The sequence below is a fragment of the Caretta caretta genome, chromosome 7, assembly GCF_965140235.1.
Source record: "Caretta caretta isolate rCarCar2 chromosome 7, rCarCar1.hap1, whole genome shotgun sequence".
Classification (NCBI taxonomy): Eukaryota; Metazoa; Chordata; order Testudines; family Cheloniidae; genus Caretta; species Caretta caretta.
The window spans coordinates 51,198,860-51,343,038 of record NC_134212.1 but is presented as its reverse complement, the minus strand read 5'-3'; the positions used below and the strand labels follow the sequence as shown (position 1 = coordinate 51,343,038).

Below are 144,179 nucleotides of genomic sequence, written 5' to 3'. Positions count from 1 at the left end.
TGTGAGGGCAGTTGCCACTGTGGCTGCCAGGGCACCATGCCCACATCCTGCCTGCGCCGGCACCTGTCAGACTGGTACTGGCTGCTCTGTGAGTAACATGACTTGGCATCAGAGTCCGATCATCTGGACTGGGATCGTGAGGACCATGGTGGTGCTGAGTGGTATTGCGCTGAGGAGCAGTGCCGAGTGGCCGGTGCCTTTCAACTGGCGCCAGGGATCAGTGCTGCTCAATCAGTGTTGGGTACCGGTGCCACTCAGCCAGAGACCAGTGCTGCGCCATCCGCACCAGAGATAGTCGTCTTGGTGCCAGAGATGGGGAGCATTGTCTAGATGGTACCGGGGAACCCCATCTGGAGGCCGTTGTTGGCGAATGGTGCCATGAAGGAGGAGTCATGGAGCGGTGCTATGGGGGGTGGTGCCGTGTTGGCAATAGCGACCACCTCATCATGGCAGGTTTGCCTCTGGACGGTGCCGTGCGGCACCGGAGGTCTGTCTCTGCCAGCCAGGGACTGAGGTGCTGTCATGGCAATCAGATCCCTCGTAGCCTCGAAAGCCTCCAGGGTGGAGGGAAGCTCTCACTCCTCTGCCTAGCAATCTCAGTCAGGAGAGTCTGCAAGCACCAAACTCGACAGCCCCCTTTGAGGGACTGAAGTTGACAGTGCTGTCTCCTATGACTTCTGCACCGGGTATTCCCGCAACAAACACACCCCGGTCATGGCAGCCGACACGGCTGACTTCGGCCCAGGGGAGTAGCCCCTGTCCCATCTGCCTGTGCCGCTTGTGTGGCACTGGGGAATGGGAGCAGTGCTGGGTTGCCTCCACTGTCTGTGGTGCCGGGGAGCACCGGTGCTGAGGGTCTCTTTGGCCAGAGTCCTTCCTCGGCACCGTGTAACGTACAGAGGCTGGGGCACTTCGCACAGATGCACTTGGTGTCAGATCCTGCTGGTCCACGGCCGGTTGAGGACAAAGAGCTGCCTCCATCAGGAGCTGGTTGAGCCTGAAGTCCCGCTCTTTCTTCGTCCTCGGGCAGAATGCCTTGCAAATCTTGCATCTCTCTGTGTGGTGTCTGGAAAAGACGCACTTAAGGCAAGAGTTGTGGGAGTAGCCCATTGGCATGGGCTAATGGCAGGTTCCGCAGGGTTTAAACCCGTGGAACCGAGACATATCCGGCACCCAGGGGAAGGATATGGGGTGGGGGAAAGTATCCCACTCCAATTACTCTTGTCACTAACTAACTTAACTACTTAACACTATAAAACTAAGAACTATTAAACTATAACAGGTAACAAGCAGAATAAGCTAAGGCAAGCACTTGTGAAGCAAGTGACTGCAGTTCCAGTGACCGTCACTGGCGGTAAGAAGGAACTGAGGAGGTGCTGGGTCAGCTGGGACCTATATTCACTACTGCAACAAGGGAACTGTGCTATGGGTCTGAAAGTGCTGGGCTCAAACCCTGATCATAACTACTGGGAGAAAAAATACTCTGCGACCCTGTCGTGAAAACCTGTCCCTAAGCACAGATGCCCCAGGGAAAGAGCTAAGGTCACACAGGCATGGCTAACTTTGGAGTGCTTGGCTCTGGGCCCTGCATGGGTGTGAGGTTTCTTTATATTTTGTAAATGTGCATATGTGGCACAACCCTGACCCACCCCGCCCCCGCTGCCCTTTCCCGGGAACTGGCTGCCACAGGAATCTCACAGCATTCACATCAGTTCAGTGGTGCAGTCCACCTACCCAACAGCAGTGCAGGTGTCTTGGGGTTCAGCTCCAGCTCTCCACTCTGCCTGCTTGCCACTAAGGGCAGACTCAGCAGAGAGGCCAAGAACTGTCTGGACTTGAGTTGCCCTGTGGCCCCTGGAGAAGCAGCCCCAAAGCAGGGCTGTGTGGTCCTGGGAGGCAGGGGCAGAGTAGGGAACGCTTCATGTGTTCCCCTACCCACCTCCCCCTGTGATAGACTAAGGGCTCCATTCCCTGGGGCACCTCCCCAGCACTGAGCAGGGTGCCTTTCAGAAACTGCCCTGTGAGATTAAAGACAGATTCTTTAATTGTCAGTCGGTTCATTACCTGCAGGCCCCAGGCCTGGAAACCTTGACAAGAGTCCACAGGAGTCAGGGGCCAATGCAGGATGCCGGGAGCGGGGGCAGGGCTGGCCTGAGCTGGATGCTCATGATGAGCTCTTTGACCTTTCCATCTAGGGCTCCAGCATTCGCACATTTCACCCTGTCAGCCATGCCTTTTTGTCGGCTGGGCTGGGCTAGCCCTGCTGACGGGGGTATGAGTGTGCTGAGAGTGAGATGGGGGAGGGGGGATGGATGGGGTTAGATACAGAGAGAGCTATGGACTTAAGATAGCTGGTGCCTATAGAGTGCGATGGATAGATGCTGTGCATGAGGACAGTTATGAAGAGTGCCCCCTCCTGGCAAACAGAACATGTAGCACTGGCCCAGGGCGCTGGCTCAGCCCAGTTGCTGTTCCAAACTGCCCAATAGGGCTGGATTAACCTTTTGTGGGCCCAGTATCAAACATATTTGTGGGCCCCATGGAGGCAATGGAGCATGGAGTGAGGAGCTCAGTCCCCGGAGTGAGGGGCCAGCCAGAGGCAATGGGGCATGACAGGCAGGGGTGACCCTGCTCTTCCCAATGCAAGGGCACTATTTACAAATCAGCAGTTGCCAGACGCATAGTGGCCTCTCAGGCCCTGTGCTGCCAGCATGCCCCGTCCCCTCGGGGGTGGGCCTATGCCACACCACACAGCCCCCCTCCGCAAAAAAACCCCAACTCCCTGTGGCTAGAGCCCTTCTGGACTGACTATGCCCAGCGCCCCCCCCCCCCCCCCCCGACCCACCCATAAATGCACAGCGCCCTGCACAACACCACCCCTGCCCACAGCCCCACCACAATTACCAAGCACCCCCCCACAGAACCCCTACTCCCTAATGCCCCAACACACACAGATCTTCCCTGCCCCTTCACAGCCCAGTACCTCCACAGACCCTCTTCCCCCAAGCCCTGCCTCCTGGCCGCACTCACCAGCCCTGCTGGGAGTTGACTGTGTCTGCTGGGCTGAGCAGCAGCGCAGCCAGGGCTGATCCCAGGGCCAGGAATTGCTCCGGTCCCCCGGGAGTGGCACGATCAGCCAGGCCAGGGCCTGCCCCGGCCAGGCTCCCTCAAGACGCACTTGCCTGGAGGGGCCCAGCCAAGCCCTCTGCACTGTCTCCCCCCACACCTGGCTGATTTCTGCACCAGCCCCAGGCGGCTCAGCTCTGGGGAGACAGGTGGGGCCCCACAGGCGGTGGGAAGCAGAGACTGCCCAGAGCCGGAGGTGCACTGGGGTCCGACCAGGAGGCTGAGAAGAGCAAGGGGTGGAGTCAGGGGGCAGAGAGGAGCCCTCGGCCAGCCAGCAAGCAGGCCGAGAGGAGCAAGTGATGGGCAGGGGGAACCAGTGGGGTCTCGGGGTGCAGTGCAAGCGGAGCAGTCCGGGGCCCCTTCTGAGCATGCACCTGGCTCCATGGAGCCACTGGAGCCATTGTAAACCTGTCACTGCTAACCAGTGGTTTCTGATTCAGCAGCCCTGAACCCCCCACCACTCCCTCCCCCCCGCGAATCCCCATTCTCTCCCTCAAGATCTGCCCTGAGCAATATGCTAACGCTTCTCCATGATCTGGGGAGGAGGCGGGATGGCATTGGACAGATGGCATTGGGGGACGAGGTGCCAGTGTCTGGGGTCTGCACACTGGGAAGGACAGGCCCCCTGCAAGCTGCACTGGGTTTGAGGAGTGGGGGACTGTCTGGAGGGTGGATCTGGGGCCTCCTGTGGGAACTGATACCTTCATTGGCTGGGTGTTCAAGCTGTGACTCTGAGCCCTGTGGGTCTGTGGGGTGGGAGTGAGGGGCACTGGCAGAGCTAGGGGGAGCCCATGGCTGGGCCAGAAGGGGGCTGCAGGTCGGGCAGAGTCCCCCCCCTCCAGCGGGTCAGGAGTGAGGGGCACCGGCAGCGATGGGGGGTGCCCAGGGCTGGGCTAGCAGCGGGCTGCGGGTCGGGAATGAGGAACACTGGCAGAGCTGTTGGGTCTGGTCTGAACTGGTACAGCTGGCGTGTGCTCCCCACTGCCGAGTTCTTGCCAAACCCTCCCTGGGAATGCAGGCCACGCTGGTTAAGAAGCATTGGCCTGTTCCCTGGCCCAGAGTGGCTCCCTGCTTCGGCCTGTGCAAGCCTCCACCAGCTGTGCTGTTCCCTGGAGCCATGTCAGCACCAGATCCTGGGCAGCTTCACACCTGTCAGGCCCTTGGTGCCAAACCCCACTCCTTTCCCAGGGCCAGGGCAGCTGCTGCCTGTGCCAGCCACTCCCTGCTGGCTGGAGCCTGAACACAGCTTCACTGTGCTGCCCCAGCTGCCCAGAGCGAAGCTGGGAGCATGCCATGGGCCCAGGGACCAAAGGGGTGGGCCTGGAGCCCTGATTTCCCTGCAAAGCCCAGAGCCTGCACCTCTCCAGCCCCACCCTCTGCTGGCACCCTGAGCCCCCTCTACACAGCTGGCTGCCCCCCCAGCCCTGGTGAGCCACTCTCCTCCCCCCACACCAGTTTGCCCCACTCCGTGCGGGTACATGCTGGGCCTCTATGGGAGGCAGAGGCTTGGTGTGTCCCCCAGGTGGTATTACAATCTGTGCAGTGTCTGCCCAGACTTGCCTGCCTAGCATGGCGGGGGTAGGGTCTTAACCCTGCTCCCATCTTTCCCCTTCCCTGTCTGTGTGCAGGCTCCTTAGCACAAGCGTCTCAGCTGCTCCCCTCCTCAGGGCTCCTTGCCAGCTGTGGGGTACAAAAGGCTCCGCCAGGCTGTGCTGGGGGAGGCCATGCTGGCTACTGAATATGCATTGGGGCTCATGTCTCTGTGCCCCCAGCTAGGACAGGCAGCTCCACAGCCCCCCAGGTAGAGGCAGGGAGTGGTGGAGAAGATGGGCAGAGCTGGGTATGCCCATGCTCACCCTTAGCTGGCAGCAGTGAGTAGGGAGTGCAGGGCATGGGCAGCTCTGGCATAATCACCCCTCCCCAGACAGCCCTGTCCCTGCGAGCACAAGGGTGAAATCCAAGAGCAATCCCACTGCCTCCCGGTTGGGAGCCATGGGGTGTCTCTGGTCCTGCTGTGGTGGGACAGGCATGACCTGGGACAGTGCCCAGCTATGCCCTCCAAGGGCCAGGGAGCAATGCTGGACATGCTGCCAGGAGCACAGCAAGGTTTATGGGTGACAGCACCTCCTGAGAGATGCCCAGAGGAAGCAGGTGTTGTGGCACCAGCCAGTCTGGCCAGAGCTCCCAGCATGTGCCCGAGCCCAGCCTGCCCAGCTCACAGCTGCAGTAAACCCCAGTAGGGCCAGGACTTCTGAGGTGTGGGTACACGGACCTGCATCACAGAGGAGCAGAAGGTAAAGTGGCTGGGGCTGGGAGTGTGTGGGGGCGAGGCTGCTCTCAGTACCTGCACCCTTGGCGGGGGCTGGCCCTGTGCCCTGCGCCCTGCCAGTGGGACATAGCTGGTCAGGGAGAACTGTCTATGCCAGAGCTGCCGCACTGCCCGCCAACTCCCCTGAGCTTCAGGGGCCTGGGCAGGGCTGAACCGTGGGGCACATGCCATGCCAGCAGTGAAGGGCTCTTTGTGCTCCTCGCCCACGGATCAGAAGCATGCGCATGGCCAAAACCAGAGGGCTCCCAGCTGAGAGCCGCCTTCCCCAGCACCTGCGGGCCTGATCCACAGGCCAGAACCGCCCTCAGCCCGGGCTCCACGGGGCCGGGGCCGGGGCCGGGGCCGGGGCCGGGGCCGGGGCCAGACGTGATCCTCTGGGAAACAGGATTAAATCCCCCCCGCTGTACAGAGACACCCCCCCCCCCGTCCTCCTGCCCATAGACCCTAGGTAACCCGTGCTGTACAGAGACCCCCGATAATGTTCAATATCTTCATTAATTATCTGGAGGATGGCGTGGACTGCACCCTCAGCAAGTTTGCAGATGACACTAAACTGGGAGAAGAGGTAGATACGCTGGAGGGTAGGGATAGGATACAGAGGGACCTAGACAAATTAGAGGATTGGGCCAAAAGAAATCTGATGAGGTTCAACAAGGACAAGGGTAGAGTCTGTGGCCTGCGTTGTGCAGGAGGTCAGACTAGATGATCATAATGGTCCCTTCTGACCTTAATATCTATGAATCTATGACAGAAGAATCCCATGCACTGCTACAGACTAGGGACCGAGTGGCTAGGCAGCAGCTCTGCAGAAAAGGACTAAGGGGTTACAGTGGACAAGAAGCTGGATATGAGTCAACAGTGTGCCCTTGTTGCCAAGAAGGCCAATGGCATTTTGGGATGTACAAGTAGGGGCATTGCCAGCAGATCGAGGGACGTGAGCGTTCCCCTCTATTCGACATTGGTGAGGCCTCATCTGGAGTACTGGGTCCAATTTTGGGCCCCACACTACAAGGAGGATGTGGAAAAATTGGAAAGAGTCCAGAGGAGGGCAACAAAAATGATTAGGGGACTGGAACCCAGGACTTATGAGGAGAGGCTGAGGGAACTGGGATTGTTTAGTCTGCAGAAGAGAAGAATGAGGGGGGATTTGATAGCTGCTTTCAACTACCTGAAGGGGGGTTCCAAAGAGGATGGATCTAGACTGTTCACAGTGGTACCAGATGACAGAACAAGGAGTAATGGTCTGAAGTTGAAGTGGGGGATGTGTAGGTTGGATATCAGGAAAAACTTTTTCACTTAAGTAGAAGCAGTGGAATGGGTTACCTAGGGAGGTAGTGGAATCTCCTTCCTTAGAGGTTTTTACGGTCAGGCTTGACAAAGTCCTGGCTGGGATGATTTAGTTGGGGATTGGCCCTGCTTTGAGCAAGGGGTTGGACTAGATGACCTCCTGAGGTCCCTTCCAACCCTGATATTCTATGAACCTCTAGACCTAAGGTACTCCCTGCTGTACAGAGACCCTTTGCCCACTTTCCATCTCTAGACCCCAAGTACCCCTGTGACAAAGTGGGGATTTTCCCTTGTTATGTTGTATGTGAGTCTTAGGGCATGGCTACACTTGCAAATGTAGAGTGCTTTGAGTTAAACCAGCCTTCGTAGAGCGCAGTAGGGAAAGCGCTGCAGTCTGTCCACACTGACGGCTGCAAACGCACTGGCTTGTCCACAGTTGTGGCACTTGCAGCGGCATTGGGAGCAGTGCATTTTGGGCAGCTATCCCACAGAGCACCTCTTCCCATTCTGGCGCTCAGGCTTGTGGGAACAGTGCAGGGGGGTGCGGGACATTCTGGGTCCTGTTCCAACGCCCATGATGCATTGGTTCGCCTCCCAGCAATCCCTCTGCTTCCGTCCACAATTGGCGCCATCTTTCAACATTTTTTGTACTGCGTGCTCTGTCTTCCCTTTTGGTCTCTGGGAATGGAGCCCGAATTGCTGAGGAGTATGCTGATGAGTTTCGCCAGCACATCATGTTTGGCAGTCGAGTTACTCCTTATGATCCAAAGTGACAGTGAGGGCTCCGACAATGATATTGACTTGAGTAATGCATATGACACGAGTTTGTTTGTGGCATTCATTCACGGACATGCTCACCACCGTGGGCTTGGGAAACAAGCGCTGAGTGGTGGGACCACATCGTCATGCAAATCTGGGATGACGAACAGTGGCTGCAGAATTTTCGGATGAGAAAAGCCAATTCATGGGACTGGGTGAGGAGCTCGCCCCACACCCTGAGGCGCAAGGACACAAGATTGAGAGCTGCCCTGACGGTGGAGAAGCGGGTGGCTATTGCAATCTGGAAGCTGGCAACTCCTGACAGCTATCGATAGGTCCCTAACCAGTTTGGACTGGGGAAGTCGACCGTTGGAATCATGTTGATGCAAGTTTGCAGGACCATTAATCACTGCTCAAAAGAACCGTGACTCTGGGTAACGTGCATGACATTGTTGCTGGCTTTGCAGAAATGGGTTTCCCTAACTGTGGAGGGATGATAGATGGCATGCATATTCCAAAATGCACCAGCCCACCTAGCCTCCAAGTACGTTAATCGGAAGGGCTATTTCTCTATGGTTCTCCAGGCGCTTCTGGATCACCGTGGGCGTTTCATTGACATTAACACAGACTGGCCCAGAAAGGTGCATAACGCACTCATAGAATCATAGAATATCAGGGTTGGAAGGGACCTCAGGAGGTCATCTAGTCCAACCCCCTGCTCAAAGCAGAACCAATCCCCAACTAAATCATCCCAGCCAGGGCTTTGTCAAGCCTGACCGTAAAAACCTCTAAGGAAGGAGATTCCACCACCTCCCTAGGTAACTCATTCCAGTGTTTCGCCAGCCTCCTAGTCAAAAAGTTTTTCCCAATATCCAACCTAAACCTACCCCACTGCAACTTGAGACCATTACTCCTTGTTCTGTCATCAGCTACCACTGAGAACAGTCTAGATCCATCCTCTTTGGAACCCCCTTTCAGGTAGTTGAAAGCAGCTATCAAATCCCCCCTCATTCTTCTCTTCCGCAGACTAAACACCCCCAGTTCCCTCAGCCTCTCCTCATAAGTCATGTATTCCAGTCCCCTAATCATTTTTGTTGTCCTCCACTTGACTCTTTCCAATTTTTCCACATCCTTCTTGTAGTGTGGGGCCCAAAATTGGACCCAGTACTCCAGATGAGGCCTCACCAATGTCGAATAGAGGGGAACGATCACATCCCTTGATCTGCTGGCAATGCCCCTACTTATACATCCCAAAATGCCATTGGCTTTCTTGGCAACAAGGGCACACTGTTGATTCATATCCAGCTTCTCGTCCACTGTAACCCCTTGGTCCTCTTCTGCAGAACTGCTGCCGAACCATTCAGTCCCTAGTCTGTAGCAGTGCATGGGATTCTTCCGTCCTAAGTGCAGGACTCTGCACTTGTCCTTGTTGAACCTCAGCAGATTTCTTTTGGCCCAATCCTCTAATTTGTCTAGGGCCCTCTGTATCCTATCCCTACCCTCCAGCATATCTACCTCTCCTCCCAGTTTAGTGTCATCTGCAAACTTGCTGAGGGTGCAGTCCACGCCATCCTCCAGATCATTAATGAAGATATTGAACAAAACCAGCCCGAAGACCGACCCTTGGGGCACTCCACTTGGTACCGGCTGCCAACTAGACATGGAGCCATTGAACGCTACCCGTTGAGCCCGACAATCTAGCCAACTTTCTATCCACCTTATCGTCCATTCATCCAGCCCATACTTCTTTAACTTGCTGGCAAGAATACTGTGGGAGACCGTGTCAAAAGCTTTGCTAAAGTCAAGGAACAACATGTCCACTGCTTTCCCCTCATCCACAGAGCCAGTTATCTCCTCATAGAAGGCAATTAGATTAGTCAGGCATGATTTGCCCTTGGTGAATCCATGCTAACTGTTCCTGATCACTTTCCTCTCCTCTAAGTGCTTCAGAATTGATTCCTTGAGGACCTGCTCCATGATTTTTCCAGGGACTGAGGTGAGGCTGACTGGCCTGTAGTTCCCAGGATCCTCCTCCTTCCCTTTTTTAAAAGATGGGCACTACATTAGCCTTTTTCCAGTTGTCCGGGACTTCCCTCCGATCTCCATGAGTTTTCAAAGATAATGGCCAATGGCTCTGCAGTCACATCCGCCAACTCCTTTAGCACTCTCGGATGCAGTGCATCCGGCCCCATGGACTTGTGCTCGTCCAGATTTTCTGAATAGTCCCGAACCACTTCTTTCTCCACAGAGGGCTGGTCACCTCCTCCCCATGCTGTGCTGCCCAGTGCAGTAGTCTGGGAGCTGACCTTGTTCATGAAGACAGAGGCAAAAAAAGCATTGAGTACATTAGCTTTTGCCACATCCTCTGTCACTAGGTTGCCTCCCTCATTCAGTAAGGGGCCCACACTTTCCTTGACTTTCTTCTTATTGCTAACATACCTGAAGAAACCCTTCTTGTTACTCTTAACATCTCTTGCTAGCTGCAACTCCAGGTGTGATTTGGCCTTCCTGATTTCACTCCTGCATGCCCGAGCAATATTTTTGTACTGGTCATTTGTCCAATCTTCCACTTCTTGTAAGCTTCTTTTTTGTGTTTAAGATCCGCAAGGATTTTACTGTTAAGCCAAGCTGGTCACCTGCCATATTTACTCTTCTTTCTACACATGGGGATGGTTTGTCCCTGTAACCTCAATAAGGATTCTTTAAAATACAGCCAGCTCTTCTGGACTCCTTTCCCCCTCATATTATTCTCCCAGGGGATCCTGCCCATCAGTTCCCTGAGGGAGTCAAAGTCTGCTTTTCTGAAGTCCAGGGTCCGTATTCTGCTGCTCTCCTTTCTTCCCTGTGTCACGATCCTGAACTCGACTATCTCATGGTCCCTGTCTCCCAGGTTCCCATCCACTCTAGCTTCCCCTACTAATTCTTCCTGGTTTGTGAGTAGCAGGTCAAGAAGAGCTCTGCCCCTAGTTGGTTCCTCCAGCACTTGCACCAGGAAATTGTCCCCTACACTTTCCAAAATCTTCCTGGATTGTCTGTGCACCACTGTATTGCTCTCCCAGCAAGTATCAGGGTGATTGAAGTGTCCCTTGAGAACCAGGGCCTGCGATCTAGAAAATTCCGTGAGTTGCCAGAAGAAAGCCTCATCCACCTCATCCCCCTGGTCCGGTGGTCTATAGCAGACTCCCACCACGACAGCACCCTTGTTGCTCACGCTTCTAAACTTAATCCAGAGACTCTCAGGTTTTTCTGCAGTTTCATACTTGAGCTCTGAGCAGTCATACTGCTCTCTTACGTACAATGCAACTCCCCCCCATTTTCTGTCCTGCCTATCCTTCCTAAACAGTTTACATCCATCCATGACAGTACTCCAGTCATGTGAGTTATCCCACCAAGTCTCTGTTATTCCAATCACATCATAATTCCTTGACTGTGCCATTCATCTTTCGGAACACTGGCCTGTTCAGGAGGCTGCAAGCCGGGACTTTTTTCCCAGACCAGAAGATCACCCAAAATGCCCATTGTGATCCTTGGAGACCCCGCTTACCCTTTAATGCCGTGGCTCATGAAACCCTACACAGGGAGCCTTGACGGCAGCAAGGAGCAGTTCAACAAAAGGCTGAGCCGGTGCAGAATGACTGTGGAGTGAGCTTTTGGCTGTTTAAAGGGCTGCTGGCTCTCTCTGTATAGGAAGCTGGACCTGGCCGATAACAGCATCCCCGTGGTTATACCCTCATGCTTTACCCTCCATAACATTTGTGAAGGGAAGGATGAACGATTCACTTAGGCATGGAACTCGGAGGTTCAACACCTGGAGGCTGAATTTGAACAGCCAGAGAGCAGGGCTATTAGAAGGGCCCAGCGTGGGGCTGCAAGGATTAGGGATCGTTTGAGGGAGCAATTTGAGGCTGAAAGCCATCAGTAATGTCTGGTGCCCTGCATGGGAGTGAAGTGCAGTGGTTCCAATGTTCGTAGGAATCTGTGTTTGCTATGTATGATACACGGACTTGCAGTGCCTGTTGCTTTCCTGGGCTAAGGTAGCTTTTACATTATGCAATAATAAAGAATGTTTTCAAAGCAAAAAAATCCATTTAATGAAAGGAAAATTCATTTGTTGAAAAGAAACACAACTGCCTGGGAAACACAAAGGGAAGGGGTTGGGGTGGGGAATGGTACAATCACAGGTTTGCGTATGTCCTGTTATCATACTCAGCCTTCCTGTTTGGAGTGCCGTGTAATGAGTGCTGCACTTCAGGATGGCTATACTGCATGGTGATGGGGGTTGAGTGCAGTGGTGAAGGGTCATAGTTTTCCGCGCTGGGTGGGGAAGCTACAGGTGTTGGAGGCAGCTGGTGGCAATAAGAACCTGGAGGATGGGGAAAGTGGGTTGGAGGTGACATGGGGGCACAAGGGGATGAGTTTTGGGACCAGGGCTGCAGGGGGGAGGCGGGCATAGTAGTGCTCCGCCTGCATGGCTACAAGCACCTGGATTGAGTCGGCTTGGCACTCCATGATGCTTATCAGCCTCTCTGGGTTTTGGTGCAGGTGATCCACATTCTGCTGGCAGACCCTCCTTTCGCTCTCCTGCCACTCCTGCACTTTTTGATTTTCATTAAGGGAGTGCTGCATGACTTCATGGAGCATGTCCTCTTTGCTTCCACGTGGCCTCTTCCTGATTCTTTGCAGCCTCTCGGCCGGTGATGACATGGACAGCTGAGATCTCAAGGTTGCATCTGTACAGGCAAAATGCAACACTTAACAGAGGCAGCATTGTTCACACCAGACAGAGCAATGATTCCTCCGCACTTAAGGGCAAGCACAGTCTACACAATAGCATAATTTGCCCATCCCAAAGTGAGCACACATAACCCACGGGAGCCCCAAAATGGTGAGTAAGCACAGGGTCCAGGAGGACTGATTCTTTCATGGCTGTACTGTCCTCTGGGTTTCTGTGCCTTGGGGAGAGCCAACAGCGGCAGGGGGCTCCTATACTGAACACTGTCCCCACATTTTCCACAGGAATTAGTCCTGGAAGATATCTCACTGCTGAGGGTGACCTGGGAAGCAAGGAAGAGTCTTCTACTACAATGAGGCTTCTGCCCTGGCCCATATGCAGCTTGCCTGTGTGCAGCAATGGTTTCCCCCGCCCCTCACGGCACAGTGGCGCGGACAAGTTACTCTTACTGGGACAAGGAGCACAGTGGCTCTCCTGATAAACCTGCGCAAGCGCATTGCCCAAGTTCTGGATGAGACCTTTGAAGAGATCACTGAGGCCGATTACCGCGATGTGAGAGAGCACATCAACGCCCTATTCCGCATCTAGGCACACATGCAGCCCTAACCCTCCTCGCCCCAAGAACCAACACCAAATAACTTCCTTCCCAAAATAAAAGCCACTTACCGGGAACCTCCTCTGGTGTTTGTCCTTCCCCAAGCACCAGCTGCCGCGACTGGCTACCTTCCTCCTGGCTTGAGAACAGCTCCTGGCTGCATGCATCTAGGGATTCCGGGGTGTCTTCCTCTGCCTTAGCACCCTCGGTCCCGCTTTGCTCCTCCTCCTGCCTTGTTGCACTGAAGTGTCCATGGTGGTACTCAGCATGGAGGTGGGGTCACCCCCAAGTATCACGTCCAGTTCTTTGTAGAAAGAACAGGTTGTGGGGGCAGCACTGGAGCGGTGGTTTGCCTTGCGGGCTTTGTGGTAGGCATTCTGCAGCTCCTTCACTTTAACCCTACACTGCAGAGCGTCCCAATCATGACCCTTTCCATCATGTCCCCTGATATCTGCCCGAACGTCTCGTAATTCCTACGGCTGGAGTGCAGCTGGGACTGGACAGATTCCTGCCCCCAAACACTGATGAAGTCAGCACCTGGCCCTTGCTCCATACTCAGTGGGGATCGCCTGGCGTGTGGAGGCATGGTCACCTGGAAAGATTTGCTGAGAGCACTCCATGCCTGGCTGAGAAAACAGGAAGGGGATTTTCAAAATTTCCAGAGAATTTAAAGGGCGGGTCTGACGGTTGGTCACTTGAGGGCAGGGCAGTAGAGTTCAAAACGATGACCAGAGTGGCTAGAACAGGCATTGTGGGACACTTCTGGAGGCCGATCAGAGTGCACTAACAGACCAGGGCATCCACACTGGCACCATGGCGCTCCAGCGCGGGCGCATCAAATGTTATTCCACTCGCCAAGATGGAGTACCAGGAGCACTCTCGCCGTGGAGTCAGAGCACTCTACATGCCTTGCCCGTGTGGACGCATCGTGAGTTAGAGCACACTGGGCTGCTTTAATGAGCTCTAACTCACAAGTGTAGCCATGACCCTACTGTTGAGCCTATGTGAGTTTTATAGTTTTTCATGAATACTGTGTGTGCCTCAGTTTCCCTGTGTGCTGCACCAATACCGCATTGGTGGGAATAGGGGTGTGTGACTTTGGCTGAGACCTCTCGGGAAGGTGAGGCTACTCCAGCTGCCTGCATATATGCTATGACAGGTGCCCTTCATAACCTGAGACCCAGGGTGGGAATGAAACCAGGTGACTCTTTGCCCAGGAAGCGAGATAAAGACAAGGAGGAGGAGCAACAGGGGTGTCTGAGATCAGGTTGCTGGAAGCTGTCAATCTTCGGGGGGGGGGTGGGAATGACTGGAAGAGGGGGAGTCCAGGGCTTCTGGCCCAAGACTCCCCAAGGTGGACTTGGCTGAAAGTCACTTATTTCTGTGCTAACAAATTCTGTCCTACGCTGTGTTCCTGTTGACTAAAAAAACGTTCTGTTTTTTTTACTGGCTGGATGAGAGTCACATCTGACTGCAGAGTTGGGGTCCAGGGCCCTCTGGCTTCCCCAGGAGTTCCACCCTGGTGGACTCGTTGTGGGAAGCGCACGGTGTGGAAGGGGATGCTGAATGCTCCAAGGTCAGACTCAAGAAGGTCGAAGCTGTGTAAGCTTCTTGCCCTGGAGACAGTATGCTCAGAGAGACGAGGCATGCTCCCCCAGAGTCCTGGCTGGCTTCATATGGAGTAGTTCCAGAGCACTGTGACTCCATGACAACTGGTGGTAGCTGTGGGATAAACTGTACCCTGTGGACAGAGCATCCTGCAATAAGTGACCGGGGAACAGTAGAAAGAAGGGGGATGAGTGGGAGACAGGCGTGCTGAAGGCTCAGAGAGGTGCGGTTCCAGGAGGCAGAGGATCTTATGGCTTAATCCCGAGAGAGAGTGGACCCCCGAGAAGGGCTCTTGTACTGAAGGGGTTCCTCCCAGGGACCGTGGGAAGCTGAGAGAGCATAGGCCTGTGAGTCTGTGACAATTTGGGAACAGCGTGGAGATGGCCTATAACCACCTCCTTAAGAAGGAAATTGTAGAGCTGTGCAGAGAGAGAGAGAGAGCTGTGCATTGGAAAGCTCACTAAGGGCTTGTCTACATTACCCGCTGGATCGACGGGCAGCGATCGATCCAGCAGGGGTCGATTTATCGCGTCTAGTCTAGACATGATAAATCGACTGCCGAGCACTCTCCCGCCAACTCCAGTACTCCACCAGGGCGAGAGGTGCAGGTGCAGGCAGAGTTGATGGGAGAGCGTCAGTGAAGACACTGCGGTAATTTAGATCTAAGTATGTTGACTTCAGCTACATCATTCACATAGCTGAAGTTGCGTAATTTAGATTGATCCCCCCCAGTGTAGACCAGGCACAGCTGTTTGCTGAGTTGAAAGAGGAGCATTGCTCTAAGGAGCCAGTTCCTCACCCAGCTGGGGCCGTGAGAGAGGCTGGGAGCAGGCAGGCTGAGACCTCTGCCACTGTCCCCAACAAGCAGGGGGTCTCCACCTCCCAGCTCCACCTCTCCAGCTCCCTGTCGGTGGATCTGAGACAGATGCAATTGGAGTTGAGATTGAAGGAGTCAGAGGACCATTAGAGACAGGGAAGGCATGAAGCAGAACAGCAGGAGAGACAAAGGCAGCACTAACTGGCAATGGCTGAGCTGAGAGGCAGAAGAACCAGTCCAGGGGTGAGTGGGGATGGACCCTGGGGTGCCAATTCCACAGGGAACCTTGACACTAAATTGCTTCCCCATGTTAAGGAGGGCGGAGATATAGATGCCTGTCTCGCGGCCTTTGGGAAGGCTGGCAATTGGAACCAGGCTGGCCCTGTGGAAAGGCTCCTCTGTCTAGCCCCATTCCCGGGTCCCAAGGCCATAGAGCTGTTTAGCCAGATGGGCAGGGTGGCAGACTGGCTCTCACTCCTGGCCCCAGCATATATGTCTGCATGGACTCTCTGGGCTCAGGGCCCTCAGACCCCCAGAGGGAGCGGAAGGTGATGGTCAATGAGGAGACATTCCTGGGGTGGTGAGATCCTGGGACAGAGAGAACTGTTGTCAGTCCCCAGGTGGTGCCGCCTCACCAGATGCTGAGGGGCTGTGTGACCTGGGTGAAGGTCCCAGAGACAAGCCACTTGACCTGCCTATGGGTCAGATCCCTGTGCAGACACAGTAGGGGTCGTGCCAGCTGGTAGTTGGGGTTCTCCAACGTATCAGCTGTGACCTCCTCTTGGGGAATGACTGCGTCTATTTGGGACAGGATCCAGGCTCTGTTCTTGTAATGGCTGAGGATTTGAATTTGAATCCAGGGAACCAATCGACTGAGACTGAAGCAGTCAGTGAAAATGCAAATGACCTGGCTGGCAGTGGGGAGGAGCTGCTAAGCTCAAGATACTTGCCTGTCTGTAACCAGAGCCCTGGAGCTGAGTGGGACAGAGAGATACTCCCCACCTCCCTGCACATAGGGGAGGTGGCTCACTGGCTCTGATGCTGTGAGCAAAGCAGGGGGGGTCGCTGCCTGCCCTCACTGGAACAGCAGGGGCAAAGCTGAGACCAGGGGAATCAGAGACCTCAGCTGAGTGTGGGGAACCACAGCCAGGGTGGGACAGCTGCCAACCAGGGCTGCCTTGTCCAGAGCTGCAACTGTCCTGGGACAAGGGTAAAGCAGCCTTGAGGCACCTGCCCATAGAAGAGCCTTTTCAGAAGGTGGCCATGGACAGTGTTTTCCCCAGGAATTGAAATTGGGGGGTTGCTGGAATATTCGGGGGCAGGGAGGGGATGAGGGCCAACGAGGGTTCAGACTGCTAGGGCAAAGGTGGGCTGTATGGCACCATAGTAAAAACTGAAAAACGCCAGGATGGGCAGGGATACAACACCATGCTCTGAGTGTTCCTAGCCTCTGTTCTCCAGCATCTGGGAGTGGATGACAGGAGATGGATCACTCCATGATTCCCTGTTCTGTTCATTCCCTCTGAAGCACCTGGAATAGTCACTATCGGAAGACAGGATACTGGAATAGATGGACCATTGGTCTGACTCAGTATGGCCATTCTTACATAAGAAAAATTATAATAAAAAAGTTTAGTACAGAAACTCCCCAAGATAATGACCTCTTGAGATAGCAATGTTGTGAGATAACGACCTTGGCAAATAATGCATTTTAAAAATCTTGGCCTACTATGAAATAGCCAAGCCCCTCTTAGAGGGAGGGGAGCCCAGAGCCAGGATTCTGGCCCTCCCCCTGTACCCTAAAACACCTGAGACTGCCCTACCCATTGCTCCTCCTCCAGCCCTTGCCTTGCTTTGCAGGTCAAGAGTCACCTGGTCGCATCCCCCTCCTGAGTCTCAGGTTATGAAGGGGAAGCTATAGCAGTGGTTATTCCTACCACCAAGACATTGGTGCAATACACAGAGAAACTGACACACACACAGCATTCTTGCAAAACAGAAAGAATCACATAGAACAAAACAAGGGAAAATCATAGAATATAAGGGTTGGAAGGGACCCCAGAAGGTCATCTAGTCCAACCCCCTGCTCAAAGCAGGACCAATTCCCAGTTAAATCATCCCAGCCAGGGCTTTGTCAAGCCTGACCTTAAAAACCTCTAAGGAAGGAGATTCTACCACCTCCCTAGGTAACGCATTCCAGTGTTTCACCACCCTCTTAGTGAAAAAGTTTTTCCTAATATCCAATCTAAACCTCCCCCACTGCAGCTTGAGACCATTACTCCTCGTTCTGTCATCTGATACCATTGAGAACAGTCTAGAGCCATCCTCTTTGGAACCCCCTTTCAGGTAGTTGAAAACAGCTATCAAATCCCCCCTCATTCTTCTCTTCTGCAGGCTAAACAATCCCAGCTCCCTCAGCCTCTCCTCATAACTCATGTGTTCCAGACCCCTAATCATTTTTGTTGCCCTTCGCTGGACTCTCTCCAATTTATCCACATCCTTCTTGAAGTGTGGGGCCCGAAACTGGACACAGTACTCCAGATGAGGCCTCACCAATGTCGAATAGAGGGGAACGATCACGTCCCTCGATCTGCTCGCTATGCCCCTACTTATACATCCCAAAATGCCATTGGCCTTCTTGGCAACAAGGGCACACTGCTGACTCATATCCAGCTTCTCGTCCACTGTCACCCCTAGGTCCTTTTCCGCAGAACTGCTGCCTAGCTATTCGGTCCCTAGTCTGTAGCTGTGCATTGGATTCTTCCGTCCTAAGTGCAGGACCCTGCACTTATCCTTATTGAACCTCATCAGATTTCTTTTGGCCCAATCCTCCAATTTGTCTAGGTCCTTCTGTATCCTATCCCTCCCCTCCAGCGTATCTACCACTCCTCCCAGTTTAGTATCATCCGCAAATTTGCTGAGAGTGCAATCCACACCATCCTCCAGATCATTTATGAAGATATTGAACAAAACCGGCCCCAGGACCGACCCTTGGGGCACTCCACTTGATACCGGCTGCCAACTAGACATGGAGCCATTGATCACTACCCGTTGAGCCCAACAATCTAGCCAGCTTTCTACCCACCTTGTAGTGCATTCATCCAGCCCATACTTCCTTAACTTGCTGACAAGAATACTGTGGGAGACCGTGTCAAAAGCTTTGCAAAATCCCCACTTCGTCACCTCTCTCTCTCCTTCAAGACCAAACTGAGTGGGGTCACTTTAGCGAGTGACCTGGGGAAGTTCAGGTCTCCCTCTCCGGAACAAAACATCAGCTATAACATTTGAGCTCCCCTTAATGTGAACCACCTCCTTCTCATAATCCTGGGAGGACAGTCTCCACCTCAGCAGCTTGGTATTGGCCCCTCTCATCTGGTGCAGCCACAGCAGGGTAAATGGTCTGGGTACACAGTGAAGCACCACCCAAAAAGATCCGGCTGCAGTCTTTTAAGAGCCCACTCCATGGCCAGGCATTCCTTCTCTATGGCTGCAGAGCCCTGCTCCCGGGGCAGCACCTTCCTGCTCAGGTACATGATGTGGTGTTTCTCCCCCTTTGCATGGGCCTGCCTCGGCACCGTGCCCAGAACACCATAAAGGACTTGTCAAAGTCTGGGTTTCTCAGCACCAGGCCCTTGACCAGATCCTCCTTCAGTGTGCAGAGAGCCCTCTGGCACTGCCCGGTCCAGACCAGTTTGTCTGGCTTACCCTTCTTGCATAGCTCAGTGATGGGAGCTGACACAGAGCTAAAGTGGGGCACAAGCCTCTGGTAGTGCTCCGCCATCCCAGTAAAGGCCTGGGCCTGTTTCTTAGTCTGGGGAGCAGGCCAGTCTTTGATCGCCTCCACTTTGGGTGGCTCTGGCTTTAGGCAGCTGCTCCCCACCTTGTGGCCCAGGTACGACACCTCTGCCATCCCCACCTTGCACATCCCAGTTTTTACAGTCAGCCCTGCATCCTGGAGGTGACTCAGCCCCCTCTTCACCTGGGACACCTGGTCCTCCCAGGTCTGGCTAATGGCACAAATATCATCAATGTATGCTAGGTTAAAAGTCTCCATCCCCCTCAGTAACTGATCCACCTGGTGCTGGTAGATGACCGGTGCCTCCTTCAGGCCCAAAGGGAGGACCAGGGACTTGTACAGTCCCAAAGGGGTTACAAAAGCAGGTTTCAACCTGGCATCTGGATCCAAAGGCACCTGCCAGTAGCTTTTGGTGAAATCCCCGGTCATGGGGTATCGAGTCCCCTCTCAACTTGTCTAGGATCTCATCAGGCCTAGGTATGAGCAGGCACCAGCCATGGTGATGGCATTGAGCTTCTGGTAGGCCACACAGAATCGGATCGACACATTTTTCCTGGGGACCAGCACCACAGGAGGGGCCCCCAGGACTGGTGGATAGCTGGATCACCCCTAAAGCCAGCATGTCTCTGACCTCTCCCTCCAGGGCCTGCTCTGTGTTCCCCATTTCTCTGAATGGGGAACACCTGATGGGAGGGCTGGGTCCTGTCTCCACCCAGTGGACAACTCGGTTAGCGAGCCCCAGCAAGTTAGAAAACAGCTGTTGGTTGGAATGCAGCATCTCTCTGATCTCTGCCTGCTGGGGGTTAGCTGGTCAGAGAGGGGAACTGAGTACAGCAAGGGGCCAGCTCTGGTCTCAGAGAAGAGACCCAACAGGGGATCTTCCCCTTTCTCCCACTGGCCACACACGGCCAGTATCAGCCTCTCCCTGTCACAGTACAGCTCCATCATGTTGACCTGATCTCCTCGGTGGCCGTGAGCCCAGCTGGGCAGTTCCACCACATCATTCTCTTCATTCAGCTGTTTGACCTTGAAGAGCCCATCCCAGGCACCTTGCAACTTATTCTCCCTCACCGGGATGAGAACCCTCACCTGGTCCCTGGTACCATAGGCTAAGCGGTCATACGAGACCTTCTGCCTCCCTTGGGCCCTAGCCCGGTTCTCCTTGGCCAGACCCATGAGCTCAGCAATGTTTTCCAGGAAAGTCAGTACATACTCCACCACTGATTCTCCGTCGTAGAATATCCACCAAAAACCAAAATAACGGTAATAACAAGACAAAGACACACACACACACACACACACAACACAATCTTCGTTGCGACAGTAGACCCACAGTGCTCTGGGTTATTTGTCTGCTGGCAGCAGCTTGCTTGTAGAGTGTCTGAAAAACAAAAAACATTTCCCAGGCCCCTGGGTAGGGATCGATTAGTGCCTAAAAATACTCCTTCCTTTTACAAATCTTGCTAACTGCAAGAAAAACAGAAGAATTACTTCCACATTTTCCTTGTTTTGTTCTATAGGCGGGCTTGTGAATTATCCCACTGTTCATTCATGAAATTCATGAGGTAGTATACCTCTGTTTCCCCTCTTATTTTCAGGCTTGACTTGTTTTCCCACCTCCCTATCCTGGAGGGCCATAATCTAAGTCTTCAATCTTGTTTGCTGACCAGGTATATTTATTTTTTGCAGCTCCTTTGTGCTGCCATTTATGGACAGTTCTCTCCTTCCTCTACCTTACATTATATTAGCCACATCAACTTTCACAGAAGGTGTAACTGCCTCCCCTGTGCCCACAGCGTACTCATGCACCCCCACCAAAGCAACAGTCTGATCCCCCAGAGCCACCCCAAGGGTCAGTGTTCCCATCATTGCTCCCCTTTTCCTTCTTTTTTTCCTGTGCACACGCAAAAAAAGATCCAGGCTGTCTCCTCCATCCCCTGGCCCTGGTCGCCTCCCACCACAGCCACAACTTTGGTCTTTATTTAAAAACATATTAAACTTTATAAAGCATTGAGGTTCCTTAAGGGTTAAATGCTAAATACCAAAGTCAAACAACACTAGTTACCTGTGTCTGGCAAAAAGTGTCTGTCAGTTTTGCAACTTTGAATGAAAGATTCAAATGGATTTAGTGCCATTGTTTAAAAACCAAACCAAAACTACCAAAGCTTTTGACACGGTCTCCCACAGTATTCTTGTCAGCAAGTTAAGGAAGTATGGGCTGGATGAATGCACTATAAGGTGGGTAGAAACTGGCTAGATTGTCGGGCTCAACGGGTAGTGATCAATGGCTCCATGTCTAGTTGGCAGCCGGTATCAAGTGGAGTGCCCCAAGGGTCAGTCCTGGGGCCGGTTTTGTTCAATATCTTCATAAATGATCTGGAGGATGGTGTGGATTGCACTCTCAGCAAATTTGCAGATGATACTAAACTGGGAGGAGTGGTAGATACGCTGGAGGGGAGGGATAGGATACAGAAGGACCTAGACAAATTGGAGGATTGGGCCAAAAGAAATCTGATGAGGTTCAATAAGGATAAGTGCAGGGTCCTGCACTTAGGACGGAAGAATCCAATGCACCGCTACAGACTAGGGACCGAATGGCTAGGCAGCAGTTCTGCGGAAAAGGACCTAGGGGTGACAGTGGACGAGAAGCTGGATATGAGTCAGCAGTGTGCCCTTGTTGCCAAGAAGGCCAATGGCATTTTGGGATGTATAAGTAGGGGCATTGCCAGCAGATCGAGGGACGTGATCGTCCCCCTCTATTCGACATTGGTGAGGCCTCATCTGGAGTATTGTGTTCAGTTTTGGGCCCCACACTACAAGAAGGATGTGGATAAATTGGAGAGAGTCCAGCGAAGGGCAACAAAAATGATTAGGGGTCTAGAACACATGACTTATGAGGAGAGGCTGAGGGAGCTGGGATTGTTTAGCCTGCAGAAGAGAAGAATGAGGGGGGATTTGATAGCTGCTTTCAACTACCTGAAAGGGGGTTCCAAAGAGGATGGCTCTAGACTGTTCTCAATGGTAGCAGATGACAGAACGAGGAGTAATGGTCTCAAGTTGCAGTGGGGGAGGTTTAGATTGGATATTAGGAAAAACTTTTTCACTAAGAGGGTGGTGAAACACTGGAATGCGTTACCTAGGGAGGTGGTAGAATCTCCTTCCTTAGAGGTTTTTAAGGTCAGGCTTGACAAAGCCCTGGCTGGGATGATTTAACTGGGAATTGGTCCTGCTTCGAGCAGGGGGTTGGACTAGATGACCTTCTGGGGTCCCTTCCAACCCTGATATTCTATGATTCTATGATTCTAAAACAATTCATCTTAAATCTACAGACAGGATTTTACAAACCATGAGTGTTGGTTTTGGTCCTTAAAACCTCACATTACACAAAAAGATTCGCACACAAAAATTCTTTTGCCCAACACCCCACACACTGCTTTTATTATTTTTACACAACTCTTACCCAGATTACATCTCCATCTTGTACAACTGGAGACAGTCAAGTTTTAATGGAAACCCCCTACATTCCTTTAGTGATTTTGATTAACTCGTCCAATAGTCAAATAATATAGATCAGAGTATCTGGCTGGCTTGGTGCCTGAAGCAGTCCTTTACAGACCATTTCTGTGGGAAAAGGGCCTATTTCCCCTCAGAATAGCTATAAAGGCTCCTGGGGACAAAAACATAGTGGTGGTAGTAGCCACCTGACCCCCTTGTGTAATTTGCTTCACAACCATTACCTTTTAACATTTTCACAACTTCCAACCAAATTAAGCAAACTGAGGAGAAGAAAAAGAAGAAAAGGATATAGTTAGCTCTGAGCAAAGGGTAGGGCTCCCTAAGTTTAAACAGTTGGGAACCCTTACCCCCAGGTTTTTATCCTGGCTCTTGGAGAATAGTGGAGGTTGTTACCTGCTCCTGCAAACCCTGCCATTTTTCACTTTGAAACCTTTTCTCCCTCTCCACTCCCCTAGGAGCAAGTCCCAGCTCCTGTCTCTTAAGGTGGTCTGTTAACTCTGCTTTTAACTCCAAACCCTGTTTGCCAAATCATCTTTAACTGCTCCTAACTTTATTTCACAATCCTCCAGTAGCCTTTGCTGGAGTAGCACCAAACATGAAAGATTACTGGCAGCTTCCCATAATGCTGCCTTTACTTCAAACCTCTTACAAGTGGACTTAAGTGACTCCTTTCCCTGGAACGCATCTTGCCCCATGGGTACGGACCTCCTTCCACTACCCATTTATCATGGAGGTGGGCTCCTCAGCCAGCCCCCATCCTTCTGGGTCTCCAACACTGCTCCCATTTCCTTCTTAATCTCATCCCAGGTTGACCCCCACACCTGGAATGGGCCCAGATTCTTTCGTAACCACTTATCCAAAAAGACCATTACCCCAGCTCGCAAGGACCTGCAACTACCATCATGAGAGCCTGCCATAACCCCCTCCAAGCAGCTGTGCGGACAGTTGGGGTGGGGGACTTACGTGGCTGCTACTTACCTGTCCAACGTGATGCATCCGAGTCATGGCATCAAGATGTTAGAGGGCCTTCCCTCAACCCTCCTGCTTCCCCGGTTCTTGTCATGCAGACAGCAAGCAGCAAAAGACCAGAAGTCCAAAGTGCAGACAATGCAATGTTTATAGGGATTAATTTCCAAGCAAACATATTCTGAAGCCCTTCACACCAGTCGGGCTTATCTCTATACGCCAATAGAGTCTGTTCCCCAGTGTCCCCCTTCCCAGCTCTGACACCGCAGAGCCTTGCCTGTGTCCCTGTTCCCTATTCCCATTACCTCCCTCCCCGCTTAGCAAGCATGATTCCAATTTCCCCTTCCACTCACTTCCTGTTTGACCCCGGTTTATATAATATTCTCATCTATACCTTACCCAGTCATTTTACTGAAATCTATCTAACCAATCCTAACATACCATAACATAATTCTCTAATTAATTATATCCCTCTACCCTAATTAACTTACACCTAGCAAAATTAGTAATACAGCAGATAGAAACAATTAGAGGACAGATTAACAATAGAAAAATCGGGGCCATAAAGATAAAACATACAGAAATTAGGGTTTCACAACCACAACTATTGAGAAGTGATTTCTTGCCAGATAGGATGCTATCAAACTACGTTTTCTTTAACCATCTTTATCTGGTGGTGATAGAAATACAATCCTGTCCTGAGAATGCCTAACAGCCCAATAGCACCTTATTTCAATGGGACTCAAAGTTTGGAATGTGAGGATAGGACCATATGCTTCCCAGTTTACGGCTGCCTCTGCTGCTTAGCCAAAGGCCTCAGCCTAAGAACAGGGCCTCAGTCTGTCACAGTGAGAAAATGACAGGTTTCAGAGTAACAGCAGTGTTAGTCTGTATTCGCAAAAAGAAAAGGAGTACTTGTGGCACCTTAGAGACTAACCAATTTATTTGAGCATAAGCTTTCGTGAGCTCACAAAAGCTTATGCTCAAATAAATTGGTTAGTCTCTAAGGTGCCACAAGTACTCCTTTTCTTTTTACAGTGAGAAAAGGCCTTATACAGTCAGACAGTGATTCTCTCTTTTATACCTCTAGAACTAGCAAAGTGATAAGAATACACCTAAGTTCTTATAGACCTTTACAGGCAGGCCTGAATATCTATAATCTAACAAGTGGGAGGAGTGGGGTGCACACTTAGACAGCAGCCCCAGGGTGCCCCACTCACCCCTGTAACAGACAATGCTGAAAAACTATTTTTTAAGCTTCCATCTTCTCAGTCTCCCTTCCCTTTCTCTGGCTGCAGCACGATTAAACGCCTGCTGACCAATCTAGTGCCCAGGCTCCGGGGAGAACAGGATCCATACACCAAGGAGAAGAGCAGAAAGTTTCAAGCTTGCTGTGGCTCAATGCAGTAGGCAGCAGCTGTGCTGGGTTGTCAACTACCCACCTTTCCAGAGTCCATATTGTCCTGACATGGAGTGAACACCACAGGCTAAAACACGTCCTTAGCCTGCTGCCCAGCAGCCAGAGAAACATCTGTGCAATGTCTTTGCAAGGCTGGGAAGTTAGGCCCTGCCGCAGTCTCTCTAGCTTTTTAGTTAACCTCAGCCTGGGAAACCGACAAGTTATCTAGTCAGAAGTCAGAGTAGCAGCCGTGTTAATCTGTATCTGCAAAAATAAAAGGAGTACTTGTGGCAACTAAGACTTAAGAGACGAACAAATTTATTTGAGCATAAGCTGGCATGCATCCGATGAAGTGAGCTGTAGCTCACGAAAGCTTACGCTCAAATAAATTTGTTGGTCTCTAAGGTGCCACAACTCCTCTTTCTTTTTTCTAGTAGGAAGTGATTCTCTCTGCCTGCTCTATTGGCAGCAGCTCTCCTTTCCTCACATCCGGCTTCTCCCTACCACTCAAACTTGCCTTTTACTAGTGCTCTGGTGCCAGTGAAGTTTTGGGTCTACGCTTCCCTGTAGTTCAGGAGAGCTGGTGGTATGACACACACAGTGGATGGGAGCCATGTTCAGAGTACACAAGGTTGTGGAGAAAAGTAATGGGATGTATGGAGCCTTTTGCTTCACCTCACTTGTCTTGAGTCTAGGGCAGGGGCAGAACTGATCGTGTGCTAGACCTTCACTGCCTTGCCAGGGCACAGCCCAGCTGCTCTGATTAGCTGGGGGTCGGGCATGGACCGGCAAGCACTGTGGGCCCGAGATGCCAGGTGCTCAGCAGCTTGAATTAGAGCCGAGTGGGTCCCTGCGAACAGGTGATTGATGCACAAACTCATCCCCATTTTCTCAAAATGTAACCAAGCATTTGAAATCTCAGCTACTTTAATGTGATTGGTCACAGTCTTGTTTTTGATAGGACGAGCAAGGTTTGTGCTGTGAGCACAAAGAGAAAGCAAATGTACAATTCCCTGTGGAGAGCGAACCACCGACTTTCTGTGGGCAGCTGAGTTAGTGACAACAGCCAAATAGCCGCTGCATGAACAGAGCCCCACTGGGCTGTGTTCAAATCAGTGCTTCACTGAACTGGTTAAAATCTCATTCAAACCCTGTCTGGGATTCCTGTCTCCATCTAGTGGGCCCCTCAGGCCAGGACTAAGGCCCAGCATGGCATGGGGGTGAATTGGCATCACTGCTGCCCATGCTCTGCTCTGGAGATAAAGGGTTAAGGGCTCAAGTCTCCATGGACTTGCACAGATGGATGAGTGGGAGTCACACCCGTGGCCCTAAGGGCAGTGGCGGGTCTGATGTGTACCCAGCACCTCTCGGTTGCATGCTGGTGGCAGACTGGGATTCCCTGCAGTAACTCAAGAGCTTGTATTCTCTGTCTGCTTCACTCTTTCCTAGAGAGCACACAAATGGGAGAGGCTCTCATCTAAACAGACAGACTTACACACCCCGCCTTGCAGCGCCAGGCACAACTGAGGGCAAGCCAGCAGCTCTTAGTAAAAGCCCCCATGTCCCACAGCTAGCGGCAGAATACCCTCCGAGAGCTGCCCCCAAGCTCTGCTGGGCCTGGAATTACACCACAGCAGTTGCTCTACCCCAGGAGCCTGCTGGGTGGGTGACGCCTCACGATTGCGGCCAGCAGCGGAGGAAGAGTGCGTGAGCCCACTGCGGTGTAGTAAAGTACACGGGTTTATTTAGTTGATAGGATTCTTTACAGAATACAGAAAACATCTTTAAAATAATCATACAAGGAATAAAAACACAGCAGTAGTTGGTGAACACTTTTTTAATACAAGTCTCTCTCACCATTACAGTGTCTAGTGGCATAAACAAACAGCACTGGTGCTAAGGGGAAGGCGGCCGCTGAGAATGCCATTATTATTCTGTTCACTGCCCCTTCGCCTCCAGTTTCTATGGTGACAGGTAGGCCCAGGCCTGACATATGTGCGCCTGCGCATGGCCAGTATGGAGAGGCTGCGGTTGCTAGGGACAACGGCACTGTTTGGGAGTCTGTTCCAACTTGCGCATGTGAGGATAACTTCAGGACTGCTGAAGAGGCACCCAAAATGTACCGCTGCCAGCTCAGCCCTCCCAATCTACTCCCAGCTGCAAAGGGCTTCCAGACACAGCTCTAGGCGCAGCACAAAGCCAGCAGAGCATCTGGGTGACGACACTCCCACTCCCCCTACTGCCAGAGAGGAAAAGATGGGCCAGTGCTCTCTTAGGAAGCCTGCTCAGCTTCAGCACTCCTGCAAGGGGGGAGTGGGGGAGGAGTCACAGTTGGTGTGGGGTAAAGCCAGCACCACTAAAACCCTGCCTGAGGTGCACTTTGCAGCCACCCCGACCTCACTCCTCCCATGCCCCTGTAGGTGCAGAAGCAGAGAGTGCCGAGCTAAGGCCCTAACAAGATTAGACTAGTGTTTGCTTTTGACAGGCAAACTCCCTTGAAGTCGAGAAAAGGGATGATGGGAAATGCCAGCCTAGCAATTAAGAGGTGAAGGTCATTTTCTCCAGTCACCTACTGGTGTGTAACTTGGCCACGTCAGCACACAAACATACTTTGCAAAACAGTCAATATGGCTTAAAGTGTCTGTTTGGTGTGCAAAGTCAGCCAGAACCTGCCCAGCCAGCCCTGGCCAGGGCAGGGCCACATTATTGCAAAGGGTTTTTCCTCCCTCTAAATGTACCAAAAATAGTTCTCAAACGGTCAAGAAAAATCCATGCTTAAAATGATTTAGTTCAAAGGAAAAAAGCACAGGAGCAGCCTACAGGGCAACCCCAACCTTGCAGGAGATATGATGGAAGTTCATTTTAAAAAGGCAAGAAACCTAGACATGGCTCTATTATTTAACAATGACTAAGAGACAGAACTCAAAGTGAGCAAAGCAGCCAGTCCCATGGAGTTGATACTATGAAGCTAAGCTCATACAAACTGCTGTCAGCGTTACCATTTTTAATTATTTTTTAATAAAACAATTTGAGGCTTTATCAAAAATTTAGTAAAAAATTAGATTTGAGAGTTTTACTCTGAGCCATTTCTGGCACTTCGGAGATCCCAACCGCCAGCGTAATGTGCGCACGAGTGTGAGGGTGGTGCAGAACAAGTGGGTTGGGATAGCAAGAGGGGATGGATGAGAAGCTGTGCCAATACTATGCTCAAGGAGAAGTGAGGAGATAGCAACACATTACATAAAAATATTGCATCTTTGCCAAAACACCTCAAAGTGTGTCAAACCCCAGCACTTACTACTTACATGGAGAAGTGGGGCAGCATAAAACCTTCCCCCATTCCTGGCAGAGCTCCCCACTGCTGGCCTGCTCACACCACAGCCATGCAGCCCACCGTGGAGATGCTGCCCCTTTGAGCCTGACTGAGCCCCACTCTCTGTTACCCAATGGATGTTTTCCAGGCTGTTCTGAGGCACCAAGTTCTGTTCTCCAGCAGCATGGGGACGGGCAGGGTGATCTCGGCAGGCCAGCAACAGCCTATGTGGAGGCAGGGAGTTTCCTGGCCGCTTGGCAAAGGGTGCCCACACCCAGGCTAATGACAATTTTACAATATGTGAAAAAATAGGATTCCTCTGATAAAAACACTGGCTAGGTCCATCCTCTAACTGGGTTTGAAACACCTCTGGAGCTGATTTTTAGCAAAGTACTTCCCCTCCCCCGTCCCAAAAACTACACAGACAACTTTAGGTAAACAGCAGAATAAATGTAAAAACTCAGCCTTGACTTCAGAAAGTCCCTTAAATGTCATTATTTGTAGGCTATCTTTCATGTTATGTCCTGTTGCTAGACACACGTGAATAGAAAAAAAAAACAGTACAGTTAGTGTTAAAGGCAAACAGCAGAGCCTCAGAGTGCCACCCCCTATGCTGCCTGCACATCCAGCCATCTCTCTCCCTTTTCACCAGTCCGCGGACGCGTCGAGAAGCCTGCCATCAGAAATACATTTGAGCCAAGAAGAATTTTCTATGAATAAAATAAAATAAAAGCTGTTAGGCAAAAATAAAATCAGTGTCCCAAAGTCTCCCCAGCACTCTGGTGAGCGAACATTTCCGGAGAGGGGCTGGCTGCGGTTTGGGATTCTGAGTGGTGTTTCTGGTTGGCAATGGATTTGCAGGCCATCAGTCCCTACAGACAACCCTGGCACGGGACTAGAGGCCCCTACTCCGCAAAGAATCTTTTATTCATTAAGGGGGGACGTATGGAGGTGGAGACCTGTAGGGGGTCATGTTCTTCGGGCGGGAGCCTTTACCCTCCATGGGTGCTGTGAAAGGTGGGGGAGGCTGGTATGGAGGTGCATTGGGGTCTTCATCCCGCAATGGAGTATATTCCCCGATGGTGTCCTGGTTCAAGGGGGTGGTCTCTGGCATGTTCTGGTTTGGGTACTCTGGAGGGGGGAGAGGGGCTTTCTCCTCCTGAAGGATCAGGGGCATGCTGGAGGAAGGGGGAGGTTTGGAGTCATCCAGCTCATCTGCGAATATGATTGGCACTCCCTTCTTGATGAAGGTGGCCTGATCTTCAATGGTGAGTTTGCCTTTTCTCTTCTTGCGATAACAGATCATGGCAATGATGCCAGCGATCAGCAGGATAGCAGCAACCACCACAGCAGGGATCACAGTGTGCAGGTACACGTCATCCTCACTGCTCTTCTCGGGGTCTTTACCTGCCAGCAAAGTTGGGGTGGCTTCAGAGATAATCCTGCTATCTCTAGCCACTGGAATAAATTGAATGTGCCTGCAGCTGCCGGAGCCAACCACAGATATGTTTATGGGCCTGAACTCTGGCTCTAAGGCATTGGAAAAGGCTGGGCTAGGACCACCAGAGTCATCAGAGATTCTTTTGCTTAAGGCTCTGATCTGTTCTTTTGGGCACGGGTCCAGAGGCAGAGTGTTGTTTGTCCACTCCACTACAATGGAGCCCTTGGTGATGTTTTGTAAGGTAATGGTGCTGCTGTTCCGGTCACCAAATGCAAAAGCCAGCTTCTTTACCAACTGAATCTTTTTATTGATGTCAGTGGCCACTGCATTGTGGTCTCCATGGAATTTGGCTTTGAATTTAACTGGAGACTTGTCCCCATGTGGCCGTTTGTGAACATGTATTTCAAAAGCATCCACTGCAGAGAGGCCACCTTTGTCCGTGGCGTACATGAAATACTCATGCTTACCTATGTGGCTGTGATCAGGCATTCCATACATTAGTTGACTAGTGCTATTGAACTGGACCCAGGAGTTTTCTTCCACCATTTTCTGCTCTTTCAGCTTTAGAGTCAATTGTAGTTTATCTGTAGTGGTGTCTTCTTTATCATAGAATGTATCGGAAGGTATTTTAACTTCAAAGTAAGTGCCTTCCCATGCATCCACCCTGTCAATGTGGTTTGTCAGCCTTGGCGGCTCATTTGGCTCCCACACACGGGAAGGACCACTAATGGTAGTGCGTATGCGGGTTGGAGGAGAGGGGGTTTCCAACTTAGTGATTGGTGATCTGGTCGTGCCAGGGGGCTTGGTAGGTCGAGGAGTTTTGGGTCTTCTGGTAGGCCTTCGAGTTGTAGCTGTAGAGGAATCTGTTGTTGATGGTGTGCCTAGTTTCAGAGTGGTAACTCTTGGTTTCTTAGTAGTGGTTGTGGGTGGTGTAACCACAGCAGTAGGCTCTACATATCCAGTCATCGTTGGGCGAATCTGCCCAGGGATAGTACTGGTGGCTTCTACTACTCTGGTTGGCTGAACTGGTCCTAGAGTTGGTGTCTGAACAATGGCTCCTCTTGTTCTAATAGTAACTGTAGGTTTCCTAGGTAACGGTATAGGCTCTCTTACTGGAGGAGCCGTTGTTTCTGTGGGTGGAGCAATGGCTGGGGATGTGGGAGTGGGAACAATTCTGGTTGGTGGTTCTTGGATAGCAGTTGTAGGTGGCCCGATGGCAGTGACAGGTGTAGGGGTGGCATTGATCTGCCGCCTTATCCTCTTAGGAAGATGAGGTTTCTTGTTAGCAATGTGCCAGCCAACAACAGGGTAGCCAAGATGGGCAGACATGGCACCTTCTTTAGCAGGAGCTTCAACATTGCTGATGTTGGGAACACTATTTTGGCTCAAAGAACATCCCAATTTCCATGAGAGTAAGGCCCCATTTTCCACCACCTTCTTTGCATTTCCTGGCCCAGCCATGAAGGCTGACATGTCAAAGAGTCTATTATTTACAACAGGAACCAACTTCATGTTATGAAGTTCCACCTCTGAAAAACGTTTCATTCGGTTTAAAAGTTCAACTCTTTGCTTTGGTGTCATTTTTGTTAAGTCAGCATCCAAAATTACAGTTAGGATTGTGACTGGTTCCTCTGTGCCACACATGAATGGTGCTGCCTCATTCTGGTCTTGGGAAGTCACTCGTACTGACTGAGGTTCATTGTGGTCTTCAGGGTGAACCTCAATGGAAAAGACATTGATGGTTTGGGGCACATAACTTCCATTGGGCTCCAGCTGCCCTGCATTCACTGAGATGTAATGCACACCCTTGTCAGTATCCAGGGGCAGACCTTCCAAGGTGCTACTCTTCGGTTCCCAATGCAACCAAGAAGGCAAGGAGTCTTTCCCCGCTTCAGATATCTATGGAAGAGAAGGAGAGGTATGGTAAGGTACTGTTGCCTTTTAGAAATTAGTAAAGAGACTAGTTTGATCACAATTAATGTTTACGTTACAGGCTATCAACAACTGATCTTGTAAGCACAACAGGTGTAAAAGGTAAATTTCTAGCCAGAATACCATGATTGATTTTTATTGCATGCATCTGCCCCCAAAACACTGAAGTGGCCTGAACAGAGGAACAAACCCAGTAGGTATTTTAAAATACTTTGTCAAAGGGCTCGTCTCCATGATGTAAGCTCCCAAGCACCAGTAGGCACCACTATATGGGATAAGTATGTTATTTTCTGCTAAGGCACAAGTGCAATTCCAGGGTGTGGTTACACAGCAAGACACCCAGAGCTGGCCTCTGACAGTCAACTTGGGCTCGCAGGGCTTGGGCTGTTCCATTGCTGTGTAGACTTTTGGGCTCAGGCTGGAGTCTGATCTCTGGGACCCTTCCACCTTGCAGAGCCCCGGAGACTGGAAGTCTACACAGCAACGACACAGCCCTGCAGCCCAAGACCAATGAGCCTGAGTTGGCTGGCACGGGCCAGCCAAAAGTGTTTAGTTGATATGTAGAACTATGAAGCTGAAATGTTTTATTATTCCAGCACTATCTGAGCTACAAATACCTAGTAGAACCACAAATTCAGATGCCAGAGTCCAAGTGGCTCTGAATTAAGCCATTAAAGAAAGATCTTTCTCACAATAGTACTGATTAAGCTAGTAAGTTTTCTGACTTTGTCACAGTTCATCTTCTTTCTGAAGTCTTCTAAAACCTAAGATGTCCAGAAGGAAAATATTGCATATCCACTTAGCTCATGCCCGCATCTGAGGCTCACAAGGATCTCCTGTCACTGGGGCGACTAACATGCCAGTTGCCCTTTTCATGTTTAGCTCTTGATAACAGCAGAAATGAATCATTAACACCATGCTGCTATTTCCAATGAAAAGGTTCTGCCCTTGGCTTTCCATCCTCCTGAGAGGACCAGAGGCCTGACTCTCCACTGCCTCCCCATACTCCTTGTGTGGCCATTTACACTAGGACAAAATGAGGGCCACCAGATCAGCATGGCAGCACTTACCTCTGAAGTGCAGAGGCACACAGCAGTGGAGAATGAAACCGGGTGGCATGACTGATCGCTGTTAACCTGTACTTGACAATCATTTTTGTTTGTACAAAAGGTTCAAGCCATTTGATAGGAATCAGTCCTCCTATTCAAAACGAGCCTACTATTCAGGAGTTTGACTTTCCTAGAACAGAAACAAAGGTGTGCTCCGGCCTGGCCCCCTGCACCCGAGAATTCAGAACATTTCATTTGCTGCTTTCCTGTAAGTTAATACTGGACGCTATTTTGTTATTTGTTGACTGACTTGGGGCCATGGTTAGTGGATCACTAACCTGAGTCTTTCCTTGAAATCCTGTTATGTAATTTAGGAGTGGAAAGTTAATGTAAGTGAAGATGGAACTGCTATGTGCTGAGAAGGAAGATCAAGTTAAAGGTAAGTGCACCTAATCACGCCAGCTCTTTCTAATGTATTTTTGATGTGATTCCTACTAGTCTTCCACCCCCATCTTCCCAGCACACACCTGCCCTGCACCTCTCCGATAACCCTGACCATACACGTCTTCATGTGGGGCACAGGAGGGGACAGACATAAATAAAGCTATTTCCCCCAAGTTCTCCTAGCCATTTAGTTCATTTAGTGAGAAGTTCTGAGTTTGTTCTGAAATGTCAGCCAGCAGACAGCATGCCTTACTTTGCCAATCATTCTATGTTACAAGGACTTTGCTTTCACTGCAAGCTGTTTGTCATCAGCACAGCTGACAGTCTGGAGAGATGCCAAAGTGCTTCCACCTCCCCCCACATATAAGGAAAAACCACATGTGCAAAGCCACAGTATCTACTTCTGTACCCATTCCTGCCTGCTCCGAAGCCCAGGTACTCGGCTCCCACTTACGGGACACCAACTGCACCTGCCAGGTGGCAGTTGTGTGCTTCCAGCACCCACTCAAGTTGTGGCAGCTCATGTTCTGTTTGTGTTATGGCCACTTCCCTCCATTCACAATGAAGAGCAGGCCTGACATACTGTGATGCGCTGTTTGCAAGGCTACTGCCACTCCCATTTCCCTCTGACTACGCAGCAAGCCCTAGGGTTCTGCAGCGAACTGGCAGTTTGCAGTGACTCAAACAAGGAAAAAAGAAAAGGAGTACTTGTGGCACCTTAGAGACTAACCAATTTATTTGAGCATGAGCTTTCGTGAGCTACAGCTCACTTCATCAGATGTTTACCGTGGAAACTGCAGCAGACTTTATATACACACAGAGAATATGAAACAATACCTCCTCCCACCTCACTGTCCTGCTGGTAATAGCTTATCTAAAGTGATCAACAGGTGGGCCATTTCCAGCACAAATCCAGGTTTTCTCACCCTCCACCCCCCCACACAAATTCACTCTCCTGCTGGTGCTAGCCCATCCAAAGTGACAACTCTTTACATAATCAAGTCGGGCTATTTCCTGCATAGATCCAGGTTTTCTCACATCCCCCCCACCCCCATACACACACAAACTCACTCTCCTGCTGGTAATAGCTCATCTAAACTGACCACTCTCCAAGTTTAAATCCAAGTTAAACCAGAACATCTGGGGGGGGGGGGGGGTAGGAAAAAACAAGAGGAAACAGGCTACCTTGCATAATGACTTAGCCACTCCCAGTCTCTATTCAAGCCTAAGTTAATTGTATCCAATTTGCAAATGAATTCCAATTCAACAGTTTCTCGCTGGAGTCTGGATTTGAAGTTTTTTTATTGTAATATCACAACTTTCATGTCTGTAATCGCGTGACCAGAGAGATTGAAGTGTTCTCCGACTGGTTTATGAATAATTCTTGACATCTGATTTGTGTCCATTTATTCTTTTATGTAGAGACTGTCCAGTTTGACCAATGTACATGGCAGAGGGGCATTGCTGGCACATGATGGCATATATCACATTGGTGGATGTGCAGGTGAACGAGCCTCTGATAGTGTGGCTGATGTTATTAGGCCCTGTGATGGTGTCCCCTGAATAGATATGTGGGCACAGTTGGCAACGGGCTTTGTTGCAAGGATAGGTTCCTGGGTTAGTGGTTCTGTTGTGTGGTATGTGGTTGCTGGTGAGTATTTGCTTCAGGTTGGGGGGCTGTCTGTAGGCAAGGACTGGCCTGTCTCCCAAGGTTTGTGAGAGTGTTGGGTCATCCTTCAGGATAGGTTGTAGATCCTTAATAATGCGTTGGAGGGGTTTTAGTTGGGGGCTGAAGGTGACGGCTAGTGGCGTTCTGTTATTTTCTTTGTTAGGCCTGTCCTGTAGTAGGAGACTTCTGGGAACTCTTCTGGCTCTATCAATCTGTTTCTTCACTTCCGCAGGTGGGTATTGTAGTTGTAAGAATGCTTGATAGAGCTCTTGTAGGTGTTTGTCTCTGTCTGAGGGGTTGGAGCAAATGCGGTTGTATCGCAGAGCTTGGCTGTAGACGATGGATCGTGTGGTGTGGTCAGGGTGAAAGCTGGAGGCATGCAGGTAGGAATAAGATCACGAAAGCTTATGCTCTAATAAATGTGTTAGTCTCTAAGGTGCCACAAGTACTCCTGTTCTTTTAACACCTAGGAAAGCCTACACAGAGCTCAATGAGAACTAGGAGGCAGCAGAGTGATGCAAGAATTAAGTTGCAGCTCCCACTACTCCAGCCTGCAGTTTCTAATGCTACAAGCAGCTTCCTTTCGCCACTGCGAGGTGTCCCCGTGCACAGGGAGATACTCAGGTTCCCTCGAGCCTGCTGGGTTTGCTGCAGCCTAATGCAGTGATGTGATTAAGCTCTCTCCAAGAAGGCCATTTTCATATCTCTGCAATTCTGTAAAGCTTACACATATTTCATAATCACGAGGTTTGAGAGCAGTTGAATAAGAGAGAGTTGGAATGCTGGAGCTGGCTACCAAGCACGAGGTCTCTTGCTTTAGATAGCTGAATGAAAAAGCACCAAGATCAGTCATTATTCACTGACTATATTAGCTAAAAGAAAAGGAGTACTTGTGGCACCTTAGAGACTAACACATGTATTTGAGCATAAGCTTTTGTGAGCTACAGCTTTCGTGAGCTACAGGGTGACAATTCCCTTCATGTGTGACAAGAGCAGACATGACATGCAACACTGAAAAGCCCTAGAGACTGCAGCAAGCAGAGCAAAGAGTATCAATGATTAGCAGCTGGACTAACAGAAATCCTTTTCCATTTGCAATTCAAACCAATGGGTCTGACTCTTGCTACCTCTGAGTTTTCACAGCTCTTTACTCCGCTGCTCAACTAACAGTGAAATTATGCACATTGCTTTGTACCCTATTGTAAGCAGAGAAAGCGCAGCAACCCAGTGGCAGTGATGGGCCTGTGCTAACAGGCCTCGTCTCCTGCTGACCTAAGCTTTCTACCTAGTTTTAGAATTTGGATACACGTTCTGGCAGCTAGCTGCAAAGTGCTGTCCCCTGAGAGCAGATCTGACACATGAAGTCAAGTCTTTAAATACAAAGCTAAGTCTCAACATAACATTTTATTTGTATGTATTATGTTTTCCGTAGATTTTACCTAGCCAAGATGGGCAGGGATATCCAAGAGAGTCCAGCGGAGGGCAACAAAAATTATTAGGGGACGAGGGCACATGACTTATGAGGAGAGGCTGAGGGAACTGGGCTTTTTTAGCCTGCAGCATGGAAGAGTGAGGGGGGATTTGATAGCACTCTTCAACTACCTGAAGGGGGGTTCCAAAGAGGATGGATCTAGACTGTTCTCAGTGGTACCAGATGACAGAACAAGGAGCAATATTTTCAAGTTGCAGTGGGGGAGGTCTAGGTTGGATATCAGAAAAAAAAGTTTCACTAGGAGGTGGTGAAGCACTGGAATGGGTTACCCAGGGCGGTAGTGGAATTTACATCCTTAGAGGGTTTTAAGGCCCAGCTTGACAAAGCCCTGGCTGGGATGATTTAGTTGAGGTTGGTCCTGCTTTGAGCAGGGGGTTGGACTAGATGATGTCCTGAGGTCCCTTCCAACCCTCATCTTCTATGATGCAACACCATGCTCTGGGTGGTCCTAAGTCTCTCTTTGCCAGAAGCTAGGAATGGGCGTCAGGGCCTGGATCACTTGATGACTGCCTGTTCTGGTCATTCCCTCTGAAGAACCTGGCACCGGCCACTGTCGGAAGACAGGATACTGGGCTACATGGACCATTGGTTTGACCCAGTATGGCTGTGCTTATAACAATGTTAAAAATATTAGAGCTGAAAAGTCAAGTGCTCCAAAGTTAGGAAGTGCCAGAGTTAGGGATGCCTGTACAACCTTAATTCTGCCCTCGTGTTTATTCAATTTGGATACAGCCTTTACTTACACAATCACTTTTTTCCACAGGACCCATGCCTCAAGCAGTGCACAATATGGATGGTGTTCAGAGAATGAGGCAACTGCTTAATATTTCATTTTATCCTCATTGTGTGCTCCAATATCTTATATACTGCACACCACCCGAAACCTGCACTGAATGTAGAACTGATTTCTCTGTGGCACTCATCACTGTGGTACAAATATCTCACAAACAATAAATCTGTTGTCACAATTCTGTTATTTCCATTTTACAGCAAGATTAAGGTCAAAATTTGCAAAAGTATTCACTGATTTTGGGAGTGTAACTTGAGACCCCCAGGGCCTGATTCTTCCGATGGGCTGAGCACCTACACCTTATATTGGCTTCTGGAATCACTGCCCAGCTCTGCCTCGTTCACCATCAATGCTGTGCACTGAATGTATAAAAAACAGGATGCAATCCTATAATTAAAGACTGGAGCATTGGGGGCCATTTCAGGTTGCAACAGCAACCCAAATTCTGGCATTTCCTAACTTTTAAGAGCTTGACTGTGCAGCCTTAATGTTCTTTTAATACCATTTCTTTTTGGATGCAGATCTTAATTTTACCCACATTTTGAGTGGATCTCAGCTCCAAGAAAATAGCAGCTGCTACTATGGGGTTTGAGTTTTCATGAAGGCCTCCCACAATACACAACCCAACTCTTCACCCAATGGCAGCAGTGAGCAGCATCAGAGATCCAAGTCGTATGGATGTTCACCTCCTTCCCAGTGACCTACTGTCTCTGAGAGTCTGCAGAGAGGTGCTGCTCACCTTAGTTGTCCTTCCCCTGATCAGTTCTCTCTCCTTCCCTCACAGGTATTTGAGACATTCCCCTTTTTCCTCAAGGGGCTGCTGCTCCTGCCGCACCCCTTACATGCAGCTATGTGGCTCCCTTTGGTTTGTCACAGCCTGATTCTGTCCTGCGATGTCACCATAGTAGCTACTGGGGGCAACACAGGCTTACATGGCTGAGTCTACTGGAGTAAAATTAGGATCTGCAATTTCCCCCGGGAATAGCAATGATGGAAACTGTAGTGTAGATGAGCACAGGATTTAAACCACAGCCAATGAGCCTGTTCCCTCTCCACTCCACAGCTTGCACCACTGCTACCACTTGTGGGGAACAGTGGGCCTCCATTTTTGTGAGAGCAGACATGGCAGGAAAGGACAGCATGAGACATTTGCTCACGAAGGCAGCAGCTGCACTGGGCAGATATTAAAATCGTTAGAATGCTGTGTGGCACATAACTCAGGTGTCAATGAATTGGAGCAGGAAATCCAAAGTCCTGCAGTTACAGATTCTGAGACAAGGAACCAAGCCAAAGCAGTGGCCTGCACCAGGCTGCTGATGGATCCTCCCAAGTCACTTAGAGGAGAGGAAAGTGATCAGGAACAGTCAGCATGGATTCACCAAGGGCAAGTCATGCCTGACTAATCTAATTGCCTTCTATGATGAGATAACTGGCTCTGTGGATGAGGGGAAAGCAGTGGACGTGTTGTTCCTTGACTTTGGCAAAGCTTTTGACACGGTCTCCCACAGTATTCTTGCCAGCAAGTTAAAGAAGTATGGGCTGGATGAATGGACGATAAGGTGGATAGAAAGTTGGCTAGATTGTCGGGCTCAACGGGTAGCAATCAATGGCTCCATGCCTAGTTGGCAGCCGGTACCAAGTGGAGTGCCCCCAGGGTCGGTCCTCAGGCCGGTATTGTTCAATATCTTCATTAATGATCTGGAAGATGGCGTGGATTGCACCCTCAGCAAGTTTGCAGATGACACTAAACTGGGAGGAGAGGTAGATACGCTGGAGGGTAGGGATAGGATACAGAGGGCCCTAGACAAATTAGAGGATTGGGCCAAAAGAAATCTGATGAGCTTCAACAAGGATAAGTGCAGAGTCTTGCACTTAGGACGGAAGAATCCCATGCACCGCTACAGACTAGGGACCGAATGGCTAGGCAACAGTTCTGCAGAAAAGGACCTAGGGATGACAGTGGACGAGAAGCTGGATATGAGTCAACAGTGTGCCCTTGTTGCCAAGAAGGCCAATGGCATTTTGGGATGTATAAGTAGGGGCACTGCCAGCAGAAGAGGAACGTGATCGTCCCCCTCTATTCGACATTGGCGAGGCCTCATCTGGAGTGTCCAGTTTTGGGCCCCACACTACAAAAAGGATGTGGAAAAATTGGAAAACATCCAGCGGAGGGCAACAAAAATGATTAGGGGACTGGAACACATGACTTATGAGGGGAGGCTGAGGGAACTGGGATTGTTTAGTGTGCGGAAGAGAAGAATGAGGGGGGATTTGATAGCTGCTTTCAACTACCTAAAGGGGGTTCCAAAGAAGATGGATCTAGACTGTTCTCAGTGGTAGCAGATGACAGAACAAGGAGTAATGGTCTCAAGTTGCAGTGGGGGAGGTTTAGGTTGGATATTAGGAAAAACTTTTTCACTAGGAGGGTGGTGAAGCACTGGAATGCGTTACCTAGGGAGGTGGTGGAATCTTCTTCTTTAGAGGTTTTTAAGGTCAGGCTTGACAAAGCCCTGGCTGGGATGATTTAGTTGGGGATTCGTCCTGCTTTGAGCAGGCAGTTGGACTAGATGACCTCCTGACGTCCCTTCCAACCCTGATATTCTATGATATTCAATGATTCTAAGTCACGGTGGGGAGTGAGTAGTCAGTGCTAGCTGCCTGGAATTCAGCTCTGAGATGTGTAGACATAGGAGATCATGCCCTAATCCAGCCTCTGTATAGCTGCCCATCTGCCTTGGGGAAAGAGGCATTTTTATGGCAATTTTCCCACCGTTCATGTGCATTGCAGCAAGGCAGAGAAACACCCAGCCTGAAGGGGAGCGCTGCTCTTTACCTGAGCTCAGCATGGCAACTGCAGCCTGCAAAAGCACAGGCCCAAGATATTGCTCTAGTCCCCAGGTAAAGCATCTGTGCAGCACATTGCCAGGTTACTATAAGATACCAGGTACAGGCAGCATGGTCCATGAAGCTAGTGATGGGTCAGCTGTAGCGGAATGTCTCCTGTCCCCCACCCTAAGCCACGTTATCAGCCTGCCAGAAAGCAGAGTCACGAAAAGGGAGTGAGGCCACAGGTTAAGGGGGGAGGAGTGGCTGAGGTTACTGTCCCCTACCTCACATCTAGGATGTGAGGGAAGCCACCTTACCCATGTGTGCCTTTCACAAAAGTAAGGGGAATTTTGCATCGTCTCCACAAGGTTCAGAAGCCAGGAAGAGAAAATATAATGAGATTTAGTTTACACTGAATGCAAAAGCCTGAGTCAGACTGTACCACCCTTATTCATGACAAAATTCACCACTGACTTCCAAGGGGCAACATATGGAGTGGGGGAGGGCAGAAACTCTGATTAAGTTAGGGCAAAGTTGTTAGTAAATTTAAGCATGTAAATGGCAGCCTAAAGAATCTGGTTCTTCTGGCAGCATTGCTTCAAACTATTTAAATTCCAATATACAAACTTGAGGATAAGAGAGTTTTACAGTTCATGGTTAACACATGTTGGGAAATATAAATTAAGGCTGCACATGCAACTTTAACTACGGCCCTTGTGTGCACATGACAATACATTCTAATTACATGATCACATGCTATTACTCCAACATACAATCTTTCCCGTAACCCTACTTTTTTTGTGACTGTGGACCACTCTGGCCATGCCAGAATGTCCAGGAAAGTTATTTCTATACAAGCTGCAAAGCAAATGTTGCCTCTTTCACTGCACAGTTCACGAGATGAACCTTACATGGCTGGATGTTGTACTGTGTTTGATAAATAGTCAGTACTCAGGTGTACCAGTAATGCATACATGTCTGGGGCAGAGTTTAAATGTGGGAGTTACCAGAGTTCTAGCCTTAGAATCATAGACTATCAGGGTTGGAAGCGACCTCAGGAGGTCATCTAGTTCAATCGCCTGCTCAAAGCAGGACCAACACCAGCTAAATCATCCCAGCCAGGGCTTTGTCAAGTTGGGCCTTAAAAACCCCTCAGGATGGAGATTCCACCAGCTCCCTAGGTAACCCATTCCAGTGCTTCACCACCCTCCTAGTGAAATAGTGTTTCCTAATATCCAACCTAAACCTCCCCCACCGCAACTTGAGATCATTTCTTGTTCAACCTTCCTGAGCTGAACATTAACACTGTTTTTCAAATGTAATGTCCTGGGGTGGGGGGGGGGGGAATTGATTTGAAAAAAGCATTTCCACACTCTGGAATAATTTCATCTCAAAAGATCCATTCTGCCCAGAGGCACTGTGAGGGACGTAGTGGAACCCTACATGTCGCAGTGACAGAGCTGGCATTAGGGGGCATGCTATCCTAGGGCCTGGGGTTGTGAGCTTCATGGTTTCCTACTTCAGGAAGTGGTGACTAGGAGGACAGGAGGAGACAGCAGAAATGGTGGCCAGAGCATTAACTCGATGAGAGACAGAGCCTGAAAGCTCTCACTGTTCTTGAAGGACATTTCTTCACAAAAGGTGTCCAGCACACAAAACCAGGGTGCTGTAGACAACTGCCATTTAAGGATCTGGAGACCTACCCGTGGAGTCTGAGTCAGTAAAACTGTACTGCAAGGTATTTGGGCCATAAGAAGTCAGAGGCCTGTGGTAATTCCTGTTCTGTTAAAGAAGAGGTCCCCAAAGTGGAACTGAGGAACTCAAAGCAAAGTTCCCTGGATTCACAGAAGCCTCTGCTGGTGGCCCAGAACCTGATGGACTGGCAAGACCCCGGCACACCCAGTTCCAGGCATCTTTCTTTTCAGACTTTGCACATGCCTAAACTTTGTGTGCTTTTGGACCTCAGGGTTAGCACACTTTGGATTCTCCCCATCCTCCTTTCTCTATGAAAGGTTAGACGTGGAGAATTACTGGAACACAGAGCTAAATCTTAGATGAGAAGTCACTGAGCCTGGACTTCAGAACAGACTCCAGTCGCTAAACTAAAGGAAGGAATATATGTAAATATAAACTTTGATACTAATTTATAAAATGGTAACACTCAACTGGGAGTCCTTAACTTAGCCACCTTGGTCCAGTTCAGAGTTCTGTTCTCCTCGAGGCACTCTGATAGCATGCCCCTAGTGCACAGAGCACAGTGTTTTCTGCACTCCCTTGTCATATTTGTGACAGTATGAACACTGGCAGAGTAAAGAGAACCCTGGACTCTGCTCTAGGAATGGGTTTTAAATACCATTTAAATGTATTTGTTAAGGCTACACACTGTTAATGATTTGAGATCACTTCATCAAGAGAAGCTTTCCAGTTTGCTCTGTACACAATCTCAGTGCCAAGTATTCAAACTCTACCATTTCCTTTAAGAGTTCTAGTTTTGAAATACCTCCTCTGTTACTTGAGAGAAAAAAGGCTGCCTTCATTTTCCAGTTATTTTGGAGACACTTATAAATGAGCCTTTAGTAGCTAAAGATCACACAAGCCTGGGGGCGTACCAAAGACCCATCTAACACAGAAAAGGACAGTTACAGACCTTTGGTAACGGTTGTTCGAAATGTGTTGCTCATGTCCATTCCACATTAGGTATGTGCGTGCTGCGTGCACCATTGCTGGAGATTTTTCCCTCAGTGGTATCCGTCGGGCTGGCTCTAGCGACCTCTGGAACTGCGCACATATGTGCCGGTATAAGGGGTTCCACCGGCCCCGCACCCTCTCAGTTCCTTCTTGCCATCAACTCCAGTAGCAGGGATGGAGCATTGGTCATGGAATGGACATGAGCCACACATCTCAAAGAACAACAGTTATGTAATATCAGTAACTGTTTTTTGGTTGAGTGCTTGCTCATATCTATTCCATACTATGTGACTCATACGTAGTACCTAAGGCGGTGGGGTTGGAGTTCATGGACATGTGTACTCCAACACTGCTCTCGCGAACCCAGCGTTATCTCGAGCCTGTTGGTGATGGCGTAGTACAGGGGTGGGCAAACTAAGGCCCAGGGGCTGCATCCGGCACTTCAGATATTTTAATCCAGCCCTTGAGCTCCCCCAAGGAGCAGGGTCTGGGGTTGCCCTGCTCCGACACTCCAGCTGGGGAGCGGGGTTGGAGCTTGCTCTGCTCCTTGCATACCGTGGCTCCGTGCAGCTCCTGGAAGCAGTGGCACAACCCCCCTCCAGCTCCTACAGGTAGGGGCAGCGAAGGGGCTTGGCACACTGCCCCCACTCCAAGTGCTGCCCCTGCAGCTCCCATTGGTTGGGAACCACGGCCAACGGGGAAGTGTGCAGAGCTGCCTAACTGCACCTCCATGCAGGAGCCAGAGGGCAGTCATGCCACTGCTTCTGGGAGCTGCTTGAGATAAGCGCCACCCAGAGCCTGCACCTCTGCCCCCCTCGCACTCCAATCCCCTGCCCCAGCCCATATCCCACTCCTGTCCTCCAAACCCCTTGATCCCAGCCCGGAGCACCCTCCTACACCCCAAACCCTCATCCCCAGCCCCACCTCAGAGCCTGCAACCTGAGCCAGAGCCCTCACACCCCCCCGCCCAACCGCCTGCCCCAGCCCGGAGCCCCCTCCCGCACACTGAACTCCTCATTTCTGGACCGACCACAGAACCCACACCCCCCAGCCGAAGCCCTTCCCCCTCCTACACCCAACCCCCAATTTTGTGAGCATTCATGGCCCTCCCTGCAATTTCCATACCCAGATGTGGCCCTTGGGTCAAAAAGTTTGCCGCCCTGGCATAGCTGGATGAGAAGGTTTGCACTAATGACCAGGTTGCGGCCCTACAGATGTGTTGAATCAGAACCTGGGCCAGAAACACTGCTGAAGAGGCCTCCGCTCTCATGGAATGAGTGGTCAGGATGGCAGATAGTGGAACATTTACCTGCTCATAACATGCCCAAATGCAGGAGGTTACTCAGAATGAGATGCTCTGGGTTGAAACAGGTAGGCCTTTCATCCTCTCTGCTATTGCCAGAAAAACTTGTGTGGATCTGTAAAAGGGTTTAGTCCTCTTAATGCAGAAGGTGAGGACATGCCTAACATCCAATGGGTGAAGCCATCGCTCTTCTGAATTCTTGTGTGGCTCCAGGAAGAAAACTGCCAGGAAAATGGCTTGGTTGCTATGGAACTGTGAGACTACCTTTGGTAGGAAGGCCGGATGGGGGTGCAGTTGAATCTTGTCCTTCAAGAACACCATGTATGGTGCTTCTCACAAAAGGGCCCTGATTTCAGAGACCCTTCTGGCTGAGGTAATATCTATCAGGAAGGCAACCTTCCAGGAGAGAAAGAGCAGAGGGCACAATGCTAGCAGCAAAAAGGGAGGGCCCGTGAGTTTCAACAGAACCAAGTTCAAACCCACAGAGGAATCAGTTAGCAAACGTGACAGTAAAGTCGGTAACCCCTCAAGAAATCAGACTGTCATTTTGTGAGATAAAACTGACCTACTGCCCACTGGCGGGAGGAAGGCTGAAACTGCTTCTGGGTGCACCTCGATTCATTCGGGGGCCAGACCTTGTTGTTTTAGGTGGAGCAAGTATTCCAAAATAAACTGAAGAGAAGACAGTCTGAGAAATGGCCATCCCCTCGAGGCCTATTGAAAAATGCTTCCACTTGGCAAAGTAGATAGCCCTACTGGACAGCTTCCTATTACCCAGGAAGACCTGCTGAACTTGTTCTGAACAAGCTTGCTCCTCCAGGTTCAGCCATGGAGCTTCCCTGCGGTCATGCGAGGGACCAGACATTCGGGTGGAATATACGGCCAATGCCTTGTGAGATCAGGTCCGGATGGAGTGGGAGCAGTAGTTGGGGTGCTACTGATTAGTCTAGCAACCCCAAAAAGCGGGCCAACTGTTGAGGCCTGAAGTGCTTCCTCAAAGGGGCCGGAGCATAGAGGCCCAGGGACCTGAGGGTAGTCCTTGAGTCCTTCAGGACGTGGAAATTGTATTTGTTTGCTCCGAAAATGAGGAGCCTTCGAAAGGGAGTTCCTGAATTGACTGCTGGACCTCCTGAGGTAGCCCCAAGGACTGCAGCCCAGAGCACTGCCTTATGGCCACTGCAGAAGCCATTGGCCTGGCTGCCACATTGGCTGCATCCAGGGCTGCTGTGAAAGAGGCTCTGGCAATGGTCTTTCCCTCCTCTAAGAGGGCAAAGAATGCCTGTCTTGAGTCCTAAGGCACGGAGTCTTTACATTTGGACGAGGAGTCTCATAAGTTGTAATTTTGCATCTCCCCAGCAGGGCTTGCTGGTTTGAGATACGTAGCTGTAGCCCACCTGTCAAATAAATGTTTCTCCCAAATAGATCAAGTTTCTTTGTGTCCTTCTGCTTAGGGGTAGCAACTTGCTTGGCCCTGTCTATTCCTCTTATTGGCTGCCGATACAACTAGGGACCTAGAAGGGGGGTGAGAGTATAGGTACTCGTACCTTTTGGCTGGCATGTAGTATTTCTTCTCTTCCCTCTTTGAAGTGGGAGGGAGAGAAGACAGGGTCTGCCACAGGTCTCTGACCTCACCCATTACCACCTTATTAATGGGCAGGGCCCCCATAGATAGTGCAGCTGCAGCCATAATGTCAATGAAGCTGTGGGATGATTCCTTGAGCTCCTCAACCTCTAGCCCCAGGGCAGCCGCTATCCTTTTTAGAAGCTCCTGATGGGCTTGAAAGTCATCTTGAGACAGCCTTGCCTGGGGAGGGGGAGGAGGAGGAGGAGGAAGAGGTATGTCCAGGGGGGACACTGCATTTCTACCACCTCAGTCTCAGTGCCAGGGTTGCATAGGTACTCCGGTGGGCCCAAGCAGGCCTTTTGAAGGTGCGGCCGAGGGTGCTTTTGAAGGTGCGGCTGAGGGTCCCACTTCGGATCCTGCTTCCTTTGTTTTCGGCCCAACTTCTTCAGCCTCAATTACCTCCACGTGGCCCATGTCTTGTGTATCAGTACTGGATTCGGTACCTGAGTCAGGGTCCGGTGCTGAGTGAAGCGGTGCAGGGGCCTTTCTCTCGGAAACAACTGAGTATGACCGGTAAGAAGATGGACCTGGTACCAGAGGAAACCCTCATGGGTTCCAGAATGGCCATTGTATAGGGCCTAGACCACTGTCCACCTGGCCAGTTACCGGTGGGGGGGAACCTGCACCGGGATTCAGTGGGATGTAGGACAGGTACTAGTGGCAGCTCTTGGGATGGGTGTAAGGCTCCACCTTGGACTCAGACGAGGAGTCCTCCCGAGGTGACTATGGGGGAGTGGTACCCCTCATTTCTGCAGATCAGAACTGAGGGTCTGGGGCAGGCAGCTAGAACCCCAGACCGGCAGTGGGCTGAGTGCTGCCAGTCTGGAGTCCTGGCCCTGTCCACACAGAGTAAGTACCTACCTAGTTCCCTGGTTCTAGCCATTCTCTTCCTCTCTCTGCACTGAGATGAGGGTGGTAGTGTGCTGAGAACAGGGCTGGGGGTGAAGAAGCAGGCTGGAGGTTGGGGTGCAGGGTCTGGCCAGGAGCTAGAATGAGGGAGGGGGCTCAGGAGGTTTGGGTGTGGAACGCTTACCTGGGCAGCTCCCATTTGGTGTGAGGCGTACAGGTGGGAATGTGTGTGTGTGTGTGTGTGTGTGTGCGCGCGCGCGCGCGCGCGCAGGAGCTCCTGTTTGGTGCTAAGGGTGGGAGTGGGGATGTGGGGGGTGCAAGAGTCACGGCATGGGGTGTGGTGGGGCTGGGTATGTGTGAGGAGGGTGCAGGAGTCAGGGCAGGGCGCTGGGTATGTGGGGGGGGTGCCGGAGTCAGGGCTGGGGTCGTGGAGGTGCTCCCAGCCCCCTGCGGCTCACGGCAGGGGGCTGGAGGGGATATGCCCTGATTCCACCCCCGACCCCAAGGTCCCCGGAGCAGAGAGCGTGCTGCGGCTCCACTTTTCCCTCTCCCCCTCCATGGCAAGGGCCATCAGCTGATCGGCCGCAGGGAGGGAGAGAAGGAGGGGCAGGAACCCTGCATGCTGGGGGAAGAAGTGGGAGGAGGGGGAAGCTCGCCTGCCCTGCAAGGAGAGAGTGGTGGGCGGAAAAGAGTGGGTTGGGCAGGATTTTTAGTGGCACGCTGCTGTCAGCCCAGGTCCAGCAGACAGCAGCGTGCCATTAAAAATTGGCACACGTGCCATAGGTTGCCAACCCCTGCCCTAGTCCTAGGTGTGTGTTCCCAGGGTGGGACTGGAGGGGACTCTCACCTTGCGTTCCAAGAGCGCTAGAGTGCTCCACCAGCAGCAGGCAGCTTTCATCTGTTCCTGTCGAGGGAATTTACCAACCCTTAGTGCCACTAGTTTGATCCTTTTTTGAATACAGGTAGAAAATTTCTTGTAGTCTACCCTGTGTCGTACTGCTTCAATTCTGGAAGATTTTGTTGGAGAAAGAGGTAAAACTAAGTGTTTGGGACTGAACTTCAAGATACTGCCGCCAGTTATTTTCACTTGTTCTCTACTGAGCACCTAAGGGTAAAGTTTGTTCTGTATTCTTGACCAATACTGAACTTTGTATTATGTCTCTTATACAAAGAACACCTGCTGCAAGCCACCTTCTTTGCCCAGTAAAATCCTTCCAAAACTTCTGATTAAGATTTTTTTTTTTTGAAGTGGCAAATCATCAAGACGTGAGCATGTCCACTGAGTAACTCTATGATGTGGTCCCCTTGTCCATGTGTGGCTGTGATAGATGGAATAAGTCTGACAACTCTTATTGATGTAGAGTAGAATTAACATCAAGTATAAAAATACTGGAGCCTTCTCTTTAAACTTGGATGCATGGCAGACAGTGAACTGTGTTTAAGACCCTGGCTGAAGGTGTTCAACATTTGCTATGAGGTTACTTAGCACCCCAAATAGGCTTCTACAAACAATTACTTGTAGAATTGTGGGGGGGAAGAAGGGGGGGGAGAGAAAACGGAGGCTGAAAGTCCACCTGAGTGCAAACATAGCTTCAAAGGGATATTCAGCTGACCCGATATAAGGAAGTGCACCCCCCACAGTCCCCTCTGGGCCGTCTCCCTAACCACAGTTGTTCTGAGGCAGATGGAAAGAAGGGTGAAGAGTTGGAGTGCAGACAGGAACTTTACAAGAATAATTTGTAGAGTCACAGAGTTGAAGACCAGAAGGGATCACTGGCTCATCGAGTGACTTCCTGTGGCATGTCACCAGCTACCCGTGCATTGAGCCAGTAACTGTGGGCTAGAGCGTCTCTGCCAGACAGGCATACAGTCTGGATCTGAAGTAATCAAGAGAGATTCAGAATCCACCACTTCCCTTGGTAGTTTGTTCCAATGGTCAATCGCTCTCCCAATTAAAGTGTCACCAGTGCTGTCTGAGAGCCTTTGTAGATCAGAAGGGACATGGTGATCATCTAGTGTGATGTCTAGTATAACAGGCCAAAGAACTGCCCTGAATTGAACTAGAGCTGATCTTTCAGAAAAACATCCACTCTTGATGTAACAATGGCCAGTGATAGAGAATCCACCCCACCCGTTGGTAAATTGTTCCAGTGCTTAATTATCCTCACCGTAAAAAAAGTGCTCCTTTTGCAGTCTAAGTTTGTCCAGCTTCAACCTCCAGCCACTGAATTTTGTTATACATTTGTCTGCTAGATTGAAGAACCCTCTCCAATGTATCAACGTCCTTCCTGAATTGTAGACACCAGAACTGGACCCAGGATTCCAGCAACAGTGCCAAATACAAATATAACATAACCTCCCTACTCTTACTTGATATTTTCCTGTTTATGGATCTAATGACCGCATTAGCCTTTTTGGCCACAGCATTGTACTGGGAGCTCCTGTTCAGCTGATTATCCACCATGACTCCATGTCTTTTTCAGAGGACTATCTTCCCAGGATAGACTCCTCCATCCTGTAAGTGTCTTACATTTTTTGTTCCTAGATATATACATTTACATTTAACCATATTAAACTGCATACTAATTGCTTGTGCCCAGTTTACCAAGTGATCCAGATTGCTCTATCAGTGACCTGTCCTCTTCATTATTTACCTCTCCCCAAATCCATGTTATTTGCAAATTTAATCAGTGATGATTTTATGTTTTCTTCCAGGTCACTGATAAAACTATTAATTAGCATAAAGCTAAGAACAGATTCCGATCTCTTCAAAACCTTCCCAGTTCAGAGAGTATGAAAGGGGGTGGAGAGGTTTTCTTAACTTTTCTTCTTGTGGGGATACGTGCTTCCTCCTTCTACCCAGACAGACCTCTATGTGGGTTTGCAGTGACAAGACAAACCTGGCATCACTGAACAAGTTTGAAGTCTGTGTGAAGGACGATGGTGCCAGCTGAGGGAAGAGGTGCTAAGGTGGGTGCTTCCTGGATCACCACCAAGGTTACTGAAAACTCAGTAGTCAGTGCTGGGTGAAGAATTCACTCCCAGTACAGGGCAGAGGAGAGTCTGGTCTCCAGGCTGTGATAGAAGATGGCACTAAAGCCAGAGTGGCATAGTGCATCTTGGTCCTCTGACGCAGGACTTATGACATGGAGGCTGGTCTTGGTACCATTGACAGACTCAGTATCAGACTGATGATCCTGGCGTCTCAAGGCTCTCTGCTCTACACTGAGTTATTAAGTGGGTCTGGCCCAGGCACAGAAGGCACTGAATGTAAGCATGTCTTTATGACTGATGAGCAGGAAGTGCAGCTCCTGAAACCTTACAGGCTCCCGGCCAGCTATGGTCTCACTAAGTGGCCCAAGAGAAGGGCTATCTACACTAAGCTATCCTGTAGGAAAGGTCTAGTCTGAGGACATGATGGTGAGTTCTGTTCACAATCTATGAGGGCGGAGAAAGAAGTGTGGATGCCCTTCCTAAAAAAGCAGCTTACAAGAAGTGGAAGATTGGACAAATGACCAAGGAAGAGTATAAAAATATTGCTCGGGCATGTAGGAATGAAATCAGGAGGGCCAAATCGCACCTGGAGCTGCAGCTAGCAAGAGATGTTAAGAGTAACAAGAAGGGTTTCTTCAGGTATGTTGGCAACAAGAAGAAAGCCAAGGAAAGTGTGGGCCCCTTACTGAATGAGGGAGGCAACCTAGCGACAGAGGATGTGGAAAAAGCTAATGTACTCAATGCTTTTTTTGCCTCTGTCTTCACGAACAAGGTCAGCTCCCAGACTGCTGCGCTGGGCATCACAGCATGGGGAGTAGGTGGCCAGCCCTCTGTGGAGAAAGAGGTGGTTAGGGACTATTTAGAAAAGCTGGACGTGCACAAGTCCATGGGGCCGGACGCGTTGCATCCGAGAGTGCTAAAGGAATTGGCGGCTGTGATTGCAGAGCCATTGGCCATTATCTTTGAAAACTCGTGGCGAACGGGGGAAGTCCCGGATGACTGAAAAAAGGCTAATGTAGTGCCAATCTTTAAAAAAGGGAAGAAGGAGGATCCGGGGAACTACAAGCCAGTCAGCCTCACCTCAGTCCCTGGAAAAATCATGGAGCAGGTCCTCAAGGAATCAATCCTGAAGCACTTACACGAGAGAAAAGTGATCAGGAACAGTCAGCATGGATTCACCAAGGGAAGGTCATGCCTGACTAATCTAATCGCCTTCTATGATGAGATAACTGGTTCTGTGGATGAAGGGAAAGCAGTGGATGTATTGTTTCTTGACTTTAGCAAAGCTTTTGACACGGTCTCCCACAGTATTCTTGTCAGCAAGTTAAAGAAGTATGGGCTGGATGAATGCACTATAAGGTGGGTAGAAAGTTGGCTAGATTGTTGGGCTCAACAGGTAGTGATCAATGGCTCCATGTCTAGTTGACAGCCGGTATCAAGTGGAGTGCCCCAAGGGTCGGTCCTGGGGCCGGTTTTGTTCAATATCTTCATAAATGATCTGGAGGATGGTGTGGATTGCATTCTCAGAAAATTTGCGGATGATACTAAACTAGGAGGAGTGGTAGATACTCTGGAGGGCAGGGATAGGATACAAAGGGACCTAGACAAATTGGAGGATTGGGCCAAAAGAAATCTGATGAGGTTCAACAAGGATAAGTGCAGCGTCCTGCACTTAGGATGGAAGAACCCAATGCACCGCTACAGACTAGGGACCAAATGGCTAGGCAGCAGTTCTGCAGAAAAGGACCTGGGGTGACAGTGGACGAGAAGCTGGATAGGAGTCAACAGTGTACCCTTGTTGCCAAGAAGGCCAATGGCATTTTGGGATGTATAAGTAAGGGCATTGCCAGCAGATCGAGGGACGTGATCGTTCCCCTCTATTCGACACTGGTGAGGCCTCATCTGGAGGACTGTGTCCAGTTTTGGGCCCCGCACTACAAGAAGGATGTGGATAAATTGGAGAGAGTCCAGCGAAGGGCAACAAAAATTATTAGGGGTCTGGAACACATGACTTATGAGGAGAGGCTGAGGGAAGTGGGATTGTTTAGTCTGCAGAAGAGAAGAATGAGGGGGGATTTGATAGCTGCTTTCAACTACCTGAGGGGTGGTTCCAAAGAGGATGGTTCTAGACTATTCTCAGTGGTAGAAGAGGACAGGACAAGGAGTAATGGTCTCAAGTTGCAGTGGGGGAGGTTTAAGTTGAATATTAGGAAAAACTTTTTCACTAGGAGGGTGGTGAAACACTGGAATGCGTTACCTAGGGAGGTGGTAGAATCTCCTTCCTTAGAAGTTTTTAAGGTCAGGCTTGACAAAGCCCTGGCTGGGATGATTTAATTGGGGATTGGTCCTGCTTTGAGCAGGGGGTTGGACTAGATGACCTCCTGAGGTCCCTTCCAACCCTGATATTCTATGATTCTATGATGCAGAATAGGGCGATGTTACTCACATCATAAGAAATCTTATGCACTCTGCCCCAAAAGGACATGGCTCTTCTTGGCAGTTCTACAGCTCCAGGCTGGGGCACCATATCCCACAAATGGAACATGCCCAGAGACCCCTGGAAAATGAACAAGCTTTCATATAGAAATTCATCCTCTCCCCTCATATCTACAGATGGCCAAGAGATTTCACCAGTTTTCAGAAGTACACCTCACCTCAGTCATACAGGCTTTCGTCAATCTTTAGGGCTTGACTATCTCTACCCAAGGCTTTCTAGAAGCTCCAGCTAGTTCAGAAGAGTCACTTCTCTTGTGAGTAGGAAGGGCTGGGAGCATCTTCACATCTGTGCTAGCCATGACAACCCTGAAAAGGCCTCCTTGCTCACTCCACAAACTGAAGTCACGGCCCCATGAAGAAAACCTGCTGGTAAGAAAGCTGAGCTCTCAGGAGCCGAAGGGCTCAAAGAGGATCGTCCATCAGTTCTAAGGACCACATTACTAACCCTGGAGCTGGAGGCTTTTTAACTGAGGGAAGGGACTTGAAATGCAGCAAATCCCTCATGAACCAAACGATTACGGCAGCCTAAAGAAACTGCCTTACCTTCACACGTTCATGGCAAAATGAAATAGCAGTCACATGCCTGCTATTCGACACCGCACCTCCCATGGAAGGCACCCTTTTACAGATGTCAGTGAGAGACTTCATTGTGTCCACACACTTCTTTGGTATGCAAGGAGCATTGGGTTTTGGTTTTTTTTTTTTCTTTTTTTTGGAACACCAACTTCCTGCCAGACTGTTCTGCTTCACAACTGAACAGGCAAAGTTCTGCAATAGATGTGCCCCAGCGAATGCCTCTCTCACCCACTCCCACTAGGACGCCTTCATTTTCCAGATGTGTTCGTGTTTCCTGTAAGGGAACTATTCAGGGTACAAAGATTCCCTCTGCCAGGGCGGGAGGACAGGGCAGCTGTTTCACAGGGAGCTTGCTACAAAACATTGAGTGTCCCCAGAAAAACTCCCTTCAGCAGCTCACACTGCCAACTTGAAAAGGGTTTGTTCAGTTGCATTGTTCTGACTGGAACAAGCTGCATGCCTGCATGGAGTTCAAATCCCTGCCCACACCCTGATTCTTCTCACTCACAGAACAACAGCACAGGAAAAGCCCTGAACAGCTTTCAGAAAGGGAAATTTGTCTCTTTTCTAGTCACGGCCTTTTAATAAGCCAAAGGCCAAAGGAGAGCAGAACTACCCCACAATGCCTGTGCCAAGTACTGTGATCTCACAGCTAACCCGCACTCACTACAAGCTCAGCAGATATGCAGCAGGCTGATGTGTGAGCTGGCAGTAGGGTTAGCTAAGCCTAAACCAGTGACCTTCAGCCAGCCTGCGTACTAGGACGTTCTACTCCCCACTGGCCGCCCTCTCATCCTCCCAAATACTGGAGGAAGCAATCCGTAACAGCAGTGCTGAGACAAAACAAGGAACTTCCAGGCCTGTCCGAGAAGCTGGTTATAATTAGACTGAGTCATACTTTCCAGCCCTCCAAATCCAGAGCTCATTACTGAGAGTTCACTGAAAATGCTCAATTCCCTCACCCTGGCTCACTACAGAAAAGCAGACAATGAACCACTATCAACAAATCTTATCTCATGGATCGCAGGATTAGAGTTAGGCAGATCCCTTCCCAAGAGCTCCTGTGACCAGATCCAACCAGAGACCACTGTTGAGCCCAAAATATACGTGAGTAAACAGCCACAGATGCTCTTGAAGCTACTGCAGCACTGCTCTTTACATCTGAATCAGGGAGAATTATTCTCCTGGTCCCAGGTGTCCCTAACTCTAAAGCCACCATTACTTAGCACAACACCTGCCCACTGCTCCAACTGGTAATCCTTTTTGTCCTGTACCAAACCTCCTCCAAGAAATGCTGGCTAATGGGTCACATTCAATTAGCAATCCCTGCACGAAGCTCCTTAGAGGGAGAATAGAATGATTTCAGACCTTACTTTCAAGGAATTCAGCAGAACTCGCACCCACCAACAAGTCTAAATGCTTCAGAAGTCTGCCTCTTTCAGTGAGACTGTTATATTACCAGGGACAGGCAGGGGACTGGTGCACACACCACACTTACAGCAGATAATAAATCTAGTATGGTTTCTGCAAATCAGTCCCTACAGATCCTACTAAGAGAATGAACTCTAATATCTGATAATAAACCTGTTAAACAAAAGTCCTTTCACCAGATGGCAAACAGTATTCACTGGGCTTGTCAAAAGCAGCCTCCTCTTTAAGGAGCAAAGCTGCTTTGCACAGATTTATATCCAAATGCTCCAACAGCCACAGAAACGCCATTTAACAGAATCAAGTAAATTAATCCACAAAATTAAAGGAGTCAATGTCATCCAGAGTGACTCACTGGCACAGAGCTGTGAGTGGCTGTCTCACTGTGCACCAACAACACCCTTCTCAGAGTGCTGCTGACCTTATGCACTTTGGAAAGGACCCTTTACCGGGAGCTACAGACTGGGCAACGGAAGATAGAAAAAGGGATCTGTAGTAGTGGTCATTTCCTTTCTACTGGTAGGACAGTCCATAGAACCAGAATCTTATGCTAGGTCTGCAGTCTCACTGCCATGCCAGAGACAGTCCCACACTTGGCACCCCCCCTTCCCAGAGCCTGCCAGCAAAGACTATCTTGATCAATATTCAGATTATAGTACTAAAGAGATGCAACATTTCTGTTGATAGCAACAAACTATAGTACACAAACTTGTCTGCTGCAGGACTACAAATTATTTCACCACCACACTCGCTATTGATTCTATTTCACCCAGCCTGTGCTAGGCTAGATCTGTGCAACTTCCTACCAGAAGAACATTTTGGTTAAGCACAGAAATTCTCCTCTTCTGCTGAGGACAAAGGGCCACCAATCTCTTCAGTGGGACTGCGAATCAGCAGCAAGTATGATGCCACGGAGATAAATAAATATTTAAGAGTTTAGTCTCATTGCATACAACAGCCTTTTTTCTGATGCTCACATGCCTAGCTTGTAGACCTTCATGCTGGTACAGAGAGAAAGCCAGGAAGCTGCCTCGCATCTCGCTGTACAAAACATACATGTTTTCAGCCCACATTGTGGACACTGCTCCCAGCAAATGCGTGGTGGCATTGGTAGGTTGAGTTAAAACTTGGACTATCCATCCAGCGTGCTCTTCCCGTTCCATCTTGAATGAGGCCTTTGAAACTGTCATGTATTTCCCCATGGGGAGAGTGCAGTTAGGGTACTGCATTGTCAGAGACAGGTGATCAGGATACCTCTTGGAGATCCTGTGGCATCAGCATCTTTCCAGTAGGTGTAAAGGTTTAGGACAGAATGGGGAAACATGATCTTCCTGCAGTCTGAGGAAGAACGTGTACCTGGAGAACAATACCAGGTTTACTAGAAGACCCAGCCTTTTCTGTGAAGAACATACAACAATGGAGTTCAATGCATAGAGCTCCCACCTACAGGCTCTTCTGAGGTGGCCGCTCATTAAGAATGCCAGAGATTGAAAGAAGAGAATTTCCTCCTTCAGTGACTCAGATGCATGTTTGTGAGAACATTTAACATTCGGCCGTGATCCCAGGGCTCTGCTCCACATACTGCAGGGTAAACTGATGTGTGAGGCTGACCTAAAGAGCCATCTGTTGTCCAGCTCTCTCCTACTTACTTCTACCGCAATGTTAATGAGAATGATCTTTTAGAGCCATGGATAACCCTCCCTATAGGAGCTCAAGAGGTGTCCCATTCTGGCTGAAGACAGCATTTGAGGGTGGTCTCTACACGAATGCAAAAATCCCAACCAAGTCAGATGAAGCATTGGGACATCTTGAAGCCAGACTGGGAGTAAGGACCTTGAGTGAATACCCTGTCTTTTTGCAGCTAGGATCAGCTTTCCTGGTTTTTGATGGAATACCAGTCCCTGAGAGAGGGATAGAGTCATGCTGACTAGGTTTGAAAGTCATAGCCCCAAACATTGCCAGAGAAGGCCATCCATATGACTGCTGTCTTCTCCTTGATCTTCTGGACAGAAACGGGACAAGAGGAAAGGTATGCAGAAGGCACTCTGGTACATTTTCAGGAAGGATCCTTTGGCACTTTTTTGGTCCCTCTCAGGAGAAAGGGAGAGTGTGGGGTCTTACTGTTAAATCTGGGAGTAAAAGTCCATTGGCAGTTTGCCGAGGTGCACAGTTAGGTGGGGGAACTCTCAAAATAGACACACTCCCGCTCAGCCAGCTCTATTAGTTAGTCTGCTCTAGTGCTTAGCTCTCCTTTAGTATGAAGTGCACACAGGCATGAGACACTCTCCTGCCTAGGAAAGTAAGAGACTTGTAAGGAAGGGGATCAGGTCCCCTCATTTAATACTCATCGTGGTGGATGTGATGCTCATCATTACTAGGACACTCTTGGTGCATTCAGGGGAGGCTGTGCTTTGAGACCACGTCACATGTCATTCTGCTCCAGCCAGCTGATGCTGTGCTCTCCTCTGCGTGACAATGTTCCCTTGATCACCCTTCCGCTGGTAATGTGCTCCCAGCCCTCTAGACCCATGCCTGGAAGTCACAGATTCTTTCCAGTTCAGAAATTCTGCAGCCTGCAGTTCTATTGACCTTCACCCATCAGCAGAGAGTGACCTCAACAACAGACAGCACACGAGAGCAGCTTGGTGTGATGACAGGAGGAAGAGGTTAATGTGAACTTCTTCCTGTGAGTGCTGCTGGAACAGTGGAAGTGTAGGAATAGTGGAAGTACTGACCACAACAAACACAGCTATGGACTATTCAAAGAACTATTACATAGGGATGTGGCAACATGCCTCATTTTGATCTATAAGATAGAAAACCCCTTGGGAGTTAGCTACTAGGGTAGGCTTTAAATGTCTCCATCTTGAACTGTGGCTTTGACAGGTTTCAGAGTAGCAGCCGTGTTAGTTTGTATCTGCAAGAAGAAAAGGAGTACTTGTGGCACCTTAGAGGCTAACAAATTTATTTGAGCATAAGCTTTCATGAGCTACAGCTCACTTCATTGGATGCATACTGTGTTTTCCACTGTATGCATCTGATGAAGTGAGCTGTAGCTCACGAAAGCTTATGCTCAAATAAATTTGTTAGCCTCTAAGATGCCACAAGTACTCCTTTTCTTTTTGTGGCTTTGAGGAGCTTGTTCGGTCCAGCATATCATTCCTGACCTCCTGGAGACCAGGAAGAACAGAAGTATAGGTCATTGTCTTTCTGATCTGCTTTACTGCCACAACTGGGAGACGTTTAATGGCTATTTTTGCCTGATTTTAATTAGGGCTTGAGCTCCCTATGTACTGGCTACGAAGGGCTTGGCTCGTCTGAGTCCATAACTGCGACAAACATTGGTTTGCTGAAAGCTCCAGCTGAGCAGCACAAATTGTCTAGGGTTGCATGAGATGCAACAGCAAATAAATGCCAGAGTTCTTTCAGGTGCACCTAGCCCACAGGATTTCCTAACTTCTACGAGAGATGGATTCAGATAGGGAATCTGTCCAGGCCAAAAGTGCCCCGGCAAAACAAGTGGAAACTGCTGATGCCCTCTCACACCTAAAGTTGCCTACCTATGTCTTCCGTAAGGAATCCCCTCTCCTATGTGGAGTCCTTTGGAAGGAAGCCCTCCACACTCAGTAAGTATGGATGCATCCTTACCAATGCAGAGATCTGTATTAAACCAATGTAGGGTAAAAACCCATGAAAGTCTCACAGAGACGAGGCCTAAGTCCGATTTTAAAATCAATTTAAGTTGAAGTGCAACTTCTGTGTTTAGACCAGTCCTCTGACACCTGAAAACCACTCAGGTTTCACTGCACCACAGCATAGTAACCCTCCTCCAGCACTTTCCAGCTGAGGAGCTGGAAGCACTTTCCCTGGGAGGCAGGGAAGCATTACAACGTCCAGCTACGGAACCCCTTAGTGCTTCCGTGCAGGTTCAGTCACCCCTGCATGCTCTACGGTACCCCTCAATCCCAAGCACGTGTGCCCAGTGCTCTCCCAAACCTGCCACACCCCCACCCTCACATGGTCAGTGTTACCCCCAATCCTACACGTGTTCCTCCGAGAACACTGGGTCAGAGCCCCGCTGTGCAGTCCTAGCTAAAGAGGTGTACACTTCGGTAAAGCAGCCAGTATGAGACACTGGTCAGGAAGCGGTTTCTCAGACAGATAGGGGTTCCTAGAGCACAGCTCACACCTTGGGCTGCACTGGGAAGCCTGGGAATTTGATCAGCAGGAGTCTGTGCATTTAGAGACAAAAATCCAAAGTTGACAGTTGGCCTGCACTTGTATTTTTGTTGATAAAACAGATGATGCTAGTTGTCAATTTGCCGAACACCCGCAGCTCCCCAGACTCCCTGGAGTTTGGGTACTAAGCAGCCAAGAACCAGGCTTTCACATGGCAGTGGTCATATGAAGAGAGCAGGCAGCATGACTAAGGCCACCATGGCATGTCCTAGCTTCCACCTGGGCAAGTTTCATCAGCCCCACAGTGCTGCAGCCTTCAGTTCAAAGCAGATGACAGTCCTCTAGCTCTTCGAAACATGGAACTCATCCAGCACCGTTCTCCTCCCCACCCGACTCAGAATGCAGGTGTTCCAGATGCACCTTTTAGATCCCCAGATTATCACTGCCACTCATCAGGGCCAGGACTCTTAGTAGTGCAAATGGGACCCACTCACACTTCACTTTCTTGATCTAGATTCTTTAGCGCTGTGATCTGTGTCCTCTGGCTCTACAGCAAACCCGCCTATAAGGAGAAGTTGGCAAGTCCAAGATTTTCCTCCCCCCTCACCTCCAGATCCCTTCTGACCACTTGAAAAAGAGCAAACACGTAATTCTCTCAGGTTTAGACTGGGAAATGGTCCAGCCCCATCTGTCAATGAATCTAGAAAAGCCTGGGAAGCAGAAGCAGTCTTCCCTGCACCCAGCCTGGAGAGGACTCCTCACCAGTAGTGAATAGTGACACCTTGACAGTCTCTCTCACTTTCCTTTCCTTGCCTAGCTGGTGTCACTTTCACACTTCCATATCTTGCAGCTACAGCACCTAGAAGTCCTGAAGGCAATAGACACAAAGCTTGAGGACAGGCAGATGTGGCTCTCTTGGGAGCCACAGGATTGATCATAGCTCCTCTCAGACAAGGAGAAGTGTCCCCAGCTCTCCCCACGGGTCACAGGGCGAGGGGAGGACACACAGTGTCAAATGGAGTCAAGAGCCAGAGCCATACAACAGGATCTGTGCTATGGCATCACATCAGTGGCCCAATATTTTGTCCCCATGGTAAAACAAGTCACCCCATGGTGTCAAAGGATCATTCCAGGACTTGGGCTATGGGAGGCTGAGGGTCACTGTCCTTCAGTGATTCATGTGCCCCTTGCTTGGGCATCTGGGTGCACGTAGGTTAAATGTAACCAGACATTGAACCAAACCAGCTCCTACAGAGGGGACCAGACCGCCTCTATTCTTCACTCTAGGATGAAGGCGTTCAATCCAGTAAGAAATAAACAGTGATGTTCCGGAAGAGGGAAATGGAAGTTTCTTCCACTCATCTATCACCAAATCCAACAGCCTCCCCCGAGTCTGAATCATAGCACCATCTATGACCCATCCGTTCAAACCCATTTGTCACACTGGCACGGAGACAGACCCAGTCCCTCCCACAGGCATGACTGCAAGGAAGGGGATTGTGAGGTATGAGGCAGGCGGATGCATTTCTCACCTGCACCATTTCTCCATTAGAAGCAATTAAATCTGTGGGGATGGTGACTCTGAAGTAGCGTCCCACCACAGCAGAGCTGTCTGGAATCCCCACCACTGCTGGGACCGTCTCACGGAGATTTGACAGCACAGAATGCATGGAGGCCTCTAACTGGTTTTCCCAGTCCTGTGCAAGTTCAGAGCGTTCACTGGGCCAATGGCATTGAACAGAGGCAGCCACCAGCAGCAGCATAAGCAAAGTCCTCCCCAGCAGAGCGGGAAGCAGTACAAATCCCACAGTCATTTTTCTTGCAGACTCCAATACTGTATTCCACTCAGAAAGGGAGCCCTGAAAGCCTGTGTGCTGGCTCCTCAAGCTCCTCACAGCAGCTTCATCCTGGGAGTCTCCCGAACCTGAGAGAGAAAGAAGAGGCCAGGTCAGCACATGAAAGATGCCCGTTTAAGAGCACTGAAGAATAGCCAAGAAGCCCACTTGCCTAATGCCTCTGCCCTCCCACCCTTTTAGCTCTGCTGTGCAAATGCAAGAGGCCTATTCCCAGCGGAGAGCAAACCTTTAGCAGCCCATGCTCACACTGGAGTACAGCCACTCAATGGAAGCAAGGATCCTTCCTCCTCTCCACTCTCAGCCACCAACTGCTGGTGCCTGAGCGCTCAGTGATTCAATGAGGAACACCCTGGAGTGTGAGCAGGAGGAACCGATGCAGTCTCAGAACTTTGGAACTAGGTGACCTTTCCAAGAGAGCTGCAGTTAAGCTAGGATATCAATGAATTTAAATGCTAATTACACAGAACAAGCCCCTGAAGAGATGTACACTAGTGTGAGCAGGAAGCTGCCACCTTGACAGCCTGGGGCAGAACAGATGATTCTGCTTCAAAGGCCCATGAGCCCCCACAACCAGACCTGCCCCCAACTCTAGGTTTCAGAGTTGGGCATGTGTGCAGAATGGACCCTCTTGGCTAGCAATGCACTGCCAAACCTGGTGTGGGGCAATAAACATGCACTGGGCCCTTCAACACCCTCCCTACACATGCAGGATGCTCCCCTCCCTATCGTACCCCCCAGTCCCCACTCCACTCCTCCCTGTATGCTGTCCTGCCCCCCTTCAACATAGGGTGGGCACCACTGCTCCTTTCCAGCGCTGTGCAAGGATCAGGTTCTATCCATTCCTTGTTCACACAGACTTGCCTTCAATGTCTCTTATTTAGCAGCTTGTTCTTTCTCCCTCCACCTTTGTGTTCCCTTCTCTCCTCTTTGGTGCCCTAACTCCCATCTTTTGCTCCCCTCTTCCTTCCATTCCCACCCCCCTTCCCCTTAGTGCTCAGAGCTTGTGTAAGCCAAAGTGATAGTCAGAGATCTCCAATGCAGCTCCCCATGCCATGGCTGTTCCTGCCATGAATTGTGTCTATCCAATAAGTTTCTCCACTGCACTCGTGTTGTGCTACAGCTTCTTCCCTCGGGAAGCCCTTGAGAGTCTTTACCGCAAGGTGTCACAAGAAGAAGCAGGCCCCCCCCATCCCCTGATGCCAGATTGGGCAGTGCTCTATGCTGGGCTGGGAGGCCAAGAGTCAGGATACAATGGCTCAAGGGGAAGCTGCTTAGCCCTGTGAGACACTGCTAAGGGATGAGGCTTTCTTCAGGGCTAAGCAGCTGACAGGGGCTCCAGCATCCCTTTCTCGATCCAGGGAGGAGCACCTCACAGCCATTCCGAGACAAGCTGCAAGTGTTTGTGACTGCCAGATCTGAGCACAGCCTGTAAGTTATCAGTGAATCTACTCCAGCTGTGCCATTTGACGTCAGCCCTCCTGACAGACCCGAGAAGAAGTTACTTACTGTAACTGGAGGTTCTTTGAGACGTATAGTTCCTATTTGGATTCCAGACATGCGTGTGCATGCGTGCCATGTGACAGAGTGATTTTCTAGTAGTGTTCTTGATCTCTATGTGAGCCACCTGCATGCTTGTGTCTGAGGCTATAAGAGGCCATGCGGTTAACGATGCTCCAGTTCTCTCTTACTCGCAAGCAATGGAATCCACAGCAGAGAAGATGGAGGACAGGTATTGGAACCAAATAGGGACCACACATCTCAGAGAACTTCTTTGAGTGATGGTCCCTACATGGAGGCCAGATGTGGGTGAGTAGGGAGCGGCGCTCAGCGTGGAGGTGGGTGCGTGGACTCGCATGAAGTCAGTCGGCAGGACAGCTCGGCCGACAGACACATCCCCAGCAATGGCGCAGCGAGCGGTAAAGGTGTGGACCCAGGTCCATGTTGCTGCCTTGCAAACATTCTGCTAAGGCACGTCCACAAAGTAGGCCAACAAGACGGCCTGTGCCTGCGTGGAGTGAGCCAGGACTCCAGGAGGCGGAGGAGAGAGTATAGCAGTCTGCAATGAAATGGGAGATCCATTTAGAGATGTGTTGAGAAGAGAGGCCCTGGCAATCGTGACGAAGAGCCTGGGCGAAGCCTGAAAGGCATGGTTGCATTGGAGATTGAGAGAATGCAGTGTTTTTGTTCTGGAGGTGGTGTGTGGTTTGGGTAGAAGATTGGAAGGTGGATGCTTTGGTTGAGGTGGAACGGGGAGAAACTTGTGGTGCAGGTGCAGGGAAACTTTATGGAAGATGCATATTGTGGGGAGGGGTGGGGGGTGGGTCAGCTATCAGAGCCACCAGGTCGCTAATGGGCTGCACTGAAGCGATGGCCATCAAGATGATCTTCAAAGGGCAGTTTAGGTCCCAAGATGGGGTAGGGGTTCCATACTGGTGGAAAGGCAATGAGCAAGCCTTGAAGGAAGCGAATGGTGGTCGGGTGAGTGAAGGTGGAGGAACCATCCATGGCGGGGAGGAAGGCACTGAGCACCGCCAGGTGGACACATATGGATGAGTGAATGAGGTCCGACACTTAAGATGGAGAGTGTAGTCCAGGAGGATGGGAGTAGAGAGTCTCCAGTGGATAATGGTGGTGGTGTGCCTGGATGGTGAAATGCACCCGCTTCACTTGGCCTGCTGTGCATGAGGACGTCATGCACCAGGGTGGAGCACGTTCTGTCTATATATGAGCCCTATCCAAACACCAAGCTGTAAGGCGGAGCAGGCCCAGGTTGGGGTGCTGCAAGCGTTGCTGCACCTAGGTGAAGAGATCCAGGTGGGTGGGAAGGCAGATCAGAGGGAGAGTGGCGAGGTGAAGGAGGTCAGTGAACCAACACTGGTGAGGCCAAAAGGGGGTTATTGCGATGAATGTTGCTTGATCCTGTTGCACCTTGTGGAGGATTTGTGGGAGCAGAGGAATGGGTGGGAAGGCATAGCAGACTTCAACAGTCCGTGGCAGGAGAAGAGCGTCGCTTTGTGAGCTAGTCCAGAGGACCCGTCTGGAGCAGAAGAGGAGGAGTTTTTGGTTCTTGTTGGTTGTGAAGAGGTTCCAGCGCGGGGTCCCCCACCGGTGGAAGACGGAGTGAAGTGTGGGATCATGGAGCTCCCACTCGTGATTTGCATAGAACAGGGGTGGCTCCTTGTACAGGCACCGACTCTGGGGCTGGAGCTACAGGTGTCAACTTTCCAATGTGCCAGGGGGTACTCACTGCTCAGCCCCTGGCTCTGCCACAGGCCCTGCCCCCACTCCATCCCTTCCCGCCCCCTCCTCAGAGCCTGCCATGCCCTCGCTCCTCCCCCTCTCCCCTCCCCTCCTGCAAGCCACGAAACCGCTGATTGGATGGTGAGGGGAGGGAGAGGGAGGTGCTGATTGGCAGGGCTACCAGTGGGCAGGAAGCGCTGGAAGTGGTGGTGGTGGGGAGCTGATATGGGGCTGCTGACATATTACTGTGGCTCTTTGGCAATGTACATTAGTAAATTTTGGCTCCTTCTCAGGCTCAGGTTGGCCACCCCTGGCATACAAGAGTGTGTCTGCCAAGGAGTTGCTGGTGCCTGGAAGGTGCATGGTGTGCCACGGGACCCCATTCTTGATGAAGCAGTTCCAGAGCTGGACAGCCTCTGCACAGAGAGGGTAACCTGGTGCCGCCTTGCTTGTTGATATACACAACTGCTGACATGTCTGACAGCAAATGAAAGTGCAGTGATCTTATGAGGGGGAGACAAAGCAGACAGCTTGGAGTTCCAGGAAGATGATGTGCATCCTCACCTCTTGTGGTGTGCAGAGGCCCTCAGTCGTGTGACCATCCAGATGGAAATCTCACCCTGTGAGGGAGGTGTCTGTGGTGAGAGTGGAGCAGGAAGGGTGAATGGATGCCGACCAAGATGTTGGATGGCTCAGACCACCACTTGAAGGAAGCCAGGACAAATCGGGGAAGCGGGACTGGTTTGTCCAAGCAATCTGTCTGAGGTCTGTAGATTGACTGGAGCAAAAGTTGAGGGCACTGCATACAGAGGTGTGCTTGGGGCGTTACAGAGGTGCAGGCCACAATGTGGCCATGGAGGGAAAGGCATTGGTGGATAGGTGTGTGCGGATTGTGGTGTAGTGGCGTCATGAGAGGTGAGGGTGGCAAAGAGGTCCATCAGGAGGAAAGTGAGGCCTACGATAGAGACCAGGCACACCCAAATAAAGGTGATCTCTTGGACAGGGATGAGGACTGACTTTTCCTTGTTGATATAGACACCCAGGCTGGTGAGGAGATCGCGAAGGGTCTAGATAGTGGAAAGGAGGCAGGTGCATGGATGTCGCAATGAGGAGCCAATCATCCAGGTAGGGAAACACTGAGTGGCTGAAGTGTTGTATGTGGGCTGCAACAACGGTGAAAACTTTTGTGAACACGCAGGGAGGGGTGGTGATACCGAAGGGGAGGACCCAGAACTAATAATGGGAGTGTCCCACTGTAAAATGGAGAAATTTCCAGTCGCAATGAGAGGGATCTCCACGTCACCATGGGGTGGGTGATGAGGGGGGAATGAGAGGAACTCTCCTGAGTACTCCATGACGTCCAGTGCCCAGCAATCGGTGGTGATCTTGCACCAAGTGTGGGCGAACAGGGTGAGATGCCCCCAAGGATGACCAGGGTAGGCATGGGAGGACGTTGGTGGGTCTCAATGGAAGAGTCAAATGGCCATTTGGAGTGACGCTGTGGAAGAGTTGAGGGAGCAGAAGTAGTAGTGGTGGGGTAATGGGGTCGTTGAGTGCATGGACACTGGCAAGACTGCTCCTGCTGTCATTGAAAATAGGGCTGATAGGGCACAGTGACCAAGGATGACTGTTGCTGCCTGCAGATCAGGGCAGAGATACCAAGCGACCATAGTATGACGTGGAAATCCTCGAGGGAGCGGGGGGATCCGTGCATCTTGTCACTGAAGTGTTTCTGATTGTCAAAGGGAAGGTCCTTGAGAGTGATCTGGACCTCCTTAGGAAATCTGGAGGATTGAAGTCAGGAGTCTTGGCAGAGTAGGACACTGTTTGCTAGGTAGCGGGACACAGCGTCAGTAGCACCAACCGCTATCTGGAGGGTCATCTTGGTGACCAGTTTGCCCTCATCCAGGATCGCCTGGAGATCCTGTTTGTCCGCCCAGAGAAAGGTCTGAGAGTCAATAAGCTTCAGGTATATGAACAAACTGTACTCTGTCAAGAGGGCCTCGTAACTGGCAATACGGAACTGAAGTCCCACAGAAATAAACCTTTTGCCCTAAACGGTCCAGCTTCTTTGCCACCCTATGCAGGGGTGTGGTGTGGCCTTAAGGTGTTGCTGTTGAGCCCGTTCAGTCGCTGCGTGCACCACAAAGGAGTTATGGGGCAGGTGTGTGAGAGCAGGAAGTCCATACCCTAGAATGGGACAAAATACTGCTACTCAAGGTGCTTCAGAGTAGGGGAACAGGAGGCCAGAGTGTGTCAGACCAACTCTGCCAGTTGTAGGATGGCCGTGTGGATAGGAAGGGCAGTATGGGAGGGCCCCAGTGGTTGGAAAATATCCAGGACTGGTTTTGTGGGTCCTGGACTTCTTCTACCATGAGCTCGAGAGCCTTTGCTACATGCCAAAGTAGGTTGTGGTACTGGTTATGGTTGTCCAGAGGGGAGAGGGAAGGTGGAATTAATGCCTCATCTGAGATGATGAGGCTCTGGTGAGGACTGGTGTTTCTGGCAGTGCTAGCTGCATGATGACCATAGAATCATAGACGATTAGGGTTGGAAGAGACCTCAGGAGGTCATCTAGTCCAACCCCCTGCTCAAAGCAGGACCAACACCAACTAAGTCATCCCAGCCTGGGCTTTGACAAGCCAGGCCATAAAAACCTCTAAGGATGGAGATTCCACCACCTCCCTGGGTAACCCATTCCAGTGCTTCACCACCCTCCTAGTGAAATAGTGTTTCCTAATATCCAACCTAAACCTCTCCTACTGCAACTTGAGACCATTGCTTCTTCTTCAGTCATCTGCCACCACTGAGAACAGCCTAGCTCCATTCTCTTTGGAACCCCCCTTCAGGTAGTTTAAGGCTGCTGTCAAATCCCCCCTCACTCTTCTCTTCCTCAGACTAAATAACCGCAGTTCCCTCAGCCTCTCCTCAAACCATGTGCCCCACCCCCCCAATCATTTTCGTTGCCCTCTGCTGGACTCTCTCCAATTTGTCCACATTTCTTCTGTAGTGGGGGGACCAAATCTGGACACAGTACTCCAGGTGTGGCCTCACCAGTGCCGAATAGAGGGGAATAATCACTTCCCTCGATATGCTGATAATGCTCCTACTAATGCAGTCCAATATGCCATTAGCTTTCTTGGCAACACGGGCACACAGTTGACTCATATCCAGTTTCTCATCCACTGTAATCTCCAGGTCCTTTTCTGCAGAACTGCTGCTTAGCCAGTCAGTCCCCAGCCTGTAACGGTGCATGGGATTCTTCCGTCCTAAATGCAGGACTCTGCACTTGTCCTTGTTGGACCACATTGGACTTCTTTTGTCCCAATCCGGACCCTATCCCTACTCTCCAGCATATCTACCTCTCCCCCAAGCTTTGTGTCATCCACAAACTTGCTGAGGGTGCAATCCATCCCATCATCTAGATCATTAATGAAGATGTTGAACAAAGCCAGCCCCAGGACAGACACCTGGGGCATTCTGCTTGATACCGGCTGACAACTAGACATCGAGCCATTGATCACTACCCACTGAGCCTGACAATCTGTCCACCTTATAGTCCATCCAATCCATACTTTAACTTGCTGGCAAGAATACTGTGGGACACCGTATCAAAATCTTTGCTAAAGTCAAGATATATCACGTCCACTGCTTTCCCCATATTCACAGAGCCAGTTATTTCATCATAGAAGGCAATCAGGTTGGTCAGGCATGACTTGCCCTTGGTGAATCCATGCTGACTGTTTCTGACCACCTTCCTCTAAGTGCTTCAAAATAGTTTCCTTGAAGACCTGCTCCATGATTTTTCCAGGGACTGAGGTGCAGCTGACCCGTCTGTAGTTCCCCGGGTTCTCCTTTTTTAAAGATGGACACTATATTTGCCTTTTTCCAATCGTGCAGGACCTCCCCCGATCGCCACGAGTTTTCAAAGATAATGGCCAATGGCTCTGCAATAACATCAGCCAACTCCCTCAGTACCCTCGGGTGCATTAGATTTGGCTCCATGGACTTGTGCATGTCCAGCTTTTCTAAATAGTCCTTAACCTGTTCTTTCACCACTGAGGGCTGCTCACCTCCTCCCCATACTGCGTTGCCCAGGACAGATGTCTTCTTCTGGCTCCTCATATCTGCAGGGGGCACGGTGCAGGCAGGGGACAGCTGGTAAGATGGCAGCAGCAGCACCCCATGGTCCTGGCAGAGTCATAGGGAGACCAGTAGGGCCAAGCATAGGGGTCACTGGGCATCAACGGGCCCCAGGGGGAATGAACTACGGCTCTGGTTCATATGCAGGTGGATAGGTTGAGTTTTGCCAGGGAAACGGACTGCGAGAGAGCGCAGATGTCAAGGAGGGGTGTGGCTTGGAAAACCACTCAGACTCAGAGGATAGGTCTGGCAGAGACAGAACCGTCATCAACGGCAGTGCCTGGGGGGAAGAAGTGCGCCACTCTGGGAGGAGTAGGAGAGGTTCATCTGCCATAGTGGAAAGCAGCGAGGTGTCCAGAGGGCTGGAGTGAGGCGGTGGACTGGCGTATGGGGGCATCAGCTGTATCAGGTGAGCTGGCATGCAGGGAACCGGGCATGACAGTCTGGAAGGGCCGAGCGGCGTTGACTGTTTTGGACCGACAACCATAGCGGTAGGAGGTACCTGCAGCTCAAAGCAGTCTTTAGCCTTATGCTCCTTCCGGGAATTAGCAGAGCTAAGAGCACCAAGGAACAGGTGTTCCGACTCTGGCCATGCGACGATAAGAGGAACTAGAGTGGTGTTGAACTGCATGGCCTCCTATAGCCTCGGACACAGACATGCAGATGACGCATAAGCGGGTCAACAGACACTACTGCAAAACCATTACAGCTCATGTGCACGCGAGCCCGCTGCCTCAACCCACATCTCATTTGACACAGATACAAAGAGCCCTGTGCTCTGCAGCAGTATGACAAGCTGGAGAGCAGAACTGCTGTCAGGCTACCACGTAAATGCACGCTCACAGCTGTAGAATGGCTTGAGTCAGCCCGAGGCCCTGTCCACACAGGGTCTGAACCAGACTAGTTTCCACTAATTTGCCTTGCTGCGGTACTCAGTACAATCAATACATTGCATTGGGAGTGGTTCCCACAGCCCTAGCAATAAGCTAGTGTGGTAGCTTTAAGTTTGTCACAGCCTTGAGCTCCGTAAGCTAGATCGACCTACCCACCCGGGTGCAGAGCAGGGCTAAGGCCAGAGCTGCCCCAAGAGCCCCTTCCCTTGCTACTCACTACATGACTGTTCCTGCAAGACCCAGAGGGTGATAGGCCAGCTCCAGCACTGCACTCAAGCCATTTGCCCAGGTGCAGAATTCACATAAGTGGGTCACAATAACGGATAGCTGTCAGCAGATTCACGTCACTGAGCTCGAGAAGCAGCACCCCCAGGAGATTGGATCTGAATTCTCCGCTCTGAGTAACAGTGACTGCAGTTGGGATCAGTCCTATACTGAAGCCTGGAGGTGCCGGAATTCCTAGTTACCCCACACATGCTGGCTAAAAAGCATTACATGTAGCCTACTACCAGAACTCCTGTGAAATGGCCTGAGCAGTGGCTCAAGGGAGAAGCTCTTGTGTCTGTGAAGAGCAGACCTCTGGGGCTCCTCTAGAGGACCCTGGCAGACATCCCTTTCCTAGAATAGTCAGAACAGCTTAGCTCGACAATCTTGGTCTTATCCCACACACAGACTACCAGGAATCCATGTGGATGGCAGCTCCCCCAGGGTCAGGTGCACTAATACCCACTGGCCTATGCTCTGCATTCTTCTGGGTTGTTTCATTCCTCTGGCTTCAAAGATCATCAGAGTGGAATCATAGTGGAGTCCAGTACCACAAGAATTAGGATACTCACTCTTGAAGCACAGCGGCAGCTGGGAGCTCAAGAATTCTGCCACCCCAAACTGACCACAGTGAACTGGCTGAGTTTACAAGTTAAACCATAATTTGTTGTCTCCAATCATTGCAAGCTCAGCCTGGATCCTGCCAGCCAAGCTGTGCTCTGCCTGCTTCATTTGCCTCCCATACTGGATTTCAATGTACTCTTCCACAGCTGTGTTGGCTCTGCAGTGCTGATGAGTACACACCTAGCATCAAGCTCAGCAGATATATGCAGTAATAAAGTGCCATTTTCACAATCTCTTCCCTGGTCAAACCATACTTTACTCATTTCACACTGCTCGATTCTAGCATATCCATTGCCAGCAACAGGAAAATCTGACTGTGGGAACACTCTAGAAAGAGAAATTATTATCCCTGCTTAAATGACATGTCCCAGACAGGGAAACAGGCAGTTACTGGAACCCCTTGCTGCTTACGTGAAACCCAGTCGCAAACTCTAAATCACTACCTTCTATGTCTAACATTCTGCACACGGCATGCCAGCAGCATCAGCTTCACGCGAATGTGTGACTGACAGCGGAAGTGGTCACACACAAAAGGCATCAGCAGCTCAAAACTGGTGTTTTACTCTGCAAGGGCTGAGCTGACTTATAGGTTGGCCCTGAAACCGTCCCTAACAAACTGTCTGGGTTCTACATCCCTGTGAAGGACAGCAGCAGCCTGGCTGAACAAGCTCTGCTCAGGTTTAACCAAGCAGCAGCGAGGATGTAAATCACCACAACCAGGGATTGAGAAGTCCATTTGCCCAGGGGACGAAGGAAACTTCCCCCTGCACTGCCATCAATTTCTACAGAACCTCACCTTTCCACTGAGAACGGTTGCACGTCTAGCCATAGGCACTGACTCCGTGGGTGTTCCAGAGCTGGAACACCCACGGGGAAAAATTAGTGGGTGCTCCGCACCCACTGGCAGCCAAGCTCCCATCTCCTCGCCTCCTTCTCCAACCTCCCCTGAGCACGCTGCAGCCCTGCTCCTCCCCGTCCCTCCCAGCGCTTCCCATCCCCCAACCTTCCCTCGGCTGCCTGACAGCTGTTTGGCAGCGCTTAGGACTTTCCAGGAGGAAGCAGGAGGAGCAGGGACACAGTGTGCTCAGGGGAGGAGGCGGAGAAAAGCAGGGCAGGGGCGGGGACTTCGGGGAAGGGGTGGAATGCAGGTGCGGCAAGGGCGGGGCAGGAAGAGGTGAGCATCCCATCGGGCAGAGGGGAAGTCGGCACCTACGTGTCTAGCTCTGAAAGCTGAAGAAACCTTCCCAACGGGACCAAGTGTGTACTGAAGCCAAGTCTTCCTGAGTCTGCAGAGAGACAGCGTCGTTCATCTCGGCTCTTTGCTGGTGGGATGGGAGCATAAATGTCAGCCAAGAGAAGGCTGGGGTCTTTGGGCCAAAGCAGCAGGAAATTTCTTGCCCAACACAGACCAAGGAAAAGGGGTATTGGTTGGAACACTGCTGTATTTTGGCTTGGTGAAACATTTTGGGTACATGTGAGGCTTTGGGTACATTTTCCAAATCCTGATCACAATAGTCTATCAGCTTTTACTGCTATTCCCACACCGCAACTGTGTGTAATATCTTTCATAGCGACTGTATCCTCAAATGCTGTGAGTTAATGAGAAAACACTGCTATTCTCCTCCCAGACTTAGTCTAGGTAGATAAATAAGCCAAGCAGTACACACAAATATTTAGATACCTCTCAACTGTGGGCACTAAGCTTATTCCATAGAGGCCATCATTTTCCTGCCAACTTGCAGGAAGTAGAGAAATGACAGAAAAACTCATTCTGCACAGAACTCAACAGGAATAGCACTGGGCTCAGAATACTGTGTGAGGCCATTTTCGGCACATATTTCTTTAAATGTGCTCAGTTAAATCTAGTTTTGAGTTAATGTGAATGTCTATTCTATTGCCAGACAGTGCACAAGAACTTCTATTTCTCACGCCTGGGTTCTGTCTGGTAACAAAACGAAAAAGTTAAACTGAAATATTATATTTAACTTGACTTTAAAAATAATTTTTTAAAGGATGGCAAGCAGAGGCAAGTATTAAAGTACACAGAATCATAGAATATCAGGGTTGGAAGGGACTTCAGGAGGTCATCTAGTCCAACCCCCTGCTCAAAGCAGGGCCAATCCCCAATTTTTGCCCCAGATCCCTAAATGGCCCCCTCAAGGATTAGAACTCACAACCCTGGGATTAGCAGGCCAATGCTCAAACCACTGAGCTATCCCTCCCCCCATCAGTGACAGTAACAACTATGAGATTCAAATATGAAAATACAACATAATTTGGGTATGAGAAGTATTCATACAACAGCTCTAAAAACACCCACAAATTCTAAGTTAGGACTGAAGGATACAGACTTTCTGGCTTGGAGGCACATGCAAGCCTTGGTGAAAATAATCAACAGTGCCCACATAGCAAGAAATATACTTCTGGCCAGTAAGTTTCTCGGTTGTAAGGATGCCTCATACGTCACTGATCCTGCTTGATACAAGTTAATTCTGAAATAGAAACACTGGAGCTTTCCTTCTAATAAAGAGAATCAAAAGGCAAAGGCAAAGAAGGGAAGATGTTTTCAGGTGATGTTTAGAAGAAGATAGAGAGCCAATAAACTAGACAGAAGGGAAGGCTATGCTAGATGCAGCATGCGGCACAGGAGAAGGCTTTTGCACCCACAGTGGTAAAACTATGAGTGGGCAGAGTGGAGGCCAGGAGGAGAGGAAGGCCTGGTCTAGACCTCAGTTTTACCAGCATGGCTATGTCAGTTAGGTGTATGAAAAAAACAAATCACACCCCCAACTTCTATAGCTGTGCTGGCAAAAGCCTAGTGTAGATGTAGCTGATACTGGCAAAAGACTATAACTGCATCTCCACTAGGTATGCATATCCCAGCAAATCCTTTCTAGTGTAGACAAGTGCAACTCTGCTGTTCTTTTTTTTTTAAAAAAAAGAGGAGGAGGGGGAGGGCAATTTCAAATTGGGTCATGAAGTAATTGGGGAGCCAGCAGTGTTATGGTCTCATTTCCTAGTGCCCAGGGGAAGGCAGGCATGCAGAATACTGCACATACGCTGTGAGCTACAGGAAGTATTTCTAGCATCTAGCGCAAGGGACTGGAGACAGGACTCCTGAGTTGTATTCTCAACTCCTCAATAGGCTTGCCACATAGGCAACAGTGGCCAAGTCACTTAGGGTGGGTCTACGCTGTTGCACCTGTTTAACTAAAGATATTATTTTAAACTGATGTTGTTAAATCGGTGTGGCTGTGTGTGTGAACATTCTTAAATCAATTTAAGTGTGACTTGTATCCATTTCCTTTGACCCTATCAATTTACAGGTGGTAAACAAGTTCTAAATCAGTATGAATGTCCACACAGGAGTTTGCACTGGTTTAACTAAACTAGAGCATGTTTGTATATAGACAGACCTAGCAGTGATGGGTCTCGCTCACTTTATCCATCTGGGCAAAGATTAATAGGTCCCTACTGAGCATGGCTGCAAGGGTTAACATTTAAGTGATTTGAAATCTTCAGATGTCACTGTGGTGGTGTAGCAGTGTCAGCTCCAGGATATTAGAGACACAGGGTGGGTGGGGGAATAACTTGTATTGGACTAACTCACCAACAGATGTTAAAGATATTGAGTGTCTCAAATCTGTTTGACAAGCATTACAGTCAGGAGAGCTAGAGCTTGAGGATGCTGCAGAGAAGGGATCTGCAATCAGGCAAAGCAAAAGGAGATGAAGACCTGGAGGAGAAGAAACACAAGTACAATAATAGCAAGTCACTTATAATTGCTCCTTGAAGGGGACTGACTGGGGATTACACAACATCAGGGCATGGCTCTTCTAGTACTCTGGTGTGTCTCACCAGGCAAGTATTTTCCTAAAGCACCTGGACAGAACCACAAGATCAGAAGGCATGGAAATCATTACACCTGCAGCTCCTTTCCCCACTACTCCGTAGCCTGAATCCTACCCTTCAGGTGTCTGGGGCATCAAGACATGCATTCATGCATGCTGCTCAGGCTGTGTCTGTGTTATGGTCAAAGCCAGGTGGTTTCTGAGCCAGGTTACTTGGCCAGCAGAGCCAGGGACTGCCTTTACTGTAGTATTACAGAACCACAGCAAAGACAATGAAAAGTTCCTGAAAGGAGCACTCTTCCAAGCGTCCCCAGAATATTGGGAAGTGTGGGAGAAGAGGCTGCCAGTAGCAATGACTAGTCATTGCTAGATGCATGAAGCTGCTATTTGCACTGGCAGCAAGGGCTTGCAGGTGTCAGAAGCAGATAGACTATCTGTGTTTAGGATGTTACTACGTCCCCAGCCAGGACAGTTCACCTAGTGAATGGAGTAGTTTTAGCTCTCAGCAAAGCTGAAGGAAGACACTCCTCTGAGAGTGAAAGAGGTTTAGGCTCTCTATATAGTCTCCAGAAGGTGCCTGATGCAGATACTATAAGGAATGACAAATCAGGAAGGCAGCTTGGGAAGAAGGTTTGTCCCATGCTTTGTCCCAGGGGATCAAACTGCACTCTGCAGAGCTGTCATAGGTAGAGCCCAGAACAGCGCTCTAAAGCCACTACTGCTAGTGACATCAACACACTCCTTCCAAAACAGCTGGGGACTCTCCTTCCCCTGAAGGGAATATTTGCTGCTCAAAGCAAACTTCTACTTTTGTCCTAAAGAGAACTCAATCCTTTAGAAAAGGAGTACTTGTGGCACCTTAGAGACTAACCAATTTATTTGAGCATAAGACTAACACGGCTGTTACTCTGAAATCAATCCTTTAGATGTCAGCTCCAGTGCTGCCTCCAAGACAACCAAGATGGCTCAAAACAAATATCTTTACCCCCTCCTCTGAGTTCAGCCCTCGTGGAACAGAGGAAGGCAAAGTACTTAAGATTCTCAGACTAGAGCTACGCATCCTGGGAACTGTATACAGTTTCAGAGCTGGGGTCACTGTGCAAACATAAGCCTTGCTAATCTTAGTTCTAAGTAAAGCGTAAACCAGACCAAAGGAAACAAGAGAACTTGAGGGGGTGAAAGATTGTACTTGCACATTCAAGGTGAGAAATATGCAATACAGGTCTGGCAGGCACCTCACATCTATGGTAAGAGTAACAGTGTGAGCAGCAAAAGGAAGCCGTGATGTTGTTTAAGGTTTTGCTGGCAAGACAGCCCGTTTACTAAGACAAATCTACAAGCGTTAAAGATGGTCCTGGAAGAGTTCTGAGCACCATCCCATGGGCATTCATTCCTGCATGGACATACCTTAAGTGACTACACGAAGCCTAATACAACTTGAGGCAGGAAGATCAAATGAAACACTGAAAACTGGCAAGTACAGACGTGGTATCATTTATATACTTTTTTCCAGAAAAATTAGGTGAGCTGTTAGCAGGCACATTGCTAAAGGAGTTGGCGGATGTGATTGCGGAGCCATTATCCATTATCTTCGAAAACTCATGGCGATCCGGGGAAGTCCTGGACGACTGGAAAAAGGCTAATGTAGTGCCCATCTTTAAAAAAGGGAAGGAGGAGGATCTGGGGAACTACGGGCCAGTCAGCCTCACCTCAGTCCCCGGAAAAATCATGGAGTCCTCAAGGAATCAATTCTGAAGCACTTCGATGAGAGGAAAGTGATCAGGAACAGTCAGCACGGATTCACCAAGGGCAAGTCATGCCTGACTAATCTAATTGCCTTCTATGATGAGATAACTGGTTCTGTGGATGAAGGGAAAGTAGTGGATGTGTTGTTTCTTGACTTTAGCAAAGCTTTTGACACGGTCTCCCACAGTATTCTTGTCAGCAAGTTAAAGAAGTAAAGGCTGGATGAATGCACTATAAGGTGGGTAGAAAGTTGGCTAGATTGTCGGGCTCAATGGGTAGTGATCAATGGCTCCATGTCTAGTTGGCAGCCAGTACCAAGTGGAGTGCCCCAAGGGTCAGTCCTGGGACCGGTTTTGTTCAATATCTTCCTAAATGATCTGGAGGATGGTGTGGATTGCACCCTCAGCAAGTTTGCAAACAACACTAAACTGGGAGGAGTGGTAGATACGCTGGAGGGTAGGGATAGGATACAGAGGGACCTAGACAAATTGGAGGATTGGGCCAAAAGAAATCTGATGAGGTTCAACAAGGACAAGTGCAGAGTCCTGCACTTAGGACGGAAGAATCCAATGCACCGCTACAGACTAGGGAGCGAATGGCTCAGCAGCAGTTCTGCAGAAAAGGATCTGTAGCTGTGCATTGGGTTCTTCCGTCCTAAGTGCAGGACCCTGCACTTATCCTTATTGAACCTCATCAGATTTCTTTTGGCCCAATCCTCCAATTTGTCTAGGTCATCTGGAGTACTGTGTCCAGTTTTGGGCCCCACACTACAAGAAGTGGAAAAATTGGAGAGAGTCCAGCGGAGGGCAACAAAAATGATCAGGGGACTGGAACACATGACTTATGAGGACAGGCTGAGGGAACTGGGATTGTTTAGTCTACAGAAGAGAAGAATGAGGGGGGATTTGATAGCTGCTTTCAACTACCTGAAAGGGGGTTCTAAAGAGAATGTATCTAGACTATTCTCAGTGGTAGCAGATGACAGGACAAGGAGTAATGGTCTCAAGTTGCAAGGGGGAGATTTAGGTTGGATATTAGGACAAACTTTTTCACTATGAGGGTGGTGAAACACTGGAATGCGTTACCTAGGGAGGTGGTGGAATCTCCTTCCTTAGAAGTTTTTAAGGTCAGGCTTGACAAAGCCCTGCCTGGGATGATTTAATTGGGGATCGGTCCTGCTTTGAGCAGGGGTTGGACTAAATGACCTCCTGAGGTCCCTTCCAACCCTGATATTCTATGAAATCTATGAAACAACTATGTGAAGATGTGATGAAGTGGGCTCTTATTCATTTTGTTACGTTGCATGAGTCTTACTGTCCTATACTAATATTGTGTGTACCTCTGTTTCCCTGGGTACTGCACCAATATTTCAGTGGTGGGAATTGGGTGTGTGATTTTTACTGAGGCCCTCGAGGCAGGTGAGCCTGCCCAATGGTCAGCACATATGCTATGGTGGTGCCCTTCCTAACCTGAGATCCAGGAAGCGGGTGCAACCAGGTGACAACTTTTGCCCCGGAAGCAAAACAAAGAGGAGGAGGAAGAGCAATGGGTGTGTCAGGGGACTGATTGCTGGAAGCTGGATAGTCTGCTTGGCGGACTGGTAGAGGGGGAGTCCAGGCCGTCTGGCACAGGACTCCCCAAGATGGACTTGGCTGAAAGTCACTGATTTCTGTACTAGCAAGCTATGTTCTACGCTGTGTTCCTGTTGACTAATAAACCTTCTGTTCTATATGCTGGCTGAGAGTCACATCTAACTGTGGAGTTGGGGTGCAGGGCCCTCTGGCTTCCCCAGGAGCCCTGCCCGGGTGGACTCGGTGTGGAAGGGGATGCTAAATGCTCCAAGGTCAGATCCAGGAAAGTGGAAGCTGGGTAAGCTTTCCCTGGAGACAGAATGCTCAAAGAGAGGAGGCATGCTCCCCCAGAGTCCTGACCGGGTTCGTATGGAGTAGTTCCAGAGCATCGCCCTGGTGACTCTGACAACTGGTGGCAGAGGGGGGATAAACTGTGCCACGTGGACAGAGCATCCTGCAGTAAGTGACTGGGGAGCAGTAGAACGAAGGTGGATTAGTGAGAGACAGACATGCTGAAGGCTCAGAGAGGCACAGTTCCAAGAGCCAGAGGAGCTACGGCTTAACCCTGAGAGAGAGTGGACCCCAAAGAAGGGCTGTTGCACTGAATGGGTTCCTCCCAGGGACCAGGGGGAGCTAAGACAGCACAGGTCTGCGAGTCCGTGACCACTTGGGAACAGCATGCAGATGGCCTATAACCATCTCCTTAAGAAGGGCATTGCAGAACTGTGCAGAGAGAGAGAGAGAGCGCGCGAGCGCTGTGCATTGGAAGATTAACCAAGGCACAGCTGATTGCTCTGTTGGAGGAGAATGATCTAAGAAGCTGGTTCGTGACTCAGCTGGAGCTGCGAGAGAGGCTGGGAGCAGCCAAGCAGCCCCAGGGGTCACCCCAGCCACCGACCCAACCAGGGCAGCGGGAGGGGCTGAAAGCAGCCAGGAGATCCCAGGACCCACTTACCCAACCAGCAGGGGACCTTCACAGCTGATTGCTCAGTTGGAGAAGAATGATCTCTCTAAGGAGCTGGTTCGTGACCCAGCTGGAGCCGCGAGAGAGGCTGGGAGCAGCCAGGCAGCCCCAGGGGTCACCCTAGCCACCGACCCAACCAGGGCAGCGGGAGGGGCTGAAAGCAGTCAGGAGATCCTAGGACCCACCTACCCAACCAGCAGGGGATCTTCACAGCTGAGTTCCCAGTCGGTGGAGCTGAAATGGTTGGAGTTAGAAATGGAACTGATACTGAAAGAGCTGGAGGACCATGAGAAGGAACAACAGGACCGTGAGAGACGGAGGCAGCATGAACTGGTGATGGAGCTGAGAAGCACAGAGACCCCCTGCTGGGGTGAGTGGAGTTGGGCCACCGTGACTGAGCCTGCAGGAAACTCCGATATAAAAGTGCTGCCTGAGTTTAAGGAAGGGGATGATATAGATGCCTTCCTCACTGCCTTTGAGAAGGCCTGCAATGTGCACCAGGTTGACTTTGCAGATAAGCTTAGACATCTCACCCCCCTACTGGGTCCCAAGGCCATAGGGATGTTCAGCCAGATGGATGGGGTGGAAGCAGGGGACTATGAACTGTTCAAACAAGCCCTGCTGCACAAATTTGAGCCGACCCCTGAGGCGTACAGGAAAAGGTTCCGGGGCACACAGAAGACCCAGGGGATGACCTATCTGGAACTGGCCAACCTGATAGGGGAATACAACCACAAGTAGGTGAATGGGGCCGGGGCCCAGATCAAGGAGGACGTGATTGAACTGATGGGGCTGGAACGACTATATGAACTCTGTCCCCCTGACCAGAGGACGTGGCTGGTGGAGAAGAGGCTGAAGGACCTGCACCGTGCAGGGCTGCTGGCTGACAAGTTTGTAGACAGCAGGTCAGGATATAGAATGGAACTCCAGGGGGACAGGCCCACATCAGTGCAGAAGGGGGGTTACCCAGGGGCTTCCCAGAAGGGGGACTCAGATAAATCCCTCGAGAGGCACAGCCAATACCAGAGCTGACTGGCCGGCCCCCGGGGACAAACAGGACCTGAGGTATAAATACTATGGGCAAAGGGGCCACAGATGGGCTCGGTGCCAAATGCTCAGGAACAGGATGAGCAAACCGAGCCCCCAAAGGGTTAACTGGGTGGGGGCCCAGCCGGAGGAGGGGCTGGCTCTCCAGGCAGAAGGGTCTGGCAGTTTAGCAATGGCCAAAGAGGGAGGAGTCTCCTAGGCCAGCTCCTCAGGGAGGCTTGATGCTCCAAATTCAAAGTTCTCAGTCTACACGGTGGGTGCCGGATGACCCCTGAGGAGTTAATGCCTCATTCCCCTGGAGGTGGATGGGAAGCAGGTTACTGGGTACTGGGACACGGGCGCTGAGGTGATGCTGGCCCGGCCGAGGTGGTGGCCCAGACCGAGTGGTGCTCAACACTTACCTGACCCTGAAGGGCGTGTGCGGGCCCCTGTTTAAGGTACCCATGGTAAGGGTTCATCTGAAATGGGGGGCAAAGGAGGGCCTCAAAGACGTGGGAGTGCACCATCATTTGCCAACCGAGATGCTGATGGGGGGGGGGTGACCTGGTGGATTGTCCAGGCAGTCCCCAGAGCATCCTAGCCATTAAGAGCCAGAGGCAGCAAAGGGCACTCTGCCATGACACCGGGAGGGGGTACCCTGCACGGGGCATGAGACCCCACCCTGGCAAGAAGAGAGCCCCTGCAGACAGGACCTGGCGGGGCTGCAGCCTCAGACCCAGCCAGTGAGAGGGAGCAGGTCCCCATCCCTTCACCAGCCACTAAATACCACGCCAAGCTGTGAAGGATCCCTCCTCAGAGAAGCTGAGGGAACTTGCTGGCCATAGCGCAGCAAAACCCCTGGGGGAAGGCTGCTGTGAAAGTTTCCTGCAGGAGAAGGGATTCCTGTACCGGGAATGGACTCCCCAAGGGGAAGTGGAACAGTGGGGGATCAGAAGGTGGTCCCCCAGAAGAACTGTCACAGGCTATTGTATCCAGCCCACAATGTCCCTCTTTGGGGACACCAGGGAACTCAGAGCACCAGGCAGAGGCTGTCACAGAACTTTGACTGGCCTGGGGTCTTTGATGCCATTCAACAGTACTGCAGGTCCTGCGACCCCTGCCAGAAAGTGGGGAAGGCCCGGGACAAGGGGAAAGCAGCTTTGAAGCCCCTGCCCATCACAGAGGAGCCTTTTCAGAAGGTGGCCATGGACATAGCAGGGTCCTTCAGCAAGGCAACTAGGACAGGGAAAAAATACATTCCTGTAGTGGTAAATTTCACTGCTCATTATCCCAAGGCAGTGGCTCTGTCCTTTATCGAGGCAGACACCTGTAGCAGACGCGCTGTTAACCATTTTCAGCAGAGGGTTCCCCATTGAGGTCCTTACAGACCAGGGCTCCAATTACATGTCAGCCCTGCTCCGGTACTTGCGGGAGAACTGTGGGGTCAAACACACCTGGGCCTTGGCGTACCATCCTCAGTCCAAAAGGTTGGTGGAGAGATTCAATGGGATCCTAAAGATGATGCTGAAAACCTTTATGAACCAGCATCCGCAGGATTGGGACAAATATTTAACCCCACCTGCTGTTCGCATACTGGGAAGTGCCCCAAGAATCTAAAAGGTTCTCTCCTTTCGAGTTGCTGTACGGGAGGAGAGTGAGGGACGAATGGAAAGGGAATGCCTCTCCCGATGGAGAATCAGTGGTGGACTTTCCGGGAAAAGCTCGCTGAGCTCATGGACTTGGCTAGGGAGAATCTAGCCCGGGCCCAAGGGAAGCAGAAGGTCTGGTATGACTGCTCAGTGCATGCCCACTCCTATACCACCGGGGACCAGGGGATGGTTCTCATTCCTGTGAGAAAAAACAAACTACAAGCTGCCTGGGATGGGCCCTTTAAGGTCATCAAGCAGCTGAATGAGGAACTATGTGATGGAACTGTCTAACTGGGCTCACAGCCACCGGGTGTACCATATCAACAGGATGAAGCCGTACTTTGACAGGGAGAATTTGGTTCTGGCCATGCATGGCTAGTGGGAGGAGCAGGAAGATGATCCCCTGGTGGATCTATTCCCTGAGACAGGTGCCAGCCCTTCGCTGGAATCAATTCCCCCTCTAACAGCTAACCCCTGCGCAGCAGGCAGTGGTCCGAGAGGTGCTGGGTTCCAACCAGCAGCTGTTCTCCAACCGGTCTGGGCTCACTAACCTGGTTGTCCATCAGGTAGAGACAGGAGCCCACCCTCCCGTAAGATGCTCCCCATTCTGGGTCACTGGGAAAACAGCCCAGGACCTGGAGAGAGGGGTCAAGGACATGCTGGCTTTAGGGGTGATCCAGCCATCCTCCAGCCCTTGGGCCTCTTCCATGGTGCCTGTCCCCAAGAAGGACAGGTCAATCTGGTTTTGTGTGGACTACTGGAAGCTTAATGCAATCACCATGTTCGATACCTACCACATGCCTAGGCCTGACGAGCTCCTAGACAAGCTAGGGGGGGCTCGTTATCTCACTACTATGGATCTCACCAAGGGCTACCGGCAAGTACCTTTGGATCTGGATGCCAGGCTGAAATCTGCTTTTATCCCCCCTCTGGGGCTATACAAGTTCCTGGTCCTACCTTTCTGCCTAAAGGAACACCTTCCAGTGCCTGGTGGACCTGTTACTCAAGGGGATGGAGAATTTTGCCCTGGCCTATATATTGATGATATCTGTGTTTTTAGCCAGACCTGGGAGGACCATGTGTCCCAGGTTAAACAAGTGCTGGACCGGCTCCGGAATGCAGGACTGACTATAAAAGCTAGGAAGTGCAAGGCGGGGCTGGTAGAGGTATCATACCTGGGCCACGAAGTGGGGAGCGGCTGCCTAAAGCCAGAGCCGGCCAAGGTGGAGGCGATCAGAGATTGGCCTGCTCCCCAGACTAAGAAACAGGTCCAGGCCTTTATTGGGATGGCTGGCTACTACTGGAGGTTTGTGCCTCATTTTCGCTCCATAGCTGCCCCCATCACTGAGCTATGTAAGAAGGGTAAGCCACATAAGGTGGTCTGGACCGAGCAGTGCCAGAGGGCTCTCTGTGCTCTGGAGGCGGCTCTGGTCAACGGCCTGGCGCTGGTAAACCCAGACTTTGACAAGCCCTTTATGGTGTTCACCGATACCTCAGACACAGGGCTAGGCGTGGTGCTGATGCAGATTAATGAGAAGGGGGAGAGACACCCCATCGTCTATCTGAGCAAGAAGGTGCCTTCCTGGGAGAAAAACTATGCAGCCATAGAAAAGGAATGCCTGGCTATGGTGTGGGCCCTTAAAAGCTGCAGCTATATCTATTCGGGTGGCGCTTCACTGTGTACACTGACCACTCACCCCTGACGTGGCTACACCAGATGAAAGGGGCTAATACCAAGTTCCTGAGGTGGAGTCTCCAGCTTCAGGATCGTGACATGGAGGTGGTTCATGTTAAGGGGAGTGCCAAGGTTATAGCAGATGCTTTGTCCCGGAAAGGGGGGCCAGAATTTCGCCAGGCCACTGGCTAAAGTGGCCCTACTCATTTCGGTCTCAAGAGAGGAGAGAGATGTGACGAAGTGGGGTTTTATTCATCTTATATTGCATGTGAGTCTTACTGTCCTGTACTAATACTGTGTACCCCTCCATTTCCCTGTATATTGCACCAATATTTTGGTGGTAGGAATTTTTGCTGAGGCCATCGAGGCAGGTGAGGCTGCCCAGTTGTCTGCACATATGTAACCTGAGACCCAGGTGGAGGGTGCAACCAGGTGACACCTTTTGCTAGGGAAGCAGGACAAAGAGGAGGAGGAGAAGCAAGGGAGGTGTCGCAGGTTGGTTCGCTGGAAGCAGGGCAGTGTGCTTGGGGGGACTGGAAGAGGGGGAGTCCTGGCTGTCTGGCACAGGACTCCCCAAGATGGACTTGGCTGAAAGTCACTGATTTCTGTGCTAACAAGCTCTATTCTTCGCTGTGTTCCTGTCAACTAATAAACTGTTCTGTTATGATCTACTGAATATATTCATCCTATTCATATGCATGTATCATTTTTGTATTCAAAGTTATGAATATGGACTGTGTACTTGTTTGAGTTTAAGTAGCCTTAGTAAAGCATTTGGTCAGCTTCTTGAGAAAGGAATGTGCAAGTTAAGTGCCCAATCAAGAAACACTTAGCTGACAATGCATTCTGGAAGACTCCAATCCACATAAGAAGTCTTCCTGGAGATACTGAAGATAGCATAAAGAAAAGGAGTACTTGTGGCACCTTAGAGACTAACCAATTTATTTGAGCATGAGCTTTCGTGAGCCACAGCTCACGAAAGCTCATGCTCAAATAAATTGGTTAGTCTCTAAGGTGCCACAAGTACTCCTTTTCTTTTTGCGAATACAGACTAACACGGCTGTTCCTCTGAAACCTGAAGATAGCATGTGGGCAATGGCTGATGCCTGTAAAAACCGAGTCATGCATGGTCATGTGACTTGCCCATGTGACTCCAAAACTTTATCTTGGAGCTGGATTTTCCATAGGGGAGAGGAGGGGGTCTCCACCCACAAGAGAAAGTCTATTTAAGCCCCTGGGAGACCCTTCCATTTTGTCTTAAGCTGGTTTAAGAGAGAGCCTCTTCACTCCCAAAGGATACCTGAAAGAAACTGGAACAAAGGACAGTAACCACTGGGGTGAGTGATTGCTGGACCCAGAGTAGAAGGAGGCTAGTCTGTAAAAGAAGTTTACTGGAACATCTCTGAGGGTGAGATTTCATCTGTAATCACTTTCTTATTGTATTAGGTTTAGACTTGTGTGTTTTATTTTATTTTGTTTGGTAGTTTACTTTGTTCTGTCTGTTATTACCTGGAACCACTTTATTCCTACTTTTTGTATTTAATAAAATCACTTTTTACTTATTAATTAACCCAGAGTATGTATTAATACCTGGGGGGGCGGGGGGCAAACAGCTGTGCATCTCTCTCAATCAGTGTTATAGAGGGTGAACAATGTACGAGTTTACCCTGTATAAGCTTTATACAGGGTAAAACACATTTATTTGGGGTTTGGACCCCATTGGGAGTTGGGCATCTGAGTGTTAGATACAGGAACACTCCTTAAGCTGTTTTCAGTTAGGCCTGCAGCTGTTGGGCGATGTGGTTCAGACCTGGGTCTGGGTTTGTAACAGGCTAGCGTGTCTGGCTCAAACTGGCAAGGTTCTGGAGTCCCAAGCTGGCAGGGAAAATGGGTTAGAAGTAGTCTCAGCACATCCGCTGGCAGTTCCCAAGGGGTTTTCTGTGATCCAACCCATCACACTCCTATTTAACCCACTCTCCGGCCATGGTGTGTAGAAAGAATTACAGACCACTTAGCAAGGATCTCCTAGATAAAATACTGCAGCCCAACCTCCAAGGTGAGGGGGCTGGCCATGAATCGTAAGAGAGGAAGGAAATAGTCCCCCTCAGAGACTTGCTAATGTAATACTTCCTTGCATCCAACCAGGGCCTTAACATTACCACAACTGGTAAAGAATAAACCCCAAGCCATCAGGAGGGTAATGGGGCATGCCACTTCTACTGTCTTGGAAGGGAGAGGCACTAATGTATGTTTTGGGTGCCCAGGACAGCCAGCAGAGAGGTAAATCAATGTGGGGTGGGACTGGGGAAGACAGCTGGTGGCTCCTACCCTGCACCGGGCTCAGCTGTTAGTCCTGGCTGGGCTGGGGAAGACAGGACTTCCTCTTCCCCTGCACAGCATCCAGGGCCAGGTCAGACCTACCACCAAATTTCTCCCTCAGCTGTAGTAACTCTGCAAACTCTGCCCTCAAGCACTTCCTGCACCCACCGCTCCTCAGCTACAGGGGGAGGGATCATTGTAGAGGGAGCTGCTCCCCCATCTGTCCAACCCCCGTGCATCCCCCTCATACCCAGAACTCCTCCCCTTCCCCCCAAGTCCCACTCCCCCTGCACCTGGACCACCCCAACGAGCCACCCACACCCGGATCCCCACCCTACTGAGCCCCAACCAGCTGCACCTGAATTCCAAACTAAGTTCCTGTAAGCTGCGCGGCCACGCAACAGCCTTCTTACCGCCGCTCAGGGAACCCACCCGGGGACCTGCCATGGCCAGGGGAGGGGTGCCCCTCCCCCAGCGTCTACCTACCCCAGCCAGGGCGCCCCTCCCCTGGCCTGAACTGAGCTGTGACTATCCTGCAGCCCCAGCCCCAGAGCTGCCGTGCCCAGGAGGTGCTGCTGCTGCGGGGAGTCCTCTCTCCCCGCTGTAGCCCCGGAACACCCTCCTGCACCCCAAACTGCTCATCTCCGGCCCCACCCCAGAGCCCACACCCCCAGCCAAAGCCCTCACACCACAGCATCCCAACCCTCTGCCCTACCCGAGCCCCTCATCCCCAGACCCACCCCAGAGCCAGCACCCCCAGCCAGAGCCCTCACATACCTGCACCCCAACTCTCTGGCCCAGCCCTAAGCCCCCTCCCACACTCCAGACCCCTTGGCCCCACCCCCACCACATGAATTTCACATGAATATCACCTCCATATTGGTACACATAAAAAAATTAATTCCGCATATGAGTAGGAAAAGTTAGAGGGAACACTGATCCCAAACCCACGGAGCCCTGCTCCCCCAGCATCTGACTTCCCCCACTGAGCCCCCCCAACCCAGACCTCTCTGCTGAGCGTTATCCCCCACACACTGAGCTCCAACCACTGTCACCTGGACCCCCCTGCAGAGTCCCAATACCGTTGCACCCAGAACCTCCCAACAAGCCCCTGTGCACCCAGATCCCCCCTGCACACAATGCCCCACTGAGCCGCCCGCACCCAGACTGCCCCACACAGAACCTCCTCAACCCACACCAAGCCCCTCTACAGTTGAATCCTGTCTTGCTGATCCTGCCTGCCTACACCTGGTGCACCTGGCACAGAGGAGCAGGGCTCTGGGTATTTCTGGGACAGGCCTGGTCCCAGCGCTGTGTCAGGGTTGCATGCAGCCCTACCACTGAATCCATGTTGGGGGGGGGGGGGGAGGGGGAAGCTGTACAATGATCTCCCACCTCTGTGCAGCCAGTGCCCTGTGCTCCCCAACGCCATGCTGGAGCCTCCACATTTATTTGACAAATAAAATTTGCAGAATTTTAAAATACCGTGCACAGAATTTTTGTTTTTTTAGGAGCAGAATATCCTCATGAGTAACTAACAATATGGCCTTCGACAGCAGATCTCAGCATAGGTGAAGCATGCTCCTTGGCTACCAGTGAGTGGACTAGAGTGAAATGCCATGAGCACACCAGCAATTGGAACATAGGGGGAGTATATAGCTCCCCGTTTGGCTGAATGGGCAGTTGGAGGGAAAGATCCAGAGGCTAACAAGTGAGTCTCTCCAGTCTTAGACAAAGGGGCATCAAAACTCATACCACAATAGCACATGTAAGGAGCCAGGAAGTCACCACACAGCTAACAGCATTGAGGAGCAACCTAGACACAGTACTCAACTCTTCTGAAACCATAAATGTCAGTCACTACTGTTGCTTCTCTAAAGCATTAGCCAGTGACCCACAGGGCAATCTAAACCTTCTGCTTGTAGGACTATGCATGTAGCATCCTGGAAAGCCTCAGGGTGCCCCAGCTACCACAAGTGTCTATCTGGGATTATTGGCTTCCTGAAACCAGGAAAGCTTGTGAGTAGTTTGGCATTCATGGCGCTAATGTAATTAACAGGATCTTCAGCTCATTCATGCAGCATTAACCTCGTAATGGAGTTGAATTATGCAGTGCAGGGGAGTAAGATCATTTAAAAGTAATTCTCTGTTCCTGCCTAACGCTTCGTCCAGGCAGTTGATGGCATCAGCCATGTCAGCAAGACATGATGCCCATTTTGGGAAGGCTGGGACAGCCACTATGGGTGCATGGTTTCAGTGAAATGCCTGACCATCTCCATCCTCACTCAGAAGTATTTTTAAATCTGAGAGCTTTTTGTCCTTTTCAAGGATGCACCATTCAGATTTGTTAGGGAATGTCAGCGGTGGTTCGGCCTCCTCTCCACTGAGAGCATCCTGCCTCAGCCATACATGCCTAGGAGCCATTAGTGCAAGTACCCTAGCACAGTGGCTCTCAACTACTGTACCCCTTTCAGGAGTCTGATTTGTCTAACATACCCCAAGTTTCACCTCACTTAGAAACTACTTGCTTTCAAAATTGGACATAAAAATACAAAAGTATCACATCACACTATTACTGAAAAGGAAGGAGATTCCACCACCTCCCTAGGTAACCCATTCCAGTGCTTCACCACCCTCCTAGTGAAAAAGTTTTTCCTAATATTCAACCTAAACTTCCCGCACTGCAACTTGAGACCATTACTCCTTGTTCTATCATCTGGTACCACCGAGAACAGTCTAGACCCATCCTCTTTGAAACCTCCTTTCAGGAAGTTGAAAGCAGCTATCAAATCCCCCCTCATTCTTCTTTTCTGCAGACTAAATAATCCCAGTTCCCTCAGCCTCTCCTCATAAATCATGTGCTTCAGCACCCTAATCAATTTTGTTGCCCTCCTCTGGACTCTTTCCAATTTTTCCACATCCTTCTTGTAGTGTGGGGCCCAAAATTGGACACAGTCCTCCAGATGAGGCCTCACCAATGCCAAATAGAAGGGAATGATCACGTCCCTCGATCTGCTGGCAATGCTCCTACTTATACAGCCCAAAATTCCATTAGCCTTCTTGGCAACAAGGGCACACTGTTGACTCATATCCAGCTTCTCGTCCACTGTAACCCCTAGGTCCTTTTCTGCAGAACTGCTGCCTAGCCACTCGGTCCCTAGTTTGTAGCAGTGCACTCGGTCCCTAGTTTCCTTCCTAAGTGCAGGACTCTGCACTTGTGCTTGTTGAACCTCATGAGATTTATTTTGGCCCAATCCTCTAATTTGTTTAGGTCCCTCTGTATCGTATCCCTACCCTCCAGCATATCTACCACTCCTCCCAGTGTAGCGTCATCTGCAAACTTGCAAAAACTTGAGTAATTAACCACTGGAAAAAATTACCACAGGCTGTTGTGGGTTCTCCACCACGGACAATTTTTAACTCAAGATTGGATGTTTTTCTAAAAGATCTGCCCCAGGAAATGGGCTGGGGATGTTCTCTGGCCTGGGTTATACAGTCAGACTAAATGATCACAATGGTCCTTGGACTTCAAATGATCTAGGACTCCAAACCCTGTTCTCTGATAGACAATGGGGAAGCTAACAAACTGCAACCTCAGGATACAATAAAATATCACTGTAGAGCTATTCATGGACATCACCACAGCCTCAAACACACAGAGTGAACCTCCCTCAGGACACAGCACTTCCCTTTGATTCCTTTCCAAGAACAGAGCCACTCAAGCATAAAGCCTGTCCACATGAATATTACCTGGTAGCTGTGGAGCTGAGAGATTCAATACTTGGCTGAGAGGAGACAGCTTGAATTAAACAGGTTGTTCACCACCAAGAACAGTTCCGTGGAGAGGATTCATGTGGATGCTGGTGGGGGTAAAAAGCCTCCTCACACACAGCCACAGCAAGAGGTTTCAGTAATTGATGGGCTGGGCTGACTGGCGTGTGCACTGGCACTCTCGCCTCTACCTGTTCAGAGACTACAGGCTCCTCGTGTAGCAGGAAGACTACATAGATGACTGACCAAAGAAGATGCTCAGACACTAAGTCGCCTTCCTCAGAGCAATCTGAAGCCCAACCAGTTCCATTAGCCTCTTAAACTTAGAAGGTGCATGTCTGTGGTAGGAGACTGAATCTAGGTCTCTGTTACTCTGCTTTACTCCAGTACCTTAGCTCAGTGGTACAACACCTAAGAGACTATGAAGACGGAAGGCGAGGTCCACCTGCAGGGCAAGAGACAACTGTAAAACTCCTTCAGGATATTAGCTCCCAGTCTCACCCAATCTCTGCTGGAGGGGCAAGAAGGGGTTAGTAACATCTCCACGGAGAGGAGCTCTGGCCAGAAAGATTTCCAGCAGCAGACAATGAGGCTGACGAGTCAGAAGACCAAGTGTTCCAACAGTTCCATTGCAAGCCAGTAAAGACTGGTGCTGGAGGTTTTAATCTATGCTGAGGGCACAACACGGTGCCTCTGCACCTTGATATCAAACTGTGATCTTCCTAGAGAACCCTGGGAGGAGAGTCAGGGTTTCATGAAAGAGCAGATCATTTACTCCCCTCCATCCACATATGAACTACTATCCTCTTAGTTCCTCCTCCATGTTGGTTCCAAAGCAGAAAGCTGTGACAAGACAGAAGGCAGGAAACAGGACTCAGCTCTTCCGTAGCTGTGTCTTCTCCCTGGTCAGAGAGGTGTTCCAACTCAAGCTGGCTCTACCTAATTAAAGCACGGACTTCTTTTAAAGGTGGGAAGGAAGGTAATGGGCAGAGAGGCAACGGATGCATTGAGTGTACACCAGGGGTATGCAACCTATGGCATGCATACCAAAGGCAGCACTTGAGCTGATTTTCAGTGGAACTCACACTGCCTGGGTCCTGGCCCCCGGTCTGGGGGCTCTGCATTTTAATTTAATTTTAAATGAAGCTTCTTAAACATTTTAAAAATCTTATTTACTTTACATACAAACAATAGTTTAGTTATATAATATAGACTTATAGAGAGAGACCTTCTAAAAGCATTAAAATGTATTACTAACACACGAAACCTTAAATTAGAGTGAATAAATGAAGACTCGGCACACCATTTCTGAAAAGTTGTCAACCCCAGTCCTGGTGTACATGCTAACTTCTCCCCCAACACTGAGATAGAATGAAATTAAGCATTTGGTAACTCTCCTTGTGTCTAATTAAACTGATGTGCCATTGCGAGGACTGTAAGAGAAGTCACAAGACAGCTCCCCACTATTCAACATCAAGGGGGAGGGCACAATTTCCAAGCTACACTGTAAGGAAGTTTCTACTGCCAGCCAGCCTAGATTTTTCTTTATGCAATTTCATCCTGTCACTCCCAGTCAGACCATTCCCTAGCCTTTTCCAAGCTCACTGTTTACATACTTCAAATACTTACAGGCTCTTGTGGCCATCCATCCCCCTCCTCCACTCCCCACCCAGTGTCTTAGCAAAGTTCTACATTTAGGTCTTTAAATCTCTCCTCGTAAGCCACCCCTCCCCCCATAGCCCCTTATTACTGTTACTCTTTTGAATTCTTTTCATTTAGCTGCCATCTTTCTGGTACTGAGGCAGCCAAAACAAAAAACACAGCAATCCTAATTATTATCCTTGGGTGCATATACTCCAAGCACAATGCGGAGCGGTGTCCACAAGCACTACAAGTTTCTCTTAGCACTGCTACCCTCCAGGTTTCTTCCTTTTACTCACTGTTTATTGCCCTCACAGATTTGTTAGTTCATCTCTCCCCCCCCCACGATCCCACATTTAATCTTGCTTTGCTTCCTATCTGTATTTCTAAACTCCCCGGCATAGTGTTCTGTCCTTGTTGGTCGCAACATTACAGATCTACGGTGTTGCTTCTCTCCCTCTCCCCAACCATTAACTTAGAGGAAACCTATTTTACCAGCACCCTCCCCACTGCTCTTTGCCTTGTGTTTATATTCCTACCACAAGTTTTTGGCCCATGTGACAGAGCTCACAGGTAAGTCAATTTGAATGAGTCTGAAGCACTTCTACCACCACATTGCACCATTGAAAATAATATTAGACAGAAGCAAACTAGACATTCAAATAGTATGCAGACCTGGCTATACAGGCAGTGACCCTCCAGGTGCTCAGGAAAACTCACAGGAAGAATACAGCTACAGATGGAAAAGGACAAACATTAGAGAAGAAACCAACAACCACTGAAGGTCTATTTAGCTTCCTTTCTTTTTACAACTCCCTTCTGCATATGCTTCAAACCAAAGGAACCTACTTACTGCACGCTGGCCCATTCTGGTTTTGCAGTGCTGGAGTGGGATTCCAATCCCCTGGGGGGCAGCAGCAGGAATTAGGTACTCATTAAGAGCACAGATTCGCAGATTACCCTGCTTTCCCCCAATGGTTGTGCAATGTTTCCCCAGCTTGCTGGCTTTACAAGATTTGCAGGTACTGGCAAGAGCTACAGGTACTGGCAAGAGCTAAAGTATTTCCAGCTAGATCGCTCCTGTCCTGCAGGGCCAGGGTGATCAGATGTCCCAATTTTATAGGGACAGTCCTGATATTTTGGGCTTTTTTTTTTTTTTTAAATATAAGCTCCTATTACCCCCCATCCATCTCGATTTTTCACACTTGCTATCTGGTCACCGTATGCAGGGCAGGGTTGACGTCTGCACTGCTAAGCATGGTAGATCCAGCCATGAACACAGACTTGCATGATGGAGAACTATGCAGTATAACTAGTTCAGCAGACTACAAAACTGGGTCTCACCTAAGAACCTATTTCCCATCAAAACTCTGGGATGCTGCTTTACCCCTTTCCAGTTTTGGTTCCAAACTGGTTCCATAAAGGAAGAGTCTGAGTTGTGCGCAATCAGGAAATCTCCCTCCCACCCCCACTCCCAATCCCAATCCCCAAATGTGCCAGATTACACCAAAAATAATTTCAGCTTCACAGGTTACTGAGACTCACTGAACATTCAATACCTGCCCCCTTGCTGGTCAGAAAAAGGTGGTTAATGTTCCTGGCCCTGTCTATGCTAGTGCTTCGCCATTGCTACCTGCTGCACTGATGGCTATGACCACATGCAGCTAACATTTTTAACAGGCTCCTACACAGGGTGGGAATATTTTTGAACAGCACTTAGTTGTGTTTGGCAACCTGTTTAAAAATCCACTTCTCCCTTATCTAACCAAGGTCACTGTGCAAGCGCACCCTTGCCTTCCCCCCTTTGTTATGTCTGATTTGGACTGTGAATTCCTCAGACAAGATCCTGTCTCTGATGTCTGGAAAGTGCCTTGGCTAACTATGGCACTGCAACAAGCAATAAATAAAAATGGCTACAACAGCAATACTGAGTATAAGGAGAAAGAAGCAAATAAAGGCAGAGGATGTTGCACTATTGGGACTTCTCATATCTAATCACAGGTTAGAGTGAAGCCTGGTCCTCAAAGGAATGGAAATTGAGTAGCAGAGTCAAGTCTACAGCAACTTCAGCCAGGACATATCCATGGACCTTCCCCAAAGAGAGCGCAGAAAACACATCCAAAAGCAACCACAGTGCTTCTCCCAGCAAGAACACCCAGGGATGAGGGAATGGAACTCATTTCCTCAGAGCCTTTATTGAAGGTCTCAAACATCTAATTCCTCCTTCCCATTCACTCCTAAACCCACAAGAGCCTCTAAAACAGAGGTGGGCAAACTACGGCCCGCGTGCCACATCCAACCTGCAAGACTGTCCTGCATGGCCCTTGAGCTCCCGGCCAGGGATGCTAGCCCCTTGTCCCTCCCCTGCTATTCCCCCTCCCCTGCAGCCTCAGCTCACCATGCCACCAGTGCTCTGAGTGGTGGGGCAGCGAGCTCCTGCCGGGCAGTGTGGTGACGCGGCTGGCTCCAAACGGGCTGCGTGGCTGCCAGACATGCTGCTCTGAGCAGCATGGTAAGGGGACAGCGAACGAGGGGGTTAGATAAGGGGCAGAGGGTTCAGGAGGCAGCAGGGGACAGGGAGCAGTTGGATAGGTGTGGGAGTCCCGGGGGACCTGTCAGGGGTATGGATAGGGGTCGGGGCAGTCAGGGAAAGGAAGCAGGGAGGGTTGGATAGGGATGGTGTCCCGGGAGGGGGCGGTCAGGGGACAAGGAGCAGGGTGGCTTGGATGGGTCAGGGGCTCTGAGGGGGGCAGTCAGGGGGCAGGAAGTGGGAGGGGGCGGATAAGGGGTGGGGGCCAGGCTGTTTGGGGAGGCACAGCCTTCCCTACCCAGCCCTCCATACAATTTCAGAACCTCGATGTGGCCCTCAGGCCAAAAAGTTTGCCCACCCCTGTTCTAAAGCATTCTCACAAGGACATACTCAGATCTAATACAACAACCACTGAAAGCAGACCTTAAGATTGCAAAGTCAAGCACTCAAAAGTTCAGAAATGCCAGAATTAAGGTTGCCCGTGCAACTTGCTGCAGTAGCCACCTGCTGCCTGCTTTTAACAACCTGCACCCCTTTGTCACAATTCATTCCCCTTCACTGCCGTCAATCTTGCTCCTGCCCTCTCTACATTCAAATGAGGCTGTTTCCTCCTCTATGCTACCTGGGCACCAGCTCTACGAGTGTGAGAGAAGCTCCCTGCTCTCAGTTCAGTGCATGGTGCCAGAACAGCCCCCAGCTGCCATGAGCAGCAACTGAGGGAAAGTCCTGCTTAGCCTCTGCACCCCCAGCCTGGAGAATTTCCAGTGCAGATGGAATTGCTGGAGAATTTAGCTGCCTTACTAACAAGTCTATGACGAGCATGTACAAACTCAAATTTTTCAGATGCTTATAACTTGGCCAAATTTGGGTGAGTTTTTGTGAGGCTGGCAAAAGACGGATCCCTAATACCAGGGCAATCCAACTGCCAAATTTCAAACATGGAGGTGCTACAGCTTCTCCACAAAACTGTTGTAAGACTTTATTTTTTTAAAGCATGGGCAAAATGTATTTTTTCCTAATTCTTGGAAATGGCTGAACAGTATTTGCTGAAACAAACTAAGCAAGAGGCAGACACCCAGCAGAGGAAATTCCAGCCCTAACAGTTACAGTTTGCAAAGTTAGAAGCAACAGAAAGCAAGGTCTTAAATGAGAAGTGCTGGACAAACTTAATTACAAGTGGTGCTACCAGCTTCCCCTCTAATACAAATTGCAATCAGAAGATAAAACTTCTGTATCTATTTCAATAACTGAGCCACGACACCGTAGTGTAGCCAAGGTCAAACTTTGGACTGTTCAGAGTTTAACCCATTAGAGCAACAGGATTAGGTTCTGTCTACATTAACTTAACTAGGCCCCCTGACCTCAGCGTTATATACAGGAGGCCTTCGAGGGAGCTTTGTGACAGAGTAGGGCATAGTCACCTGGTAAGGTTCATGAGAGTTTTACTAGTTTACGGTTTTCTGCTAACACACAGAGTGCCTCTGTTTCCTTGGGGTACTGCACCAGTACTAGATGGTGATGGGAAATAAGGGTGTGACTTCACTGAGGGATGATACTTGACTGCCAGCACGTAAATGATGGCAGCTGTCCTTTGTAACCTGAGCCAGAGGTTGGGGCCAGGTGACACCTTCTGCCTTGGAAACTGGACAAAGGCTGGAGGAGGGGCCAGGCATGTGGCTGGGTGAGGCAGTCTGAAAGGGTTTCAGTTTGGAGCTGGCTGGGGAGATGGGGGGAGGCCCAGAACCTGGGTCTGGGCTTCCCACCTCCCAAGAGGGATCTGACTGAGGGGTCCTGTTTTCTGTACCCGCAAGCTCTGTTTTAGACTGTGTTCCTGTCGCCTAATAAACTCTCTGTTTTACTGGCTGTCTGAGAGTCACAGTGAATTGCAGGAAGTGGGAAGTGCAGGGCCCTGACTCCCCCACACTCCGTGATAAGCTCTAACACTGATCATTTGCAAAGTAGTTTAAGAACAGGATTGAAAAGTTTACCAGACAATTCAATTATTTCCCAGCCACTGCAGTGGCCTTTGACACTGGTGTACTTCAGTCCTTCCTATTCCCTGCCTCTGGCACAATCTCCTGTGGTCTGTTATACCATGGTCTCGTTTCAGTTATTGAGTGTAGCATGTGAGGGCTAGTGTTGGTGGTCTGTGATATACAGGAGGTCAGACTAGATGATCTGGTGGTCCCTTCTGGCCTTACACTCTATGACGATGACTTATTAATCAGAAGCCAATGGAACAGCTCCCACTAGGGAGCTCTAGGGAGCAATCAACACCCTGGTGAGAGGCCTAGATTCCAATCTGATGCCGAGTATAATCTCTGGGCCCTGCCTGGCAGCTATAGCTAAACCTCTGAACAGGTGGCCCTTTCTGGCTGCTGGAACAGCAACCGCTACTCCACTTCCCAACTTCCATTTGATGGATCTTGTCTTGAAAATAGCTCTGTGTGGGTGCCTCTGCTCATCTTCAGCACTTTCCCTAGCAGCAGTACAGTGAAACTGATGATTCTGCAGTGTCGCTACTGGCCACAGCAGTTGTGAAACTGAGCAGTTTTGTTCATTTCCTTCTGCTGCTGATTGACAACTTTGAGCAGGGCATGGAATATAATGGGTAACGTGGGTATCAGGGCAAATGGCAGTATGATTATCCTTACTTTTTAAATTGCTACCCAACTGTGCTCCATAAGACACTGGGCAGCGGCTCTGAACAGAAACCCTAGAGCAGCCAGCCTGCAGACTCAAGGGCAGAGCTGCACAAGGGCACTTTTGAAAAGCTCTTGGCAATCTTAAGGGATAGAAACTTTTTCAAATGAAAGTTTGCAGGGTCACCATCTCAAACAAATCAGAGCCCTGAAAATGCTTTTGATCTGCTGCTACACTTGCTATCTTTTGTCCTTGTCTTAATATGCTGCATTTGACAGTACTTTGTTTACTCATGTTCATTGCTTCCCCTGCTGCATGGGAAAATTAGTCTCCTCTGTTCTACAGGTCTTCCACACAGCCGCAAATGAGATGTTTTTACAAAAAAAAAATGCAATTGCAAAGCCACAAAAATTGGTAGAGGGACTCTGAACAGGTGTGGTGAAAAACTACCTTGAACAGTTTTTAAATAACAAAGACTAGACTCTTTCAGCTCTACAGACATTGATGGCTTTCAAAAGATAGTCAAGTTTCCTTCCAAGACTGCAGGAAGTATTCAGGAGGGACTTCTGTCTGGACAGGCTGAAGTGGCCTACATGTAGAAAATCATCTAAAAGGGAGAATTCTTCTAGTCACTTCATCTGCAAGTCTGTGGGGCACTCTGGCTTGTCTAGAAGTTTAGTTTTACAGGGCTTCACTTTGATCAGAGACTCATTCAGGGTCTAGTACCAGCAAGTAAGTCAGAGTGGACGTTGAGTGGAAACAAAGTTTCCTGATTTCAGAGTAGCAACGGTGTTAGTCTGTATTCACAAAAAGAAAAGGAGTATTTGCGGCACCTTAGAAATTAAAATTTATTTGAGCATAAGCTTTTGTGAGCTACAGCTCACTTCATCAGATGCATTCAGTGGAAAATACAGTGGGGAGATTTATACACATATAGAACATGAAACAATGGGTGTTACCATACACACTGTAACGAGAGCGATCAGGTAAGGTGCGCTATTACCAGCAGGAAAGTGGGGGGGGGGGGGACCTTTTGTAGTGATAATCAAGGTGGGCCATTTCCAGCAGTTGACAAGAACATCTGAGGAACAGTCGGACATATGTAGCTTCTCATCAGCTTCCAGGATATGCTACCACCCACCATCCTACTGGTCTTTCTGGAATATTTGATAGGCAGAATTCATACAGGCCCATGGGAGAGATGAACGGCCAGTTCTAGTATCCACTGAGTGGAGAGTTCCAGACGCACGCACCGGCTGAGTGGGAGAACTCGGTACCAAGGGAGAGGCCATGGCACAGTAACGAATTACAGGTTTCTGATCCCAGGCTCCAGCAGACACAAGAGGGCAGAAGGAATGAATCTTTGGGGACATGGGAGAGACACTCCCACACTCTCCCTGGACCTGATCCTCCGCAGCCTTGCACCCTGCCTTGCTCAGATCCTGACACTTGTGCATGTGAGCAGTCCCCTTGTGCCCACTTCTCCGTCACCCTGTGCCTGGTGCATTCAGGGCCTGCTCCTGCTCCACTGAAGTCATTGGGAGCATGACCATGGATGCCGACAGGCACAGGGACAGACCCCCACTGCACTGGTTTGCACTCGCTTTGCACTAGTGACCCGCGTTCATGAATTCCTGCTGAATTGGAATTAATTTGCAAACTGGGTACAATTAACTTAGGCTTGAATAAAAACTGGGAGTGGATGGATCATCACACAAAGTAAAACTATTTCCCCATGTTTACAGGTTTCCCCTCCCCTCCCTCCCCCCCCCCCCCCCCCCCACTGCTCCTCAGATGTTCTTGTCAACTGCTGGAAATGGCCCACCTTGATTATCCCTACAAAAGGTGTCCCCCCCCCCCCCCCCCCGCCCCGCTCTCCTGCTGGTAATAGCTCACCTTACCTGATCACTCTCCTTACAGTGTGTATGGTAACACCCATTGTTTCATGTTCTCTATGTATATAAATCTCCCCACTGTATTTTCCACTGAATGCATCCGATGAAGTGAGGTTTAGCTCGCAAAAGCTTATGCTCAAATAAAGTTTCTAGAGTCACTTGTCCTTTATCATAGAATCTCAGGGTTGGAAGGGACCTCAGGAGGTCATCTAGTCCAACCCCCTGCTCAAAGCAGGGCCAATCCCCAACTTTTGCCCCAGATCCCTAAATGGCCCCCTCAAGGATTGAACTCACAACCCTGGGTTTAGCAGGCCAATGCTCAAACCACTGAGCTATCCCTCCCCCTTTAGCTTTGTTCCACTTGTAAGAGGGCCCCCGAACCTAGAAAAGGGTGTGTTTTGGTGGTTTCCACGATGGGAGAAGACAAAAAGGACAGGACAGGACAGTCCCACAAAGTTTCCAGCCCCCACTAGACTTCCAGGGTAGGCACAAGATATTGAGCCATCTGCTCAGGGCCACTTCCTGTTTGCTGGTTTCCAGCAGTAAACCCATCCTCCCTACCTCCCTCATCTAGGTTGTTGTTGGCTATGCTAGTCACTGTGTTGAGGCTGGGAAGAATTTTTCCTCATACCACCAGACTGGCTACAGCTAGCTGGGTTTTTTCGCCTTCCTTACAGTGAAACCTAGGGATTGGGCAACTGGATAGCTGGAATTCTCCCCCTCCCAGAGATCACAATTTGGACCCGAGTTATTTAGTTGTCGCACCTTTGGCAGTGCCCAGTGCAGAAGCTTGCTGGTTTAGGCTCCAGATCCTAAAAGGTAGCATAGTGGGCATCTTCTTACAAGACAGAGCTGTCGGGGTGGGGGAGGAGATCATAGAATCATAGAATATCAGGGTTGGAAGGGACCCCAGAAGGTCATCTAGTCCAACCCCCTGCTCGAAGCAGGACCAATTCCCAGTTAAATCATCCCAGCCAGGGCTTTGTCAAGCCTGACCTTAAAAACCTCTAAGGAAGGAGATTCTACCACCACCCTAGATAACGCATTCCAGTGTTTCACCACCCTCATAGTGAAAAAGTTTTTCCTAATATCCAATCTAAACCTCCCCCACTGCAACTTGAGACCATTACTCCTCGTTCTTGTCATCTGCTACCATTGAGAACAGTCTAGAGCCATCCTCTTTGGAACCCTCTTTCAGGTAGTTGAAAGCAGCTATCAAATCCCCCCTCATTCTTCTCTTCTGCAGACTAAACAATCCCAGCTCCCTCAGCCTCTCCTCATAAGTCATGTGTTCCAGACCCCTAATAATTTTTGTTGCCCTTCGCTGGACTCTCTCCAATTTATCCACATCCTTCTTGTAGTGTGGGGCCCAAAACTGGACACAGTACTCCAGATGAGGCCTCACCAACGTCGAATAGAGGGGAACGATCACGTCCCTCGATCTGCTCGCTATGCCCCTACTTATACATCCCAAAATGCCATTGGCCTTCTTGGCAACAAGGGCACACTGCTGACTCCTATCCAGCTTCTCATCCACTGTCACCCCTAGGTCCTTTTCCGCAGAACTGCTGCCTAGCCATTCGGTCCCTAGTCTGTAGCGGTGCATTGGATTCTTCCGTCCTAAGTGCAGGACCCTGCACTTATCCTTATTGAACCTCATCAGATTTCTTTTGGCCCAATCCTCCAATTTGTCTAGGTCCTTCTGTATCCCATCCCTCCCCTCCAGCATATCTACCACTCCTCCCAGTTTAGTATCATCCGCAAATTTGCTGAGAGTGCAAACCACACCATCCTCCAGATCATTTATGAAGATATTGAACAAAACCGGTCCCAGGACCGACCCCTGGGGCACTCCACTTGACACCGGCTGCCAACTAGACATGGAGCCATTGATCACTACCGGTTGAGCCCAACAATCTAGCCAGCTTTCTACCCACCTTATAGTGCATTCATCCAGCCCATACTTCCTTAACTTGCTGACAAGAATACTGTGGGAGACCGTGTCAAAAGCTTTGCTAAAGTCAAGAAACAATACATCCACTGCTTTCCCTTCATCCACAGAACCAGTAATCTCATCATAAAAGGCAATTAGATTAGTCAGGCATGACCTTCCCTTGGTGAATCCATGCTGGCTGTTCCTGATCACTTTCCTCTTATGCAAGTGCTTCAGGATTGATTCTTTGAGGACCTGCTCCATGATTTTTCCAGGGACTGAGGTGAGGCTGACTGGCCTGTAGTTCCCCGGATCCTCCTTCTTCCCTTTTTTAAAAATTGGCACTACATTAGCCTTTTTCCAGTCATCCGGGACTTCCCCCGTTCGCCACGAGTTTTCAAAGATCATGGCCAATGGCTCTGCAATCACAGCCGCCAATTCCTTTAGCACTCTCGGATGCAACGCGTCCGGCCCCATGGACTTGTGCACGTCCAGCTTTTCTAAATAGTCCCTAACCACCTCTATCTCCACAGAGGGCTGGCCATCTCTTCCCCATGTTGTGATGCCCAGCGCAGCAGTCTGGGAGCTGACCTTGTTAGTGAAGACAGAGGCAAAAAAAGCATTGAGTACATTAGCTTTTTCCACATCCTCTGGAAATCCCCCCCTCTCACCTCCTCCCCCTGAAAAGGCCAGTGGAAGCACCTAGAGACTCTCCTAGTGTAATGATTGACTCCTCCTGTGATGGAAGCCCCAAGAATTGGCAAATAATCACTGGGGTGCAAGCGACTGTGCTGGGCTGCCCCCGGATGGGAACTTTGGATGTAATTTAACTAATTACCTGATATTCTATGATTCTATCACTGAAAAACAGGGCACCTTGTAGAAAAAATGGGATTGCTAACCACTGTGAAAGTGTTTTAACTGACAAAGATAGTCCAGTGAGTTTAGTTCACTGAACTGTAATTTGCTTCACAACAAAATTTTTCTTTCCTCCTACACTGCTGCTCTGGAAGGCAAATCTTTCCCATAACCTGCTTCCAACATCTACCACGTTATTTGCTTTCAAATAAACATGCTATTAAGATGTGACAGGTATGGTGTGAGAGGTTTGCTGGACACAGGCTGAGCCAAGGCAGAAGTACACTCACCAAATCCTCCATTTCACTTAGTCTCCTTTAGTAGGTGAAGCCTGGAAGCTCACCCTCAGATGGGAGGCACAGCAATACAGGGCCTTTCATTCTTGTATATGCTAAAAAAAGGACTGAGAGGCCCCGTATAGACTGTGCCAGAGGCAAACAGTAGCTGTTTAAATAAATAAACCACTCTGTGACCAAGTCTGTCATGATTGATAAGCACATCTGTCAGTCCCCACCTGCTGTCTGCATTCCTGGCATTTCTTTCTGCAGCATTTTCCCTGACTGAAAAGAGAAACTGCTTATCAACTGATGCAGAAGAGATTTAAGGGGAAGGAGCAGGCCCAGCTTACAAAAAATTAAGCAATTCCAGGTCACAAGTGTGCCAAACAAACTTCCTTTCCATCAGGCTGGAAGAGCTGCTGAAGTGGATTTATTCCAGGGGGCCTGGTAGGCTCTTGAACAGCTGCCTTTTGTGTGGCTCTCATGTCCCTGCCAAGAAGTTACAATGAGAGTTTAAATGTCATTCCCCCCCTTTTGATCATTCTTTTCCCTACATACCTGTTTAAAAATCCCTGCAGACAGTCTCTCCACTCTCCAGCTGCTAGTCTGAAGTTAATTTCTGCACTGTTCAACCACACCCTTGAACAAAAGGAGATAAGCGTGAAAAATCACGCCCCTCCCAAGGAGGGTGCGAAGGCATCTCAGCATGAAGGGGCCAATTTGCCCAACAGCTGGGAAAGCAAGAAGGCCAGCTGCAGAGCAGCCCACTCCAGCAGGCCAGCTTACAAGTTCTCTCCCCATCCGACCTTCCAGAGGCACCCTAGCAGCTAGATGAACCTGAGTCTGTAGCAGCTTTGGAGCTGCAGTTTAGATTCTTGACAAGAAAAGTCAGAAATTCACAGCATCTCAACATTGGTATCTGCTTTGTTATTCTCCATCCAGCTCTTAAGGGTGGAGACCTTAAACAGCACACTCCTGCCTAAAACATTTTGACAAATAGCACCCAAGTTTCCTGTGACTAAAAGAGAGCAGAGAAACAGCTCTCTTTTTTCAGTTTGTTAACTCTGGAGATAGTCTGCAGTCTTTTCCCCTTTGTGTAGGTCTTTCACACAGCAGCCAGGGCAAGGAAAACTATAAAACCTCAAACTGGTATTGAGCGTTCAGAAACATGGGGAGAACATTTAACTATTTTTGACCATTAAAAAAAGATTAACTAGATTTCAAGTTGGTGCCCTTTAAAGACAATTGCTCCCTTACACCCAGATACTTTTGATACTTGCTTTCTTGTAAAGTGACATTAAGGCCTTGTCAATAGTACCAGGGTAAATTGACCTAAGTTGTACTACTCGAACTATGTGCGTAATGTAGCTGGAGTCGACATCATTTAGGTCAACTTGCTGCAGAGTACACTGCGCTGAGTCAACGAGAGACATGCTCCCATTGACTTACCTTATGCCTCTCATTCTGGTGGAGTACTGGAGAACGCTCTGTGGTCGATTTAGCGGGTCTAGTGAAGACCCGCTAAATCGACCCCCGGCTGCATCGACTGCAGCAATGTAGACGTGGCCTAACAAAGGCATTACCTGAAGTGGGCTAGCTGTTGTGTTTCGGCCATGCAGATACATGTTTCTCCCTACCTGGAATATGAGCAAGCAGAAGATCCTAGAGGAAGATGATGCCAGTGAATGGGTCTACGTGCAACCTTGTACACCCAGTTGTACAAGCTGCAGAAGTCAGGCACAAAGGGTGCATAGCCCATCTTACTAATTCCCAGCCTTGGATTCATTTTCAAGTCTGGAAGAAGCAGTCCAATCACAGCAGCAGGCTTAACAAGCAGGCTCCCAGTTCATTCACACAAAACCCTAGAATCAGATATTAATCTCAATATTAGAGATACAACTTGTTCACAGGACAGCTTTCCCAGTCAGCCCTCGACTACACTTCTCTTGCATAATCGATAAATTCATTAGGGAGATGACTTTACTGGGGGGGTGGGGGGTGAGGAGGAGACAGACTCATTAGTCAGTTAGCAGAATTTGATTAGCTGGCTGATGTGAGACTGTGGTTTTGGAGCTACTGGAGGAAATTTAATCAGGAACTTTCTATAAATTAACTATGCATAAAATGAGTGTTGTCTCAGTGCTCCTGAAGGTCAGGAAAGGTCTCCCTGTGCCCTGGGACCATTGGACTAGGAACTGCCTCAAGAGCTCTCAGCACTTGCATTTAGGGAACTATGCTGCTGAAAGAAAAGGTGAGGCCCTTTAGGATTAAATACTTCAGTGCTACCAGCCTCACCAGGCAACCCAAGTCATTCTCAGTCCATAGCAAGCTAGTTGACATTTTGCCTCTCAATAGCCCCAATATAATCCAAATGTCTGAAAAGTCACTCTTCACAAAGCAGAGCATCCAATGGCTTCAGGAGAGCCACAGACCTACTCACTGAGGCCCCCTGGAAGCCTGTTTATTCTGCCATGACTGCACAGGCATCAATTCCAGCTGCTTCCAGACCACCATAAACTGGGTTTCTGCCCCAGTTTCTGGAGTCCCTACAGCAGGACGTGTCTCTAAGGGCAGGCCCAGGCCCACCACTTGTTACTGGGTCTTGGCTCTTTCAGGACAGGCATTTGGGGGACTGCTGTTATGCAGGGACTGGCAGCCGTGGGCTGCAAACAATGCTTGGTGGGGAAGCAAGTAGTGCTTCCTTTTGCTGCGCAGGATGAGACACTGGGAGGGAGCAGCAGCCTGCTGGCCAGAATCTCCAGGGATTGGAATGAGCCAGGGAAGGAACCTGGGAGGGTCCGGGGTTTAGCCACCACTGGCAGACCTCCTGTGCCCAAGAGACAAGCACAAGAAGTAGGTCTGAGGGAAGAGCAGGCAAACATCTGAGGCTGAAGTGGCTGCCCACTTCCCTGTTTGGGCCTTCGGGCTGGAGGCTGTGGTAGAGGGAGGGCATGGGCTCTCCCACAGGAACTATGCTTACCACCCTACACCACAAGAGGTGAACTCCTGAAGGCTGCAGCCCAGGGAGTGAGGAGCTGGGGGAAGGACCGTTTTACTGGAGCAGTTTGCTTTTGAGACTTGTTTTACCCAGAAAGGGAGGACTTTGGACAGAGGCTTACATTACTCTACAGCAGGTGGAGACCGAGAGCAGCAGCTGCACCTGACGCTGGAGGGGTAAAGCAAGTGCCTCACATCACATACAGCCTAGAGCCCATAGGGAGATGCATTAGTCTGTTCCAGAGCCAAGCAACAGGACATCCTTCCCCTACCTCCTGGAGATCTGCCACTCCACATCTGCAATTGGGTGCTGGCCTGGAAGAGGGTGTTGCCCTGCTGCAGCTCTTTGGGTGGACAAGAATAAAATATGAAGCCTCAGTTTGTCTCCATTCAGGCCAGTTTGTCCTGTCCCCAACTCACCACTGCTGCAGCCATGAGGGGCTAACCACCATCCACCCCAGCAGAGAGCACCCCTCTATTTGGGGCAGTGAAGGTTGTCTGCTGGGATGTGTGGGGGGAAAGTTGAAGCTTTCCAAATCCTGGCCTGGACCCCCATCTGCCTGAAGACAGGGAGCTATGAGGGCGGGGGGGGGGGGGGGCGCGGAGGAGGAGGAGGAGGAAGAGGGAGCAGAAGTTTGTGCTGGTGACCCTTGCTACCACCACCCTAAAGAGAGGGTGTGGCAGGGGTCAAAGCTACAGCACCACTATATGGGAGCATGTCTAGCATCGCAGATTATCTTAATCCAGCCCTGCTTCAATTCATGCTGACACCAAACTTCCACTGTTCCATGACAACTCTCACCTGCCCCCAAGAAATGACACTTGCCTAGTAGGCTGAATAAGGACAGGCTTCAAAGAATCCCTGAAAGCAGTGGACAGGCTTAAACGCTCAGTGCAATGCAAGGTTACGAGAACGGGTAAACTTGCGAGCAGACAACGTATCCAAACTGGTGGTCAGTTTCCCATCCCATTCCCATCACATTGGGAATACAGTGCTCGGAACAAGTTCTGCTCTTCACTACATGCATGCTGCTATGTTATTGCAAAGTAGACATACAGCTGAATGCAGTTTAACTTTAGGAATGTGGGCTCCTATAGGCACTTCACACTACATAAGCAATAATATTTACAATTAAGACCAGACCTTCTTAATCCAAAACACACAGCAGATTAATTTGGAGCCAACCATAAATATTAATCTAATCTGTTAAGGAACAAACACTTGGAGCCTGGTAGCCTTACACATTTCTGGAGACCAGACTTCTGCATACAGATTAACCAAGCTGAAAGACTTCCAGTCCTGCAATCGTTACCACAAAGTCTCTACTCTTCAAGCTCTAGGCTAGTATTAAAGGCACAAGAATAAAAATCTAGGTGCACACTATGTCTATACATACAGCGCTGGAGCAGTGCAACTGTACCAACACAGCAGTGCTGCTGCAGCACATCTGGTGAAGATGCTCTATGCTGACAGGTGAGAGCTCTCCTGTGAGGTTCTGAGTGTAATATAATCTCATTAAAAGGTGAGACAGAGCCAGAAGGAGTTAAGTTTCAGAGTAGCAGCTGCGTTAGTCTGTATCCGCAAAAAAACCCAAGAGTACTTGTGGCACCTTAGAGGCTAACAAAATTATTAGAGCATAAACTTTTGTGGGCTACAACCCACTTCATCGGATGCACTGAATGGAACATATAGTAAGAAGATATAGATATATACACACACACAGAGAAGGTGGAAGTTGCCATACAAACTGTAAGATGCTAATTAATTAAGATGAGCTATTATCAGCAGGAGAAAAAAAAAACTTTTGTAGTGATAATCAAGATGGCCCATTTAGACAGTTGACAAGAAGGTGTGAGGATACTTAACATGGGGAAATAGATTCAATATGTGTAATGACCCATCTCTATTCATCCCCAAGTTAAAGGTATCTAGTTTGCATATTAATTCAACCTCAGCAGTTTCTCCTTGGAGTCTGTTTTTGAAGGTTTTCTGTTGCAGAATTGCCACCCTTAAGTCTTTTACTGAGTGGCCAGAGAGGCTGAAGTCTTCTCCTACCGGCTTTTGAATGTTATGATTCCTGATGTCAGATTTGTGTCCATTTATTCTTTTGTGTAGAGACTGTCCGGTTTGGCCAATGTACATGGCAGAGGGGCATTGCTGGCACATGAAGGCATATATCACATTGGTAGATGTGCAGGTGAATGAGCCCCCGACGGCGTGGCTAATGTGATTAGGTCCTATGATGGTGTCACTTGAATAAATATGTGGACAGAGTTGGCATCGGGCTTTACTGCAAGGATAGGTTCCTGGGTTACTGTTTTTGTGGTGTGGTGTGTGGTTGCTGGAGAGTATTTGCTTCAGGTTGGGGGGCTCTCTGTAAGCGAGGACTGGTCTGTCTCCCAAGATCTGTGAGAGTGAGGGATCATTTTTCAGGATAGGTTGTAGATCTTTGATGATGCGCTGGAGAGGTTTTAGTTGGGGGCTGAAGGTGACAGCTAGTGGCGTTCTATTATTTTCTTTGTTGGGCCTGTCCTGTAATAAGTGAATTCTGGATACTCTTCTGGCTCTGTCAATCTGTTTTTTCACTTCAGCAGGTGGGTATTGTAGTTTTAAGAATGCTGGATAGAGATCTTGTAGGTGTTTGTCTCTCTCTGAAGGGTTGGAGCAAATGCAGTTGTATCTTAGAGCTTGGCTGTAGACAATGGATCGTGTGGCGTGTCCTGGATGGAAGCTGGAGGCATGTAGGTAAGTATAGTGGTCAGTAGGTTTCCAGTATAGGGTGGTGTTTATGTGACCATCGCTTATTAGCACAGTAGTGTCCAGGAAATGGACCACTTGTGTGGATTGGTCTAGGCCGAGGTTGATGGTGGGCTGGAAATTGTTGAAATCATGGTGGAATTCCTCAAGGGCTTCTTTTCCATGGGTCCAGATGATGAAAGAGTTAATTAACTCACAGTCTGACATGACCCATGGCCGAACTTTAAATACCTTTTAGGAAGCTATGTGAATGAATAGAGCTTTGAAATGCAAGCCTGCATTGTTAGAGATAGAAGGGTAGCTGTTTGTTCAGGTCTTGTGATGTAAGTAAACAAGTCTTGTCTATTACTATGACTTTGATTCAAAGATCAAAAAATGAGTATTAACATTTAGGAAGACACTTGAGTGAAATAGTATAATTGTATATATTTCTCTTTGAAGGTTGTGGTAACCTGTATCTGACCTGTTTAATGGATAAATTACCCTGTGCTAATTGCCATGATGTTTGGGAGATGGAAAGTTATACCTATTGCTTTCTCAGGCCAAGAGGCTGCTGGAAATGTACAAAGATCCTGGGACACCATCCTTCTTCATCTCAGATCTGCTTTGGGTTTCAAGAAGGGGAAACCCTAAGCCATAAGAATTGAGATCCCCAGTCACTGACTGGAGTCACCCTGAATATGGACATTGGACTATAACCTATGGACTATTTCTAAAAACTTTTGGCAACTACAAACTCACCATCTCTACTATGTAACTGGACCTCAAGAAATTGAACTCAAATCTGTATGTATATTGATCTTTCAACCAACTCTCTCTCTCTTTACTTTAATACATTTTAGTTTAGTTAATAAGAATGGTCTATAAGCGTGTATTTTGGGTAAGATCTAAGTTATCATTTGAGCTGGGTCTGGGGCTCGGACCTTTGGGATCAGGAGAACTCTTTTTTCTTTTACTGGGGTATCCGTTTTCATAAACGATCATCCCCATAATGAGTGGCACTGGTGATGATACTGGGAAACTGGACTATCTAAGGGAATTGCTTGTGTGACTTATGGTTAGCCAGTGGGGTAAAACCAAAGTCCTCTCTGTTTGGCTGGTTTGGCATGCCTTAATAATAATGGACACCCAGCCTTGGGCCGTGACTGCCCTGAGCAATTTGTCCTGAATTGATACTCTCAGTTGTGTCCCACCAACGGCAGCATCATTACAGTTCCCCCATAAGCATAAACAACCCACCTCCACAAGTGGCAGAAGCTGTCGGCAGGAGACTATTCACACCCCTAAAGTTTGCCAACATAGGCTGTAGTGTAGACATAGCCTCAGTCTGCTCACATCTCGGTTCTTTCATGAAGAAGTGTTCTGCACAGACATAATGTTAGTTGGGTTGATGGTTCATCTTGCAACAATGCAGTTTCGATTGTAAGCTCCATGGGGCAGGGACCATCTTTGTTCCATATCTGCACAGTGAAGTCCTGATCTTATGGATCCCTTGGCACTACTGCAATACTAAGAGCAGACCTGTAGTTGCCAGGATCCAAGTGTTAAAAGGAAATTTGGAGAGCATTTGAGAGAGGCAGTATAATCCTTAAATTTACAAGATACCACTTGCCAGGCCAAAACACATGAAGGAAAATCCCTAACCAGTGATGTCCAAAGGCAATACCTAGGAGATCTGTTTCTGAGTCCTCCCAACTTAGCCAAGCAGCAGGGTAAAATTGACCTGATAGTCAGTTTCACGCTGCCTGCAGGGTTCTCAATAGCAGCAATTAAATAGATTAACTCTCCTGCTGTCTGGCAAAGCTCTGAGCTGCAGCAGAGACACTGAAATGTGTGGAGACTCAGGGAGACAGCACTACATCAGATCACATTTGGACACTTTTCTTTGCAATCAGAACTAGGAACTTTAAAAGTGAAAGTTTAAATTCTGCAGAAGTGATAGCCAAGCTCCACCCTTTCTCTATGCACTAGGGAAAGTTTACTTACTTGTCACTAGCAAATGGATTTTTAAGTCCTACTGCAGTGTCTATCACTGCAGTCCCTTCTCTGCAGGGAGGAGTGCGCCATGGAAATGCACATATACAGAGCATAACTGACATCAAGGCCAGCTGCCTAGCAGAGGGGCCCTTAATGAGCCAGGGACATGAGAGTGCTACACACAACACAGAAGAATGCAAAAGTATCATTTAATTACTGAACCCTCCTGCAGTCTCCTTCCCGGGCTCTTCGCTACAACAGGACACAGTACCTCAGCTTCCATAAGTGGCAGATATTTTCTTCTGATTCCCAGTGTTTTTATAATATATATTTAGCATATTGTTGTAACAGTAGGAGAATATAAAAACCTCACATTGGCCTGAGTGACTCCAGAGACTAAAATAAACATGGCAGGCCATATTTGTGACAGTAAAAATAGTTTGGTTTTCCTCCCTTCCCAGGACCTCCACTTTGCAGACAAAATCTTCATAGGTTAGCTATAAAAATACCTAAACCTTAAACCACAGCAGAAACAGATGGTGCGTTTTGGCTGGAGAATTTCTAGGAACTCCCAAGCCTGCCTCAAGGGTATGTCTACGCAGCGTACACAGAAGCGAGCCTCCCAGCCTGAGCTGGCACACCTGAGCTAGCAGGGCTCATGCTAGTGCTTTAAAATTAGTTGTGTAGACATCACTTTGAAGTTGCATTTGGGGCTGGAGCTTGGGATCTGAAGTCTACCCCACGCCCAGGCTTTAGAGCCAGTCTGTTGACCCAGGCTGGGAAGCTCGCTTCTGTGAGCTATATAGACATAAACAAAGTCAGAATGCTGGGCTTTTAGGCTCAGTTTTCCCCCTCTGGGCAAATGGACAGGCACTGTACTGCCCCATTAAACCAGGGTGCTTTGATTTACATCAAAGCAATTCAGATCAATTTTAATCATGACTTAAATAAGCAAGCAGGAAACCCTGATTTAAATCACTAATTTTAATCATGTTTTGCATTTGTACTTTAGTTCTTTTCCTAAATAAAGGGTGGTTCTCCTTGGTTGATAATCATTAAAACTTATTGATTTGCAACTAAATATAGCATTTTACACTAAATTTGATGCTTCTTTTTGCTAACCAGGAGAATACACTACATCTATGCACATTTATATAGCTTAACTTACATCTATGCAGATTCTTATTTTTTACATTTTGTATTGTTAGAAAATGGTGAATGATGCATTTCTTATTTACTGAGATTAATTTTTTACTTGATTTGTGTCAAACTATTTGGATGGAAATTCAAATTCAATTGTAAGTGCACAAATCAGCTTTTTTTTTTAAAAGTAAATAAAACTACCTTAAGTGTGTTGGATACATTTAAAAAACTATCAAAATATGTTTTGCATTCAAAACTACCTGATTTATTAAACAGAGGAAGTATTATTGTAGTTAGTGAACTGATTCTTTCTGGTTTCAGAGTAGCAGCCGTGTTAGTCTGTATTCGCAAAAAGAAACGGAGTACTTGTGGCACCTTAGAGACTAACAAGCTCAAACAAATTTGTTAGTCTCTAAGGTGCCACAAGTACTCCTTTTTCTTTTTTTGATTCTTTCTGGTCACCATGTGCATCCTTCAACATTTTAGATGAGATCTCATCCTCTCACATGAAGTTTTTATTCATGGATTGAAAGAGGAAAAACAAGCACTCCTCCTTTTTCAACTCCAAATTGCTTTTTCTTGACTGTGAACAAGCTAGTCACTGAACTGAACTAGTTGAATGAACTGAAATGAAGAAAATTGTGTCTTTGCACCTGCAGGAGCACAGTTAAAAATTGGTTAAGCACTTAAAACTCAGATTCCAGGATTAGCTAGTGACTTCTACCAGTTAAGTGGCTTGACTCTTTTAAACTTGGAAGCATGTTATTTTTTAATTTAATTTAAATGTTTGCAATAGATTATAGTAAATTGAGGCCTTAACATAGGTTGCTTAATTTCAAATTTAATTTTAAGCAAGTTTATTTTAAAAACACCCTGTATTTAATTTAAATAAAAAATCTAATTTAAATGAGAGGTCAGATTTTATTGATTTTTAATTGATTTTATCCACCCTACCTTATATTAGAAGCAAGGCAGTTTCTGTTTAAGTAAAGTTAGAAATAAGTCTGATGTTCTTACTTGGCTGGATAGTTTTCAGAAGTAAAACACTCATCTCAAAGGGTGTTTACTGATAAAACTAGTGCTAAATAATGTTGCAGTCACAACAAACTCATGGGAAAACAAAGCAAACTTGGCAGATTTCTTCCTACACAGATGGCAATTAGTTTTGAAATAAGTTTTTTGATTGAGAGAGTCACACCAAACAAGAATCCCTTCTTCTGAAGTCCCATCTAATTAAATCTTTTGGGGTCCAAAGGTAGCATCTGCCGCCTCTGGATTCTGAATTAGTCAAAACAGGCTTCTGGAGTAAAGAAAGCAAGACACCACTACATAAGAATCTTGCCATAAATTTAATCACAACATAGCTTTCAAACATAGATCAGCCTGACCCTAAGCAAATGCTAACCTATTTATGTACACACTCTGCAAAAGGACAAGAGAAGAGTCTCCAATAAGCCTGAAAACTGCCGGCATTTACTTAGGGTGCATTAAAAACATCCCTGGGCTAAAATGCCAACGAACAGCCACCCCAGCACAGCCCAGCATACAATATGGACCTTGCCACTCAGAACCACAAACGAAAACCCGCAGGTCAAAGTTATCCCTCCCATTAGAGATTCCTAGCCCATTTGTTACGTGCCGAGAAGGAACTCCTGACAGTGACAAGAGAAACACTCTTCAATCTGACATTCTCCTAAACACTTAGAGTTGAGGGACCAAACGATGCTTTAACAAGATTTTAACAAGATTTTAACGTACCCATGCAGAGGCATGTTTCTCATGGAGTACACTGACTCCATGGTAGTCTCCGCAGTGCATCTGTCCAGCTACAAAGGTGGCTTTCCTCTAACTCCCACATTCCAGCTCTAAAGTTCAGCTTCAGAAATCTAGGCTAAAATTAAAGCAAGAAGAGTAACTTTGGGGGATTCTGATTTAGGTGAGAAATGCAGCAGCATATCAGGAAAGCCGTTAACTTCCCAAGCCCAAGCTAGATCCCAGCTCATAGCCCAGACATATCAGGCTTACTCACTACCTTTATAGTTTTCAACATCCTTTGTGAACACCAGAACAGTACACAGAATTCCAGCATTGGTTGCACACAATGCCATATGCAGAGTAAAATCACCTCTCCTTGCTCCTACTACCTTCTCCTGTTTATACATCCTACAATTTCATTAGTCCTTTTTGCCACAGCATTGTAGTGGGACCGCATAGAATCATAGAAGATTAGGGTTGGGGATCATCGAGTGATCCAATCCCTGTCGCCCATTCCCAGCTTCTGGCAAACAGACTTAGGGCCACCTAGAGCATGGGGCTGCATCATAGAAGATTAGGGCTGGAAGATACCTCAGGAGATCACCTAGTCCAACCCCCTGCTCAAACCAGGACCAACCTCAACTAAATCATCCCAGCCAGGGCTTTGTCAAGCTGGGCCTTAAAAACCTCTAAGTATGGAGAATCCACTACTGTGACGGGTTCGGTCACAGAGACCCCCTTTGGGACTGTCACCCGATGTGCTGAAACTACCTCTGAGCCCATTTTCTTTGCCAGCTTGGGACTCCGGAGCCCTGTCTTGTTGAGCCAGATATGCTAGCCTGCTGCAACATAGACCCAGGATCTGAACCATGCCTCCAAGTTGCAGCCTTAACTGAAAACAGCTCAGCAAGTACTCCTGTCTCCAGCACCCAGACACCCCGCTCCCAGTGGGATCCAAACCCCAAATAAATCTGTTTTACTCTGTATAAAGCTTATACAGGGTAAACTCATACATTGTCCGCCCTCTATAACACTGATAGAGAGATATGCACAGCTTTCTGCTTCCCCAGGTATTAATCACTTACTCTGGGTTTGTTAATAAACAAAAGTGATTCTATTAAGTATAAAAAGTCCGATTTAAGTGGTTTCAAGTGACAGAGAGAACAAAGTCAGTCATCAAGCATAAATAAAGCAAAAACATGCAAGTCTAAGCCTAATACATTAAGAGACTGAATACAGGTAAATCTCACCCTCAGAGATGTTCCAATAAGCTTCTTTCACAGACCAGACTCCTTTTCTAGTCTGGGTCCAATCCTTTCCCCATACAGTCCTTGTTAGTTCTAGCTCAGGTGGTAACTAGGGGATTTCTCATGACTGGCAGCCCTGTTTTTTCTGTCCCACCCCCTTTTATAGCTTTGGCTCAAACCAGGACCAACACCAACTAAATCATCCAAGCCAGGGCTTTGTCGAGCTGGGCCTTAAAAACCTAAGGATGGAGATTCCTCCACATCCCTAGGTAACCCATTCCAGTACTTCACCACCCTCCTAGTGGAATAATGTTTCCTAATATCCAACCGAGACCTCCCGCTCTGCAACTTGAGACCATTGCTTCTTGCTCTGTCATCTGCCACCACTGAGAACAGCCTAGCTCCATCCTCTTTGGAAACCCCCTTCAGGTAGTTGAACGGTGCTATCAAATCCCCCCTCACTCTTCTCTTCTGCAGACTAAATAAGCCCAGTTCCCTCAGCCTCTCCTCATAAATCATGTGTACCACCCCCCAATCCTTTTCGTTGCTCTCCGCTGAACTCTCTCCAATTTGTCGACATCCCTTCTGTAGTGGGGCCCCCAAAACTGGATGCAATACTCCAGATGTGGCCTCACCAGTGCTGAATAGAGGGGAATAATCACTTCCCTCGATCTTCTGGCAATGCTTCCACTAATGCAGCCCAATATGCCCTTAGCCTTCTTGACAACAAGGGCACACTGTTGACCTCATATTCAGTCCACTGAATATGAGTCAACATTCTCATCCACTGTAATCCCCAGGTCCTTTTCTGAAGAACTGCCGCTTAGTCAGTCAGTCCCAAACAAAACTTCACTTGATACCGGCTGCCAACTAGACATCAAGCCGTTGATCACTACCCATTGAGCCCGATCTAGCCAGCTTTCCATCCACCTTACAGTCCATTAATCCAATCCATACTTCTTTAACTTGCTGGCAAGAATACTGTGGAAGACCATATCAAAAGCTTTGCTAAAGTCAAGGTATGTCACGTCCACCACTTTCCCCATAGCCACAAAGCCAGTTATCTCCTCATAAAAGGCAATCAGGCTGGTCAGGCATGACTTGCCCTTGGTGAATCCATGTTGACTGTTCCTGATCACCTTCATCTCCTCCAAGTGCTTCAAAATGGATTCCTTGAGGACCTGCTTCACGATACAACCGCATTTGCTCTAACCCCTGAGACAGAGACAGACACCTACAAGATCTCTATCAAGCATTCTTACAACTACAATACCCACCTGCTGAAGTGAAGAAACAGACTGACAGAGCCAGAAGAATACCCAGAAGTCGCCTACTCCAGGACAGGCCCAACAAAGAAAACAACAGAACGCCACTAGCCGTCACCTTCAGCCCCCAACTAAAACCTCTCCAACGCATCATCAAGGATCTACAACCTATCCTGAAGGACGACCCATCGCTCTCACAAACCTTGGGAGACAGGCCAGTCCTTGCCTACAGACAGTCCCCCAACCTGAAGCAAATACTCACCAGCAACCACACAACAGAACCACTAACCCAGGAACCTATCCTTGCAACAAAGCCAGTTGACAACTGTGTCCACATATCTATTCAGGAGACACCATCATAGGGCCTAATCACATCAGCCACACTATCAGAGGTTCATTCACCTGCACATCTACCAATGTGATATATGCCATCATGTGCCAGCAATGCCCCTCTGCCATGTACATTGGTCAAACTGGACAGTCTCTACGTAAAAGAATAAATGGACACAAATCAGATGTCAAGAATTATAACATTCATAAACCAGTCAGAGAACACTTCAATCTCTCTTGTCACTCGATTTCTGACCTAAAAGTGGCAATTCTTCAACAAAAAGACTTCAAAAACAGACTCCAAGGAGAGACTGCTGAATTGGAATTAATTTGCAAACTGGATACAATTAACTTAGGCTTGAATAGAGACTGGGAGTGGTTGAGTCATTACACAAAGTAAAACTATTTCCCCTTGTTTATTCCTTCCCTCCCTCCCCGTTCCTCAGATGTTCTTGTTAACTGCTGGAAATGGCCCACCTTGATTATCACTACAAAAGGTTTTCTCCCCCCCCCCTCCTACTGGCAATAGCTCATCTTAAGTGATCACTCTCCTTACAGTGTGCATGATAAACACCCATTTTTTCATGTTCTGTGTGTATATAAATCTCCTCACTGTATTTTCCACTGAATGCATCCGATGAAGTGAGCTGTAGCTCTCGAAAGCTTATGGTCAAATAAATTAGTTAGTCTCTAAGGTGCCACAGATACTCCTTTTCTTTATATGTCAAAAAGAAGCTCACATCAGTATAAAAGCAAGCAACTGTAGCACCTCAGGGGCAGTGATCTTGTTACATCTCAAGCTAAGCAGGATCAGGACTACACAATAGTTGGATGGGAGTCTGTCCAAGAAAACTAAGGCATTCCAAACAAGCAATAATAGTAACAAGATGCCTTTGATCCAACCTACCCCTGCAGGGGTCACTAACGAAACACTGCTACTACAGACTTCTGGCGGGGCTGTCATCTTTCCCACAAAACAGCAAGCCAAGTCTCTGAATACTTGACCAAAACCCCATGACATTCCACGAACATGAGGAGTAACAGTCCCAGTGACCCGGCTAAATTCTGCCTTGAGTAATGATGGTACATGTTCCATATATAAGGAGCACTTGCAGTTTCAGTGGGGTGTAATACCCATCTTCCATTCCTACCCTAAGCCAGCATCTAAGTGGCATGCACTGGTAATGCACTTGCCTCACAGAAATGGCTGCATGCTGGCAGCGTATAAAGTGATTCCTTTACAGCAGAAGTTCCCAGATCTGGTGACCACAAGCAGTCCACTCAATCACCTGCGAGCAGACTGTGTAGAAGCGGCTAGTCAATTGGCGTTGGCTTCTCTTTATTTCTAGATGCTAAACTGCTTTAAGGACAGCTAAATATATTAAATACTTTGTTGCTTTTCCATGTAAGCATATAGTTGCCACAATGATGTGTGAATGTGAATAGAGGGTAGGAAGCAGCTTTTAAGACCCTTTTTCTACAAAGATGTGGGCCACATTATGGAATTGTTTCAGAATCCCTGCTGTATAGTACAGCCACATGGAATGAGTGAACAGAGGACAGCGTGCTAAACACTAATTGCTCAGGAAACACCACACTGTCCAAAGACCACTACATAGCAAGACTCAAATTTCCTTTCAGAATATAGGTGGCAGATAGCACCAACAAGCTGACCTGGAAATATGTTTTGCTCCAGTTATGTTTCTGCTCTAAAACAGCAGCAATCACAGGAACTTCAGCTAGCCACTCCCAAAGAATTCAAGTGTGTGAGCTCACTGCAGGTCCTCCAGAAAGTTCCAGTCTACCAAAGAGAACAACATTCCTATCCACTGGAACAAGCTAATTCCTTTCCAGTAAGGGGGTGGGGGAGGGGAGTACTGTAAATGGGACAATTGTTCGCCTTTGAAAGTTTTTGCAAACCAGCTCCATTTGCATATTGCTTCAAAGCCAAACCAGATAGACATTAGCCTGGGTGTAAATACTTTGATCTGACCCTGACCCTCACCCCCATCTCTTTAGAAAGCAAATTCTCTTCACCTCCATTTAGTCATGGCTCCTCAGAGCAATGCCTTTGTCGTGGGACCCTGGGACCCCTCCTCCCACTCCCCAAGTTGGGATTCAGCCATCTTTTGTGCCTGTTTCATTAATTTAAAAGTTGCTAATGATATGCTCATAAGCCTCTCAGTGTGTTTGGGGTCAGCTCAAAAGGCAGAAATGAAGTGCCTACTGAGGGCCAAACAAGCTTGTTAGCATCAAGTTCAAGCCTTCAAGCTACACTGTGGATGGAACCTTTGCAGCCACTTTCTCAACCTGGGAATGACTTGCCTGGAGACAGAGAAGATAACATCTCCCCTTTCCTCCGATATCTCATCAGTTAGGATTGCAGAGCAGAACCATCTTTTCAGCACCAAAAAGAAGACTCTGCTTTTCTTCAGCATGAACCCAGCTGCCCTGTCCACGAGTTTAGTTCTTGAAGCCATTCCAATTGGCAACCGCCTTGAAGATGTTGGGTGTATGTGGAAATGGCTTAAGTGATTTAGTAGCACAAACCCCATTGACCTGAATGAGAATTGTGCTCCTAACTTAAGCACTGTTTAAAATACCGTGGTTATACACCTAAATCTGGTCTTACGAGCCCTCCTTTCCATGGTTTTTGAATATTTTGGCCAATGCAACTGCAAACTGAGAAGTCAGTTTAGGTACCAATGCAATCTTACTTTGAAGTTCTACTTTTGGATCACATTCAATATGGAGGAGCTCCTTCCCATCTAGGACCTAGGTTATTCTTTATCAAACCCTCCCAAATGCTAAATTAACCAACAAAACCACAAGGAGCTCATTTCTATATACCAAAGTAAAGAGTCGTACCAACCCCATCTACTACCACAACAGACAGCTTGGACCCACAGCTAAACATGGGTAAAGTTACATTATACTGGAGTGATGGATTCCTTCCCACATCCAATGGGTGTAAGGGGTATTTTCCATGAAAGAAAGCACAACTTCAAGAGAGTGCTGTATAAGGTTTTTAAGAACATAAGAATGATCATAATGGATCAGACCAATGCTCCATCTAGCCCAGTATTCTGTGTTCTGACAGAGGCCAGTGCCAGATGCTTAAGAGGGAATGAACAGAACAGGACAATTATTAAGTGATCCATCCCCTGTTGTACAGACCCAGCTTCTGGCAGTCAGATGTTTAAGAATACCCAGAGGATGGGGTTGCATCCCCTCGCAGCATGCACTTCTGGAAAGGATTCATATTTATTTCTAGTTGCAATTATTTCTTTGGAAAGATTAGATTTGATCTCTAAAGTCAAGAGCAGGAGTAGTCAATAGGTGGACCATGGCCAAATCCGGACCACCACACACTTTTGAATGGACCACAAAAAATGACAGTTACCTGTTCCATAACTGGCGTTCTTCAAGATGCTTTGCTCAGGTGCATTCCACAGTAGGTGTATGTGCTTGCCACTTGTACCAGTGCCGGAAGTTTTTCCCTTAGCAGTACCCGTACGGGGGAGCACCGCTGCGACCCTTGGAGTGGCGCCTCTATATCAAACTATAAGGGTAGCTGCGCACTCCCCCCCACCCTCGGTTCCTTCTTGCCGGACAACTCCAACAGAGGGGAAGGAGCGGGGGATGTGGATTACATCTGAGCAACACATCTCAAAGAACTCCAGTTACGGAACAGGTAACTGCTGGAGGTGGGTAGGAGTTTATGAGTTCCCAGGACGCAGTACCTGGCCGACCCAGCATCATCTCTAGTTTGGGTGACGATCGCATAATGCGACAAATGTGTGGACTGAGGACCAAGTGGCAGCCCTACATATGTCTTGGATAGGGACATGGGCTACATAAGCCGCTGACAAGGCCCGAGCCCTCGTAGAGTGCGCCCGGACAATCGGTGGCGGGGGAACCCCTGCCAGATCGTAGCATGTGCGTATGCATGAGGTGATCCAGCAAGAAAGGCGCTGGGTGGAAATGGGTTACCCCTTCATACGCTCGGCCGAGGCAACGAACAGTTGCAAGGATTTCCGGAAGGGCTTGGTCCAATCTAGATAAAAAGCCAGCGCCCAAGCACGTCGAGCACATGAAGGCGGCGTTCCTCGTTGGAGGAATGGGGCTTAGGACAGCACTGGAAGAAAAATGTCCTGCTCCATATCGAAGGTGGAGACCACCTTCGGGAGGAATGCGGAATGTGAGCGAAGCTGGACTTTATCCCTGTGGAAGACTGTATATGGGGGTTCCAAGGTCAAGGCCCTGAGCTCTGAAACACGTCGGGCCGACGTGATTGCTACAAGGAATGCTACTTTCCATGAGAGGTAAGACCAGGAACACGTGGCCAGGGGTTCAAAGGGGGACCCTGTGAGACGGGACACCACCAGGTTTAGGTCCCATTGCGGTATGGGGAAACTAGCATACAGGAATGAACGGTCTAGGCCTCTCAGAAAATGAGAAGTCAGAGTGGGAAAAGAGAGAGTGGCCTTGCACAGACAGGTGGAAAGCCGATATGGCCGCCAAGTGTACCCTGACAGAGGTGGGTGCCAGCCCTTGGGTCCTAAGGGACAGGAGGTACTCAAGGATAAGCTGGAGCGATGCGGACAATGTGGAGGTTCCCCGCTCTCCTGCCCATCTGGAAAATCTGGACCACTTCGCCAGGTATGTCTGGCATGTGGACGGCTTCCTGCTTTCTATGAGGACCCGCCTGACTTCCTCCGAGCACCTTCTCTCCTCTTCGCCTAGCCACTGAGCAGCCATGCTGTCAGGTGGAGCACGGATAGATTGGGATGGAGGAGACGGCCTCAGTCTTATGAGAGGAGGTCCGGGCGAAGCAGCAACTTCCTGGGGGTGGGGCTGCTAGGAGGTGTAGGAGGGTCCCATACCAGTGCTGGCAGGCCCACGCTGGGGCTATGAGGATGACACACGTCCTGTCCTTTTTTACCTTTTGCAGGACTTTGCCAATGAGAAGAAATGGTGGGAAGGCATAGAACAGCTGGCCTGACCACTGTAGGAGGAAGGCGTCCGAGATCGCCCCCCTCCCCACTCCTCCTCTGGAGCAGAACTTGGGGCAACACCGGTTCTGGCAGGTTGCAAAGAAGTAGACCTGGGGAACTCCCCACTCTCAGAAGAGCAGGTGAGCGACCTCCGAGTGGAGCGACCACTCGTATTGGGGGGAGAAAATCCTGCTGAGGTGATTGGCTCGCGAATTGCGGATGCTAGGCAGGTGAAAAGCTCGCAGGGAGATATCGTGGGCTATACAGAACTCCCATAAGCTCACGTCTTCCAGACAGAGGGCTGAGGAACGAGTCCCGCCTTGTCTGTTGATGTAGTACATCGCTGCGGTGCTGTCCGTAAGGACCCTGACCACCTTGCCGCGAAGGTGCATGCTGAAAGCTATGCATGCCAAACAAATCGCCCCGAGTTCCTTCACATTTATGTGGAGGGACAATTCCAAGGCCAACCAACTCCTTTGGGTTTGCATGCTCCCTGTGTGAGCTCCCCAGCCCAAGTCCGACGCATCGGACACCAGGTCTAATGACGGGGTCACCTCCCGAAAGGAAACCCTTGCAGCATATTGTTCGGGTAAAACCACGAGTGCAGGGACGTAAGTATTGGGGACCAGATTGTGAGAACCTTGTCTAGCCTGTCCCAAGCCTGGCAGAACTGGGAGGCTAGCCAGAGCTGGAGGGGCCTCATACGTAGCCTGGCATGGCGGACCACATACGTGCATGCCGCCATATGTCCCAGGATCCGAAGGCACACTCTCGCCATTGTCACCGGGAACCACGTGACCGAGGCGATGAGGTCTCGTAGGGCCTCGAACCTGCCCAGCAAGAGAGATGCTGCAGCCCTGGAGGAGTCCAGCGGCGCCCCGATGAACTCTATGTGCTGTACCAGAACTAATGTTGATTTGGTCTCGTTCACCACTAGGCCGAGATCCGCGCATGTGGACCTGAGCAGCTCCACACGGTCCCTTACCTGGGCCTGAGAGTTGCCCTTGAGAAGCCAATCGTCCAGGTATGGGAAGATTTGTACCCCTTGCCATCTGAGGTAGGCTGCCACCACGGACATGCACTTTGTGAAAACCCTGGGAGCTGTGGATAGGCCAAACGGAAGGACCGTAAACTGGTAGTGATCTAACCCCACTAGGAAGCGGAGGAAGCACCTGTGCCCCTTGAAAATGTAAATGTGAAAATATGCATCCTGAAGGTCCAGGGCCCCGTACCAGTCCCCTGGCTCCAGGGAGGGGATAATAGAGGCCCGGGACACTATGCAGAACTTGGAACGGACCAGGAAGCGGTTGAGATCCCGCAAATCCAGGATGGGCATGAGACCCCCTTTTGCCTTGGGGATCAGGAAATACCGGGAGTAAAACCCCTTTCCCTGGAATTCTACCGTTACTCTTTCCACCGTCCCGAGGTGCATTAGTCGTTCCACCTCCTGCCCTAGGAGCTGGGCATGTTCCGGGTCCCCCGAGCCCATTGGCGGGGGACGGGGGGTGGGTGGTTGGACGGGGGTCAGACAAACTGCAAAGTGTAGCCCCTGGAGATGGTGTTGAGGACCCATTGGTCCAATGTTATATGGGACCACGCTATGTGGAAAGCGGACAAGGAGTTGCAGAACACCAACTTTATTAATAGGGGGATCTCCCCGGCAACTGCCCTGGTACCCCCCTGCAGATAGTCAAAACTGCCTCTTTCCCTGCTTCTTGCCTTTGAAGGGCCCGGGCTGTGGGGCAGAGCGGGACTGACACTGAGACAGACGCTTCTGGTCTCTCAGCCTCTTATACGGCAGCTGATATCTGCTCCGCGCAGGTTGAGCCAATGTTTGCGTCTTGACCTCATCCTTAGCCGAAGGCACAGAGTCCCAAGGTTTGCAGAGTGGTACAGGAATCCTTCATTCCCTGCAGGCGGACATCCGTCTGATCTGCAGACAATTCTTTTCCGTCAAACGGCAGGTCCTGCATGACGGACTGGGCCTCTGCCGACAGCCCGGACAGGAGGAGCCACAACGCTCTGCGCATGGATACGGCAGAAGCCATCGAACGAGCTGCCGTACCGGCTGCATTGGATGCTGCTTGGAGGGTTGCTTTGGCCGCCGCTACCCCTTCTTCCACTAGAGCCTTGAAGTCCTTCCTTTCCTGCTCCGGGAGGAGTGGTTCAAACTTTGGAAGAGACCCCCATAAGTTAGTTATATTGGCTCAGTAGGGCCTGGTGATTGGCCACCCTGAGCTGGAAACTTGCCGAGGAATAAACCTTTCTACCAAAGGAGTCCAGTCTCCTGGAGTCTTTGTTTTTGGGGGTGGGCGAGGGCTGGCCCTGTCGTTCCCCGTGGTTTACCGATTCCACCACAAGAGAGTTAGGTGTCAGATGAGAATAGAGGTACTTGTGGTCCTTAGCCGGCACAAAGTACTTCCTCTCAGCCTTCTTGGAAATAGGGGCTAAGGAAGAGGGAGTTTGCCACAAGGTGCTGGAAGTGTTGGCTACTCCCTGGTGGACAGGTAGGGCCAGACGGCCCGGTGCCGAGGACGACAGCACATTAAAGAGTGTGTCAGACAGGCCCTCCAGCTCCTCGGCTTGCAGCTGGAGGTTGGACACCACCCACTTTAAAAGGTCTTGATGTGCCATGAAATCCTCCTGTGGGATAACGGGCGGCAGTGCCGCTATGGCATCATCTGGTGCCAAAGAGAGGGCCGGCCCGGAGCCGTGGGCCTCTGGTGGTACCGAGGAATCGACCCCCCAGGTCGGAGTCCGGGCGAGGGTCTGCTGACTCATGACTTGTAGACTTGTCCCTCGGCCAAGATGGAGAGGCCAATGGGGCCTGGGACGCCTCGGCTACTGAAGGGGTTCCCATCTGGGCGGGCATCTGTGGCCACGGTGCCCGTTGGGGCCCTGGCGGTGCCGGCTGAGCCCCGCGACCCAGTGATGGGCAGCTGGGTGCCGAGGCTGAGGTCACCGTCGAACGCACGGCCTCATAGGAGCAGCAGGAGCGATGGTGCCTGCGGTGCCATCTTCCACGGGACCGGGACCTCGATGTCGAGGACTGGTACCCATCGGAAGTGCTGCTCCAGTACTCACTCCAGTTCCTCGTAATTCACTGGCGAGTCCCGTGTGCGACGTCTGGCAGAGTGGGAACTGGAACGGGAGCATCTACGTCGATGCTGTCGGGACCAGCTGCAGTATCTGTGCCTCGAGGAGGAGCGTCTACGGCGCCTGTCACAGTGACTGCGTCCGCTACTGCGTGGCATGGAGGGACCTCGAGACTCCTGCCCGGGTGGTGAACCTGTTAGCCTGACTGGCATGGAGGGTGGGTGAGGGCTGTGAGATGACCAGCCACTGCGCGTCGAATGAGGCAAGGAGCGGTCCTCGGAGTGGGAGCTGCGCCGCACCGGGGAGGTCTGGTGAGCACCCAGAGGCGGCTTGCCGCGGGACCGAGGGCCTGTCATCGGTGGCGCCCCGGGTACCAGCAAACTCAAAATGTCTCGCACGGCCTGGAGAGCCTCTGGCGTCGATGGCATCCTGACTGCCAGAGACGCACACGCGGACAGTGCCAGACTGCTCCGCTCATCACGAGTCAGAGGCTTCGGGCCCGGGAGGGGTGGGGGGGGTGGGAGCAGGAGGGATCGAGGGCTGCCCGACGCAGGACCAGCCTCTCCACCTCACAGAGGCACCAAGAGAAGGACAGGGGAGCTCTTCCCCTGCTTCTTGGAGAGGGAGCAGTGCCAGCTGGAGGAGGGGACTTCACTGCGCACAGAAGACGCGGTGCTGGGTGTTGAATCTGCTCAGTGTGCCAGAATTGGGGCCAGCACCGATTCCATAAGGAGAGTGCGAAGCCTGATGTCCCTCTCCTTCTTAGTCTGCAGCTTGAATGACCTGCAGATCTTGCAGCGTTCACTCCCGTGAGTTTCGCCCAAGCAGCGGAGACACTCAGCATGCGGATCACTCCTTGGCATGGAAGAGTGACAGGAGTCACACAACTTGAAGCTAGGGGCATACCCTGAGCCCACTAACAACTAAAAACTACTAACTGCTAACACTAACTAGAGGTACTACTAAGAACACTGGAAAAAGCTGCAGCAGAGTTGGAGCAAAAGTTCCGACTACCTTCACTGGCAGCAAGAAGGAACTGAGGGTGGGGGGAGTGTGCAGCTCCCCTTATAGCGCGATATAGAGGCGTCACTCCAGGGGTCGCAGCGGTGCTCCCCTGTACGGATACTGCTAAGGGAAAAACTTCCGGCACCGGTGCACATGGCGAGCACGCACACGTTCTGTGGAATATACATGAGCAATCACTCAAAGAAGAACTGTATTTAATTATCACAATCATTATTGTTATTGATGTTGCAGCATGGAAAATGTTTCTTTGGAGTCTGGACCTTAACTATACCTTGACCAAGAAATTTGGAACCTGATAAAAAATAATTGACTACCTCTAGTCTAGACCCTGCTATTCAAGACAACTTTTACCCAATGATACACTATCAAAGCACGAACCTTCTGAAAGAAGTCGGTGACAATAGCAGGGTCTATACACCTGGAGCCCTCCCACAAAACACAAGAGACTGCATAAAAACTACATTAAGATAATGCTAAAGTTACATATTCAGCACCTGAGAACTAGGAATTACCAGTTAGTGTCACCTGTGCAACCTTAATTCTGCCCCCATATGTTATGCAGCACAATGCTACAGTCCATATTAACCACAGCATATACTACTTATCACAATACATATTTTCCTGGAACCTTCAGCAGATGTGTAACCTTGTGTACTGCTCTGTTTGCCAGACAAATGTCTTTTACACCAGAGGTTCTCAACCTTTTTCTTTCTGAGCCCCCAAACTCTCCCCCTCTAGCCCCCCAACATGCTATAAAAACTCCCCAGTCCACCTAAGCCACAATAACTGGTTTTCTGCATATAAAAGCCAGGACGAGCGGTAGGAGGTAGCAAGCAGGGCAACTGCCTGAGGCCCCATGCCACTGGGGACCCCAAGAAGCTACATTGCTCAGGCTTCGCCTCAGCCCTGGGTGGCAGGGCTTAGGGACCTGGGCTTCAGCCCTGACAGGTGGGGCTTCGGCTTTCTGCCCTGGGCCCCAGGGAGTCTAATGCTGGCCCTGCTTGGAGGCCCCCTAGACCGCTGGTTAAGAACCACTGTTTTAGACAGTAAGAGAAAAGTCTTTCCACCCTCTCTTCATCCAAATCACTTTTAAAATTTAACTCCTACAGCCCCACCTACAAGAAATTAGTGTGCACACAGACAAAACCCTGCACCAACCTAGAAGTACACTTCCCTAAAAGAAATAACCCCTCATATTACTACAGCCTGGGTCCTTTCCCCCACCCCCATTCCTAATGTTATTCCTCAGCTATCTGTCAAATCCATCCTTTGTGTGAGAGCTCTCCAGGGCAGGCAGGGGCATGCATGTATCGTGCGCAGTATTTAGTACTCATCCGAGCATTACAAAATAATCCACTAAGCATCACACTACAGATTAAGTTAAACAAACAATAGTGCAAGTTTGCTGGCATATAAAGCAGCAGATTTAGGTAGCCTAGATTAGCTTTGAAGTGCACCTAACTTCAGCAGTGGTACTGGCTGTAAAGAAATTGTACCATGAAGCATATATTGTGGCAAGGTATTCTGCAAAACTGGTGGGGCAGACTGGAAATTCTGATTCTCTCATGCACAAAGTTCATATGTCCACTCACAATGGGATTTTCAGAGCAGTGTGTTTTCAGCCAGTTCTTCATAGATTCCAAGGCCTTGTGATCATCTAGTCCAGTGTTTCTCAAATGCGGCCATCAGCGGGTTTCCCTGCAGCCACGACAGCCTTCTAGGCAGAGATGGGGAGGGGGCAAAGCAGTAGCAGCTTCCTGCGGCACCCAGGTTCTCCAAGGGAGGGCTTTAGCCTTCACCCCAGCTTCAGGGCTCCAGGCTTCAGCTCCCCCTGCCCACACATCCCCTGGCTTCAGCAGGGCTGGCCTTATCAGGCGCCATGGTCAAGAAGCAAGAAGTGAGGTGCGTGGCCATGGAAGGAACCTCAGGGCAATGAGGAGAAGCAGCAGGGCCGAGAGGCAATGGGTACAGGGCCAGGGGAGGTGGCGGGGGCCAGGATACCAAAATACAACAGTACATTTTTATTATTGAGCCTGCAAAAAAACCCAACCTGTGTAAATAAATAAATGATTTGCACATGTATATGTGCATATTTATTTGTTTTTCCCTAAAGTTAATTAAGTATTTTAGCAAAATGTGTCAGAGCAGGCACCAGCAAGAGTTGGTGGCTGCACTCTGAGGCCACCAAAAGTTTTGTTCCAAAAGTTAATTACTCTCAAAGTTAAAAATTTACACCTTATTGTCCTGTCCCCTGATGTAGTCGGACCTCCTGTATAGCCAAAAAACTTCCTGTGACAAAGTGGAAATTTTCTGTAATATTTGTACAAATTCTAGGCATACCTGAAGTTTCCTCCTGTACACTGCTTTGTTATCCAGTGGGTGCAAATGTGGGCACACTGCCCCTGAATCATAGAATCATAGAATATCAGGGTTGGAAGGGACCTCAGGAGCTCATCTAGTCCAACCCCCTGCTCAAAGCAGGACCGATCCCCAATTAAATCATCCCAGCCAGGGCTTTGTCAAGCCTGAATGGACACCCATTTGTCACCCCTGGACAGGGGTGTGTGTCATCTGGGTGGAATGAATAGAATAATTAAAGAACTGGTTCAAATCAACAGAGGGTCCCGCAAGACAAAGTCACCTCACCAACTAAACAATCGACATCTGGCAGCAGGAAACGCTCAGGCTGGCCTTGTGAAGCAGGCTTGGGAACAAGTTGTCAGGTGACTGGAGGGGAGGGACTCAGGAGCCCACAGCTAGAAGACAAAGGGGAACTGAGGAGAGAGCAAGAGATGGAGTCCATTACAGCTTGGCTGGATCACCATGGCACTGGCATGGCCAACATGGACTATGGCTTAACTTCTGCCTCACTTTGCTAAGCTAGGGACTATAAGCAAAAAGAAAAGGAGTACTAGTGGCACCTTAGAGACTAACCAATTTATTTGAATATAAGCTTTCGTGAGCTACAGCTCACTTCATCAGATACATTCAGGGACTATAAGATTCTTTAGCAAGGTGACTAATAAATGGTTCACTTTTTCTCAAAAGGCTGCCTGTGTCATTGCAAATACTGAGAGCATTGTGCCTTGAAGGGCTACAGTAAAAGCATCCTTCAGGACTATGGCCTGGCTGGATTCGCAGCAGGGAACCATGGAGTGAGACAGCATTCGCTGGCGCCAAAGGCCCAATCTTGAAGGCCATGGGCCTGCCCCTTCAGAACTGTGTGGGTTTTGAGGGCCTCGCACATTAAGCGGTCACTCCCAAGAGACGGGTTACGGGTTACAGGCTGAAGCTTAGACCGGACCCTATGACTCCGAGACACTTCCCCAAAATAATTCCTCGAGCAGATCTTTTAGAAAAAACATCCAATCTTGATTTAAAAGTTATCTCTGATGGCGAATCCACCATGACTCTAGGCAAATTGTTCCAATAGTTAATTACTCTCTCAAAAATTTACACCTTATTGTCCTGTCTGAATATGTCTGGTTTCAACTTCCATGTATACCTTTCTCTGCTAGACTGAAGAGCCCATTATTAAATATTTGTTCACCACATTTATACTTCTGGACTGTAACCAAATCCCCCCTTAACCTTCTCTTTGTTAAAATATATAGATTGAGCTCCTTGAGTCTATCATTATAAAGCATGTTTTCTAATCCTTTAATCATACTCATGACTCTTTTCTGAACCCTCTTCAATTTATCAACATCTTTCTTGAATTCTGGACACACTATTCCAGCAGTGGTCACATCAGAGGTAAAATAGAGAGGTAAAATAACCTCTCTACTCCTACTGTTTTTATGCATCTCAGGATCGCATTAGCTCTTTTTTGGCTGTTTGCTGACTCCTGTGGATAGCACTGTATCAGTCACACTCAGTTTGTATTGAAGGCTTTATTCATAACCACAGGAGCTATATAAAATTATTTGTTTTCAAGACAGAAAGCTTAGATTCTGGAGCACAATCCTGTAGCAAGGGGTTGATTACATGGCCACTGAATACACAAGACCTTAGTATAATACAGTACATGGCTACTGACTAACTTTGAATGCCTCAGAGGAAAGTGAACTCTTCTTAAGACCCACTTGTGTGATAATACCTACAAAGTTGGCCGGGACTTCTTCCCAGACTACCAGGTCTAGCGTAGAGAATTTTAGAAAAGTTTCCACCAGCACTACCAGCAGATCAGCTGCACTTGTGTTACCTAACGTAGCGAAGTGTCTAGCATCTTCTAGTGTTTTTAACACATGATGTGTTAATTAAACCTGCTCCTCACCAGGTTTAACTGATATGATGGTAAAAACATCTCCAGCTGTAGGAAGCTTGTCTACACTGCAACTCCTAGTGCAGCAGTTGAACTGGTGTAGCATCATTTGAAATTTCTCTAAAATTTCCTACTGTGCACAAGGTATTAGGTTTGGACTCTTGACTGTGCCTCCGATTGACTGAAGCGACCATGAGTAAGACACACAGAGGAAACAGAGACTGAGTCTTCAAATTCCTTGAGAAAGGAAGAGTATTGAAACTGTTTGTGTGCTAGCAAATCAGGAGTCAGTTATAATTACGCAAGAAACTCACAGGTTTAACTACAGAGAAAAACAACATTAGCTACATGAGAGAGACAGCAACACATTCCCACAAAAAAAGCTTTTCTTCCATCACTAATTTGAAGGCTTAGAGGTGAAACATTCAGGTTTTATTCTGGGATTCTTTATACTTTAAATCAATATTACTGAATTTTCTATCAGCAGTTTAGAATTATGTCCCAGAAAAGCATAACTCGAGTTCATCTGAGCCAAAGCACAAACCCACAAGGAAAAGATTGAGAGCTACAGAATAGCATTAGGATAGAGTTACTGTCATAAGACTAGCCTAGGCAGAGGAGCAGTTGTATGTTAATGCTCCTAACACTCTAGTAGCCTGCTGGAAACTTATCCTTTTCCACAGAAACTAAACATCCTAGAATCCAAGCTTTTAGGAATCATTGTCATTTTTCCCAGTCTAAGGGATGATTATCAAATTTATGAATCATGTGTAATACACAAAGCTCTCCACACTGAGCAAATAGCATAAGCAGAACTTACCTTCTCAGCATCCCACGGCCTTGGATATGCTATGGCAATCTGATTACCCACATATTTGTGTTCTTCCACACTGTCATTCAGAGTTCCAAGAACTCAACAAGGGACTACTATTTGGCATCAAAGTATAAGACCAAAGCAGCCTGTATAGTACAAATCAGATAGTGTGGAAAGCTTTAGGAAGTAGACAAAGTTTAAAGCTCTGACATCTGAACAGATTCCACAACATACACCTCTACCCCGATATAACGCGGTCCTCGGGAGCCAAAAAAAATCTTACCGCGTTATAGGTGAAACCGCATTATATCGAACTTGCTTTGGCCTCAAGCATTTCTGTTATTAATATGGTATTTGACATAAGAAGTTTTATACTTGGTGTTGTTTTAGAAAGGGTGCATCTGATGTTGTCATTCACATCAAGCCTGGGGCCGGGGCTTGCAGCCACACGTCCCTGCCAGGGCCGGGGCTCGCAGCCCGGTGCAGGAGGTCAGGGTTGGAACTCACAGCCGGGCGCCTGGGTCAGGGCTCGTAGCCCCGCAGCTCCACACAGGGGTCGGGGCTCGCAGCCATGCGTCACGATCGGGGCTCACATCTGGTGCAGGGGTGGGGACTCGCAACTTGCAGACATGTGCTGGGGTCAGGGCTCACAACCCCCAGTTTGAGAACCAATGTTGTAGACGAGACAGAAAACCATTTTTGCTTTACCGCATTATATCTGAATTCGTGTTATATGCGATAGCATTATATTGGGGTAAAGGTGTACTCTGAAATGTCAGATTCACCACTTGTCTAAAATGAAGCACAGTTTAGTAACAGAATACAAGTTGTAGTGTAGACCAGGGTGCAAGTATTTTTACCATCCTGCTGCCTAACACTGCTTCATGCTAGCTTTTGTTAGCGTCAAAAATGCCTGAGCCCTGTTTACACCAGCATCCCCACCATTAATACACAGATGAAACACCACCGCAGGAGAATGACAGGCCTGCATTTTCCTGTGTAGACTCACCCTTACAGGAGTTCATTCTGTTAATCTAGGAATTCCTCATAAGACTATTGCTCCTGTGGCCAAAGGGAGAGCAGGAAAGTCTACCCCATGCTGCTTATCCCCAGGGCACTAATGATACTGCCAGGTACGACCCTGAGCAGATCAGCAGTGACCACAGGGCTCTGGAAGCCAGGGTGAAGGGGGCACAGGTTGTGTTTTTGTCCATCTTTCTGGCTGAGAGTAAGGGCCCAGGCAGAGACACCTGCATTCTGGAGACAAATATATGGCTGAGCAGATAGTGGCACAATGGGAGGGTTTCGACTTTCTCAACCATGGGATGCTGTTCTGGGAAGGACAACTGCTAGGATGAGATCGGGTCTGTGACGGGTTTGGTCAGAGACCCCCTTGGGACTGCCACCTGACGTGCTGGAATTACCTCTGAGCCCATTTTTCACTGCCAGCTTGGGACTCCAGAACCCTGCCTGGTTGAGCCAGACATGCTAGTCTGCTTCAACACAGACCTAAGTCTGGTCAATGCCCCCAGAGCCGCAGACTTTAACCAAAAACTGCTCAGCAAGTCACCTATTTCCAGCACCCAGACACCCAGTTCCCAATGGGATACGAACCCCAAATACATCCGTTTTACTCAGTATAAGACTTATGCAGAGTAAACTCATAAATTGACCACCCTCTATAACGCAGAGATATGCACAGCTGTTTGCTCCCCCAGGTATTAATCACTTACTCTGGGTTTAATAAAATCACTTTTGTTTATTAGTAAGTATAAAAGGTAGGATTTAAGTGGTTTCAAGTAACACAGACAGAACAAAGTAAGTTACCAAGCAAAATAAAACAAAACACACAAGTTTAAGCCTAATACATGAAGAAACTGAATATAGGTAAAAAGAAAAGGAGTACTTGTGGCACCTTAGAGACTAACCAATTTATTTGAGCATGAGCTTTCGTGAGCTACAGCTCACTTCATCGGATGCATACCGTGGAAACTGCAGCAGACTTTATATATACACAGAGAATATGAAACAATACCTCCTCCCACCCCACTGTCCTGCTGGTAATAGCTTATCTAAAGTGATCATCAGGTTGGGCCATTTCCAGCACAAATCCAGGTTTTCTCACCCTCCACCCCCCCACACACAAATTCACTCTCCTGCTGGTGATAGCCCATCCAAAGTGACAACTTTTTACACAAAAAGAAAAGGAGTACTTGTGGCACCTTAGAGACTAACCAATTTAGTCTCTAAGGTGCCACAAGTACTCCTTTTCTTTTTGCGAATACAGACTAACACGGCTGTTCCTCTGAAACTTTTTACACAATGTGCATGATAATCAAGTTGGGCCATTTCCTGCACAAATCCAGGTTCTCTCACCCCCTCACCCCCCTCCCAAAAACCACACACACAAACTCACTATCCTGCTGGTAATAGCTCATCCAAAGTGACCATTCTCCCTACAATGTGCATGATAATTAAGGTGGGCCATTTCCAGCATAAATCCAGGTTTTCTCACAGCCCTATGGAGTGGAAATCTATCAACTGCATGAAAAAACTTGTACAGATACAGACAGACATCATCTTCCTTTCCAAATGCAAACAGATGGACATCGTACCAAAAGGACTGAAGGTAAAAAATCCATTACAATCTACATACCACACAGACTATGCTGACAGCTTGTGCCACACGCTCTCAAAGAAACTGCAGAATCACCTGATCAACATCCTCTACAGCAAACAGGGAAAGATTAAGAATGAGCTCTCAAAAATGGATACTCTCATAAAAAAACAACCTTCCACACAAACTTCCTCGTGGCTGGATTTTACTACAACTAGACAAGCCATTTACAACGCACACTTTGCTTCTCTACAAAAGAAAAAGGACACTAAACTTTCTAAACTACTACATGCCACAAGGGGCCACAGCAATGGTTCCCTCAACCCACCTAGCAATATTGTTAACCTATCCAACTATACTCTCAGCCCAGCAGAAGCAGCTGTTCTATCTCGGGGCTTCTCCTTCTGCCCCTCCACCCCCACGAACATGATACAGTTCTGTGGTGACCTAGAATCCTATTTTCGACGTCTCCGACTCAAGGAATATTTCCAAAATACCTCTGAACAACATACTAATCCACAGAGACCTCCCTACCAACACTACAGAAAGAGGGATTCTAGGTGGACTCCTCCTGAAGGTCGAAACAGCAGACTGGACTTCTACATAGAGTGCTTCCACCGACGTGCACGGGCTGAAATTGTGGAAAAGCAGCATCACTTGCCCCATAACCTCAGCCATGCGGAACGCAATGCCATCCACAGCCTCAGAAACAACTCTGACATCATAATCAAAAAGGCTGACAAAGGAGGTGCTGTTGTCATCATGAATAGGTCAGAATATGAACAAGAGGCTGCTCAGCAGCTCTCCAACACGAGTTTCTACAAGCCATTACCCTATGATCCCACTGAGAGTTACCAAAAGCAACTACAGCATTTGCTCAAGAAACTTCCTGAAAAAGCACAAGATCAAATCCGCACAGACACACCCCTGGAACCCCGACCTGGGATATTCTATCTACTACCCAAGATCCATAAACCTGGAAATCCTGGGCGCCCCATCATCTCAGGCATTGGCACCCTGACAGCAGGATTGTCTGGCTATGTAGACTCCCTCCTCAGGCCCTACGCTACCAGCACTCCCAGCTACCTTCGAGACACCACTGACTTCCTGAGGAAACTTAGATCCAATCGGTGATCTTCCTGATAACACCATCCTGGCCACTATGGATGTAGAAGCCCTCTACACCAACATTCCACACAAAGATGGACTACAAGCCGTCAGGAACACTATCCCCGATAATGTCACGGCTAACCTGGTGGCTGAACTTTGTGACTTTGTCCTTACCCATAACTATTTCACATTTGGGGACAAAGTATACCTTCAGATCAGCGGCACTGCTATGGGTACCCGCATGGCCCCACAGTATGCCAACATTTTTATGGCTGATTTAGAACAACGCTTCCTCAGCTCTCGTCCCCTATAGGCCCTAATCTACTTGCGCTATATTGATGACATCATCATCATCTGGACCCATGGAAAAGAAGCCCTTGAGGAATTCCACCATGATTTCAACAATTTCCATCCCACCACCAACCTCAGCCTGGTCCAGTCCACACAAGAGATCCACTTCCTGGACACTACAGTGCTAATAAACAATGGCCACATAAACACCACCCTATACCGGAAACCTACTGACCGCTATTCCTACCTGCATGCCTCCAGCTTTCACCCTGACCACACCACACGATCCATCGTCTGCAGCCAAGCTCTGCGATACAACCGCATTTGCTCCAACCCCTCAGACAGAGACAAACACCTACAAGAGCTCTATCAAGCATTCTTACAACTACAATACCCACCTGCGGAAGTGAAGAAACAGATTGATAGAGCCAGAAGAGTTCCCAGAAGTCTCCTACTACAGGACAGGCCTAACAAAGAAAATAACAGAACGCCACTAGCCGTCACCTTCAGCCCCCAACTAAAACCCCTCCAACGCATTATTAAGGATCTACAACCTATCCTAAAGGATGACCCAACACTCTCACAAATCTTGGGAGACAGGCCAGTCCTTGCCTACAGACAGCCCCGCAACCTGAAGCAAATACTCACCAGCAACCACATACCACACAACAGAACCACTAACCCAGGAACCTATCCTTGCAACAAAGCCCGTTGCCAATTGTGCCCACATATCTATTCAGGGGACACCATCACAGGGCCTAATAACATCAGCCACACTATCAGAGGCTCGCTCACCTGCACATCCACCAATGTGATATATGCCATCATGTGCCAGCAATGCCCCTCTGCCATGTACATTGGTCAAACTGGACAGTCTCTACGTAAAAGAATAAATGGGCACAAATCAGATGTCAAGAATTATAACATTCATAAACCAGTCGGAGAACACTTCAATCTCTCTGGTCACGCAATCACAGACATGAAGGTCGCTATCTTAAAACAAAAAAACTTCAAATCCAGACTCCAGCGAGAAACTGCTGAATTGGAATTCATTTGCAAATTGGATACTATTAATTTAGGCTTAAATAGAGACTGGGAGTGGCTAAGTCATTATGCAAGGTAGCCTATTTCCTCTTGTTTTTTCCTCCCCCCCCCCCGATGTTCTGGTTTAACTTGGATTTAAACTTGGAGAGTGGTCAGTTTGGATGAGCTATTACCAGCAGGAGAGTGAGTTTGTGTGTGTATGGGGGTGGGGGGGATGTGAGAAAACCTGGATTTATGCTGGAAATGGCCCACCTTAATTATCATGCACATTGTAGGGAGAATGGTCACTTTGGATGAGCTATTACCAGCAGGATAGTGAGTTTGTGTGTGTGGTTTTTGGGAGGGGGGTGAGAGAACCTGGATTTGTGCAGGAAATGGCCCAACTTGATTATCATGCACATTGTGTAAAGAGTTGTCACTTTGGATGGGCTATCACCAGCAGGAGAGTGAATTTGTGTGTGGGGGGGTGGAGGGTGAGAAAACCTGGATTTGTGCTGGGAATGGCCCAACCTGATGATCACTTTAGATAAGCTATTACCAGCAGGACAGTGGGGTGGGAGGAGGTATTGTTTCATATTCTCTGTGTATATATAAAGTCTGCTGCAGTTTCCACGGTATGCATCCGATGAAGTGAGCTGTAGCTCACGAAAGCTCATGTTCAAATAAATTGGTTAGTCTCTAAGGTGCCACAAGTACTCCTTTTCTTTTTGCGAATACAGACTAACACGGCTGTTACTCTGAAACCTGAATATAGGTAAATCTCACCCGCAGATGTTCCAATAAGCTTCTTTCACAGACTAGACTCCTTCTTAGTCTGGGCTCAATCCTTTCCCCTGGTACAGTTCTTGTTCATTCCAGCAAACATCTTAGGTGAAAAGCAGGGGATTTCATATGACTGGGACCCGCTTTGTTCTGTTCCACCCCCTTTTATATCTTTGGTATAAGGCAGGAATCTTGTGTCTCTCTGGGTCCCCACCCTTTCTTCTAACTGGAAAAGCACCAGGTTTAAGATGGATTCCAGGTTTAAGATGGACATGATCACATGTCACTGTAAGACCTCATTCTCCATTCTTTCAGGGTTGACCTGCACATACCCAGGAAGGTTTGCGAGTAAACAGCCATTCACAACCAATTGTCCTAGTTAATGGGAGCCATCAAGATTCCAAGCCACCATTAATGGCTAGGGTGACCAGATCTCCCATTATCATCAGGACAGTCCCAATTTTAACCCATTTGTCCTGTGCCCTGACTGCACATTGGTCGGGACACCCTTTGTCCCAATATGGAGGACGGACTGCTCACCATCACCGCCGAAGTCCTGGGGCTGGCATGGCGGCGCACACGCGCCTGCCCACCGGCAGGAGCCAGTAGTGTGGGCAGCCCCTAGACACAGGGGCAGAGGGGGGTCTCCGCATGCTGCACCGGCTCCCTCCTGCCCAATCAGAGCTGTGGGGGCGGGGCTTGCAGGCACTGGCAGTGGGCAGAGAGCCCTCCGCCCCCCCATACCCCACCTGACCCTTACAAGAGACCTTTTGCATAAATCGTATCCCAGTTACATTATATTCACATTCCAAGCATATTTTTATAAAGCATGTAGAGTGCAACATCACAGGGTCCACCTGACTAAGAAAGAAAAGAGCATCTTTGCACACCAACTCACCAACCTAGTTAGGAGGGTTTTAAACTAGGTTCAAAGGGGGCATGTGACAGAAGCCCACAGGTAAGCACAAAAACACAACTTTAACAGGGGGCTTACATGTTGGGAAGAGGGGGAGACACATGGAATATTACAATCAGGTCATGGTAGCAACAAGAAGGAAATCAGTGGGGCTGTCTGCTCAGCATATTAGCTGTCTATACATAAAAACAGGAAATATAAGTACATAAGCTAAATTACAACTCAACTGGCAACACAGACTTGGTGGGATAAATCTCATCACTGGAATATTGGTATAGAGAAGCGTAACTTGCTCATTAAGGACAAGCAGGGTAAAAAGGGAGGGGGTATTACACTATATCTCAAGTATATATACACACTTGTTCTGAGGTCCAGAAGGAGATGAGAGGCAGAGAGTTGACAGTCCCTAGGTAAAGATATATTTGGGGGGGGGGGGGGGAGGAGAGAGAACAGAGATGATGTCATGATAGGTCTACTATAAACAACCAAATCAGGAAGGGGAGGTGGATGAGGCATTTCCAGAACAACACAAATAACCAAAACACAAGACCTGGTAGTATATGGAGGCTCACTAGCCAGACATCTGTTGAAAAAGTAATATGGCAAAACACAAAGCTTCCAATAAGTTCTTAATGTACGGGGAACAACTTTTTGTATCAGAAAATGGGGGAAATAACCAGGGGTACAGCCATTTTAGATGTGATTCCGGAGGAATGGGTTGTGACTCTGAAGGTGTAAGATAATTTGGATGAAGTAATCATGAATGATAGATCTTTCATGATTCTAAAGAAGTGAAAGTTGTAGAATAAGGAAAATGTACTTCAAAAAAAGCAGATTTACAAACCCAGAGAACTGGTAAGTAAAGTCCCATTGGAAGAAAATCTAAGGGATAAAGTTGTTCAGGGGAGCTGGCAGTTTCTCAAAGAGACATTGTTAAAGGCAGAACATCAAACTATCCTAATGCAAAGGAAGGATAGAGGGCAATAGGGCTCCATCAGGAACTCTTTAATGACCTGAAAATGAAAAAGGAATCCTAGAAAAAGTGAAAACATGGATAAAATCTACGGATGAGTACAAAAGAATAGTACTAGCATGTAGGGACAAAATCAGAAAAGCTAAGGCACAAAATAAGTTTCAGAGTAGCAACCGTGTTAGTCTGTATTCGCAAAAAGAAAAGGAGTACTTGTGGCACCTTAGAGACTAACAAATTTATTTGAGCACAAGCTTTCGTGGGCTACAGCTCACTTCAACGGATGCACCTAGAAAGGAACGTAAAGGGCAATAAGAGGTTCTTTAAACACATCAGGAGCAAGAGAAAGATGAAGGAAAGTGTAGGTCCTCTGCTTAGCAGGGAAGGAGAGCGAATAACTGAGGACATCAAGAAGGCTGAGGTGTTCAATGCTTATCTTGCTTCAGTCTTCAATAAAAAGGTTAATGGTGACCTGATACTTAACACAACTAATAGCAACAAGAGGGAATGAAGCCAACCCGAAACAACAGGTTAAAGAACATTTAGATAAGTTAACTGTATTCAAGTCAACAGGGCCTAACTGAATTCATTCTAGGGTGCTTAAGGAACTAGCTGAAGCAATATTGGAATTGTTACAAATTATCTTCAAGAACTCATGGACGACAGGTGATGTCTCAGAGTACTGAAAAAGGGAAAACATAGTGCCTGTCATTAAAAAGGGGAACTATAAACCAGTCAGCCTAACTTCGGTATTTGGAAAGATACTAGAACAAATTATTTACAGCGTTATAGCTGAATTTGCGTTATATCGGACCGCATTATATTGGGGTAGAGGTGTATGTTAAGGCTGTTATAAAGAGGACAGGGATCATTTGTTCTCCACGGTAGGACAACTAGTAATGGGTTTTATCTGCAATGAAAACAGGCCATTTCTTGCGCCAAATAAGTGCTAACATTTCAAAAATTCCATACAAAATCTATACCACAAAATGTAGAGCAGAAATGCTGATGTATCAGCCCACTGGCACATGTTTTTTCCAGCTCAAGAGTGAGTCCAGTGCTGTTACCAAGAATTTATTACATTTATATACTGATTATTGGAGAGATGTGCATTTTTCAAACTGACATGCTCCCGCTAAAAATTTTTCCTCTAATGCAAGAGTAGTTCAGACACTCACAGGAATCTAAGGGCAAATTCCTGCACCAAGGAGAAAGTAAGATTCAAAACCCAGTAAGTTAGGCTTTGCTGATTATCTCTCTAAGTAGTGGAGTTCCAAACACTTCATCTTTCTATCATTCTTTTTTTTCTTTTTTGGACTGGCACACTACCCTATATTTAGGATAGGAGAGTGCAATGACAAGTATCAGAAAGAATGAATAAGTGGTTTAGGATGCTTGGAGTAGAAGCAGCAGAAGACACTTTGCAAAGAAACCAACAGTCAATTATAATGACAGGTTTCAGAGTAGCAGCCGTGTTAGTCTGTATTCGCAAAAAGAAAAGGAGTACTTGTGGCACCTTAGAGACTAACAAATTTATTTGAGCATAAGCTTTCGTGAGCTACAGCTCGCTTCATCAGATGCATCCAATGAAGCGAGCTATAGCTCACGAAAGCTTATGCTCAAATAAATTTGTTAGTTTCTAAGGTGCCACAAGTACTCCTTTTCTTTTCACAGTCAATTAGAGACTATTAAACTGAGGACCCTGGAGGTGGGATGGAATTCATCAAACTAAACTTTTTAAAAACAGCACAATATATAAACTAAAAATATAAACAAGAGCAGCAGCAGCATGCCTGAGGCAAAAGGCACTGGAGGCCATATTACACAGGGGGCACCTGAGAAGCAGGACCTCCTGCCAGGAAGGGTTGAGGTGAACTAGGTAAGCGCTTGGTATTTAGAAAAGGGGGTTTTGTCATGCTTTAAGGAGAGGAAATGTCTGTCAACACCAGTTCTCAGGGCTACAAGCCAAGGACACTGTTCAGCCAGCATCTAGGGAGCACACTACTGTCCAGACGACACACCTCTTCCCAGTAGCAACATAGGCTTCCTCTACATTCTTCCTCCCTGGACCACCAGCAAGAGGCCATTGGCAGCAAAGCTCAGGGTAATCCTAACCATTTGCAAAGAATTCTGCTATCTGCCTTCAGCCAATTCCTAAAGAGCAATGCTATTCTGAAAAGCAACTACAAAGAAATAGCACCTCCCTGCTCTACAACTGCCCCATGCACGTACACCACCAGAGTCAGGTCTGCAGATTTGAAGGGACTAGAGCTTAGCTTTAGGGGCTACAGATTTAGACTTTGCTGACTAGGGATTAGCTTTATTGCCCTTTACTCCTGATGAGCCAGCACACCTAAGGAGAGCACTGGAATCTACTCCTTCTTGTGCAACAGAATTGTTTACTAAGGGTACGTCTTCACTACCCACTGGATCGGCAGGTAGTGATTGATCTATTGGGGATTGATTTATCATGTCTCGTCTAGATACCTCAGCAGGAGGAGTAAGCAGAGTCGACGGGGGAGCAGCCATGGTCGACTCGCCGCCGTTGAGGATGGCCAGGTAAGTCGAACGAAGATACTTTGACTTCAGCTACGTGAACAGCGTAGCTGAAGTCAAAGTATCTTAGTTCGAACCCCCGCACAGGCCAGGCCTAAGATCCAATCAGTTACATCTGTGCCAACCCAATGAAGACAAAGTGTCTAATACAGCCTGCAGAGCCTTGACTACTGGCCATGCACAACATGGAAAGAACCTGGCTTAATTCTCAGAGCCTTGGGATGAGGGGGGCAGGAAAGAGTTTGCAGGGTTGGCACTTGGCACGGTTGGGGAAAAAAAACAAAAACCTTTTCTTGTTCAGTGAATCCTTTTTACCTCAAACACAGAACAATAACTTCTGTTGAGTCATTTTCAGAATGGAAGTGTATTTTAAAGTTTGAGGCAAAGAATCCAGAAGCACATACAGTCTGCAAGTAGTACTAGGATGTCTGGACCTGGCAAAAGTAGTAAGTGACTCAGGAAGGGTGGCACTAAGCACCATCAGAAGGTGCTAGGCTAACAAAGCTAGCTATTCAGCTCGCTGCAAAGCCATAAACATATCTCTGGACTGATCTACGAGGAGACCCCTATGGAGTGCTGAAGGTTTTCTTGGCGAACATGATCTGTGATGCCATCACCTGCAATGAACATGCAAACTGGAATACTCTATAGATTCAGTGACTAAATCCCCACCTCATGGTCCACTTAAGAACAAAACATCATGAAACTTGCACTTTATTTACTTTCTAGAAATCACTAGTATTAGGATTCACCCCAAAATGATCCAGATCAGATTCTTTCTTGGAGTAGCTGATCAGTGGCTCGGGGAGGGGTTTGGGGAAGGGTGGAAAGCAGTAGGCAGGCTGGGGCCTCAAGGAGGGGGTGGAGCAGGGATGGGAGAGATGGAGTGAGCGTGAGACTTTTGTGGAAGGGGCAGAGCAGGGATGGAGCACCCCCAGGGATAACCAAAAGTCGGTGCCTATCACTCCAAGAATCTAAACAGGAAATATCTTCAGAATTCAGATACATAGATACACATTGCCACCACATATCTTGGAAAATCTGCCTGTGTTATAAGGGAACAGAGACACTCCCAATTACCTTCCATATTAAGGGCCGGATCAAGGCTTGAGATCAATATGCTTGTCAAAGTAGCTAGGAGTAAGAAACCACACACTGAAAAATATACTGGATATGTGCTCAACATGCTCAGTAGTTATAATGGGAAGTTTGTATAAGGCCAGCAAGTATTTTGGAACTGGGACTCCACTAGAGCAGCATGGGCAGTGCAAGTTGATCAAAGGAGCTTGAGGAAACCAAGAAGGCAGAAGTTCGCCTCCAGTGATATTTTCAAGTCAATGAACCCTAGAAGTTTGACAGAAGGGGAGACTCATACATGCCATAGCACCATTCAGTGCAACAACTCCACTCCCACATGAAGTCCCTACAGTACTGCACCAAACTCAGGAGACGAGAGTCAAGAACGCAGACTCAGTTCTCCCAACTGATCCCCAGGGGTACTGCCACTATGCAGAAGTCCAAGAAAAGACTAGGCACAAGAGGTAAAAGATGCAACGGAAGGCACAGGTATGTGTGTAAGTTAGGTCTTTAATAAAATTAAAGAAGCTGTATCCAATTATATCAAAAGGAAGAAACTCTCTGCCACTACCAAACCCTGCATTCAAAAGGAACACACACTTTAGCACCTTCATCTGTACATCTCCACAGCGAAAGCCAGGTCATCCATTAGAATGGCTAGAAGAGCAATAAGCCATGAAAGGATGTCTATTGGTGCTGGCCTCAGTTGTACTGAAAGACATAGGTCTGAAAGACAAATGCTTTCAAGTCCCCAAGAACATCTCTTGCTGCCACCGCACACCCTACAGCAGGGGTCTCAAACTCAGTTTACACTAGGGGCCAGGGCCAGTCCTCAAATCCTCCCAGTGGGCCAATAATGTCACTCATGCCGCCCAGAACCCAAACCCTCCAACTCTGCCCCCCATCTGCCTAAGGCTCTGAGAGGGAGTTTGGGTGGGGGGAGGAGGTCTGAGGTAGGGGATTGGGGTTCAGGCTCTGGGAGGTAGTTTGGGTGGAGGAGGGGGTCTGGGGTGCAGGCTCTGGGATGGAGTTTGGGTGCTACCTCTGGGCTGGGGGACGGGGTGTGGGTCCAGGAGAAGGGGGTGGGGTTGCAGGCTCTGGGAGGGAGTTTGGGGGGTGGGGAGGGGATGCAGGCTCTGGGAGGGCGTTTGGAGGGTGGGGAGGGGGTATGTGAGGAAGGGGTGGGGGTGCAGTGCTTACCTGGGGCTCCAAGGCAGGGCAGGCCGGGGGGTCTCCACACACTGCTGCCCCCAGGCACCGCCTGCACAGCTTCCCATTGGCCGCAGGGGTGCTTGGGGTGGGGGCAGCGCATGGAGGCACAGCCCCGCATGGAGGCACAGCCCCAGGGCCACAGGGAGGGGCTGGCAGCCCCGTGGAGCGAGCGCACAGAAAGCTGCTCAGCTCCACTGCACTGCTGGTGGTGAGCAGGGCCCCGAGCCGTTTTAAATTGCCCAGGGGACGCTGGGGGGCCCTCGGGCAGCAGGTGGGGCCAAGAGAGAGACCTAGCCCCAAAATTGCTGGAGCCTGGCCGGTCACATTGGGGAGGTTCTTGGGCTGCAGATGGCCTGCTGGCCGGGACTTTGAGACCCCTACCCTACACTGACTTATTATTAATACAATCTGTGGCTCAGCAACTGACAAGTAAAAAACTTCTTACAAACCAATTTTGGACAGGTTCATGCAACAAAATCTTCCATGAAGAATAACCAGGAAGAGGACAAGAGCTACTTTGGGACTGGAGGGGCCAGGACTTCCTCCCTCCCTCCCTCAGTTTATAAACATCAAGAGAAGCCTTGTAACAAGGGACAGAGTAGGGGTGGGAAGATTCTCCTCTCAGTAGCTCTCAGCTAGGCACCAGTGGGCACTGGTGCACATGTGTAACACCACTAACCAGAACATGGCATTGGACAAGGTGTCCCCAGACAGAAATGAAGATGTCAACCCTTGAGAAAACTGTTAGGTTAGGAGCCAACCACCCCTACTCGCCTCGTTGCACTAGCACAGCTCTACCATAATCAGGAGCAGACAGATTCTAACAGCATTTGTTAGTGTGAACAGGACAATATGATTCTACAAACATGATGGGAAGAGTTATAGCTATTGTCCTTATAGAGAAACCTTGCCACATTCACAACCGAACCAGAGAACAGCAAGCATGACGGACTGTGCACAGACTGTAGGGCCCTGCCACGCTACAATCAGCCTTGGCAAAATTCAATTCTTATTTTTTATAATTTTGATAATTAATAGGTTTATTTTTAAGATTTTCTTCAATTTTTATTCATTTAAATTTTAACAGTTTCAGGAAATTATGGCAGGATAGACAATAATTGTTTAATGACAGGAGATGCTGAGATTCAAAAAGTTAAAAGTTTTATAACAGTTAAAACACAAATTGTCAACATCACATGTCAAAACACAAAGCAAATATCCATAAATCAAACTCTAATAAGTTCTCAGGCAGCATTTTTCTTGTTTTGCCGATAGGCAAATTTCACCTATTATTGAGAAAAATATTTTGGCATGAATGGTGAAATCGATGTTTGCGGACATATACCAATAAAAAACGAATCCTTCCAATCCTAACTATAACACACAACTAGAAGGACAAGGGGGTAACTACTGCACACAAGAGCATGATAACTTTTGTCACAAGAGCTGGAAGATGGGATTTCCAGCTCAATACCAAATAAGACCACCAAGTATGTCTACCACGCGCATCGCCAGGGTATCCAAATACAGAGGTGACCTCAGAGCCCAGTCCCTCAAGCCAAATGCAGCCCGAGGCACTTCAAGCTAAGTAGAAAGGGGTGAGTTTTATGCCTGGACTCTAAAAGAGGGCATGTGCAGGGTAACTCAAGGTGGGCTGCACCCTAAGACACAAGGGCATAAAATGGGAGGGGATGGGAATGTAGGAAACACTTAAGACCCTAATCCTGCCTTAGGCTAGACAGGATGTGCAGGAATATCTGCTAGTGGCCAGGGAAGAGGGATAGAACCCCCCCTCCCCAATCCTGAGCCCTCCCGTTCAAGTGACTGCCCTCGCAGCATTGCTAATCCCCCCGCTACAAGGCACAGCACTAACGACAACACGCCACTGCCGAAGGAGGCAGAGAGCACTATCCCCTAGGCGCGCACAGGGCCCAACTCCAGCCCAGAGCCGAAATGGGGAAGAGCAACCCCCACCCCCGGGACGAGCACAGCCCCAGCCAGCTCCCCACGGACCCCGGCCACACCCCACGGGACAGGGCGAGCACAGCCCCAGCCGCCCCCTGAACTCATCGGGCCCGGCCCCGCACAGCAGCTGCGGGCCCCGCCACAAATTCCGGAGCTACCTCCTCTCCCCGGGCCCGGCCCGCGCAGAGCCCTCACCAGAGCGGCAGCCGCTGAGACAGCCCCGGCCGGACCCGGAAAAGGCCGCTCCCTACCGGGGACCGGCCACCACCGGCACCAACCGAGCGCTGAGCACCGAGCGAGCGCGACCCCGCGCGGGCACGTACCTAGGGGAGGGGCGGCGCACGGAACCTAGCAACCGGCGACACGAGCACGCCACATCCAATCACAGCGCGGCGCAACTCAGTCGCGTCTGCCAACCCCGCGCCCAACCGCCCAGCCCCACAGCCGAGTATACGCCCGCGGCCCCGCCCAACGCGCGGGAACCCGCCCCCGGCCCCACCCATCGCTCTACCCGAGGGGAGGGAGACGCCCACCAGCGGCTCCCTAACTCCGCCGTTCCGAGGTCCGCCAGTCCCTCGGAACATACCAAACCCGTCCACCCGCACTACCCCCAGACGGAAAAGCCACTGAGCACGCTAACCCCTTCGTCTGCGATATGTGGGGTGATGGGGTCAGTTCAGTGGATAGGCGAGACCCCCCTATGATGTGTGGCGTGAAAGGGTCATTATGGGGGCGGGGCCAGATCCCCCCGCAAAGTGTTGGGTGATGAGGTCAGTGTGGGGAAGGGACAAGACCCCACTATGATGTGTGGGGAGATGAGAACGCCAGGGAGGGGCCAGATCCCCCTGCGCTTTGTGGGGAGATAGGTTCAGTGCGGGGGGAGGGGCCAGACCCCCCCTGCCATGTGCGGGGTGATGGGGTCAGTGCAGGGGAGGGGCCAGATGTCCCCAAGAGTTATAGGGTGAGGGAGTAAGTTTGGGGGAGTGCCCAGACTCCCCCATGATGCATGGGGTGATGGGGTCATTGAGGGGGAGGGCTAGACCCCCCTGGGATGTTTGCAGTAATGGGGGCAGTTTGGGGGAGTGGCCAGACCCCCTTGCAATGTATGGGGTGAAGGGGTCATTGTTGGGGAAGGGCCAGAACCCCCACAATGTGTAGGGTGACAGGATCATTACGGGGGAGGGCTAGACTCCCCTGCAATGTGTGGGGTGATTGGGTCATTGCGGGGGAGGGGCCAGACCCCCCCTGCGATGTGTGGGGTGATTGGGTCATTGCGGGGTAGGGGCAAGACCCAGCTGTGATGTCTGGGGAGATGGGGACCATACACAGGAGGGGCCAGATACCCATGCGATGTGTGAGGACAGTGTGGTAGAGGGGTCAGACTACCTTTTGATGTGTGGGGTGATGAGGTCAGTGCAGTGGAGGCTAGACCCCTTGCACTGTGTGGGGTGATAGGGTCAGTTTGGGGAAAGGGCTAGACCGCCCTCCACAATGTGTGGGGTGATGGGCTCACTGCAGATGTTAAGGCTGAATCTCCACTCTGTCACTCCGAGTGCAGAAGATAGGGGCCTACGAAGATTTTTAAAATGTATATGTGCCACTCCAGGTTTGTATTAAACTCCCAAGATTACAGCTTTTCTCTGACCTTGGCTTTGTAAACCCTGCCACCACCCAAATGCAAAAAAAAAACCCTTTGAGCCCAGGAAGGTGCACTTGGGAATTCCTCCCTATGGAGTACCTTCAAGCCCTTTCACCCCTAGATCTTAAAAGAAACAATTACAAAAATTAAGCATCCAAAACAGCTTTTTTGGGGGGTTCAGCTTAAAGGTTACAAGCAAACAAAAGCATCAGGAGTTAGCACAGAGAAGATCCACAAGCCTTAAAAAATAAACAGAAATAAACCTGATCACATCTAGCTAAACATTCTGATCTACTTACACATTTGGAGTTCAGATAAGTAGTTCTAGGTATGATCTGATTATTTATGACCATATCTGGCTTAAAGCTGCTTATAGCATGACTGCTCTGTCCCTCCAGCCCAGAGAACAACAGACAAAGGCAAAGTTTCTTTCCCCATTTTAAAAAGTTCTAGACTTCCCATTGGCTCTTTTGGTCAGGTGTCCACTTTTTTCCTTTTTCTTTACCTGAGGGACTTCTTAATCCTTTACAGGTAAAGCAAGTAAAGAAAAGCTAACCAAGAGGGATTTTACAGCTAACTGGCTGGCTGGGTGTCCATCAAAGAGCTAACTGGCTGGCTGGGTGTCCACCCCACACACACTTTATTTATCACATGCCCCCCAAATCACAGACAGTGCTGACCCGCCTGGTTAAGTCCTGGAGGTTTAGGAAACAGAGTTAATAAGATTCATGCACCTCTAATTTTACTAATAATTACATGAAGAACTAAACAGTACTTTTTACATTTCAGGGACTACATTGACTTAGAATATAGGGACATTTTTACCCTGCTGATTCTGGGAAACCTTCCCGGGAGAATGCATCAGCCACTTTGTTAGAGGCTCCTGAAATGTATTGTATTTCAATATCAAAGCCTTGGAGAGCTAAACTCCACCAAAGAAGGTTTTTGTTACACTCTT

At 49.2% G+C, this 144,179-nt stretch overlaps 1 protein-coding gene across 4 annotated transcripts; it reads right to left on the bottom strand.

The window, feature by feature from the left end:
- Positions 1-26,652: 26,652 nt before the first annotated feature.
- On the bottom strand, positions 26,653-141,923 carry DAG1 (dystroglycan 1). Of its 4 annotated transcripts, none has more exons than XM_048856520.2 (3): positions 141,906-141,923; positions 59,556-59,947; positions 26,653-31,583 (listed from the first exon to the last, which is right to left on the bottom strand). In XM_048856520.2, exons 2-3 carry the CDS (start codon positions 59,835-59,837, stop codon positions 29,175-29,177), a joined length of 2,691 nt encoding a protein of 896 aa, XP_048712477.1. In that variant the 5' UTR covers positions 59,838-59,947; positions 141,906-141,923; the 3' UTR covers positions 26,653-29,174. The 4 variants fall into 4 exon arrangements, with proteins under 4 accessions (XP_048712477.1, XP_048712474.1, XP_048712479.1 ...); XM_048856517.2 differs by lacking the exon at positions 141,906-141,923 and adding an exon at positions 141,778-141,899; XM_048856522.2 differs by lacking the exon at positions 141,906-141,923 and adding an exon at positions 99,952-99,969.
- Positions 141,924-144,179: the final 2,256 nt, after the last annotated feature.

What these genes read in the sequence shown, in the direction of transcription:
- DAG1 (XM_048856520.2), bottom strand. Translation starts at nt 59,837, where the DNA reads ATGACTGTGGGATTTGTACTGCTTCCCGCTCTGCTGGGGAGGACTTTG. An exon ending in CTAATGGAGAAATGGTGCAG is followed by an intron (nt 31,584 to 59,555) that starts GTGAGAAATGCA and finishes TCTCTTCCATAG; the next exon opens with ATATCTGAAGCGGGGAAAGA.